The 144,179-nt window shown below is 37.0% G+C and overlaps 12 protein-coding genes and 1 long non-coding RNA gene across 28 annotated transcripts; 9 read left to right on the top strand and 4 right to left on the bottom strand.

The window, feature by feature from the left end:
- LOC109714238 lies at window positions 373-3,955 on the top strand. 3 transcript variants are annotated; one of them, XM_020238758.1, is made up of 5 exons: window positions 373-566; window positions 865-1,090; window positions 1,169-1,270; window positions 1,365-1,716; window positions 2,749-3,955. In XM_020238758.1, the coding sequence occupies exons 2-5, from the start codon at window positions 953-955 to the stop codon at window positions 3,744-3,746; spliced, it is 1,590 nt and encodes a 529-aa protein (XP_020094347.1). In that variant the 5' UTR covers window positions 373-566; window positions 865-952; the 3' UTR covers window positions 3,747-3,955. The 3 variants fall into 3 exon arrangements, with proteins under 3 accessions (XP_020094347.1, XP_020094349.1, XP_020094348.1); XM_020238760.1 differs by having other exon boundaries at window positions 374-566; window positions 1,169-1,261; window positions 1,380-1,716; XM_020238759.1 differs by having other exon boundaries at window positions 378-566; window positions 1,169-1,261.
- On the top strand, window positions 5,036-7,153 carry LOC109714239 (probable WRKY transcription factor 11). The gene is made up of 3 exons (XM_020238761.1): window positions 5,036-5,712; window positions 6,146-6,271; window positions 6,412-7,153. Exons 1-3 carry the CDS (start codon window positions 5,075-5,077, stop codon window positions 6,566-6,568), a joined length of 921 nt encoding a protein of 306 aa, XP_020094350.1. The 5' UTR covers window positions 5,036-5,074; the 3' UTR covers window positions 6,569-7,153.
- On the top strand, window positions 11,095-12,101 carry LOC109713817. Its single transcript, XM_020238048.1, has 2 exons — window positions 11,095-11,711; window positions 11,801-12,101. Exons 1-2 carry the CDS (start codon window positions 11,211-11,213, stop codon window positions 11,873-11,875), a joined length of 576 nt encoding a protein of 191 aa, XP_020093637.1. The 5' UTR covers window positions 11,095-11,210; the 3' UTR covers window positions 11,876-12,101.
- LOC109714254 lies at window positions 22,001-23,271 on the bottom strand. The gene has a single exon (XM_020238794.1). The coding sequence runs from the start codon at window positions 22,884-22,886 to the stop codon at window positions 22,194-22,196; it is 693 nt and encodes a 230-aa protein (XP_020094383.1). The 5' UTR covers window positions 22,887-23,271; the 3' UTR covers window positions 22,001-22,193.
- On the top strand, window positions 28,680-33,919 carry LOC109714411. 6 transcript variants are annotated; one of them, XR_002217371.1, is made up of 3 exons: window positions 28,680-32,029; window positions 32,130-33,081; window positions 33,363-33,919. It is a non-coding gene; the product is annotated as an uncharacterized LOC109714411 (long non-coding RNA). The 6 variants fall into 6 exon arrangements; XR_002217370.1 differs by having other exon boundaries at window positions 33,265-33,919; XR_002217368.1 differs by having other exon boundaries at window positions 33,170-33,919.
- On the top strand, window positions 49,333-58,089 carry LOC109714015 (oxysterol-binding protein-related protein 2A). 5 transcript variants are annotated; one of them, XM_020238389.1, is made up of 11 exons: window positions 49,337-49,947; window positions 51,881-52,234; window positions 52,745-52,841; window positions 53,914-54,356; window positions 54,451-54,606; window positions 56,119-56,286; window positions 56,457-56,597; window positions 56,699-56,928; window positions 57,030-57,150; window positions 57,478-57,674; window positions 57,758-58,089. In XM_020238389.1, the coding sequence occupies exons 1-10, from the start codon at window positions 49,570-49,572 to the stop codon at window positions 57,655-57,657; spliced, it is 2,268 nt and encodes a 755-aa protein (XP_020093978.1). In that variant the 5' UTR covers window positions 49,337-49,569; the 3' UTR covers window positions 57,658-57,674; window positions 57,758-58,089. The 5 variants fall into 5 exon arrangements, with proteins under 5 accessions (XP_020093981.1, XP_020093980.1, XP_020093978.1 ...); XM_020238390.1 differs by having other exon boundaries at window positions 49,340-49,947; window positions 56,699-56,929; window positions 57,037-57,150; XM_020238393.1 differs by lacking the exon at window positions 49,337-49,947 and adding an exon at window positions 51,352-51,591.
- Window positions 61,083-62,032, top strand: LOC109713676 (lipid transfer protein EARLI 1-like). Its single transcript, XM_020237847.1, has one exon. The coding sequence runs from the start codon at window positions 61,165-61,167 to the stop codon at window positions 61,597-61,599; it is 435 nt and encodes a 144-aa protein (XP_020093436.1). The 5' UTR covers window positions 61,083-61,164; the 3' UTR covers window positions 61,600-62,032.
- Window positions 70,020-73,695, top strand: LOC109713707. Its single transcript, XM_020237886.1, has 5 exons — window positions 70,020-70,403; window positions 71,411-71,488; window positions 71,576-71,660; window positions 72,777-72,865; window positions 73,093-73,695. Exons 1-5 carry the CDS (start codon window positions 70,071-70,073, stop codon window positions 73,228-73,230), a joined length of 723 nt encoding a protein of 240 aa, XP_020093475.1. The 5' UTR covers window positions 70,020-70,070; the 3' UTR covers window positions 73,231-73,695.
- On the top strand, window positions 85,128-88,320 carry LOC109713706 (scarecrow-like protein 27). The gene has a single exon (XM_020237885.1). The coding sequence runs from the start codon at window positions 85,571-85,573 to the stop codon at window positions 87,917-87,919; it is 2,349 nt and encodes a 782-aa protein (XP_020093474.1). The 5' UTR covers window positions 85,128-85,570; the 3' UTR covers window positions 87,920-88,320.
- Window positions 99,615-123,340, bottom strand: LOC109714242 (BEACH domain-containing protein C2). Of its 4 annotated transcripts, none has more exons than XR_002217275.1 (33): window positions 123,188-123,340; window positions 121,094-123,026; window positions 119,558-120,345; window positions 118,343-119,050; window positions 117,200-117,334; window positions 116,024-116,128; window positions 115,746-115,859; window positions 115,362-115,438; window positions 114,730-114,811; window positions 112,715-113,050; window positions 111,433-112,055; window positions 110,236-110,320; window positions 109,341-109,535; window positions 108,308-108,853; window positions 108,092-108,235; window positions 107,449-107,934; window positions 106,314-106,462; window positions 104,797-104,866; window positions 104,611-104,694; window positions 104,467-104,523; window positions 104,305-104,373; window positions 104,135-104,221; window positions 103,905-104,021; window positions 103,396-103,545; window positions 103,222-103,306; window positions 103,023-103,143; window positions 102,782-102,878; window positions 102,588-102,701; window positions 101,619-101,988; window positions 100,558-101,357; window positions 100,348-100,470; window positions 99,902-100,117; window positions 99,615-99,736 (listed from the first exon to the last, which is right to left on the bottom strand). XR_002217275.1 is itself a non-coding variant. In XM_020238764.1 (32 exons), the coding sequence occupies exons 2-32, from the start codon at window positions 123,012-123,014 to the stop codon at window positions 100,049-100,051; spliced, it is 8,907 nt and encodes a 2,968-aa protein (XP_020094353.1). In that variant the 5' UTR covers window positions 123,015-123,026; window positions 123,188-123,340; the 3' UTR covers window positions 99,643-100,048. The 4 variants fall into 4 exon arrangements, 2 of the variants coding, with proteins under 2 accessions (XP_020094353.1, XP_020094354.1); XR_002217276.1 differs by having other exon boundaries at window positions 99,615-99,733; XM_020238764.1 differs by having other exon boundaries at window positions 99,643-100,117.
- Window positions 127,291-129,089, bottom strand: LOC109714360 (actin-depolymerizing factor-like). Its single transcript, XM_020238955.1, has 3 exons — window positions 128,960-129,089; window positions 128,490-128,755; window positions 127,291-127,552 (listed from the first exon to the last, which is right to left on the bottom strand). Exons 1-3 carry the CDS (start codon window positions 128,960-128,962, stop codon window positions 127,402-127,404), a joined length of 420 nt encoding a protein of 139 aa, XP_020094544.1. The 5' UTR covers window positions 128,963-129,089; the 3' UTR covers window positions 127,291-127,401.
- Window positions 131,390-138,601, top strand: LOC109714211 (probable copper-transporting ATPase HMA5). Of its 2 annotated transcripts, XM_020238721.1 has the most exons (7): window positions 131,390-131,868; window positions 132,721-134,091; window positions 134,854-135,108; window positions 135,323-135,445; window positions 135,623-136,096; window positions 136,626-136,772; window positions 138,310-138,601. In XM_020238721.1, the coding sequence occupies exons 1-7, from the start codon at window positions 131,497-131,499 to the stop codon at window positions 138,577-138,579; spliced, it is 3,012 nt and encodes a 1,003-aa protein (XP_020094310.1). In that variant the 5' UTR covers window positions 131,390-131,496; the 3' UTR covers window positions 138,580-138,601. The 2 variants fall into 2 exon arrangements, with proteins under 2 accessions (XP_020094310.1, XP_020094309.1); XM_020238720.1 differs by lacking the exon at window positions 138,310-138,601 and having other exon boundaries at window positions 131,392-131,868; window positions 136,626-137,248.
- LOC109714213 (pentatricopeptide repeat-containing protein At5g39350) lies at window positions 138,682-140,919 on the bottom strand. The gene has a single exon (XM_020238722.1). The coding sequence runs from the start codon at window positions 140,811-140,813 to the stop codon at window positions 138,939-138,941; it is 1,875 nt and encodes a 624-aa protein (XP_020094311.1). The 5' UTR covers window positions 140,814-140,919; the 3' UTR covers window positions 138,682-138,938.

Genomic DNA, 144,179 nt, shown 5'->3' with positions numbered 1-144,179 from the left:
TTCTAGGTACTCCAAATACTCTAGATCAAGTTTAACGGAGCCGATCGACGATTCGAAAGTCGCAATATCAAAAACGAGTTGGAAGCACGGAAGGCTTCGTGCTTCCGATAGCATAGTAGCCACACTCTCCTAGTTGATTCACATTTTCAGCTAAATTTATTTCTAAATGAAATAAACGAAACGGATAGTGTGTTACCTATCTCTTAAAAAGAATTATTGTAAACAAATAAAAGTATTTTGAGCAAATGAATATAAGCAAAAAAGAGAGAGAGAGAGAGAGAGAGAGAGAGAGTGCAAATAAAAAAGGCAAAAGAGGGCTTCCTATAGCAGCAACTGCTGCTGCTGCTTCTGCTCTTTCTGTGACCCAATTATTTTGATCCCCCACTTTTGCCTTTATTTTTTTATTTTTTTATTTTTTTATTTTTTCCTCCCAAAGTTTAGATTTCAGTTTCCTCACATTCCTCTCCAATAAGTCTCTCCCCTCCCCCCACTTTTTGTCCCCCACCCCCCTCTCTCTCTCCATCTTTTGATCATTTGGGTACCCTTCTCCTCTTGCAACTTTACAGGTTGGTTTTCCTTCATTTTCATGATCTTCGTTATAAAATCGTTTCTCAATCTTTTTTTATTAGATCCATTTCTTTGCGCAATAATATTAGTATTATGGTATCAGATCAAAACCTCGTGACTTTCGCAAGAATCTGCGTAATGTAACGTGACATAATTCATCTGATATTCATTACGCATGCGTCAGCAGAAGTGATAAGACTATATATTTTTACTAGTCAATTTTTTTTAAAAAAATTTCTTTTTATCTGGGCCCTTCTCATCGATCCCAACTTCTGGGTTTCTTTTTCTTTGTATCAGAATTTTATTTTAAAGTTAATGGAATGAGATTCCTGTGGAATGGGGATTGTGGAGGAGTTTTAAAGGAGATAACTTTTGTGGTTGTGGAATGAGAATGATGATGATGATGATGATGGTGAGGGGAGGGGATCTGAATCTGAATTGCTCGCCGCAATCGTTCGAGGATTCGATCTGGGAGGGATTGAAGCAAGCAATGCTTCAGCATGAGCTCATTTTCAGGGATCAGGTTGGTTTTTCCGCGAATTTCATGTGATTTTCTCTCCGTTTTGTTTCGCTTAACTCTATTGTGATCTTTAATAACAAGGTTCGAGAGCTCCATAGATTGTATTGGACCCAGAAGAATCTAATGCATGAGCTTTTATGGAAAGGATCTGATCTGCAAACCCACTCACTGATGGTGAGAAATGTTGGTAAATTATTTACATGTAGTTAGGAAACAAAGAAAAAAGAATTCTTTTTTTTTTTTTTTTTTTAAAGAACTTAGTGTGGAATTTGTGCAGGTGAGTTTGGCGAAGACGCAAAGCAAAGAAGATGATTTCAGGGAGCTAACAAGCAATTCCTGCGAACTTCAGAAGCGACCGGCGAGAGATTTCGATCTCGAGCTCCCTGCTGATGGTTTTGTTTCAGATGAAAGCTTCGAAGTAAAAAGTTCTGTTTGTGATGAGACTGGTTTTAATACGAGAGAGGCCGGAGATCATCATAGTGGAATTAATTTGAATGCGCGTGGTACGGTTGAGGAAGATCCTTCATTGGTGAGGAGTAATGAGGCAGAAATTGGAGGAGTGTGGAGTGAGTCCAATGCCGATCTTCGTGAGCCGCGGGAGAAGGGAAAAGAACAAACCCTCAGCGCTGGTGAGCATTTTCAGCTGTCGATCTTTTCTTGCATCGTGGTAACATTTATTTGCAATAGCATTATCCAAAAACCAGTTGTTGCTAAATTTTATATGCTACATTTTGATAGTCTTGTTATTTTTTATGCTAAAATATGCCACATTCTGATCCCAAGTTGTTTTATGAGGTCTGAGCAAATTACTAGTCCATTCGGTTAACAAATGTGCAGATAGGATGTTTTGATTAGTTTATACATAGGTAGGACTAATCTGGCAAAATTAGAAGAATTTAAGATTGAGTGTGCTGAAATTAGCGAGATTATAAAATCATAGATGTACAGGATATAGCAATAAGTTGAAAGAAATGTTCGAAGAGATTTTGGTGGTTAATATATGTAGAATCTGATATATAATGCATCAGATCCTATAAGGAAAGCCAGGACATGAAGTTTCAGGTCATATATCGCTTCAGAGAGTGCTATCAAGGAGCACCATACGTCACTAATCCATGAAAAGGGTCATATACTCTGTATAAAACGTAAACAAGGTTTTGGGGGGGAAAAAAAGAAAAAAGAAAAAAGAAAAGGGCCGTAAGGCCCCAGTATTGCTGACACATAGTATATCGGATTGCATTAACGGTTATTGTCGCTTATTTAAGTTTTAAACATATGTATTTCAAGTTTTGTCACAGCAGGAGCATGAAATTTCGTGCCAAATTTCGGATCCCATGCTCGATATACAACAGATACTATTTAAACTTTTGCACCATGTTCCAGGTTCGATTGGACTTGAAACATGATTTTCCAGATGAAACGTGGGTTAAATATCTAGTTCTAACGTAGGATGCATTAGATTAGACAAAGCGATGATACTTAATAAAACCTTGTTTAATGCCTATATTTGTCGGTGGTGAAAACTTCATGCAAATAATTTGGTGTATTAGCCTTACCGCATGTTAGCATAATTTATAGAAAAGTGCCAGACATTGTTGCCTTAACATAGCTCTGCAAGCCATGCTCGTTTCTAAATCTAGTGTTTGTTCTATGCTTTTCAGGATCAAATGCATGCAGCGATTCTCCACCTAGTCAATCTGATGAGAAACAAAAGCTGCAGATTGACCTTAACATATCTCTAGATGATGATGCAATGTATATTTTGCCTGATCATAGTCAAATGTTTCCTTCCCCTTCTACAAGTTCATCTGTTGTCCATCATGGGAATCTCCACAAAGACCCAAGTGAAATATGCCGAGAATATTGTGAATCAGATAATAGATTCTCTAAGGAATTCTGCACAGCAGTTCAGCCGAATCTCGTGTTTCCTGCTTTGGAAATTTCGGGGGAAATGGCTGCTAATGGCCCAATTCGCCATCCTCATGATTCACATATGCCTGTAGATAGTGAGAGTGGTAGGCAGTTGTCGACTGTAACATTTAGCAATAACAGTAAGGATGATAAGTTACATACATCAGTTGGGAGTAGTGATTTACCACCTTCTGTAGATGGGGATTTGGGAGAAAAACGAACACACAATGATGGAAGTGAAGAAGATACTGTATCAAGCCATGCCGTAGCTGAGAGTGAGAAGCTTTACGATAAGGTGGCGATAGATCATGTGGTTACAAGGGCAGCTGAGACACTTTTGTCCTTTTCTTTTGTGAATCCAACGTGTTTAATGGATTGCTTAGACAGGAACATAGACGTAGCCATTGCGGAAACGAGTTATCTGCCTCAGTATTCCTCAGATTCTTTTGAGAGAATCATCTTGAATCTTGAAGAGATCGCAGATGATGGACTCTCGGCTCCTGCAATAACAAATAACAAGGAAAATGTTTGTGGGATTAAGCTGAGGAGAGGAAGGGGACTACGAGATTTTCAGAAGGATATATTGCCAGGTCTTGTTTCCCTCTCGAGGCATGAGATTTGTGAGGATTTGCACACTATAGGGTATGAGCTCAGGAAGAACAGGTCTAAGAGGACTTGCAGGGAGAGACGGCCATACCCTACTATAGGCAGGCATTTGAGGAATCATTCGGGTCGCAGGAGGCCCTGAGAATTTCATCGGCTTCAGTCTTTCATTCCTGTTAGTTTACATCGAGAATGTATGGGCTGATGTTTGACGAAGCTGTCTCTGGCTAGTTTTGTGAATATATATATATATATATATATAAATATGTATTAGCAGCAAGTACAGTTGGAGAGAATTGAGTTTATGATCTGACCATTTTGTTGGAACTAAGTTTATTCAGCGTTTTGTAATCATGAGATTGAAAGCTCAGATATAGTAGATGGATGCAGTAGATGTTAGAACATGTTACAGATCGCTTTTCTTCCAAATAAATGAAAGGCTCGATCCTGTCTTATTAAGATAGAAGCAGGGGTATATTCTGCTATCGGAAACTGATTCAGTACTGTGGGAAAAAACAAGCATGTGGAAGATTTAAGTCAATATTGCTGTCGCTAAAATTCCTCGCCTCATAAACAATTTATAACCTCGTAGTAGTATCAAGAGAAGGGCTTACAGTCTGGCAGTCTGCTATTAGCCGCGAGTTGTTGGTTGCTTACCGGGAGAGAATGAAAACGACGAAAAGAGAAGAGAGGAAGATTAAAGATAGAGCATAAGCAGAGATTTTTAAAAAGGAAGGTCTCTTCAATGTGATGAATGGGTCCACATTGATCTGGCTCAACACATGTTCTCTTGTGGGTCAGTTCTGTGCAAAAGAATCATGCCACCATTGGATGTTTCCAAAAATCTACCCAAAATGAACTCGACATAAGGAGATTGCGTACGAAGAGTGAAGAGGTTTTGTTCGCAAAGTGGGGAATGAAGTGTAAGTAATATAGTGGATTAGATGCACCATTCCTATGGGGGGGCTAGTGGAAGAAGCAAAAACACTCCCCACAGTAGGGTCCGAACACTCCACCACCTCTCCCACTCCATGAATCACACCACTCCCTTTTTTTCAATAAAATAATCACCAAAAAAAAAAGGGGCAACCATCACTAATATGACAAACCATCACCATCTATTCTCCTTTTCTCCCCACTTTCTTTAACCCACTTCATAGGAAGCTAACAAATGGTATTCCTTTGTGGATTCCTCTTTCACTCTTCAACCCACTTTTCACATTCTCTTCATGAGATAGTATAATGTAATTTGGGCTATGTGTCCATGATGTGTTGTGGTGGGTTGTAAGCAGGGAAGCACTTTTTCTCATTGTGGAGTAAGTGCAAATTTGTCATGATAATCTCAAGCACTTTTGTAATCATGAGTTGGCTTATTCTTTGCAACAGTAAGATGAGTAGATGGTGTAAATGTTTGGTGTATCTCATTTTGGAATTGGTATATATAGTTTAAAGAAGCTCTACTAAGGAGTTCATATGAATTCCACCATGAATAAAGAAGCATCAGATGATATCACCATCCTTAGTGCTGCTCAGAGAAGCATAAACACAGCTCATCACCTCTTTCGCTGCGTCGTGAGCCAAAAGCCGGACAGAAGCGCTTCCCAGGAGCTTAGCGTGATCGCCCGTGAAACCATCGCCGAGTTCAAGAACTTACTTTCTTTGCTCGACGGCGTGACTTATCCCCGCGACAAAAGAATTCGAAAGGGTCCGTTGCCAACTTCCAACGAGATCAATCGTGCTGCGCTGATTGAAAGATGGACCTCCCCTAGTTGCTCCAAGAACACCATGAACTACAATGGTGTTCAGTTGTTTCAGAAACTGCAGTCTCAAGCATACTTCGCCGTCCCGAAGTGTACTTCAGGCATGCAGTTTCCTGGTGCAATGAATCAGAGATTGCTGTTTCCTTTAAGACGGCCGATCTCTTCTTCGATTGGCATGAATCCTTATAAAACCAACATGCATTTGGTGAACCATTGCTTCTCTTCTTCAGTAACACAAGGTTCTTCTATTGGAGAATCCTCTATGCTTTCTAATCATAAGAGGAAGCACAATAGTGAAGGGGGAATGAACTGCACTGCTTCTACTGGAGGATGCCACTGCTTCAAGAGAAGGTGAGATCAAACAAACTTCAATTTCCTTCATTCATTCGCTCCATTTTCTTTTGGCTAAAGTACAGTAATCTCGCTTGATATTGTTAAATTGTATAAGAAAAATATTGTCCTTCAAAAATTTAAGCTGCTAGATAATAGTATTTTTAATATTTACATTCAACACTTCTTCTCATATCTGGACTCAAAAATTTTTGATGAGCTCAAGAAGTGAACTTAATTAATGAAAAGAAATGTATTAATGTTAGGAGTTTGATGAGACTCGAACTAAGAATCTTTTGCTTTGATGCCATATTATATTATATGAAGCAACCGTTTTCTTTCTAAGAACTAATATTACTGGAGAATAGTATTTTTAATATTTATATTCAAAAGATATATTGGCGCTCTAAATTAAGTTTGAGTTGGATCTATGTTACGTGTTTTGCTTTGGTAGGAAGCCCAGGAATAGAACAACAATAAGAGTGCCGGCTTTTAGTGGCAACTTTGCAGATATACCCCCAGATGATTTCTCATGGAGGAAATATGGGCAGAAGCCCATAAAAGGTTCTCCACATCCAAGGTATATACACCACTATATATATTTCCTTCTAAATTTGATAACTCGTTAGTATATTAGATATCAGTTTTAATGTAACACAGCTCACACTATTTACGTGGTATTACAATTTACAAATGCCTTCCTTGCTCCATATTATGTAGGAGCTATTACAAATGTAGCAGCTTGAGAGGATGCCCTGCGAGGAAGCACGTCGAGCGCTGTTTACACGACGCAAACATGTTGATCGTAACTTATGAAGGAGACCACAGCCATCCAAGAACTGCGTTAGCTACGTCTAGTTTCATGGTAACTCCGTAGATGCATCTCACTAAGATGCACTCGACATTATCATCGGATATCACTTAGTCTGAATCTCACAGCAGTGTTAGTGCTTGGCCTTATTCGCGTCGAATAAGGCTTGACGCCAGCTTGGTAGATAGAATTTCATGGCGTGCGTGTTGATCCATCCCCTTCTACGCGAATCGACAAATGTAAGTAGTAAGATCCAAGTATCCGTGGCTTTTTTGCGAGAACTCAAAAATAGTATGCTCCATTGGGCCTTATGGGCTCATTTGGAGCTCGTGTCTCTGGCTACAACGAACTATCCTTTATAAACAAATTTTACAATACTTTACAAATATATCTATGTTCGTGACCATATTTAGTTCGTGGAGATAAGCATGACTTATAATTCTGCAATGAAATCCGATTACTAAAGCGATGTAATTTGTAAAGCATCGTGTGTAAGATGTATTTCTAGCATAAAATTACTGCCCCAACAAGAAAATGAAAAGAACGTAGTACCACGAGAGCTACAAGGAACGTAATGCGTAGCCAATAAATTACCTGATCGTATGTACTGTTTTTTCTTATTAATGAAAACGCTCTGCGAGGTATTTTTTATATGTATTATTCCTCCTAATCCGCGTGTACATGAAACATTTCCGTATATTCGGGGGTTCATAACCTTCACTGTAGCAGTCAAAAATCATATAAATTGGTATAATATCTGCTGCAGCTGCTGACTCAAATGAGTGCAGGATGAGGTACTTATCTGAGTAGTGTTTAGGCAATTATAGTGTTCACAGAGTTTTGTATCAATTAGGAAAAAAGTGCGCGCGCGCGAGAGAGAGAATCCAAAAGATTGATTACATAGAAAATAGCCTTAAAAACAATCTTAATATTCGCAGTTACGTGCATGATAGATACCAGCTGAATCACAATACATACATTAATAGAATATCGATCTAATATAAAATAAGCCCAGAAATAGCTTTAGTGAAAACAAAGAAGCGATCTCATCAAGTGTGCCAAAGAAGTACTGCATAGATATGCCTGGTGGGTAATTGATAGTCATTAAATGTGGAGGTCCTTTTTTTTGTTTTCTTTTGTAAGGTCTTTTAGTAGTTTTTATTTTGCCTAGATAGAGAAATATATGCATGATTTAGGTCTACTACATTCATTTTTAATGTATCACTGATATTCAAACGACCCCATATTAAAATTTGTAAATTTTAAAGCTTTATTTTTATAAGTAGAATAATTTTTCTTTCGACTCCGTTGATTTATGAGATAATTTGATGCTAAGTAATAGATATATTAATTAGGAATACTATTAAATATAAAAATATAAAAATACCATGCATGCATGCTCTAGTAATTAACTTAAGCTATTAAAAAACACTTGTTGCTTATAATTTAACAATTCCTACCTACACACACGAAAGTATTAACAAATCAAACCGTTTTTTAGGTATATATCTACTTCAGGGAGTAAATTTTTCTAAGTTTAACTCTCACGAATAAGACAATACGTTAATATGAATTGCTTTGGGTAAAACCTATATATATATCTTTTGAATTACTGCTATTTGTTTCCAAATTTTTGGCACATTAATTAGTTTTCACTCATTTTCTAAAAATTATTTCCTTCAATTATTCCAAACATTTTGAGTCTTTTTGTTTCTTGAAAAACAGAGAGAGAGAGAGAGAGAGAGAGAGAGAGAGAATTTGGTTAATTCTCCTTCGGTTTGCCTTACTTGAGTAAGTAAATTATATATATATATAGAGTCCGGCTACTATGCTATCGGTAGCACGGAGCGCTCCGTGCTACCAAGTTGTTTTCGATGATGCGGCTTCCAAATCGACGATTGGTTTCGTTAGACTTGATCTACACTATTGAAAGTATTTGGAAACTAAATTTCAGATTTTTTCGACATCGTTTGACTAGTGATCAAAATATCTCAAAATTGACAATTTTAATGGCCGATGTGGTGTGTTTGTAAGTTTAACGGTGTAAAACAATCCAAATGCGATAAAAATTTTATAAAAAATTCTTTTCACTATTTAGAGTAAGATCAGTATATTTGATCTTGAATTTAAATATTTTATCATCATTTTTCATGAGATTTTTATTTTTAGCCGTTCAATTTTAGACTACTTGTTTGATAGGTAAATGATATCGAAAAATTATGAAATTTAGTTTCTAAATACTTTCAATAGTGTAGATCAAATCTAACACGGAGCCGATCGTCGATTTGAAAGCCGCATCATCGAAAACAACTTGGTAGCACGAACGCTCGTGCTACCGATAGTATAGTAGCCTAGTTCTATATAATATTATATATATATATATATATATATATATATATATATAATAATATAAGTAGAGCTCCTGTGCTTTAAAAAGCACAGGAGCTCTTGTGCTTGGGACTTTTTCACCATTGGATCGCGGCTTCGCCTCGAGATCCGCGCATAGTTATTGGGTGGAACTAGACGCAAGCAAATAAGCGGCGTTACTCTCTCTCTTCTCTCTCTTCTCTCTCTACACGTGAACCCCTCTCTCTTTCCCTCTGGCAACCCACCTTCTCTCTCTTTTCTTTCTCTGACAACCCCCTCTTTCTCTCCCTCTCTCTCTCTGGTTCCCCCACCAGATCTATTCTTTTCTTTTTTTCTCCCTCCATCTCTCTTCCTCTTTCCCCTTCTCTACGGTGGTGGTCTCTATCCCTATCCGACGCTCGCGACGACGCCACGACAGTAAGTCGTGCGCACCTCCCGCGCCGACGCCTTTGCGGCCGCGGCGCACAGATTTGATCCCGGACGCGCCCATCCGCGCGACGCCTTTCGGCCGCAGCGCTACAGTTTCGATCCCGGACGCACCCCTCCGCGTCGACGCCTTCCGGCTGCGCGCTACAAGATCGCTCCCGACGAGGCGCGCTCCCTCGGCCCGTGAGCACTCGATCGATCCCGGCAACGATCTGAATTTAGTTCTCCAACTGTGGCGGTTCCCGCACCTCCGATCCGTGACGCCGTTCTCGGGAAGATCTCGAAGGTAAGCATCTCGGATCTTGTTGTTCTTGTTGTCGTTTTGATGTTTAATTTTTTTTGTTGGTGACGGAATGGAAAATACATGAATAATGAGTAACTAGATGAAGCATTCTGGTGAGTGCTCTTTGGGAAATACCTTTTGGTCTGGGGATGTTGTTCTTATATCCATGATCCCAGTTGCTTGGGATTAGCTCCTATGTCATTCTTTTACATAAGTTTCAATTTTTACATGAAAATGAATTGTTGAAGACCTCTAGAAAGCAAAATCATCTTTTGTTGAGGTATTCTACAAATATGTATGAGCATAAATTTTGTCTGAGCATATCTACAAATAAAAAAATTTGTCCGTCACTTGATAGCTATCATAAATTTTATTTCTACTCATTTTGTCATATTTCATAAAGTAAGTTATCAATTTTTCTATTATTTGAGCTATTTTTATAATATTAATTTGATTATATCTATAGGGGTTAATTAAATGAGGGAATATGGCTCTACAATTGGTTCTTCTGTTTCTCTGTGCAATATTGATGTTGAAAATGAGGTAGATGAGGAATTGGAACAAATTGCTACTGCTGAACAGATATGTATAACACACAACCTGTTGAAGAGCCACGTGTTGGTTTGGAATTCAACTCTATAGAAGATGCTAAAAAGTTCTACAATGACTATGCTTTTAAATTGGGGTTTAGTATAAGAAAACATACCATTATAAGGCAAAGAAACATGATGATGCATCACATCTGTAACCTATTGTTGCTCTAAAGCAGGTCTTTCTAAATCCCAAACTCATGAGAAAAGTCATTGCCAAAATTCAGAAGTAGCAATACGCCTAAAAAGCAATTTTCTAATCGAGCGAAGTGGTTGTAAAGCGCATATTGTTATGAGGATAGATGATCGAGAAAATGGGTGATCACGTGTGGGGAACGAACACAATCATGAATTAATCGTTAGTCCTTCTAAAAGTCGATTTTTTCGATCGCATCGTGCTATTACAAAGGAGCAAAAAGAATTAATTCATATGTTGAATGAACAGAATATTTCCACTTCACAAATTATGGCCTTTATTGCAAGCAAGGGAGGGAGGAAGACATAATATTCACTTCACTCGTAAAGATTTAAGTAATAAAGTTGCTGAGAAAAATAGAAACCTTATTGGAATAGATGTAGCAAGTGCGCTTAATTATTTTCGTGAGCTTCAATCTAAAGATCCGTTATTCTTCTATGCTATTGATGTTGATGACCAACAGCGGCTCGAAACATATTTTGGGTAGATGGACGATCAAGATTAGCATATGAGCATTTTGGCGATGTTGTCACTTTCGATACAACTTATATGACGAACAAATATAGTATGCCATTTGCTCCTTTTATAGGGGTTAATCATCATTTGCATCTATATTTTTCGGTGTGTGCTCTCATTAGAGATGAGACTGCTAATACATTTGCTTGGTTGTTTGAAACATGGATTAAAGCCATGTATGGTAGACACCACAAAAGCTATTATCACTGATCAAGATCCTGCTATGAAAAAAAATATATAGTGACTGTTGTAAGGTCCGAAAATATAGTATCCTGCACTTGTAAATTGTTTGAATTTTATGGCCTCTTATGTGCTCATGTGCTTAAAGTAATGCATTATATTGAGATTTATAACATCCCACCTCATTATATATTAAATAGGTGGACTAAGAATGCAAAAAAGAGAACACCAAGCAATAGTGCAGAAATGAGTGGTGGTTCCTCGTTTTGTAGATCTCGAAGGTTTGATTCACTTACATTAGAAATGCAAAAATTTATCTTTGAAGGTTCAAAAAGTCTTAAGGCACATGAAACTGCATGTCAGATAATTAGAGAAGGAATTGATACACTAACATCAATTAATCAAATGTTTGAAAGTGAGGAAGCGACAATCAAGGAGCCTTCAAGTGGTCTTCACAGAATCGTAATTTCACAATCAAGCCAAGTAAATATGCTTGCATCAGAATGCACGATTAAAGATCCTCCTCAATCACAATGTAAAGGAAAGAGAAAACCACAAAGGTTTAAGCCTCCCATTGAAAAAAAGGTTAGGGTGCCAAGAACTTGCAAGCAATGTGGTAAAAAAGGACACAACATTAGGACTTGTAAAGAGGTATAATAAATTCCTTTTTTTTTTATTTTCTTCAAATATTTTTACATTTCTTATTATTCACAGTATGCTAATATTAATATTATTTGCAGATTGTTGATGAAGTGCCATCTAATGATCCAAGTTTTAGCGAGAGACTTGAAGAAACCGATGACGAAGAGACTTGAAAGCAAGAACAAATCAGTGTTGTACCTTACTTTTTTTTGTGGTGGAGTATTGTTGTATTAGTTGAATTGTGATAGTTTAGACTGTGGTTGTATTGTACCTTTTCTTTGTGGTAGAGTATTGTTGTATTAGTTGAATTGTGATAGTTTAGACTGTGATTGTATTGGACCTTACTTTTCTTTGTGGTAGAGTATTGTTGTATTAGTTGAATTGTGATAGTTTAGACTGTGATTGTATTGGACCTTACTTTTCTTTGTGGTAGAGTATTATTGTTTAATATGCATAGATACAGTTTAATATGCATACACAATTTTGAAGTACACATTATAAACACAGATGAATCAGTGGATTAATACTAAGTCTTCACACACAAAAAATTGTCAAGGTTGGTTCATACAATTAAAAGTGAGGCAAATATCCTACATACATCTCAAATGAACACAGTAGATTCATATTACATTTAGGCGAATAGAAGTTTAATACATATAATTGCTAAAATGAATACAATAAAAATTTTTCTTTCGGCTTCAATTCTTTCCACCATTGCTGTTGTCCTTGTAGAAGCTTCTTCAACTCTATTTTTCAGATTCTCCATTTGCTCAACCAAACTAGATAACTTATAGTTTATGCATTGAAGCATCTCTTCATTTGAAGTTTTTGGAGAAGATGCTGCTAGTTCACGGTCTACACTTTCCTTCAAATTTAAAAGAGTAGAACTTTCTTGTTCTAAAAGTTCTTTGGATTTCACTTTATCGCACCACATGAAAAAATCACAATAGTTATTCTTATTCTTTCCATAATTTCGACATCCATAAAATTGCCTTCCTTTACTTCTAGCTTGCTGTGAAGTTCTTATTAAAGCTATCTCGTTGCATTTGCACCAAACTGTTCTATCTTCAAGAAAATTTATAGTAGATGCCATCAATCACCTGCGCAAAATATTAAAATTAACATGTAAATAAATGATAATAGTTTTTTCAAAAAGAAATTTGAAGAAAAGCAATGAAGAAATGGAGGATAGTCTAAGCTCAGATTCCGAGTAGACGGTAAGAGGAGTATTAGCGTAAGGTATTGTAGAAATTGTATCAGCTAGACGCCACTAAAGAATTATCGATAAGCAAAAGTATCAAAACATTTACAAAGTTTAATGATGTTATAAACTGCTTTTCAGCAATACAATTCAATCAAGTTTACAATATAAGCGATGAATCAGAAATTGCTCCAATAACCGTGAGCAGCAACTAAAGAGAATTCTATTCATAATAAGAAAGCAAAAAGATTGTGCAGATGCCCTCAGACAAGTCCCAAAATAGCATTTGAATGTAGAAAGTCCAAGCAGGGTCTGTTTAGTGTAGCANACACACATAAATACATATAAAACATGTATTTTTGGATTTTCTCGAAATCCGTGCGTCAAACTTGAAATCCGTCAGCGCCATTGGTTCCAGAACAGCTGACCCGGTCGAAACGAGCTATTGGACTGTTAGGAACGGAGTCCGATACGAGCCAGAAGCCAACTTCCCATCGTGACTTCTCCGGAAAATCGAGTTACTATTCACTTTAAGTGAATCTTGGAAATCGCGTAGAATTTCCGTTTTAACTCGTTTTCGCCCGAAACTTGACGAGTGCTTTTGTAATTAAATTACACACAAAAACATCGTCAACTGAGAGTTTAGCTACACTGCAAAAATCTCAGTCCTTACAGTATGTTATTTGCTCTTTTTATAGGAGTTAATCATCATTTGCAGTCTATATTTTTTGGGTGTGCTCTCATTAGAGATGAGACTGCTAATACATTTACTTGGTTATTTGAACCATGGATTAAAGTCTTGTATGGTAGACACCCAAAAGCTATTATCACTGATCAAGATCCTGCTATGAAAACGACCATTGAGGAAGTCTTTCCAACCACCGTTCATAGGTGTTGTCAGTGGCATGTGAATGAGAAAAGCAAAGGAGCATTTTGGTGTGCTTTATAACACTAAGGATGGCTTTGAAAATGATTTGAAAGAATGCATAAATTATAGTTTAAGTATTGAGGAGTTTGAGTATACGTGGACAGCAATGCTTGATAAGTATGAATTGCATGAAAATAACCATCTTCAGTTGCTATGGAATATTCGATATCAATGGATCCCTGCATATTTTCGAGATACTTTCTTTGCCAATATGTCTACGTCACAACGTAGTGAAAGTATGAATGCCGTGGCAAAAATATGGTTAGATGCGCATACATCAATATTCAAGTTTGTCATGCAATTTAAGAAAATGGCACATAATCAATATGAGAGAGAGGATTTAGAGGATTTTATGACAAAGGATGGAGAGCCCAATTTATGGTTAGATGATCCAATTGAGAAAGATGCACGCCGCATATACACAAGAAATATGTTTTTAGAATTCAAGACTCAATTAAGGGTGATGACGGGTTATAAGTTGATTTAGTTGGAAAAGGATTCACTATATACACAAGATCAGCCCTATATCACACTCGTCCATTTCAAGACAATGGATGTGCACATATATAGTGACTGTTGTAACGTCCGAAAATATAGTATCCTGTACTTGTAAATTGTTTGAATTTTATGGCCTCTTATGTGCTCATGCGCTTAAAGTAATGCATTATATTGAGATTTATAACATCCCACTAAGAATGCAAAAAAGAGAATACCAACTAATAGTGCAGAAATGAGTGGTGGATCCTCGTTGTAGATCTCGAAGGTTATATTCCCTCACATTAGAAATGCGAAAATTTATCTTTGAAGGTTCGAAAAGTTTTAAGGCACATGAAACTACATGTCAGATAATTTGAGAAGGAATAGATCACTAACATCAATTAATCAAATGTTTGAAAGTGAGGAAGCGACAATCAAGGAGCCTTCAAGAGATCTTCACAGAATCGTAATTTCACAATCAAACCAAGTAAATATGCTTGCATCAGAATGCACGATTAAAGATCCTCCTCAATCACAATGCAAAGGAAAGAGAAAGCCACAAAGGTTTAAGCCTCCCATTGAAAAAGAGATTAGGGTGCCAGGAACTTGCAAGTAATGTGGTAAAAAATGACACAACATTAGGACTTGTAAGGAGGTATAATAAATTATTTTTTCTTTAGTTTCTTCAAATATTTTTACATTTCTTATTATTTACAGTATGCTAATATTAATATTATTTGCAGATTGTTGATGAAGTGTCATCTAATGATCCAAATTTTAGCGAGAAACTTGAAGAAACCGATGACGAAGAGACTTGAAAGCAAGAACAAATCAGTGTTGTGTTAATTGGACTATAGTTATATTAGAGCATTGTTGTATTAGTTGAATTGTGATAGTTTGGACTGTGATTGTATTGTACCTTTTTTTTTTTGCGGTAGAGTATTGTTGTATTAGTTAAATTGTGATAGTTTGAACTGTGGTTGTATTGTACCTTACTTTTCTTTGTGATAGAGTATTGTTGTATTAGTTGAATTGTGATAGTTTGGACTGTGATTGTATTGTGCCTTACTTTTCTTTGTGGTAACGTATTATTGTATTGCACTACTTTTTCGATTGTGGTAGAGTATTGTTGTATTGCATCTGCCTTTTCATTTGTTAGATGTATGCTGATAATTTTGAAGTACACATAGATGCAGTTTAATGTGCATGCATTTAGGATTTGGGTGCTGATAAGTTTTTCTCTCTTTCTTCTAAGTGGGTGTTTTGATTGCTCTAATCGTGATTCGTTCATAAATCTAGTCATATGAGAGTAGAAACATTTGTTTTGTTGTTGACTATAATGACATTGTGGAGAACAGTTGCGTGATGATAAGTATGCAATGTCAAACCCTCTTACCTCAATCTATCACAACGAATGTTCCTTAATTATTTTATAGATGACACATTCTAAATTATGTTTTTTCCTACATTAAATTACAGACAGTTGTTTGAGTTGCTTGTACTATCAAGTGCATTAACTGAACTTACATGGCCAGCAATTCTTAGCAAGAGACACTTGTAATTTTCATCACTGATATAAGCACTTAAAGATTTACTATATGTAATTTAATCCTATTGTCTGCTTAAATTTAATTCACAGGAAGTCTTCATGGATTTCGATCCAGTATTGGTCTCTAAATTAAACGAGAAGAAGATTATGTCACCAGGAATTCCTACTAGCTTTCTATTATCCGAGACGAAGCTGCGCCACATCATCGAGAATGCACATGAAATTGTCAAGGTTGGTTCAGAAATTAAATTTGAGAAACTCTATCCTACATACACCTCAAATGAACATAGTGGGTTTATATTACATTTAGGCGAATAAAAGTTTAATACATATAATTGCTAAAATGATACAATAAAAATTTTTCTTTCGGCTTCAATTCTTTCCACCATTGCTGTTGTCCTTGTAGAAGCTTTTTTAACTCTATTTTTCAGATTCTCCATTTGCTCAACCAAACTAGATAACTTATAGTTGTTGCATTGAAGCATCTCTTCATTTGAAGCTTTTGGAGAAGATGCTGCTAGTTCAAGGTCTACACTTTCCTTTAAATTTAAAAGAGTAGAACTTTCTTGTTCTAAAAGTTCTTTGGAATTTACTTTATCGCACCACATGAAAAAATCACAATAGTTATCGTTATTCTTTCTATAATTTCGACATCCATAAAATTGCCTTATTTACTTCTAGCTTGCTGTGAAGTTCTTATTATAGCTATCTTGTTACATTTGCACCAAACTGTTCTATCTTCAAGAAAATTTGTAATAGATGCCATCAATCACCTGCGCAAAATATTAAAATTAACATGTAAATAAATGATAATAGTTTTTTCGATAAGAAATTCGAAGAAAAGCAATGGAGAAATCTTGGCCATTTGTGTGACAAATCTGTGATGTGTAAGGCATTCTCTTTGTAAATAACTAATAATGATTTTTTCGATAAGAAATTCGTATTCTCCTACTATGAATAGGCTGTCCTCTTGTTGAACGATTTGCTCCAATTAACCTGCTGTCCTTTTGTTGAACGATTTGCTCCAATTAACCTCCTAGATTAACTGAAGGTTGAAGTGGTGATAATTTGAGGCTATATGAATTAGATTGGACAACTCTAGCTATGTGATAATTTAAGGCTATGTTCTACAAATAGGTTGGACAACTCTAGCTATGTGAATTAGCATCTAAATTTTAGAAGTAGGCACTAAAAATTTTCTCTTCAAGCAACTGACCCTTTTTGAGCATTTCACTTATAGCTTAATCTAGAATTAAAGAATTAAAAAATTACCAGGTAGCATACGGTTTAACTATCTCAAAATTAAAACTAAAAAGGTAAATACAAAATTTTTTATTATGTTTTATTTATTAAAAATTTGTGATATAAAAAATTTTTGGTATTAAAAAATTTCGCGCACTCGAGAACGGCGTCAGGGATCGGAAGTGCGAGAACCGCCGCAGTTGGAGAACTAGATCTGAGGAGAACTAAATCCTCAGATCGTTGCCCGGGATCAATTCGAGTAGCTCATGGGGCCGAGGGAGCATGCCGCGTTCGGGATCGATCCTGTAGTGCACGGCCCGGAAGGCGTCGGTGCGGAGGGGCGAGTCCGGGATCGAAACAGTAGCACGCGGCGCGGAAGGTGTCGACAAGGGGGTGCGCACGGCTCGTGTCGTGGCATCGTCGGAGGGTCGGATAGGGATAAAGATCGCCACTGGAGAGAAGGGGAAAGAGGAAGAGAGATGGAGGGAGAAAAAAAAAAGAAAAAAAAGAACGAATCTGTAAGGACTGAGATTTTTACAGTGCAACTAAACTCTCTGTTGAAGATGTTTATGTGTGTAATTTAATTACATAAGCACTCGTCAAGTTTCAGGAGAAAATGAGCTAAAATGGAGAAGTTACGCGATTATTAGTTTTCACTTAAGTGAATAGTAACTCCGGTTTTCCGGAGAAGCCACGGAGTAGAGTTGGCTTTCGGCGCGTATCGGACTCCGTTCATAGCGATCCAATAGCTCGTTTTGAACGGTTCAGCTATTCTGGAACCAATGGCACTGACGGATTTTAGATCTGATGCACGGTTTTCGAGAAAATCTGAAAATACATGTTTCTTATGTAATTGTGCATCATTTTGGCCTTTTGGAGAGAGAATGGATTTCGTCGTGAATCGGAGATCAAATCGGACGAAACGAAATGCTAGATTCGATGCCTCGACGTGCTGAACGCGTTGGCGTGATCCGATCGGAAATCCGATGGACGGATCTTTGGGAATTGCAATAAGTTCGCTAAGGGGTCGAGAGTGGAAAATCGGGAAATTCGCAAAAGTCGTAATATTTTATGTACCGAATCGCGCGAGATCGATTGTGGAGGTGCAAAAGCGCGAGAGTTACCCATTGTGAAGGACTAGGGTTGAAATTTGTAGTTCGGTGGACTTTTGTGCAAAATTGCACTTTGTATACAATGTGCATCTAGGGTTTCTATGCACGAAACCCTAGATCTACTCAACCCAGCGCCCAGCTGTGCCCTAGCCGCCATCTGCAGGTCCATGCCCTAGCAGGGCGCGCGCCCCGGCCGCCGGCGAGCTTCCCCAGCCGCCGGAAACCAGGATCGGCCTCTCCTCTACTATCATCTCCACCTAGCCACCATCTTCTTTGGTCTTTGAGCTCGAGGGGTGACCATCCACGTCGAGACTGCACCCTCTGGCAGAGACCCTTCTCCAACATCATCGCCGCCGGCCGCCGCCGTCCCGACCGCCCCGGAGCGCCGCCACCGCAGCCCTGGCAGGATGCGGCCAACCTGGACAGATCTGGCCGAGGTTGTGAGATCTCCTCCTCCTCGCCCTGCTGCCGCTCGGGATTGGATGAACCACCCTTCTCGATCTCCCCGGCGCCGTCCCTACCAGCCGTCGCCGTCCGCACGCGCCGCCGGCGCCGTCGGGACCATCTACGGCAATCTGCTGCAGCTCGGGCCGAGCTCGAGTCAGCTCGTGGCCGCGAGCTGCAGCCGCCTCGAGGCGGTCCGCCCCGCCTCCCTCTTCTGTCAGCGACCTCACGCGCGTGTTTCCCGGCGTCCCCGACCACCGCCGGCCGCCGCCTGAAGCTCCTGCAACCGCCCAGACTTGGTGCGGGCCGAAGCTGGGCTTCCCTCCTTTCCGCGCGTCGCCGCTGCCCACAGCGGGGAGCACCACCCTTCCCACGGCCTCCGGCGAAGGATCGCCGTCGCCCCGACCTCCTCCGACCGCCGCCGCGCCGCCGGGAAGCGCTGAACTCGAGAGCCACTTGGAGGAATTGATCTCTTCCGCCGCGCCACCGGCCGCCTCCCGCCGCCGGCCAGCAGGTTCCCCGGACCCCTTGGACCATCTGCTCCCACCTCCGGCCGAAGCGCTCGCCGTCCGGCCGCCGGCGGCTAGCCCTAGCTCTGCCCTGGCCGGTAAGCATTGTTGCTGCTGTCCTGCACATGATTCCCTGTTCTAGTCACTGTTCCGGCGACCCGAGGCTGTTCCAATGCCTCCGGGGGTGAGCACGATGATAGTCTGTCAGTCCTGATCACAGTGCTCACCTCAATTAGGGTCAGCGAGCCCCTAGTTAGCGAGATAAGCACGTTTTTCATGCTGTGCGTGCTGTTCGCAGATTTTCGCGTCACTCCAGGCTCTCCGCAGTGGCCGAAATTGCTCCGAAAGGTGAGCACGGCCTCCGGCACGTCGAAACCTATCAATGGGTATATTGGCTCGGCCGATTCACTTCTGGTTTGTGCAGACAGACCATAAAAGCGCCGAAATCGCATGAAATAATGCGATTTCGGGTATTCGAAAGGGCTTTTATGCAATTCCGGTTGTTGCGGCTGCTGTTGGCAGCATGGGTAGGCTGTGGGTGATCTCTGGACTGATTGTCCAAGGCCCCGAACCTTTGCGAAGATCGGAAATGTATTTTCGGTGCGTTTGTCGGCAAAATCCGCCGACGGAACGCGGTTTTGGTTCAGAATTATTCCGACGGTGCTTCGTGAGCTTTTGTGTAGTCGCTGAGCCTTGTTGGCTGGTCACTCGCGTCATTTCGAGAGTTCAGAAATGACAGGNTATATATATATATATATATATATATATATTTCCGTAGCATTACTTAGTATACAATTTAATTTTCACCGTAGTCCTACATCTCTTATTTATCGTTTTGGACTAAAAACAATTTATGCGAGTGAGTGAATGAGGTGCATGTGAACCATACCGTTGTAGCGGCGTAAAGCAAGGCAATCTCGGCCAACTTGCCCTAACCAGGGACCATTCAATTGAATGTACTGTCCCTATTCGTGAGTGATAATTACTATTATTGTTCTCTTTCTGTTTCAGATAAAGTTAACTATCACCAATTCACCTTAGCTTAGATGGAAAGATCCTTTATTTAGACTTTTCCATGTAGTGGGTCCGAACGAGACCTATTATTACGGTTGCCTCCAATAATGTATTTGCGGGCCTTTTTAGAAGAAAAAAAGGAGGAGAAGTTTAAAAAAAAAAAAATACAGGGTTTCATTTGTACTGGATAAAGTTAATGCCCTAGTTAGGACTAGTTTGGCACTTTAGATTTCTTTTACCAAACAGCTATTTAAATCGAATTGTTCTGTCGCTCTTTCCCGCCTTCTTTTTAGTTAAAATTATCATCACCCATTCATCTTAGTTCAGTGGGATATTGATGATAGTTTTATACATTTGAAAGGATATTTAAAATGATATTTTAGAGGTTTAGAGGATTAGGTTTGAATTGGCACTTTATTACAACACAAGGCAATGGCATTCACAGTTTTGCCACATTATTTAGGGACAGCTAACAAATGCCTACTCATGGTTGATAATATATCCAAAAGAGAATGGTCCGGAAACCAACGGTGAGTTGAGACTGCGGCAGCGAGACTGTTGATCATCTGCTTATAGAATGTATAATCAGTAAATTGTTTATGTTCAACATTCTAAAAGATAGGCATATTTCGGGATATGTGACGGAGGTCGGGAGTGTCTGGGAGTTTCTGTTAAAGAACAGCCTCCAAGGGACAACATCAAAGAATCTAACGAGAGTTACAATATCTTGGTAGATGATCTGGCAAGAAAGAAATAACGTAATTTTTAGAAACTAATTTTTTGACCTCCCAATGTCTGTTAGATGAATTTGAGACGTGGATAGAAAATGAACGGAGTTTTACAGCTCTTAATAACTTGGTTTGAGCGAGGAGTGAAATTTATCTATTTTTCTTTGATTTTTTGGTTTTGTCTTTGTCTCTTTTTTTTCCTTTTTTTTTTAGCTTTTCGTTGCCTCATATTTTTTTCGTGGCCATGTTTTTAACCCATGTAGATAAATTTATATGCTAAATGAATGAAATAGATAATCGTGCTATCTTTCTCTTTCTCAGGAAAACAAAAAAAACAAAAAAAACAAAAGCAAACTAATCAAAGTATGATTAATTGTTGAGCGACACAGTGAAAACATGAATGAACGGGACAAGGTAGTACAGTTGTCTCACTGTCCAAAAATTTTTGAAAAAATAGAGAAGCAAAATTCCATCAATAATCTTATTATAGCTTCTCTTGCGGAACTGTCCCGTATCAAAATATATATCTTCAAATACTAGCTAACAATCGGAGCGATTTCGTTCGTGGGTGTTAATACAATATCAGCACAAAAATAGGTTTGCGGTCGACGGATTCCAAGTTGATTGAGCGATCATTGTAGCGCTGTTTGGCTCGGCTTCTGCAACTAAACAAGAACTACAAGTCTAGCAGCAGCAGCAGCAGCAGCAGCAGCATTGCAGCAGAGAAGCGCTTCTGTGATACATTGTAAATCTACTTGGAGGAAAAGCAAATTAAACCAAAAAAGAAAAAGGTAAAAAATAAAAATAAAAAAATAAAAAAACAAGAAAAGAAAAGTGTGGAAAGATGTAGTGGGCTGGATCTTACAAACGTTACCATCAAGTTTCTGGGGAATTTATACTCACACCCCACAAAGGCCAAAATCTCTTTTGCCATGGCCACAAAAGGTCAAAATTGCTTTTAACAAAAGCCACACCACACCACACCACACCACACTCGGACAAATCTCTGAGGATGTAGATTTGTACCAGCGTCGCACCACAAAAGCAAAGCATGCACCACACAAAGCTATAATTTTTTTTCTGAAACACAAAAAAATAACATAAAAAAGTTTCTATACCCATAAAATTAAAGAAAAAAAGAGCATCTTTTACATCACATTTTAGCCTACCAACCCAAAAAATTCTATTTTGGGTCCACTGCACAAACACCACACACCACACACCACACAACACAACACTAAAATTAGGATCTAGTCACAGAAACGAGTTAGAAAATGGCCAAAAATTTTAATTAGAAGTGTTAATTTTGTAGATGATTAGGAAGCAGGGGAGAACGGCGCGGCGATCGAAGACGACGAGCTCGCCCTTGCCGAGCGAGACCGAGTCGCCCTCCGACTCGGGATCCGACTCGGTCCAGATCCCCTCGGCCGCCACGCCGCCGCCGCCGCCGCAGTGGAAGCGCATCACCTCGTTCCCGTCCGCGGCGCAGCGGGGCTCCCCGGAGCGCGCGGCGCGGGCGCGCACGGCGTCGCGGTACTCCTCGAACCGCGCCGCGGTGCGCGCCGGGTTGTGGACGCGGAAGAGCATCTCGATCTCGCCCGGGAACGGCGCCGCGCCCCAGCTCGACACGAAGATGATCTCCACCACCCGCCGCGACGAGTGCCCCTCCGGCACCTCCGCCAGCGTCGGGAACGCCCCCCCCTCCGCCGCCGCCGCCGCCGCCGCCATGGGCGAGGCGGGGAACGCCGAGGGCTTCGCCTTGCTCCTACTGCTACTACTACTACTACTAGCCCTAGCACGGCGCCGACGTTTCGCAGCGGAGGGTATTTTGGGAAAAGAGGAGGGGTATTTCGGTAAAAGCGAGGAGTCGGCGCAGGAGATGGGGAGGAGGAGGGGCTTCTTTAGAGAAATCGGCGGCGACGCGACGTCGTCGACGGCATTGGATTTGCAGCGCAGGGCTCGAACCCAGCCCGTCGCCATTGAAGTCGGCGCCGGATTTCCTACTCGTCGCCGACTTCTCCTTTCCTTTCCCCAATCCCCCCACGCTCTAATCCAATCCAATATAATTCAACACAAGAGGAGGATGCGGCAGCAGGGGCTTCGTAACTTTTGTATGTGCGTGTTGGTGGTGGACCTTCCTCCATTCCTTCCTTTCGGCGGTGTTTTATCGCAGCCCAGGAGGTGATGCATCGGTGTTGGTCTTGGAATTTGGGCCCCAGTACCATCATAAAAATATTAAATATAATTTAATACTAATAACAACAACAACAACAACGATAACAATAATAATAATAATAATAATAATAATAATAGAGTAGCGTTACTATACTATCAGAAGTATAAAAAATTCGTTGCTTTTGACTTTTTGACCTTTCGTTCAACTTTTTTCATCATTCTTAATTTTTGATTCAATTCTATTATCCTGTGGGGCCGACTTAATCCTAAAAATACTATTTAAAATGTCGGAAGCATCAAATTTTATATAATTCTGATAATATAGTAGCTCTTCATATAATAATATATATAAATTTAATTTATTTTTATAGTATTTATTTATTTATTTATTATTTTCAATGAATTCAATTCACTCAAGTGTTGATTGAAGAGGGCTTTTACAGCGTGGGGTGGAGTGTGGGTCGCGGGAGGGAAAGTACAGTCGCAAATTACAAAGCAGAGTGGTTCGGTGGTGGTGTTTACGAGTGCTCACAGGTTTTTTTATTTAATCTATTTTTGAAAATAATTTGATTTAATTTTGGTTCAATTTTAATTTTGTTTTTTTGGTTTTTAACCGAACAGAACTGAAAATCGACTAGTAACAAAGCTGAACTAAATCAGCTTGGTCCGGTTGTGAATTTGATTTGAAAATTTTCGGAAAATCGAACTAAATCAAACCGAGTACACCCCTTGCCTTAACGGATTTTAAATTCCAAACTCTTTTTTTTGATAAAAAAAATATATTAAAATAAAATGTATGGGAACCCTCAACTTTCAAAAAGTATACACTGCCTCATTTCATACAAAAAGAATGACGATCATTTGGATATCAATATTATCAAATAACGAAAAAAAATTGCACCGTATGAGCATCATGTCCATAATACATTCACTCATATAAAAATTTAAAGTTCTGTTTTCAAAATTTTTAATATTAAAAAATTGATAAGATTTTTTTTAAAAAAATGTTGGCCTGGATGGGGATTGGGAGCGTAAGATTTAAACTAAATTAGGCTTAGTTTGGTATTGATAGGAATGGAGTTGAGAAAAAGAATATAGGAATATACTTCTGTGTTTTCCGATGAAAACGCAGAAAATATATTGTAACGGACTAACGACAATATGCAGAACGCAATATTACGTACGGAAACAAATAAGGTATTTTACCATTGTCGTTTTTCACTGCACGTAAAACAATTTCTCCGCAATCCCAAACGATACCTTGGGCTTAGTTTGGTATCGAGGTTTGTCAAATACTATTAGATAGAATGGAGTTAAGAAAAAATATATAGGAATATACTTCTGTGTTCTCCGATGGGACCGGAAAAAATATATCTTAACCAACTAACCGCAATATGCAAAACGCAATATTACTTATGGAAACAAATATGATATTTTTTCATCATCGTTTCTCACCGCACGTAACGCAATCTCAAACGAAATCTTAGTAGGTTGGTAAATAGCACTATTTTTTAATAAAAATAGAAAAATACTTTTTTTCACAATAAATATCCTTCAAAAGGAAGTTATAATATTGCATTTATTTGACTCTTTATTATCTTACGTGCTACAAAGCCTACAATATAATCAATTTCAGATATATCTTATATGCTATATTTATTAGAGATGACTGTGTCCTTGACATTATTTTCTAAATCAATATTTTCTAAATTTATCTTAATTAATTAAGTTAAAATTTCTATAAATTTATTTATTCTTTTCATTTTATTGTTAATAAAATTATTGACTCTAACAGAAAAATTAATTAATAGTACTTTTTTTTAATCTTTTTGCTTTTTTATATGGAAAAAGGCATATTTTTGGGCATGAAAATTGGGCCCATCAAATTGGGGGAATTGAGGCAATTAGGGAATACAATGATTTGGCCTTTTCTTTCATTTAAAAAAATTTTTCTAATTTGATAGATACTGCATTTGTTACCTTGATTCTTAGATGTGATAACTGATGTTTATTGACAATATATAATAGATAGAAACAGCGAAAACAAAATGATCGAAACATGAACGAGACATGTTTGGATGTGTGTAACTCACACATTGAATCTATCAGTTTAAAAAAATGGGACAGCGGCATGTTTAGTTTGCTGCTCAAATTTGACAAAACTAAGTTGAGTTCGTGCGACCCGCGATCTCATGGGTTAAGAGACTACACTATGTTTGATTGGAGTTTTGTCTAAGTACAATCTAATTAAAGCTAAACATAACTTATGATTACCAAATATTTATAGCTTGTTGGGGTATCCTACATTTTTTGCATTTAAACTCGAATTTAATTGTCGAATAACTTGGGATACATCGCATTCACTACTACAATATTTGGACGAAACTAACCCTGTGGAGATTTTATGAAATGAATCATATCTCTCTCATTTAATAACTAGATATTGTCCTCAAGCTCCATTAATGTCGTTACTGCTAGTATGTACAAAACCAGTAACGTTGCTTTGCATCATTTCTTATAAAATACTAATATTAACATTTCAATTTTCGATTAAATTCCGTTAATGAACAAGGAGTAGATACAATAAATCTCTTTGTCAATAGTAATTCCGATAATATCATTATCGCTGTGTTTCCTTAAAACTACAAAATGTTATCATCATCTTAAACTATGAAAATTTCCTCTCGATAAGATGAAAACTATAAAGTTCATTAATTGAACCTTTCTATAATTCACCATGGTACTCTCTCACGCTGGATAAAGCATTACAAATTGTGAAGTAATATCGTTTTAATGTCGTCTATTGGGAGTTAGCATGTGACATCAATCAACAAAAATGCTACCCAACAAATTTCAATCATCCAAATTCTATATATTAAGTGAAAAATCCAATAAAAAAATAAGACACAAACACAACATATATAGACACCAAAAAAAAGGTCCCATGGAAATAGCATGTGGGGTAGTATAATGTCATAGTTTGGATTACTTTGAAGTCATTCTTTTTTTTCTTTTTTTTTTTTCTGTGTTCTAACAAGTAAACGGTTTTAATATTCCCCTTCGAAACCTAACCAACTCTCTATAAAAATAATAATAATAATAATAAACATATGTTTTTTTTCTTCTAATTAATCATTGGTGTACACATGTGAGCTGTAGTTACATGTTGAAATAGTTTAATATGAGAAGAGAATGTTACTTAAAATCATTTGGTATATGAGTTCACATTTATTAGACACTAATTAACCACTAAACAATAGAGAGTTGCTATTTGGTTTCGAGGATTATCATATGCTCCACATGAGGGCTATGAGTATTAATAACTTTTGCCCTAATCAAGAATGATAATGCAATTAGATGTGAATCCAGTTTGAATAAATTATCCATATTTAACTACGATTAATCGTACGATTAGTCATTGATGCTCCATTTGTGATATGCGAGAAAGCGAAACAAAAGGAAATTAACCACACCTCACATTGCACACACACAAATCTTTTAGAACAAGGTGCCATCATATTTGATTATAACTTAGCAAATTTAGTTGGTAGGCCAACAAAGAGTCACATACATAGACAAGGATTTGATGCTGGAACTAACTTTGATGTGTATTGTTCATTTGCTTTTGCTTGTCAACTAAGCAGATCACTTAAATTTTGTTTTCTTGTCCATATTTTATTCTACATGCATATATGTCTTAGTTCTAGTTGGTAGCATGGTTTCTTTTTTGTTCTCCAAAGGAAGGGATATAAAATTAGAAGGATAAGATTGAAAGAGTAATATAATTAATTAAGTAGTCACTGAAACTTTAAACAAATCTTGAAATGGGACAAAAGTGCTTCTCTTTTACTCGCCACCCACTCTTTATTCTTTTTAGAGCAGTGCTACGTGTACGTCTATAATATATGCGTAAATTAATCTAAAATTTCAGACTTTTCGATGCCTAAATTTACTCATTTGTCTAATCATTTTTGTTTAACTAAAAACTCAAAGAGATTTTGTAAATCTTTTAATTCAAGAGCATAATACAAGTAAAGCATATTTATATTCAAGCAATGCAGTTTATACACAACCCAATGAAGCGAAAAGAAAGGATCATCAAATGAAGCGAACCAGACTTTCCGATCTAGTGGGATGTTGGTGGATCACTTGAAAGGTCAGAAACGACTGTATATTTCGAAATATCCTCCCCAACCCAGTGTTGGCAGCCCACAGACTCAAGTCGCTCGTCAAGGAGTGGGATCTTCTTCTCGAGCCTTCTAGCTAATCGTGAAGGACTTTTATTTTTTTTTTTTTTCACCGCCCTTTTCGGGGGCTAGTTGCTCCACACTTGTAGCTTAATTTATTGAATCAATGAATGAAGCAGATAGCGTCCTACCTTTTTCTCAAAAAAAAAAAAATACAGTTTATACACCAATAACATAGTCTCATGCATTTCCTTATGCAGATCTTAAACTTTTAATCTTTGAATCATTAAAGCATTTTTTACTTATAAAATAATTATTTTTTTATTATTATGCTAAATGCGTAACTTTAGTTCAAGCCAAGCAGGATTAGCATTTGTTCAATCTCAAACCTTGTCTGATCTTTTTTTCTTTTTTTATTCATACTAGAAGTCTAAATTTTTTTAAAAAATTTTAAAATAAATAAATATAAAATTTATTCATCCTTTTGAATGTCCTGATAACACTTTTCTTTTCTTTATATTATATTCATTAATTAAGCTCTAAACTATTATGATTTTGGGCCACTTTGGGGTTTCGAAGTGACAAAAGCTAACAACAACAGGAAAAGCGACAGTTTGAGATTTTTGATGAGAGGGACGGGGAATAACCCCTCAAAAATCGAGGATAAAAAGAAGGAATAAGAAGCCTTAATTACGATTAGAATATAAGAGCATTTGAACTGGGATGGGACATTTTATTTATTTATTTACTTTTTCTCCTCTTAAAGCTAGCGAGGTTAAAGAACGAACCGAGTTGGGCGTTGTGTCATGTGTGTTTGTGTGGGAGACAAAAAGGGTTTTATGCGCCTGTCCTTTTCGGCTCACGCCTGAGTTGGGGTACTAACTCCTTTTCCCGCGAGCCCCGGGAATTGTGCACTCTGCCCGGGTCTGACTCGGGTGTGACTCGGTACTGAGCCTGCTATTCAAACTACGTTTGGGATTGCCGGGAGAGCGCGCTGGATAACGTAACCGTTAAGTTAGCAAACTTCTGACGTCGGAGTAGAACGGCTTCATATCCAGGTCTAAGCTGACGCAACCGAAAAAATCGGTGAAGTTTGAGTAATTGAGATCTAGTATTCTCCTAAACATGTCCAAGGGGGTGGTCCGTGGTCGTTACGGGTGAAGTGGAGTGCGTGAACTAGAAGTTGGGCGGAACTCGACAACCATGTTATTTGGAATGTGCGGAACTTGTGAGATTGAATCGCAAGCCGAAGTTGCAAGCTCGTAAACCCAAAGTTGTCGAACGCGCACCGAAGCATCAAAGCAGTTGCATTCGGAGAACTCATCGACTTGAGTTTGCTTCGGCTTAAACAAGAGCCCAAGCCGAGCCCATAATCGTTAGGCCGACCCATCCATGAAAGGCCCATTAGTAATTACGGCCCATAAAATAATGGAAACCGTTCTTTTGGCCCACCTCCCCCGCTCGTCGTCTTCTTCCTCCGACGACGCTCTCTCCCTCCTGAAAGCCCTAAAATTCTCCGGCGACGTCCTCTCTCTCTCCGATCGAATCCCTCGATCCCAAGCGCTAACGCTCTTCTTCGCTCTCGGAGCGGAGGATTATTGCATCGCGAGTGGGGTTAAAACCTGGCTCCGATCGCCTTCATTCATTGAGGTTTTTGGAGATTCTTCCTTTGATTGAGGAGTTTCTATCGTTCCCCCTTTCAAATTTGTTTTATATCTCATAATTTTATTAAAGTTCTTGTTATTTAGTAATTAAGGTATACTGAACGCCTAATTTAGAAGCAAGGAAGTGGAGTTAATGCAGAGTAAAAACCTGATTCACTTTGGGAGTTTGGTGAGCATTGGTGATTCTCGGATTTGTTGTAGCTGAATCTGATTGTGAACTTAGCCTCTTTTGTCGCAGGCGGTTCCTTCCCTTAGTTGATTAAATTTGGATCGCAACATCGACTTTTCATGTCTGTTTGAGATATCTAATTATTTATGGATTTGTCCGTATGTTATCCGCAATGCAAAATCTCTTGTCGGGACATGATTAGATATATGGGCTTTAAACTTTGAGAATTAATACAGAGTTCTAAAACATGATTTAGATGGATCTGGCAGTTTCTGGTAGCATTGTGGTCTTCCAAGTGCTTTGCATGTTATTGGGTAGATGAGATGATTTTGAGAACTCTTTTGGTCCCTTCAGGCATAATTCCTCTGTCTCTTTTGAATACGATGCATCTAATAAGCTAGGCATGTAGCATTATGTGTCTGATGATATGTGATTTGTTTTCTGGCACAGCAACTTACAATGACCTTCAAATATCAACTAATGATATATGATTCCTCTGTCCTTACGAGTACGATGTGTCTAACCTAGGAATTTAGCATTATGCATCTGATGATGTATGATTTGCTTCATCGGGTGGCAACTTACAATGACCTTCAAATATCGACTAATGAGAACGAACAAATCGATGCCTGCCATTTTTTACCTTATCATGATTTATGGAGTTGAAGATCGTTCTAACAACAGGGAAGGAGTTCCAATTAACCAAATGAAGTTGAAAAAGACAATGATTGAGATCATCTCATCCGTGCAGCCTGATTCCTTACCAGCAAACCTCCATCTAATTTCTTACAATGTACCTCTATTTGAATAAATTTTGTTGCTAAATAATTTGGGAACAATATTCTTGAGTTATATGAAGGATCCATTCTTTACAGTGAAAAAGTTCCAGACCCAGTCTCTGAATTTAGCCTAATTTGAGATCGGCCCCTGAACTTGGAAACAACGTAAAATAACCTGAACATTCTATATTTAGTTGCTTGTAACCGTCAAATGGTGATATTTTGTCAAAATTAAAATCATATTTATCAGGTTGTTTATGAAATTTTTTTAATGTTCAGGTAGTTTATGACATTTTCTTTACATTGACTCTATGCTGTATGAATAATCTTCTTCTTCATCTAGAACATAGATAAAGCTGTCTACTCCCAGCAATACAGTTAGCCTCTTTCTTAGATGGTGAGTAATATAGTAGTCATTGGACACTAATTTTTTTTTATTATTTTGTGAATCTTAAGGACTTCGTAATTTCTTTTCATACGCAAATAATTTTTTATCCTTTTTATATGCAAATGATTTTTCATTTCCATTATATGGATTTGAGGGATGTTGAATTTTTTTTTAAGTGTTTATTTCTGCCTGTCCAAGCAAATACTTAGTAAAGTATATTACTGCATTAATTTCCTTTCTAATTTTGACTGAGAAAAAAAAAAAAGAGGATTATCTTCTGTTCCCAGCTAGTAGTTAGATGCAAAACTTGGGATACCTTTTTTTTCTTGACATATGAGTGGAAGAGGCAAAACTAAACAACAACATCCATGATAAATTTTTAGTCTTTCTGGAGGCATGCAAACTAGATAGTAGCTGCAGCAGGCTGATGTTTACTTGTGTTTACTAAGTTGAAACAAATTCAGAAGTATGCAGCTCCAAATAGAAGATTGTTTTCACTAGACGCTGAACATTTACTTTCATTCTATGGCACCGCAACTACATGCTGCCAATGTTTATATTCCTAATTGTCGTATAATTTGGAGCATTTTTATGTTAAAAATTGAATGTGTACGTCATGTCTCTTATTAATTGAATGTCACATCAATGGTCATTCTTATTTTCCGGACGACTTTATGCAATGAGTAGATGCAACCTCATCTTGTACCTCTGATCTTAGCGGAAAGAAACAACTTTTGTTACATCTGTATATCGATGTCCGACTTGTCAGATTTGCAGGAGGCTAACATGCTGCTGTTTGACAATTCTGTGACAAACTGCATTTACGTGTGTAATTGTTGAGTCATACTGTTGGGAAAAATGATAGCTAGCTCGTGCACTTCCATTTATTGCTTAACTAGTGAACTTTGGTGTAAAACAGCAATGTAGGAATTTGCTCGAAGGATGTCTTAACTGAAGTTTCTGCGGCCACAACCTGCAAATGCTGCTCGAGGATGATTTTGGTGTCCCAATTTCTTTGGCCTAGCCGGAGCTGCAAAAAGACTTTTTGAGCGGAGCTATTCCAAAGATGCCCTGACAGCTTTTTCATGATACATTCCCACTATCCTCCTGTTTAACTTGAATTGAAAACTTTAAGTCGGTGCATACGCTTTGGGGTGCCTAGATTGTCGTTTCTGCCTTCTGCGTAGCTAGAAGTTTTATATTTTAATTTGCAAAACAGCATCTGGCTTCTGCTGTCCTAATAGAGAAGCTATTCTAGAAGACTGTCACTAAAGCCTGTCATAGCTGGATGGCAGTGAGAATCCGATGCTGATATTGCGAAACTGCAATTACAGGTTCTACTGCAGCTGTACTAATTCTTGTTCTCGTCCTAAACTAATTCCTTGGATTACCATGAGGTGTGGTGTCGGTCTTTTTGGTGAAATGGAAGCTATTAGGGAGGAATTCTACACTGTCACACTTGCACCATATCATCAATAACAAGCCAATCATATTTCTTCTTTTCAAACAAAAGTACAATAAAAATATTTTTTTATAATCATGATGGGACATATACTCCTAAAAGGAGACATTTGATTGGTTTGTTACGCCACGTCACCAATATACCCGTTGCATTCTAGAATTTTTCGCTATTAGGTGGTAGGTGGCTTTTGTCCTGGTGGGACTGCTCGTGGACATGACGGTACAAAATTATCTCAGAAACAAGGCACATCCCATCAATCTTCTTCATTAGACCTACAAGGCCACTGCATTGGAGCAAAGGTTTGAACTTGTCTACAGAACCCGCACATGAGTGGGCTCTCCTTTTCTCTTAGTTTTATTTTTTAATTACCTTTATTCGTCTATTCATTTGTTCTTTCAGATTAAGTGGGCTCACGCAGGTGGATGAACCTGCTTTACATTTGGTACATGCGCTTTGATTGGAAATTTTACCTCTGAGTTAAGGATGATTATGTTGGATTTATATGTTTAGTGCGAAATATATTCTTGCTGATCTGTGTGATGTTCCCTCATTTGTGTGTGATCACAATTTACATGGCAGAAAGGCATTTAGATATCAATCTGAAAGAACTGCAAACTGCAAGTCGTGGGGCGTTTTTTTTTTTTTTTTTTTTTTTTTTTTTTTTTTATCNTTTTGAATTTTGAATTTATTTGCAGTCTATTTGATACCTATTTTATCCTTTGATAATGTTGACAGCTTTTACAGCATTTAAAGGTAAACTGATATTTGCTGGTTATTAGCTCAGAAATTAATGGTTAAAAGGTTCTGTGCCGGTGTTCCTTTCTGAAATTGTTGTTGGTCATATACACTACAGCACAGAAGCAGTAAATTAGCCGAACTATCATTCCTGGAAGTTTTAGATTTTTGTTTTTTAAATAACCTTTTTCCTGTCATCTTGCTGTTACTATGAGTCAGATAGAGGAGGGACACTTTTATGTAATATGCCCTTTCTCGGGTGCAATCTAGTTTGGTTACTACTAAATTTGTTGTCTCATGTTCATTTCTTATAACCATCTTCTCATTTTCGTGCTACTTCTATGCGTGCGTCGTGAGTTGTAACATTGTGAGCTAGTTTCAAATTGTGGAACAAATTCGGTGATATATTGTGCAGTACGAGAAGAATATGGTTATGAGATGATTTATCATATTCCGAGAATAATTTGGTTTAGAGTTTGTTATGTTAAATTGCATAGTTGTAGACCTTTGTTTTTTCATATTCTACATGGAACAATTACTGCATGCTTCTTGAAGGTACAAGCGATATTTTGAACAACATATCCATGCAGCCAAACATGCTTCAAAACATTTGCAGGTTAGGGATTTCGTTTCCAGCACTGTTTTGTTTTTAATTTTCGCTCAAAGGCTTGCTCCAAAACATTATGTTAAATTTTCGCTCAAAGGCTTGCTCCAAGGCCTCTGCCTGAGTGACAGGCCGGACTCGGTCAAATGGCGTTGGACCTCCAACCAACTATTCACAGTTAAATCCCTTTACCAGTTCATCACGGACGCAGGAGTCCGTGTCCCGACGGATAAGCACATCTGGAAGCTGAAAATTTCCGTCAAAATTAAGATCTTTATTTGGCTGCTTCTCAGAAAAAGACTTTCCACCGCCGACAAACTGCTCACCCGCGGCATGCACGTAGACCAGAACTGTACTTTCTGCGCAGTCCTAACGGAAAGCTGCGACCACCTTTTCAGCAACTGCGTTTACGTCAGATATCTTCTTCTTAGTACGGGAGGATTGGATGCGAACGTCGGGAGGATTGGATGCGAACGTCAGCAGTACTGATGACGCTTTAGGTCTCTGGGCCGAAAGTACTAAACTACCTGTCGCCACGACGAGAAACCAACGCTTGATCATTCTAGCTGCAACTTGGTGGGTAATCTGGACGGATAGAAACAATTCTATTTTCAATGGAAAGTCGCCCACGGTCTCCTGGTCCCTTCAACGGCTCAAATTACTGATCAACACTTGGACCACTATACTCTGATGCCCTATGTACCTTCCCTTTCTGTTCCACTTTTCTTTCTTTTTTCTTCTTTCTTACTCCTTTTTTCAACCTTTTGCCGCTCTCTCGGAGGCCCAAGCTGCCCCCAACTTGTATGCTCAGTTCATTTGACCTAATGAATGAAGCAGGTAGCTTGCTACATATTTTCTCAAAAAAAAAAAAAGAACTGTTTTTTTTTTAATTTTTTGTGACAGAAAGGTAACATGCTATTCGCTTTGTTTATTTTTTTAAAAAAATAAACTTAGTTAAAAATATGAATAAATTAGGATTCGAATTTGGAATCTCAGATATCTTCTCACTTGTATTACAAACGGTCAGTAATTTGAACGGACTGTTAACGGCTGCTCCTTTGGCCGCTCATTTCAGCTTTTCGCGCTCCTGCGGAGAAGGGAAAATTGTGGGAACGCTTCACGTGCAGCACAACTCAAAAAGTCTAGCTAGGAATTTTCATGCACTCATTTCACGATCTAAATCAGTGTCCTTTTTTTTTTGTCTTTTCCTTTTTTTTTGTTTTTTCTTAATGAAAGCGCTGAATTTACTGGTTATTGTTGAAAAAAATACATAAAAGGTTAATGGGTCACTGGGTTGTACCCTTTTTTTTTTTTAAGTGAAAGGTGGGAAGCTATTCTTTTCATTTATTTTTAATTTGTAAATGAATCTGAGCTAAAAATGTAAAGCAATTAAATTTTAAATTTTAAATTTTAAATTTTTATTGATATTAATTATCAAGCTGCTAAGTGTGGTAGGTGTCACACTGCTAAATATCGGTGTTGCGTTGTAACATGACACGCATTGTTTGGTAGTTGGAGAAATTCTACACTATCACACTTGCACCATGTCATCAATAATAAGCCAATCATATTCCTTCTTTTCAAACAAAAGTACAATAAAAATATTTTTTTACAATCATGATGGGATATATATTTCTAAAAGGAGATATTTGATTAGTTTGTTATGCCACGTCACGGATATACCCGTTGCATTCTAGAATTTTTCGTTTGGTAGACCCAAGCAGAATGATAACCTCTTTGAAAATCGAATTGCTAGGGAAAAGCAATAAAAGAAACAAGCCATGCTTATCTTAGGTCTCAAGATTCCATGCCATCAGCAATCGTGTAGTGTAGTGTCGTATCGTGTTGTTGTGTCGTGTCTCAAGAAATAGTTTCACAACTCTAAGGTAGTGTTTGGTTCGGGAACAAGGGGGGGAATAAGCCTTTGTTCCCCCCTTTGTTCCCAAACGCAATGTTTTGGTTTCCGGAAATAGTAGTTTTCGAAAATCTGGAACTAACTGGTATAAGGCTAAAACTGCTGTTCCACCCATTTTCTGGAACAAGCTTGTTCCTTGATGAGAACAAGATTAATTAAAATCTAAATTTAATTTTAATGGCAGTAAATTATTAATTAATCTAATTAATATATTTAAATTATTATTTATTACTTTAATAATTAAATAAGCAGGCTTTGTTTTAGGATATATTGCGAAAATATTGTGAACGGCAATGTTTACCATAAGCAGGCTTTATTACTTTAAATAAGCAGCAGCAAATAGACATTGTGAACGGCAATGTTTACCATAAGCAGGCTTTGTTTTAGGATATATTGCAAAAATATTGTATTACTATACCTGTGGTGAAAAAACATGATAAAAAAGTACAATATTTATTTTCATATATAATATCGCGTTCTGTATATCGCAATGAGTTGGTGTAAGTCGTCCTTCCATAGCATTGCTAAGTTCAAGAAGATGTTACAGCTGGAGCTACAAAGCATCGACAAACTAGAGCGGCAGGATCTGACTTCCGAACTACAAGACAAGAGGGTTCGCATTAAAACTCTATTTTATCTATTAATATTAGATATATCTCAGTACATAGAGAGCCAAAAAAAAATAAAATAAAATAAAAATAAAAATAAAAAAACCTTCTCTCAAAGCTTAAGTAGAGCAGAAGAAGCCTTCAGGTCATTTTCAAATCATGATATATATTACAGGTTACGTGAGTTCAACATAATTAGAATGCATTCATAATAATAGAAAAATACTATCTGTACGGTAAATATAGGTGTAAATCTTTCTCATTCTATAATTCACCAATTTTTTATAAAATTTTTAGTTTTAAAAACATTGATAAGGCTACTAATAAAATAGTAAATTTTAGTCAAGTAAAATATAAGATATATATATACCTAAACTGCATGTTCTGACGTGTCTAATGCATTAAAAAGACCATAACTTTTGATATGCCACGTCAGCATTAACTTACCAAGACCTTGAAACTGGAGAGTTCACCTAAGTTTGGCATGTTTGTTTGGATAAAAGTGGGTTGAAATGGAGAGAAAAAAAGTCGTTTTCTTGTAAAAAAACACTTTCATTTACAACTAAAATTATTTAATATTTTTTATTTAGTTTGCACTTTGTACAATTAAAAAATAATAGAAATTGATTAATTAAGTATTAATAATATTTTACTTTATAATTTTATTATTGTATTACTATAATTTATGTATAAAAAATAATTTAATTATTTAAAATTAAATTTTAATTATATAAAAAATATAATTATATCATTTTTATTTTTAAAATTTTTTAATAATTTTACATCATATACTTTCTACCAAACAAACAGTAGAACTAACGAAATTTCACTTTCACAACTATGAAATAAATAGCAGAAAAAAAATAGTATTCATGGAACTTTATTTCAACTCAAAATTCAGTTTCGATGGAACAAACATTTAGTGTCTGGAGCCAAAATTAGTTAACCATACATAATGTTTTGACTAGGAAACGGCAAAAAAAAAAAAGACAAAATAAAGGACAGGTTTATTCTACAGCACATGAGCATGTCTAGGGCTCGAGTTAGAAGTAAAGTGCATGAAAATAGGCCCCCCTCAACTTTTATATTTTTGATAAATTTGGTAAAATTTTAAATTTTCTTGGACTAAAATCATTTAATACTATAAAATTAGATACTAAAAGAGGTCTCAATTTGAAAAATAAAAGTTGAGAGGGACCTAGAGACTATATATAGGTGGGGGTCTCCACATATTTTCACCTATATATGTAGATTTTCTAGGGTTTGGCTCAACTTTTTTAGCATGTCCAAAGCTCAAGATACAGCGCACGTGTGGCTCTCATTTTTGGGGCATAAAATAATCATCATTTTGATCGTGGCATGCACTTTGCCTAGAAAAAAATTAATTTTGAAAAGGTGCAAGGTGACGTTTGTTGGAGTATATAACATCAAAATCGATGCGAAAAGATATTCTAAACAAAAAAATATATAAAAAAAATTATTTAACATAAGTAATTTGATTTGGAAAAAAAATTTGCTGTGCAAAAACATAGATAAACACTGAGAAATATTGTGACCAAATATTAAATTATTTATATTGTTATAACATGTATGTCACATAGGATTAATTCTAGTATTTTGGTACGAATTGAGGGACCTATTTTTGTGAGGCATCCACCAATTTTTTTTGATGGAATTCGTGAATTCATATCTTTCTGTTCAGCTATCGAATAAAAGGATAATTTGTCTCTAAAAATCGAAATTATTATTAGAGAACAATGTTTTATATTTTGAATTTATAATTTAACTTTAAAGAATTATATAAATACATACTAACTATTGGTGCATGCTCTCCTTAATCACATGAAGAAGACAAAAACAAAAATAATAATAATAATAGGACACTTGTAGTGTACGTTTCTGTTCTTAGCGCTGCTATATATATAAATAAATACTAATGAATCCCTATGCTATTTCTCCAATTATGGGATCATGTGGGAGACATAAATATTAATGAATCCCTATGCAGTGTATTTTTGTTAAAATATATTATGAAGCCAATAGGACCGCTGATTATTTAACAAGTTATGCGCTTAATTCAAGAAGTAAACTGGTTTTTTATCCTACCAGTGACCTTCCTATAGACTTCGTTAGGACACTTTTTGAAGACTCTGCAGGTAGAGTCTTTTTGCGCAAAGTGTAATCGGTTTTTTGCTTTTAATAAATTAGCCTGCTCTTTCGACCATATATATATATATATATATATATATATGGGTTATCTTGCATTAAAAAAAAAAAAACTAAATCCAAGTGCAACTTTTTCACATTATTTTGACTTCAAGTTATTATACTACGTACCCTTGCTCGTATATATCTTTATATACCATCGCCCATTATTTAATGATATTGTTCAGGTATATATAATTTCTACGCATTTTACTCCTCTAACATTGTTAAACAAAATAAAATTCAAACTATTAGAGAAAATATATGTTCATAGCTAGCTTTTCCCTGCCTCCGAACTCGAAATTATTCGATAATATGTAGTTATAAGTATCACGTAAACTAGCAGTTCATATCTGATTCTGATTGATACCTTGTTACTGAAGAGATCGCCTACATACGTATCGTCAAACGCAGCACTACTACGCAGATATATATATATATATATATATATATATATAGGTTGATAATTTTTTCTTTTATTATTATTATTATTTTTTTAACATGGAAGAGACGTGGCATGGGGTCGAAATTGTTGGTAATGAAATGGAGTGAGTGGTTAATAATGGTAACACATGGGATGGTGAGTGTTGAAGCAGTTTTTGTTCCTATAAAGCGAGACACTTATGTATATGCTAGGTTGTTGCCAAGCTAAGAAACTTTTTCTTTTATTATTATTTTTTTCCATTTCTTTTTTTTTTTCCTTTGTTTTTACTGCAAGTAGGATTTAATAACTTGTCTCTGGTTTTGTCAACCTTTCTGCTGTTCTGCTGGGGCAAACATAGTTGCAAATAAATTAGGGTTGTCAGCGAGTCGAACACCAGCAAGCTCGAACTCAGTCCGTGCTCGTTCGTTTATTAAACGAGCAGATACGAGCTAATTTGTTAAAATATCGAGCTGAAAAATTTAATCCGTGTTTAATTGATTCGTTCACTACGTATGCAGAACTATTACTCGACAAGAATAGAAAATTTTTCTGTTAAAAAAAAAAACACAGGATCATTGCCAATTTCAGTGCATATAATTGGCATTCCAAGCCCATTATTCACCATGTTATGTGCATTAATAATCTATTTTAATGACATAAAATTATTAATTTAACAACCATCACTAGCGCAAGTAATAAACGGATAATTCTAGCTAAGTTTATTTTCTGAAAAAAATGAACGAAACAGATAGTATTTTCTCTTTTTTTTCGGCTTAATTTCTTTTATTATTATCTTTTAGTATCTTCTTCAAATGAATATAATATATAGATTTATCCAACATACCAGGTGGGATTTTGAGTCAAATGGACCCATTTGATATCCCCATGCCTAAAGTTTGGTGGACACCAACAATAATTAATCCCAATATCTTAATTAATACATGCATTAATTTGTTAACTTTACATTGTACAAATAATTAAGCTTTTTTTAACTCTACGTGGCAAGAACTGTTCTCAACACATATATAACTTAATCAAACTTTTACCTAATCAAAGACTTTGATCAATGGATAATATTTAAAATCTCATAAGTTTTTAGTTAAGAAATAAAAAATAATATAAAGCTCCAAATAATGTCTATATAATATTTTAATTATAGGTAAAATTGTATAGACCCCTAAGCTATATGCCGTTTTGCAACAACCCTTTTAACTTTAGGCTTCGTTTGAAATTGCGAGGAGATTGGGTTACGGGAGGTGAGAAAGTACGTTAGAAAAATATCCTATTTGTTTCCGTACGTAATATTGCGTTCCGCATATCGCGATGAGTCGATTACAATATATTTTCTGCAGTCCCATCCGAGAACGCACAAGTATATTCATATATGCTTTTACCCCAACTCCATTTTATCTAATAACGTTATTTTTCTTGATTGATGCTTTAGCTTTTTTGTATACAGACGTCTAAATTTTCAAATTTAACTATTAGACCCCTGTCTTCAATTAAAGTTATTATATTATATAATTGTTTTAATCATATATATTGCATTTAGTTTTCTAAAGGTTCAAAAAATAAATAATTAATCTTTTGTATTCTAATATATATAAAAAAAAGTGATAGAAATTGAAGTTCGGTTAAACAAATATTCTTCGATCGTCGTACTTAATTATCAAACTTAGAAGTGACAAAATAGTTGTCTTTATATTTTTAAAGTTATACAGAATTATGTGCACAACATTTGATCAAAACATCATCCAAATTTTAAAGTTTTGAAGAATTAACTTGCAAACTCAATTATTTGTTAAAACATTATTCAAATATTTTTTTTTTTTTGAGAGATAAGTAGCACGCTACCCGCTTCGTTTATTTCATTTGAAAATAAACATAACTAGAAATGTGAATCAACTATCAACTAGGATTCGAACTTGAGTCTCGAATATCAACCACCAAATTTTTTGCCACTTGCTCTAGAGACGGTTGGTAACAACATCCAAATGTTGGATATAAAACTTACACCCATTCCCTCCAAGAAATAGATTTTCAAATAAAACCGCAATACGGCTAGTGTGAAAAAAAAAAAAAAAAAAAAAAAAAAAGGCTTTCGATAAAAGAAAAACTGGAACCTAATATTTTTTAACTAGTCTTATCAACTATTTATTTAATAAATAAAATTGAAAAAACATTTTAAATTTTTTAAGATATATGGACATAAGATTTATACTCTATTATAAATAAAAAACATATAGAATTTATCTGTACTATAGACCATTTTGAGACAGCTAGTTTACCACTCAATCTTTCAATTTGTTCGATTTGAATCAGTGAACGATACTTTGACTTCAAAATTTAAGCTAATTACTTATTTTGATTGATTTATAGTTAAGAGAATCACATAAAGTATATATTAACTAAATTTGTAAAGATAAACAGTGCATTTAAATTGTAAAATAAAAACGTCATCGACAAGCTCAAATCAAATAAATTAAAATTTTGAAAGATTAGATAGCCGACCCAACATAATAATGGAGGTAAATTTTGTATGTTTTTACCTACTCTATATAAGTAAAGAGTAGAGCTACTATACTATCAGAAGTATAGAGTATCTGTTGCTTTCGACTTTTGACCCTTAGATCAGCCCCTGTAATCATTTTTAACTTTTGAATTAATAGTATTACCATGTGGGGGCCACACAACCCTAGTAGTACTGCTCAATCCCAGAGGGGACTGCAATCATTCCACCGGTGCAATTCTTAATCCAAGGGTCAAAAAATCGAAAGTATCAAATCCTCTATACATCCGATAGCATAATAGCTCTACACTTATTTATATATAAATATTTATATATATATATTTAATTATGCTACTATACTATCGTTAGTACCAAGTCCTTGGTACTATTGAATTTTCTACATATATGAGTTTTGCTAGAATACTATCGGTAGTAAATGACTCGGTTTACTACCGATTTGTTTTCGATAATAGAGCTTCCAAATTGATGATCGGCACCGTTAAATATGATCTAAACTATTTAAACTATCTGGAAATCAAATTTCACACATTTTCGATATTGTTCTCTTATCCATCAAGTGAACAAAAAAATGAATGCTGGTAAATAAATATCCTTTCAAAACATGATGAATCAATTTTATATTTGAGATCTAGATCTACGATCTTATTTTAAATAGTTAAAAATTTTAACAAAAATTTAGTGATTTTAACTCTCTATACCAAATTAAACCGAGCAAACGCCACCATATCGCCATAAAATTATAAATTTTGTGACCCTTTATCCGTTATTAGTAATGTCAAAAAATCATGAAATTTGATTTTCTAGATAATTTAAATGGTCTAGATCAGTTCAAGGTGCGATCATCGATTGAAAGCTCTATCATTACAAATAATCGTAGTCAAATTGAGCATTTTACTATCCGATATCTTTGGGTAGCTCACAAACTCATATATAATATATACTTATATATATAATATATATAATATATAATATATATTATAATATAATATTATACTAATATAATATATAGGGATGCAATACGGGGCGGATACTGGGGGCAAGGAAGACCCGCCCGCCTCCCCCGAACAGCAAAAATCCGCGTCCCGCCTCCCCCGAACCCGATACGGTTTAAATACATCCCATAACCTCCCCGCCTCGAACCCCCCGCCGCCGCGCCCGAATCCGCCCCCAACGTAAATATTTACTAAAATTATAAATATTAATTAATATTTGACAATATAAAAATAAAATTTTAAATATATATATAATAATTAACATCTATAAATGGTAAAATTAAAATATGAATCCAACAATCAAAACAAAATCAATGTTTCAAATACATTAAAATAAGTAATAACTCTATGTATTGAACTTTTTGAAATATAATATTTTAGAAATATGTTTTAAAACCAATATAAATGTAATATTCTCGTGGCGATTCGGGCTGGACTCATGGCGGGGCGGATTCGGCGGCGGATTATCGGCGGTCCAAAAAGAATTTCGTTTCCTTGCCCGAATTCTCGTCTCGGATCGTAAAATCTTGCCCTCGTTTCCTGCCTCCAATCCGTTTATTTTCTCCCATTTACTGCCCGCGGGCATCGGGCCTCGGACTCCACCAAGCACCGGACCGTTTGCCATCCCTATATATATATATTATATATAATATATGCTTTCGGAACACGGAGTCTCCGTGTTCAAGTTGTTTTCGATGTTCAGTACTTTCGAATCGCACGATCGTCTGGTCCGTTATATTGAATACTATTGAGTATTGAGTCCTCAGAAATAAATTTTGTGATTTTGATATATTTGCTTAGCCTTGATTGAAGGCGAGCTCAAAACAATAATTCTTAACGGCCGTGGGAGCCGGTTGCAAGTTAACGTTAGAAATATTCAATCACAATAAAATTTGAAAAAATTTTTAACCATATAAAAAGATCAAACTTTTGATCTAAAATTTTAATGTCATATCACAACATAGTTGTAAGATTTATTTTTACCCGTGATTTGAGCCACTTTCGATCCACATAGGAAAGATTATCGAAAAACGCAAATTTAATTTCTAGATATTATCAAATACTCTAGTTCAATCTAACGGATGCCGATCGTTCGATTCGAAAATCCGAACATCGAAAACAAAGTAGAATAACGGAGCCCTACGCGTTTTCAACATAATCATCCTACCATTTATACATATATATACTATATAATATATCATATATAGTGATATAAGATATAATATATATATATATATTATATATAAGTATATATTATAAGTGAATATCCTCAGTTTTGAACAGGGTGGCAGCGCGAGGCGCTGGGCAGGGCGAGCGCGTGGGCCGGGCAAGCGGCGCGCCTGGCGGCCCATGTGGCGTCGGTACGCGCGGGCCTCGGTCAGGTCGGCCGTGGAGGGGCGCGCGTGCGCGCGGCGGGCGAGCGCGAGCGCGGGCATGCCAAGGCGGGCGCGCGTGCGGGCGCCGCTGCGCGGGCTCGAGGGGCGGCAGCGGGCGGGGGGCGGTGCGCCGCGCGTCGGCACCGGCGCGCGGTGCGAGAGGCGCGGGAGAGAAGAAGGCGGGCGAGCGGCGGCGCCACTGGCTCGGGCGCCAGGGCGCGGCCAAGGCGGGCGCGCGGGGCGAGTGCCCGCGTGCGCGGAAGGGAGGCGGAGAGAGAGCGAGGAGAGGCATAGGCCGGACGAGGGTGGGCCCACTGCGCCCAGCCGATGGAAGAGGAATGAGAGGAGAGGAGAGGAGAGAGGATTTTATTTTTGCTCTTTTTCCGTCTTTAATTTTCCCTTTAATTTTTTTCATACTATTTATCTCTTTTAAATATATATATAAAATAAATTAATTTTTGTACATTCATCTAAATTTTATTAGTTTATAAAATTTAAAATATATAAATATTTTTTAAATAAGTTAAATTATTTTTATTAATATAAATTTAATTATAGCCGACATAAAAACGAATTGTTAAAAATATATAAAAAATAATGAAGGTAAATTTACAAATGAAACAATAAAAATAAAAATAAAAAATGATAAGATAATAAAAAAAGAATAGAGCAAAACTTAAAATAATAAATTCATTTTCAAAAAATATATTGATAATTATAATAAATTATAAATATAATTATATCAATATACAACATATATAATTTTTATTAATATATATTGCCTTTTATTTTAATCTTTCATTACCTTTATTTTTATATTTTTATTACGTAATAATTTCTTATTTGTAGTTTTTTTTTCTTCTCATCTCAATTATCCCTCTTTATCTATTTTCTTAGAATCCAATTTGGGAATAGTGCGGATGGACCCGCGGGGGAGAGAGAGGAGGTTTTTTTTGTTTCCTCTAATCTTCATTTTTTTTTTTTGTTCATTAACATAACAGAAAATTATAATATTAACGTCTAATCTGATTTTATTTTATAAGCTATAAAAATTTAAAATAATATAGAAAAATTGGATAAAAATATTTTTGAAAACCATTGGATTTACATCTCCAATCCTTCCAAGCAAAGACAAATAATAATTTAATCCTCAAATTTTAATGTATTATGATTAAAAACAATGAGCTATGTGATATTTGTCATCTTCAATCTTTCGAATTATTTACTTACTTATTTCAGTATTTATTTATATAATTTTTGACTTTTTTTTTGCTATTTAAAATTATTTATTATTTTATAATTGTCCGCAGCTCCGCAATCGCCCCGACCTCACTAATATATATATATATATAACTATATATAATATATATTATATATAATAGGTAATAATATATATAATTATTATATATATATATATAATTGTTGTGTGTGATGGTGGTTTGTGTGTGTGTGTGTGTAAGATGAGAGACAGAGGAAGAGAGATTGATAAGAAAACGCCAAATATCTATCCAAAGTTCCTATCAGGAAAATTCCAACGAGCAGTTGGCACAAATGTCTAGCGCAACTCCCCCGCACACTGAAACCGCATCCCCAATACCCTTCGAAATCTTCCCTCCTCCCCCACGCATGAGGCTCTTTTGCTCATTTTTGCATTTAGACCCTGACAAATTTTTAATTTAAAAATAGTCCTATAAATTTAATTTGTAAAAATAGCTCCGGTCCTGCCAGCAGGCGCCATATCAGCGCCACACGGCAGGGCTGGCTCGCCTCATTCAGCGGTATCAAACACGGTGAATGGTTACACGTAATTTTTAGTTACTATTTTTGTAATAGAAAATGTGGAATAAGAGTAAGGATTAAAGAATATAAATATCCGAAATATTATCGAATCCAAAGTCCGAATAAATTATATATATATATAATATATATAAAATTCTTCAAAAGTGATGATACAATTTTTATATTTGAAGATCTACGAGTCTATCTTATTTTAAATTAGTTTTAAAACAATTTTTTTAACAAAAATTTAGTTTGTTTGGAACTCTTCGTATACCATTACGAGCAAAACACAGTCCAAAATGACCATATCGCCATTAAATTATAGATTCTTTGTGGACCCATTTGAATCGATAATAGTTAGATGTCAACAAATATCATGAAATATTGATTTTTAGATAATTTAAGAATGGTAATAAGATTGATGTTCAACGGGTGCGCATCATCGATTTGAAAGCTTTTCATTAAAATAAATCGGTTAGTAAATGAGCAGTTTACTATTCGATAGTAGCCTCAGTCAACTATATATATTATATATATATATAGCTTATATATATATAGGGATGCAAACGGGGCCGGATACTGGGAGCAGAGAGACCCGCCGCGCCTCCGCCCCGACTAGCCAAATACTCCGCCCGCCTCCCGCCCCGAATCCATACGGCGTTAAAAACTACATCCCCATATCCCGCCCGCCTCGTAACCAGCCCTCCGCCGGGCTCTGCCCCGAACCGCCCCGGCAACTATATTTTTATAAAATTATATATTATTATACTTTGAAATATATAATAATAATTAATAATAATCTATATATATAATTTTACAATATTATGCGTAAATTAAAATAATAATCACAATTCAAAACAAATTCAAATGCTTTATCATAATACATTAGAAAATGAGAGTAAAAACTTATTTGTTATTGAACTTTTTTATTAAATATATTATGTTTTTAGAACATATTTTTTAAAAATATAAATATTATTTCGGGCGGTGATTCGGTGCGGATCATGGCGGGTCGCGATCGTCGGGGCGGATTCGGTGGCGGTCGTCAAAAAATTTTGCCCGTTTCCTGCCCCGATACCGTCCTCGGATCGTAAAATTGCTCGTTTCCTTGCCCGAATCCGTATTTCTCCATTTACTGCCCCGTCGGATCGGGGCGGATCGGAGGCAGGAGCTCCATCAACCCGCGTATGCCGTTTGCATCCCTTTTATCTATATATTATATATATTTGCTTATCTGGAAGCACCGGAGGTCTCCGTGCTTTTCAAGTTTTTTCGATGTTCAAGATCTTCGAATCGACGATCGGCCTCCGTTAAGTTAAAGATCTTAGAGTATTGTAGTACCTAGAAATAATTTTGCTGATTTTTCGAATATCATTTGCTTTAGTTGATTGAAGGGGGCTCAAATCAATAAATTTTAACGGCCGTGGTGAGCGGTGCAAGTTTACGGTACTGTAGAAAATTCAAATCAACATTAAAATTTTATTAGAAATTTTTATACCATATAAAACTATAGATCAAATAACTTTATCTAAATCTTTAATGTCATATTCATAGTTCTGTAAGATTTTATTATTTTAGCGCGTGGCATTTTAGCCACTTCGATACTAGGTAAATGATATTTGAAAATTCGCCAAAATTATTTTTCTAGATATTATCAGTAATACTCTAGTTCAATATCTAACGGAGCCGCATCGTCGATTCGAAGATGTACCGAACATCGGAAAACAACAGTTGAGGTACGAGCCTCCGTTTTCGATAATCCTAGCTTTACATATTTATATTATATATATAATATATATATATATATATATATATCTATATATATATATTATATATATATATAGTTATATATATATGACATAAATCCTCAGTTTATGAACAGGTTGGCTGAGCGCGGGAGGCGCGGGCACGGGTCGAGCGCGGGGGGCGGGCAGCGAGGCGCACTGGCGGGGCCCAGTTGGCAGCGGACGCGCGGGTCCGCTGCGGCGCAGGCTGGGCAATCGTGGGGAGGGCGCCGCCGCTTGCGCCGGCGGGGGGCTGCGAGCGCGGGAGCGGTGGTGGGCAGGCGGCGCGCGTGGGCGGCGCCGCGTTGGCGCGGCAGCTCGAGGGGGCGGCCAGGCAGGGCGCGGGGGGCGGTGGCGCGTGGCGCGGGCCGAGCGGCGGCGCGCGGCGAGAGCCGCCGGCGGGAGAGAGGAGAGGAGAGCGTGCGAGCGTCGGGGCGCGGCCACTGTGCGCGGCGCGTCAAGGCGCGGCAAGCGGGCGCGCGTGGCGGGTGCCCGCGTGGCGCGGGGAGGGACGGGAGAGGAGAGCGATGGAGAGGAGATGAGCGGGAGGGGGGCCAGGCGCCAGCCGAGGGTAAGAGGAGAGCGGAGAGGAGAGGAGAGAGAGGGAGGATTTTTATTTTTTTTTGGCTTTTTTCTCTCTTTAATTTTCCCTTTAATTTTTTATATTTTTCTCTTAATATATAATTAAAAAAATTTATAATTTTGTAATTCAATTCTAAATTTTTATTTTTATAAAAATTAAAATATATAAATATTTTAAATAAGTTAAATTATTTTGTATTAAATATAATTTTACATTAAGCGAATAAAAGAATTGGTTAAATATATAAAAAATAATGAAGGAAATTTACAAATGAAACAATAAAAATAAAAAAATAAATGATAAGATAGATAAAAAAGAATAGAGGCAAATGTAAGAATAATAAATCATTTTTCTAAAATTATATATAATTATATATAATATTATAATATATATAATTATAAATATAACTATATATAATTTTATTAATAGATTATTGCCTTTTTTTTTAATCTTTCTTATAATTTATTTTATTATTTTTATTACTGAATAATTCTTTATTTTTTTAGTTTTTTTTTCTCTCATCTCAATTATTCCCTCATTTATTATTTTCTTAAATCAATTGGGATAGTGCGGATGGGACCAGCAGGGGAGAGAGGAGGGATTTTTCTCTAACTTCATTTTTTTTTTTTGTTCATGTACATAGAGAAATTTTATAATTTTTTAAGTCTAATCTAATTTTTATTTTATACTATAAAATTTAAAAATATAATAAAAATTGGATAAAAAAATATTTTGAAAGATTGGATTTACATTCATCCTTAAAGCTATAAGACAAAATAATTTAATCCTAAAATTTTTAATGATTATGATTTAAACAATGAGGTATGTGATATTTTCATCTCCAATTTAATTGTTACTTATTTTTCAGTATTTATTTTATATAATTTTTTGACTTTTTATTTTGCATTTTTAATATTTATTTATTTATTTTTATAAAGTTGTCCCGCCGCAGACGCCCGGATCCTTCACTAATATATATATATATATATAATATATATATAATATATTTATATATATATTATATATATATATATATATTATATATGTGTGTGTGTGTGTTGGTGTGTGTGTGTGTTGTGGTGTGTGTGTGTGAGAGAGAGAGAGAGAGTGAGAGAGATTGATGATGAGAAACTGCCAAATAATAACTATAATATCAGGAAAATTCAAGAGCAGCGTTGGGCACAAATGCTACTAGGCAACTCCCGCGGCACACCGGAGAACCCGCATCTCCCAATCCCTCGAATCTTCCCCCCTCCCACGCATGAGGGCTCTTTTTGCCTTTTTTGCATTTAGACCCCTGACAAATTTTTATTTAAAAATAGTCTTATTAAAATTTAATTTGTAGAAATGACTCTGGCCTGCCACGCCAGGCGCCATATCAGCGCCACAACGGGCAGGGCTGGCCGTGTGTCATTCACCGTATTCAACACTGGTGAATGGTTCACGATATTTTTAGTACGTATTTTTTGTATATAGAAAAGTGGAATAAGGAGTAAGGATGTTAATAGATATGAATAATCCGAAATATTATTCGAATCCAAATCCGAATAAATTATAAATATATAATTAATATATATATATATATGTAATTTATTTTTATTTATTTATACAATATATAAAATATTTAATAATTTTTATTCCTTAGATTTTCATCCAACCCAGCGGGCCGTTGGATGAAGATTTAAGAAAATAAAAATTATTAAATATTTTATATATTGTATAAATAAAAAAAAATAAATTACGTATATATATATAATTTATTCGAGTTTGGATTCGAATAATATTTCGAATATTCATACCTATTGACATCCCTACTCCTTATTCTATTTTTCAATATACAAAAAATACGTAAGAAACACGGTGAATCATTCACCGTGTCTAACCATTCACAGTGTTTAGACACGGTGAATTATTCACCGTATTCAACTTAATATCCTGACCCCAGTTCTGCCCGCGTAGCGCTAACGTGACGCTTGCGTGACAGAAATAGTGCCATTTTTATAATTTTAATTTTAATAAGACTATTTTTAAAATAAAAATTGCTCCGGGGCCAAGCCCCGACGCATGACGCATCCCTCTCTCTCTCTCTCTCTTCTTTTTCCCAACCCAACCACACTATATAAACAACAACGACCTTAATTAATCCCCGTAAATTTATTCCTCTTTTTTTTTTCCCATTTTTTTTAGTATTATTATTGTTATTTTCTATTATTATTTGTTTATTTATGTAAATCGAGATCCCAGTCCCACGGATCTCCGAACCCCTCGTCGTCGTCGTCGTCATCGTCGCCGCTCTCGCTCGCCATGAGGGGGAGGGAGATGCACCCGCTCTGCTGCATCACCATCGACTGCCCCGGGGGCTTCGGCGCCAGATCGCCGGGGACGGAAGCGGTGGCGGAGCTGACGCCCCCCGCCGCGGAGGGAGGCGGGGGTCGGGGCCCGGCGCCCGCCGTCGCCGGGGTCCTCTACAAGTGGACAAACTTCGGGAAGGGGTGGCGCCGGCGCCTGTTCCTCCTCCGCGGCGGCGTCCTCGCCTACTACAAGCTCCGGCGACCGGCGGCGCAGCCTCTCGCCGCGGGGGAGGACGGCGGCGGGGTGCGCGTGATCGGCGCCGCCTCCGCCTGGGTCTCGGGGGCCCCCGGCGACTCGGATCAGAAGCCGATCGGCGTCGTGCACCTCAAGGTAATTAGGGCTAAATCGCCATCTCCGATCCGTACCGAGTTTACTACAAATAGCAATGATCGTTCGATCGATCGATCGATCGCTTCCCAAATCGGGAAAGGGAGGATGCTTTTGTTAGGGTTTCGATCGCAAGGAAGAAGGGAAATCGGATCGTCGGTTTTTCTCGTGAGGGTTTTTTTTTTTTGTTTCATTTTTAGCTAGTTTTCGTTTTTTTGAAATTGCTATTTTCGGGCCGTAGATCTTTACCCACTAGCGGGTCACATCACGGTAGGCCGAGGTGGAGCGTGGTAATAGGCCTTGTGTATGCGTAGGTGTGGGTGATATGACATGGCGCGTCACGTCAACTCGTGTCGCTCTTTAGTAGGTGATTTACGGCGTCGTAAGATGCTCTGTACCTCTTTTTTTTTTTTGTTTTTCTTTTTTTAGGATTTTTCTTAATACGGTGATCTTGGATTTAGTCGTCCTCAAGTTGATGGTAAGACCAAGATTATTGGTTTTATCAAAAATAATTTGCAATCAAACTATAATTTCATCTCAATCCAACTTCAAAGATCACCAGTTCTAATAAGATTCAATGCCATAATTTAAACATGATCGAACACGCCCCGAAGTTTGGGGGAAGGAAAAGAAAATCGAAATTGATATGACATGAATTTATCGAATTCGACATTAATAGCAAATATTATTTAAATATGTAACAATTGTTAATAGATATTTAGGGACAAACACCTCTTAGAAACCTAAATCGCCACAGGTTTGTGGTGGGGTTCTTTACATTGGGGAAAGGGGATGGATATGTGTGGGGCATAGTTAGTTAATTCGCGAATTATTCGCGAATTTTTGAAAATCCGAATTAAACGGCTATTTTCGAATTTTTGGGAAAAATTCGAAAAAAAAGAGGATTTTTTGACTAAAAATACATATTCGCGTATTATACGGCGAGCCGAATTATTCAGTCCAAAAAACGGATCAAGCCCGCAGGCCCGCACCGCCCGCGCCTGCCTGCGCTCCCGCATGGGCTCTTGGGCCGGCTGGCCCAAAACAGTAAAATACACAAAGAAAAAAGAAAAAAATCTTTCCAAACACCTCGCCTAAGACTAAAAAAAAAAAAATGAAATTTCTTTTCGAATTTTTACTTAATTAGCTTAATTTTGTAGCTATTTATTCTTATATTTTTAAAAGATATGAATATTTATGCTAATAGCATAAATCTTGAGAGAAAAAAATTTAATTTAATAGCCGAATTTTTTATCCTGAATTTTTAATTAGTAAACGTATAATATCCGTATAAATCACGTATCCGAATAATTGATGAATCCGTTTTTAGCCGTATTTTTCAACGAATTTAAAAATTAGAAGACGAATTCTATCCGAATTATATCCGTACCGAATCTTTGCCGAATCCGAATTAACTAACAATGGTGTGGGGTCTTATTAAGGGAAGGGCATGATGTGGTGGATTTGAGCGCACAGAGCGGCTGCTGTGTTTATCTTGGTGGTTTGTCGCTTGGAATTTTCTGTGGTCCGCGTGGGTGTCCTGCAGGGGTTCCTCTTTTTCCATTCTAGATTCTTATTCGGCTGGAAACAGCTGGGATTTTTTTCTGTTTAAAGTGGCCACTGGCTCTAAGTGCTATGTAGGGTAATGTAAGAAAACTAGTTCTTAGTAAGATTTCTCATTTGTGCAGAATCGTTTTATATACTTGTCATGAGCCTCTGTTTTCTGTTTCCCGAAGATTAGGTTTTCAACTATCTTGAAACATGTAATCTAGGCTAGAAGTTATGATGCGCATTTGGCATGTATTTTGGCGTCTCATGACACAAGAAAACTTTCTAAACTGAAGAATATTTTCGATAATTCAGTTAGCAGGCAGGGACTGTTATTTGCTCTCCATTTTACGTGCTAATTAAGTTCCCCTTCCTTAAAATTTCCTAGATCTCATCATTTCGCGAGAGTAAATCAGATGACAGACGGTTCTATATAATTACTCCAACGAAGACACTTCGGTTGAGAACTGATTCTTGGAACGATCGGGCGGCCTGGATTGAGGCTCTTGTCTCTGCTAGAACTGAATCTTCCATCAATGGAAATGTACCTTCGAAGGAGAACAATGTGCTATTCTCCACTGAGAAGCTTAGAGATCGCATGTGTGCGGAGGGATTGGGTGAGGCACTTATTAAGGATTGTGAACAGATTATGCAATTGGAATTTTCACGATATCACCAACAGGTGAAGCTGCATTATGAAGAATATTTAAGCCTTATTGGTACCTTTCCACAGCATTTGGAGGTATATATAAATGTCTTCATGATGGCTTACCTTTTCACTTGGATCATCTAGTGAATGTACGCATTGCTTGCTTGTTATTGTAATCTTGATATCATTAGTGATGATAGTTGCATTTGCCCTGTTTTTCAGCACATAGTTCATCTGTCGTACTAGGCATACGACTTGGATGTCATTGATGTTCTGATAAATAATACTGCATAAATAGGCATAGCATTTGACTTTTATTCCTCCTATGCTGACACTGTTGTTTATCTTGTCATCATAACAGCATGGCAATGTAGGAATGAAATTTGTAGTGGATAATTTGTTACTAATTACACTTGGGCCCCAGGACAAAACGAACGAACTGATAGTGAATTAAAGTGCAACCTGAAGAAGTAAATTGCCTTTTCTTTTGGTGATATTTTTTTTTTCAGAAATGTTATGTTCCAAACTCATTGACTAAAGTAGTAAAGGAAATTTTCTCTAATTTTCATTGTCCTTTCTGAGATACTATAGTTGCGCGTGCAGGTGTTAAATGCCGAAAATGAGAACACTACAATTGATGAGGGCCAGCTGCAGTTGATCAAACATGAGTGTTGTAGCCCTGGACATGAAAAATATAGTGGTAGTTTATAGTTCTACCTAATTATGTGTATCTATTTTCATATTAGTCCAGGATATTTGCAAATTCTGCTAGTTTATTTATCCTTTACATATTCTTGTTTTACTTGAATAACTTCTATGACATGTGGTGTTGATTAAATCAAATTGATATTCACATATCTGTTGCTTGCTCCTTAAAACTAGTTTTAAGTAACCTTCTATATTGTATATACCAAGGATTAAAGTGCCATGGCATGGAGTTGTGCCGAAAACTTACTGGCATAGTACGCACGGTGTGCCGGACCGTGCCGATGTATGCCGGTCACAAAAAATATGTGTGCCAATGTGTAATGGCATGAAATATTTATCCTTGGCATATATTATATAACAACTCTACCATGTTATCAGCAGGAAATGAGTTATATATATCTTTTGTTTTATGTATATCCTGCTTACTGATAATATTAAACAAATAGATCTTCATGAAGCAGTACAGTTTAGCCCTTTTTTTTAAGACAAGATTTTTGAACCATTCTGTTAGGGTCGGCTGTAGGTCTAGTACGCCCATCTCAATGAGAGCGTTCTCATTTTAGTTGCCTTTGGCCTACGCCTTCTCAGCAAACGGACGAGATTATGTTAATACTGTGTTTTCCACAAGAAATACATGACTACATACATTAGATAATCACGAAATGTCCAAATGTAACAGAGCCCTCCTTTTACAACTATTTTCTCGGAATGCCCGTCTTTGAGAACACTTCAGCAGTTAAGCTTGAGTTCAAGTAAACGACATTTACATAGGTATAGGACAACCCCTCACAGTAGCAGTTATGTTTAGCAATCATGATATTAGTGAATTTTGTAACAAGATTCTTTAGAAACTCACATACATTTTGAGAAAGCACATAGAAAGCATGTGAGAACATTTAACCAGATAATTGTTGATAGCTCTACTGTTTTTCTTTTACTGTTGTACATATGCTTGATTAATGATTTCTCCAATATGTTTTTTTTTGTCGTTATGATTTCTCCAATATCTTTTCAGTGATGTGATAGTTTCTTATATATACTTATTTTTGTTTCATTTTAATCAGAATACAGTACCACAGAATCCTCCGATGATATTGATAAGCAAGAGATTGATGAGATGTCAGATGAAGATGAGCCTTGCTTCTTTGATACAGAGGAGTATTTTGGTGAACCCGCCATATCCTCTGTCTCTGAAATTAGTGTCTCAAACCATTGTAGCGAGAATGGTGAATATGGATATAATGCCGGTGATGCCGAAATAATAAATGTTGAGGTGGATGATTATAATACATTGCCATGTACGAAACGACGCAGGAAATTGCCAGAACCAGCTGAAAAAGAAAAAGGTATTAGCCTTTGGTCAATGATCAAAGATAATGTTGGAAAGGATCTAACACGTGTGTGTCTTCCTGTTTACTTCAATGAGCCACTGTCATCACTCCAGAAGTGCTTTGAGGACTTGGAATATTCATATTTGTTGGATCAAGCTTATGAATATGGAAAAACGGTATGGTTCTCTTTTAGACTTGTATTTAACTCTCTTTGAAGAGAATTTTTTGTTTGTCCGTATGTTATGTTGTTATCTATGCATTTATATTTAGGGAAACAGTCTCATGAGAATTCTAAAAGTAGCTGCATTTGCGGTCTCTGGATATGCTTCTTCAGATGGCCGCCCCTGCAAACCTTTCAACCCTTTGTTAGGTGAGACCTATGAGGCTGAGTACCCTGAGAAAGGAATCCGTTTCTTCTCTGAAAAGGTTAGTTTTTTGAGAGCTGATACATTCTACTCATTCTTATTTTAGAGTCATGTTGTCATCATCATTACTGCTGGTCAGTTTTGATTCTTGTAAGCTATCGGGTGAATTCAATTGTCTTTTTTGTTGAAATTTTCTCTCTCTGTTTGAATACCCAGAAGTTCTTTCTATATACATGTAACATAGACCACCGATAAGAGATGCAGTGACAAGTGGCAATAACTTAATCTGAAAGCTTGTGCAGATATAGAATTATGAATTGCCCAATTATTGTGTTCTACATTCTCCATAGTTTCATTTTTCTGGTTTCTAGGAGTGTCAAATAGAGTTCTCTTCAGCATTCTAATTTTCGAACACTCATTCTTAGTAGGAACTGTCCTAAATGCTTATAAAAGTGTAGACATAAGAATTTTGGAAATGGTAAGATCTTTGGCGTAAGAAGTGTTGATAAATAGATAAAAATCTATGTATTACAGATACTTTTATAAGTCTCGCGTGTTCGTGTCGAACTCACGTCCCACGTGGACACGCCATCGACGCGTGTTCGACACAAGTCCATTATGCATCCCACTAAAAACATATTTTTATTTTTATTTTTTATGCATATATAATATAAGATGAGACATATTTTGGCTTTTTGATGAATGCATATAAATTTTGTTTGAATAATATAAATAAATTATATATGATGGAGAATTTCTTTCCTTAAATATATGAATTATCAATGAAAATTTTATTAACTCTCATTCGCATGAGAAATATAATAATATTTTAGCAAAACTAATATTTTGTATAATATATATATATATATTATTATATTAATAATATTATATTTATTAGTAGTATCCATGCCGTGTCCGTGTCTTAATTTTTTGCAAATTGCCGAGTCACCGTATTCGAGTTGTGTCGTGTCCCATGTTCCATGTCCATGTTCGCGTTCGTGACATCTAGATAAGGATTTCATCGCTTATCCATCTGAGCAATTGTTAGACTATATTTAAGATCACTGCCATTTGTTGTGATAAATCTAGAAACTTCTGAGTTTATTCTAGCTCAATGCGATAAGACAAATAATGTTTGTATATGTTTATGTTTTTGTGTATTTGTATAACATATGTATGTGGATTTGGATATGCTAACTGTAATTACATTTTACGAATGCTTTGCTTCTGGCATTCTGTATATTAACTGGAGGTCGAGTGAGGAGTGAAAAATGAACTGATACAGGAAATACATCTTTAGCTTAATGGCCTAGAGGCTGAGGTCAGAAAGGCATGATCGAGCATATTGTGATGATACAAGTAGTCATTTTTTAGTGTGCACGTGACTTACGATCCTTTGTTTCATTTGTCATCCTTTTTCCTCTTCCTCTTATACACTAATAGACACCTTGCTTTTCCTTCATTCCAAATAATAAGTTTCTGTACCTTCATTCCAGATGCAAAGTTTCTGTAATAAGTTTTGCATGGAACATTCTCATTCTTTGAATGACATTGTTGTTAGTTCCACTAACAGGTCAGCCATCATCCCGTGGTCATGGCCTGCCATTGCGAAGGTAAAGGTTGGAAATTCTGGGGCGACAGCAATCTTAAGAGTAAATTTTGGGGACAATCCATTCAACTGGACCCAGTTGGTGTATTAACCCTAGAGTTTGATGACGGTGAAATTTTTCAATGGAGCAAGGTACAAACTGTTTAAATAAATGAAAAGGAACCACAGAAGTCTTTTCTTTTTCCCTCACTTTGCCCTGCCAATATTCTCTGTTCTATCTTCTCGTACAGGCATCTGCTTTTTCCTTCCGAGTGTCTTTAGATATGCACTTCTTTACAGATTAACATTGATTAACATATCAGGTCACAACAACTATTTGTAATATTATACTTGGAAAACTATATTGCAATCATCATGGAACTATGGATATTTGGGGAAACCGACAACATTCATGCAAGTTGAAGTTCAAAGAACACTCTCTCCTTGAACGAAACCCTCGCCAGGTAGTAAAATGCAACAGTTCTTTATTTTCTTGTCTTTTCTTTTTTGACGTGATTAGATGCAATACTGAAGACTTCTTATCAAGAGGAAATTTGTCTATTAGGTTCATGGCTTTGTTGAGGACACCTTGGGTACTAAGGTTGCTACTTTAATGGGGAAGTGGGATGACAGCATGTACTGCAGCATAGGCAATGATGTTGCGAAAAATTGGTCTTGTGTTTCAACACAAAATGCTACCTTATTATGGAAAAGAAGCAAGCCTTCTGCCAACCCCACTCGATACAACTTGTCGTCATTTGCAATTACAGTAAATGAGCTAACGCCAGACTTGAAGGTAGATACGATATGACCTGAATCTGGTTAGGTTCAATTTTTTTCACTCTTATTTATTTCTATTTTCTATTTCTAGTTCTGATCCTGAATATTTAATAACCGGTTAAGGAGAAACTTCCGCCAACAGATTCAAGACTACGGCCAGATCAACGGTATCTAGAGAATGGGGAATATGAAAAGGCCAATGCTGAGAAACTGCGGTTGGAGAAAAGGCAACGGATGGTATTCTATTTTAGCATTGATTTCTTACCTAAAGAAGAACAAAAATATCTATTGGTTTTGCATCTAAGTAATCTTTTGGCCTATTGTCCATATTCTTCTTTTACTGAGCAAGTTTTAGTTTAGTCATCTGTTAGGAAAAGATGAATCACAAGTACTATTTATGATCATACAGTATTTAGGATCATGCAACCAGACCGAATTTGTTATTGCCAAATTAGGTTTATTTACAAAAAGGAAAGTGTGGCTACAGTTTACTTTTCAGTAATCACCTCGTGACTACTTTGCGAATGTTATTAACTTTTTCATCATCTTCCTACTCTTTTGCAGTCGAGGAAATTGCAAGAAAGTGGCTGGGAACCTCGATGGTTCCAAAAGGATACTGGGAGTGGAACATTTCGCTACGTGGGTGGGTACTGGGAAGCCAGAGAACAGAGGAAATGGAAGGACTGTCCTGATATATTTGGTGAACTTTCAGAGCATTCCACTGCCGCCGCAGTCTCCAATTAGAATATCATAGTTACGAGGTGAATATCGATAGTTTATCCATTTGCACTTTGATCTCGTAAGCTGTTTAATTGAGGCAGTTGGCTAAACATTCTGATTGCAGATATCCTCTGGTACGAAGTGCTGGTCGGGGTGCGTCAGGATGCGCCCTTGTGTAAATCATTGTTTTTCCATTGTTTGATCTTGTAAACACTAGGCGGGTCCGAAATTTTGCTGAAAATGCCCTATTGTAGTCGCTAGCTAGCATTCTTCAGAAGAGTAGTTCTCTGCTGGAGCCGTAGTTGATTGTTATCAATAATACCGCCCATCTTCGTTGTTCACGGAGCCCATAAATCGAGTCTACTAGCCCTGTTCTATTTCATGCAAATGAACTGTAATGGCATTGGTACATACAAATCGGTTCGGGTAGTTCAATTCGCTTGCATGCAAATGCAACACAAAATTGTATGTTGTTCCAACTGCTGCTGCTGCTGCTGCTCCTGATTTAGGTGTTTAAGCAGCATACGGTTATCTGTTGCTGCTGTCGATACACATAAATGGGCCGTCAACGCAGTTCGCAGTTCGGGACCCAATAAGTTGTGGGCCAAGAAATTGTGAAGGGCCTAAATAGGCTTTTTCTAGAGTATGGACGGCGACTCTTCTGAATCAATATACAGATAAAATTTAATAAGTAAAAAATAACAGACAATTTAAAAAATATCCTATATTTTTAGTTTTATTAGCTATAATAAAAATCTTATCCATGCACACGGCCAAGAATATAAAATACGAACACGTATGTGCAACGCACGCATCAATCCAACGCGCATTTTCCGAGATTTAATTTGTCCGCGCCGAATAACGCCTACTCCGAGGCGCGTTTGCAAGAGCAGGGAATCTAGTCTAGTCTAGCTACTACATTAATTGTAGTCCACATGAGAATTTAAGCAAATTGATTCGAGTCGATCGCATGTAATATTATTTCAATTATTATTATTATTATTATTAAGGTAATGTATCAAAAGTATATATAATTTACAATAAAAATACTTTTAGTTGATTTATTCATTCACAATGTAATACGTACTATGAATTAAATGAGCAGATAATATCGTAGAAAAAAATAACTTAATTATATAGCTGTGCGTAGCCAGGCCACCACTTGCAAGTTACAACCCTCCAAAACATTCTCTTGTCCTCCTCTTCTCTCGCCAGCTATACCACCTGCTGCCACCACTGCCCAGTCCACATGGCCTCACCTCTTCCATCTTAACCGGCCCCCATTCTCACTCACCATTTTATCCTTATTTATATATATATATATATATAATATATATATACTATATATATATACTTATAGAGTCGGCTACTCATACTATTGATAAGTACAAGTCTTTGGTACTATAGAGTTTTCTACCGTTTAATCTCTCCTGCTGAATCATTTCACAACCGTTAGTTTATATATAAACCAACCACCCGTACTCAACCTAATGGACCAGTATACATTCTAACTCGCACAGTCCTTTCATCCAACGCGCCAAAAACTCATTATGCATCAAAGGCTTCGTACCTTGATTGATAGATGGAAGCAATAATTCTATATATATTATACTATATATTATATATCTATAATATATAGAGAGTGAGGACTATGCTATCAGAAGCACGGAGTCTTCCATGCTTCCAGCCTCGTATTTCGATGTTGCGACTTTTGAATCGTCGATCGCGCTCCGTTAAACTTGATATCTAGAGTATTTGAAGTACCTAGAAAATAATTTTTATGATTTTACGATATCATTTGCTAGTGAACGAAGGGCCAAAATAACAGCTGAAAATAAAATCTTACAAAATGTAATAATATACATTTAAATTTTAAATCAAAGATATTGATCTTGTTTTAATTATATAAAGAATTTTCTATCAAAATTTTACGTGATTTGGATATTTCTACACCGTTAAACTTGCAACTCGTCACTACGCGCATTGAAATTTGTTGATTTGAGCCCATTCGATCATTAGCAACTGATATCGAAAAATAATAAAATTATTTTCTAGGTACTCCCAAATACTCTAGATCAAGTTAACGGAGCCGATCGACGATTCAAAGTCGCAACATCAAAAACAAGCTGAAGCACGGAAGGCTCGTGTCTTGCCGATAGCATAGTACCTCAACTCTATATATATATATATATATATTATAGTAATATCATATATATATATATATATATATTATAATATATATAGTGTTTCAACTTTAGTACAGACCACTATAAGCAATATGTTATAAATAACAAGTTATTTTACTTTCAAAAAACAATGTCTATGTCAATTTTAAAGTTCAAACTTAATTAACATACCATATTTTAAAGGTGTACAACGTACGCAGCCGATAATGTTTTTATAATTAGTAAAACATGAAATCACGATGTAACTGGTTAAAATTTTATTTAAAGCGAGATGTATAATTTGTGGCTGTAATTTTTAACTCATTCCTAAATTGTTTAGGATAATTTATTCTTAAAAATGCTAATTAACGGTATATTTAAAAAGTGGTTATACATCTTATTATTTAAAAGCTAATATCTTTGCGGTAGTCTTAAAAGTCTTTTTTGTAATATTCAAAATTAAAAAACATATTTCAATCAATATTTCTTGAATGAATAGGTGTAGATTTTGCATCCTACTTTTCACTGTACATTTAACACTACAACAAAAACGGTCTATAGCAACCCTTTTAAATATAGGTACATGTCAAAAAAGTGTTGCTAGCTAAAATTACCGACACTTTTAAAAAGTGTTGCTATATGTGGGGTCGTTAGGTATATAGTGATAGTTAAAGAGTGTCGGTATAATCTAAAAGAGTGCTGTTAATTTACCAACACTTATTTAAGCATTTAGCAACCGCCGAAACTCTATCTCGTTGGCTGCGGTGGCGGAGAAGGACGACAGTAAAGGCTCTTCGTCTAGAATTTCAGTGGATTGAGTGAAGAGAGAAGAAAAAATGGTAATTGATTTTTCTTTTTTTTTTTTTCTTTTCTGTTTATAATCGGGCCAAATGAATTGGGTGTGGTTGGTTGAGTAAAGTAATCTTTTATTTTTGGTTGGATTGGGCTTTATATTTAGGCATTAGTAGATGTGTTTTTAAGTTTTAGCATAAATGAGATATTTACTCAAAAGTGTCTCAAACATGTGTCCCTATAACCTAATTCTGTTGTAGTATAAGATTCTTCTTCTTTTTTTTTCTTTTTTTTTTTTTTAGGAAACTAGATATATATGTGCATTTTTCTTCTATTAACCACCACTTCACATATATTATATAACAATCTAGGAAAGGATAAACTAAACAACTGGTCCTCATTTTCCCCTAGAACAATATAAAACAACAATTGATAATAAAAAAAAACAAAATATATATTTCTCTCTCTATATATACCCCTCACCGCCCTACCAACACTCCTCCATCCCAAAACCCTAGCTAATAAGTACAGTACCACCACCACCACCACCACCACCACCTCCTCATACTAAGCCATGGCAACCAAGTCCACGGCCTCCGCCGCCGCCCTCTTCCTCGCCCTCACCCTTGCCTTCTTCGCGGCCGCCACCGCATGCGGCTGCGGCTGCAGCTCGTGCCCGAGCCCAACGCCGAAGCCACCGAAGCCGCCGAGCCCGACTCCGAAGCCACCGAGCCCTCCAGGGGGCGGCGGCAAGTGCCCCATCGACGCGCTGAAGCTCGGCGTGTGCGCCAACGTGCTCAACGGCCTGATCAACATCGAGCTCGGCCAGCCGCCGAAGAAGCCCTGCTGCACCCTCATCCAGGGCCTCGCCGACCTCGAGGCCGCCATCTGCCTCTGCACGGCTCTTAAAGCAAACATTCTGGGGATCAACCTCAACGTCCCTATCGATCTCAGCTTGCTCATCAACTACTGCGGCAAAACGGTCCCCGACGGGTTCCAGTGCCCTTAAAAGAATGAAAAAATGCATATTATATATCAGATGCGTCTTACTCAGACACACTCTTAACCACTATCAAACAACACAGTAAGACACATCTGATAGAATTTGTTGAAGCAAGAAAAGATATATTCTACCATGCAAATATATTTACATATATAACTATGGTTTCTAGAACGTACTAGATAAATAAAGTACGTGTGCCGTACGTGGGGACTGTGTTCCATATTATGTGCATGGTCTCGTTGTATGCATGGTGTTATTACGTACGTTCCATAACGTTGTAACACGCGTTTATGGATTGTCTCCTCTTTTAGTTACAAGTAACTGTTCTTGTTTTGAAAGTGATGCGACGTTTTTATATGTAGTACGTGTGAAATTTGTACCTAAGATATGCTTTGCAAGTATTTGCATTGTATAAATAAAGATATTTCTTTCTTAATTACATCATCTTAGTTATTTTATCTTTTTCTTTCTTTATCTTTATCCTATTTATGCTAGAGCAATTAATTAAGCTAGTGAATTATCATTTCTTGCGTAAATATTAATTTGTTTATAACATATTATATTTATTGTTGGCCACTTACTTCCAGGTGTTTAATTAATAGGCAATTTAGGGCATGGTAATTGATCAAGGAAAATGTTATACGTACTAAACAATTCTACGTAGAATAATTTATAAAATTTGAAATTATATGAGTAAACTTTATTTTTGATTTTGTACACAATCACAATCATCATTTCTTGATTGATATCGATCTATCGATAAAATACGACCGCCTATATATGTGTAAGTTTGTAAAATTAATCAGCGCGCGGACGGGGTGAGTATCTAAAATTATGGCTTAAGCTCATACTACAAAAAAATATTTTGTTAAAGTATTTTACAACTTTTTAAACTTTCAAAAATAAATTGCAATATTGGTCTTTAGTTTTTGTTCAAGTTTTAACAATGTTTTTTTTTTAAAAAAATAGCAATTAGATTTCTAATATCGATCGATCGACTAGTTTTTTTCGTGTAAATCCATTCTGCTAATTAAGAAGCCCATAAATTAGGAGAAAAAGAATTATGTCCGAAGAGACATGAATTAAATGCCTCATTAGTTAGGTATTTAATTGGAAAAATCAAAGGTTACATATTAAAGTAAAGAAACTCAAATAAAGGTTAATTAATTATATAAGGTCCAATAATAGCACCTCTTGTATATACTATTCATCAAGATCACAACAATCATGAATATGGTGGTTTACATGAGTTTAATGTTTAGTTTAAGTTCATCAAGATATTTGATATTATTATATATATTAAGGTAATTAGGCCATAAGTTCTTAAGCAATAGCTCACCAAAATCATTTTAATTCTTAAATAATATATAACTAGTTTAATTTTTTTAAAAAATATCATATTAATTTTCGAGGTGAAAAATTATTGATTTTTTTCCTCCCATGCACGATACCCATCTATCACATTCTACACTAAACATGGCTAGGTTTGGACCGCGATGATCTGTGACCAAACGGCGAGATCCAATCTATGTGTGTGTGAATTTGGCTCCAAGATGTGGGGTGTGATTAATTAGTAATTAGGTGAACTTGGATTAGGATTGTAGCATAATATCACGTTGAAACCGTTTAGTGAGCCATGTAAATATTAAAGATTTGTTCTAATTTTGAATTTTTCGGTCCAAATCTAACACCGCATTGGACGATGGATTTAGAGGTGGCAACATAAAAAAGAATAAGGCGTTCCTCATTCAAGTTTTTTTTAGCTTTTGATGTTTAATTTGGAATAATGATTATGCTAACATACTGACATATCAAATGAAGGTTTGCCCGTGAATATGAACTAGCGCGCGCGATCTCCGGTCTATAAAGAGAGTGTGAAACAACATTACTGTTTTAATTAAAAGTAACACATATAATATTCTAGAAATATGATATGATTTGAATTCAAAATCTTTCATTCTGATATCATGTGAAATTAAATTATTGTTAAAGCTACTGAAGAACAATATTTGATGATATTTCGTGCATCGAAAGGGGGACCAAAGTATTTCCCCAAAGTTCAAGTCACGCATTGAATCTAGTTTTGGCACTATTTTGAGATGCAACCATGCATGCACGCCTAATAAGGCTTGGAATGGATGGTGGGGAACTTTGAATCTTTTGATGCACCATGAACGTTGTGCTGTATATACATCTATATTTCTCATACAAGGTATGTGACTATTTGGAAAATAACATAAAATAAAAAGATATGGTGATATCACAATATTTTTACAATTATGTTACGTTGTAACGTTATTTTTTTACCTCATTAAAAAAAATGTAAAAAAACAAATGTATAAAGATCGATCCCTCACTATGTATATACCCTCTTAACTTTGGTTTTTTTTTTTTATTTGAGTCATTTGAACTGAGTATTTCGCTACGATTACTCGCTCTATATATTAGCCATCAATCATCAATTACTAATAAAATCCATACATTTTCGGGCTAAAAAGTAGTTACATATTGCCGTGCAATTGACAAAATCATTGAATAATATGAGGAACATGGAAAATTGACCTAGGTTTAAAGTGTAAGGTAATAAATAGTTCAGGGCACGAATTAGGAAAGCAAATTAAGACGTGAATTCCTTGTAGATTTATTACATGAAAAACTCCAACAGAGCAAGACAAAGTTTAGTAATTGCCATTACTATTTAAAGGTTCTCATCATTTTTTGTAACTATAAGGACTTGTTTGTTTTAACTAAATATACGCATATATACTTGCTTATTTGGTGAATAAAGATGTAAGTGAGGTGTATACGAGAAAGAGCACTTCTCGGGAAAATTTCAATGCCAAGGAGGATATACATTACATGTGCAACATATTAATGTATACTCATGTTTTAAACTAGCACCGCAAATTTTATATATAGTTTAAGAATCGCTGCATTGAATTTGTATTTTCTTCTGTCGCCGGCTCGGTTTGGAGGCCTTAGTTGCTTCCATCATGTACGCTAAATTCATTTTGCTTAATGAATGAAGCAGGTAGCTTGCTACCTATTTCTCAAAAAAAAAAAAAAAAAAAAANTAAGCTGCTTCCAATCTGTATGCTCAGTTCATTTGACTTAATGAATGAAGCAGGTAGCTTGCTACCTATTTCAAAAAAAAAAAAAAAAAAAAAAAATCCTGTTTAAATCAAAATATATTAGGAAGAGTCCAAATCTGTTTAAATGTAAAGTTGCTAATTAAGCTAGTCCCTGGACAACCCAAATGTTCGTTTTGCCGACATCAAGTGACATTTCTGCATTTGTAAACAAGATCATATATGGAAACCCGAGTTCACACGGCATCGCGGTCCCAAGCAAAACTTGTGGTGAGCAACCAGAATGATCCAAACAACATCTATTCACACAATCTTGGTTAATTTGTCTTAGAACACGACTCCGCGAACCTTTCGATTCGCTCTGTCCCCTACTTTGTTCACTATATCCAGTGATGTAGTTGTCTTAGAAGTATTATACAGCGTATCAATTGCCGTTGACTCGAACAAGGAGGTTCGTAAGTCGTTGTACATTGTCGTAAACGGCGGCACGATGCAGACATTTCTCCTAACGGCTATCGACTCCCCATTCCCATTTATGTAGATATATACGGTAGTACATGTTCGCATCAATCTCGGTTACGAAAAAGCCAAATTTCGAGCAGCTACACATGTCAACTGTGGTGTGAATGGTGTTTCTAAGAATCTGCAGGTAGAGATGTCACCAAGCCCAAGTCACAAGATCTGGAGGTCCAGTTGCAACATGCGTCAATGCCGTCATTTCTATGGAAACATCTAATGGTCCAGAAATATAATATATCTACGTACGCGAAAACAGACAAAATAGAATGTATTAGGATTAGGACGTAAAACCATAGACCTTCTAGACAGAACAGATTGAACTGATTAGTATCAGAATGGCGCGAAATGTTCCAAAGGCCCAACATGCATTTTGTTCCATTGGTCAAGTGATGCAGAGATCAGTTTAGTCCGAATATTTTCTTTACAGGAAGAACATGAGATGGTTCAATACGCTCCGACTCATTATTTGTATTCAGATCTAGCGGCAATACCAAAATGTATTAGCATCGTTCCAGCGAGGGTAAATGATAAAACAATCTCTGTGACCACTCAATGCAAGAAGTTAATATAATAACTATACACAATAAGCTTCTCGGTCGAAAAGCTTAAAGGCAAAACACAGTTCAATAGGTCAGTGGTTTACAATTATCCCTTCTCACATACTTTTTGCCCACTAAAATTCGCCAGAAATTCCACAGGATGGAGTACGTTAGAATTTAGAAAAAAAAAATTAACCGGTAATTTGAGAGGATAACAAATACGTGAGTAGCAACTTTCACAGCGTACTACAAAGGAAACAAAAAATTTTAAAAAAAATGCAAATTGTAAACCCCACATTAAAATTGAGTAACCACTGTCGAATGAATATAATCAGAAAATGCATTATTGCAGGCAAAGTTCTGGATGACCGAACAATTAAACTCTCTAAACTTGTACAAGGGTATATATCGTAATACCACAAACAAGAAGTCAAAGCTGAGAATCCATCATCATCTACAATGGATTATTTTTCTCGCTCCCAAAGGAGCCATGAAAAGGTAAATTCATATCGGCATCTGAACTGGCTCAATTGACACCACTAAGATTCTTCGCCAAGCTCGACACGCAAATTGTCATATGGATAGATTTTTGGTGCCTGCAAGTATGGAGACGAAATGAGCAAAATTAGTTTAGAAGAGTATCACAAGCTTGCGGTCGAGGACTCCAGCAGTGCCTAGCACGAATAAGCTTGTGCATTACATTTGGTGTGTTGCATAAATCCACAACTTAAACATTATATCGTTCTAACATTTAATAACCATTTAGAAAATGCACTAGGAATAGCATATTACGCGACTCTTTGATGATGCGCATCTCCTCATGTTGAAGATATAGAAGTACTTTCAAGATTTTTACACCTTTTTCACAATTTACAGTGTAACCAATAATCTACTTCTCCATACAGTCCGAGAAGCTTAAATTAGCAAACCTTCACTGGACAAAAGTTATGGAAGAAGTTCAGGAGATCGCCAAGAGTACACATCCGCACGGACATGGTCATTAAAATCCTTCTGCAGATCATCTCAAAAACTACTTCATGTGTAATATTATAATGGCATCACCAAAGTCTACCTCTTGTGTTTAGTTAGGAGAAGCTTTCAATCAAAACCAAGAATTAAGACCTAGAACTAAATGAGTTATCCAACATCATGGGTTTATTATTGAAAACCATGTTAGTTGCAGATGTCTATAATCTCATAGTAAGTGTTCGATCATAATAAGTATTTTGTGCAATGTAGAGCATGACATAACTTCCACAGGTGACATTGATCATATGGGGTGCTCTCAGAAGGGTCCTTCCAAAATCTCTATATATAACAGTGTCAGACACTTTTGATTACCACTTAATTTATCAAGTACAGTAGTCGATGTGGGGCTGAGAGTACAATTAGTCCAACCAATACAATGTGATCTCCATAAGTTTGAGCTCTGTGGTTTTTGACAAAGATAAGGTCCAAGTTGAAGGAAATTTTACATATACAACTACCAGTTACATTATCATCATACTAACAAGGAAGACCACTAGCATAGGGGAAAACAAGTATCTGCACAATAAGTGGCAAAATATTAGCCATGAACAAGGGTTATTTAAGTCTGAAGCATTGTTGCCAACTTGCGCAAGGGCTTAAAATTCAAATCATAGATCAGGTTTCTTCCCTCAGGGTAGCCTAACTCATGGAAAAACACATTAAACTACTTACTGCACACTTAAGTCTGAATATATATGAAGCGAAAAGGTTATAGTTACTTTAGGCTCCTGCAATTTCTGATGAAGCATCAGTCTGAAGTATTTAACCTAAGTTTAGACCTAGTGCTTCTTTCAACTCCTTTCTATTTTATATTACTTTGCAGTGATTTTCTTGTTGTATTATCCTTTAAACGACAATTTTAAAATCTTTATTCTTGAATCACTCTTTCCCTCCAAAAATTTGTTGACGCGTAGAGGATGTTATGGGATGCAAACAAAAAGGGAGGTACATTTATATACAGATTGCATCATTCTAGATCATTACGATAAGGTCTTGTAAACCGATTGTATATATATTTACAGTTTGCTTGTCAGGATATCTCATCATGCATTGTAGCTTATTTCTATAATCTCAATCTCCAATCATTTACAAATGCCTTAATACTCCAGCATAGCTTATCCAGTATGTATATGGACGCATAATGAAAATGGGAGGACCTTAATATTTCAAGTGAAATGGGTATAGATATTCAATCATTCCAAATAGCTTCAACGACCAGATACCTCACACGGCACGCCTCAACGAATAGAGTCAACAACATGGTCTTCTCGGATTTTCAAATACACTCCTACCTTCAAATTTATCTAGTATAATAGAATACCATCAGGTTTCTTCAAGAGGAAGCTAAATGGAGACAAAGATCTTGCCGCACTAGTGAAGCATGCAATAACTTTCAGAACATCTCCAATTGAGATGTAATCCAACATTCCAAAAACTCTTCAGATTTAAATTAAATGGCCTTAAAAGCCCCTTTTCCTCTTATTTATAGCATATTTTGACCCCATAAAAATTTTCCCCAAGCACACTGACAAATAAGCAATCTAGGATCCGCCCAATACAAGCCAGCCCTATATTTGACAAGGAAAAGAATTGCCTTAAAGAAGCCAATTTGTGCGTATTTTGTGACTAAATCAAATCACACTTCTTCTTCTTCCATTGTCTTATTTTAGCTAGATTTGACCAAAAATATACATCAACCAGAGGAAATTATAAATTGGGAATGAAATTTCAAAAGAAACCATCGCAAATACAAATTACATTTCTCTTTGCGCAAGAAGTTGTGCAAGGAAACTAAATTAATAAAGTTAAACACAACACAAAACCCTAGAAACATTCAACCACACGATCAACAAGATCCAAAGAGACATCAAAGAAAGCGAGGGTACTCACAAATGGAATCTTCGACGCTTTGTCGTTCCACACAGCAAGAAGCCCCAGCGACGCAAAGAAGCTCAATCCTCCGCAGAGCCACGCCAACGCCTCATACTACACACGCATCATCCCACAACTCTCTCTCAACAAAGTAACGACGGATCAAAGAATCGAAAGACAAAACAGAGATCCAACGAACCCTAACCCTAGTCTCCAAAGAGTTGGGCACAGTACCTTCCCAATGGTGGGGGCGAGGCGATCTATGCAGGGCTCGGGGTAGGCGGTGCCATTGTCCCACACGAGCTCGTCGTGCTCTGGGAGCTACGATTATCGATCGAAACCCAAAATTCAAAAACTAAACAAAAGGAACGAAGATGGAGATGGAGAGGGAGAGAGGTGGGATTTGTTACGGGTTTATCAGGGACGATGTGCTTCCCGACGGGGAGACCCATGCCGGAGCGGGAGCGGAGGGACGCGGCGGCGGATCGCGCTGCCATTCTCTCTCTCTCTCTCTCTCTCTCTCTCTCTCTCTCTTCGATCTGTGCGACTAAGAAATGGGGACTCGGATGATGAATTGATGATGGGGTCTAAACGGGTCGGATCCACGCCGTGACTCGAACTGTACTTAGGGGTCCGCGACGAGACTTAACCATTTTGGTTTTGTTTTCATCTGGCTCTGGCTCGGAAATGATTTGACTTTGATCAGTAAGCTATATGAACTATCTTAAAATTAAAATCTAAATGTTCAAATTGACAAATCAAACTAAAACCAAACTTTTTTTCCGCAAAAAAACTAGATTTCGAACTTAGAAATCTTCAATACCAATGATCTAGCTCTTAATCAACTATGCTTGATACAATCTGTCCAATTTGGTTTAATTCACTTTGATTTTCCACATTGTTGGTTTAGTTTTGATTCTGATTTATCTGGGTCGAATTGGATTTGTTCAGTTTCAACTTTTCTTGTAACCTCTCTCTGTTATTGTCTTTTTGAGAGAGAAAAATATAACCAATCTCATTACGAACAGAGTTTGTATGCTTTTTGTTTATAAATTGGTTAGGTCATGATAATTTTTTTATAGTAAATGTGAACTACTGTTTTGCGCTGTAAATAGGTGAAAATTCTATTAAGAACCTTAGTTTGTAAAATGCAATATATCCAATTCAAATTTTCAGTAAATTTGATAGATCTTTGGATGCCTGTTTTCTGCAGTTTAAAAAAATTTAGTTTCATTAATAGTTTATTTTTTGATATAAAATGCATTATTGAGAGCACGAACAAATGCGGATAAAGTAGTACAGACATGGGACGTGAACACAATATCCAACAATCCAGGGACTAATACGCAAAAGTCGACCCCCACAAACGTTCCACATATGCAGAGAGAGCAAAGTAGAGTCCAAAACGAAAGAGCCCACCACGAACGCCATGGGCTCGTCTCTGCGAGAGCTCGAGGCGCTTCAAACCCGAATCCTCGAACGTATAGCCCATCTCGAGCTCTCCCTCCACGCCCATCGCCTCTCGCCTCTCTCCCTCTCCTCCGGCGACGGCGCCGTCACCGGCGGCGGCGGCGGCGGCGGCGATGGCGGCGGTGGTGGCTTCTCCACCGAGTCGCGCCTCAGCGCTGTTCTATTTGCCGGCGGAGTCCGCGACTTCTCGTTCAAGCGCGTGCCATCCGATTACTACGATCGGAGCCTCGAGGAGAGGCGCGATATCTTGGGCGCCCCCTCGATCGATCACCTCTGCAAGAGCATCGTCCTCGTAAGCAACGCCCCCCCTTATCGTTCTCATCTGGGCATTTTATCGAACACCTACTGCCCATCTCTACCGTATACTCTCTAAAGCTTTAGAAAGTTAGCTACTTGTCGAATTCTCGTGTTCGTAAGGCTTGTATTAGATAGCTGGGGCTTGATTTTGGACGCTCCTGATCATTGACTCTCGTACAATTCATCCCTCTCTAATTCTCCGTGTAGATAACTTTGTTTGCTGGAATAGGAGTTATGTATTAGATTTTGGCCATGGATGATTCAAGAAGAAATCGGAGAGATGACGACTCTCCGATTGGAGGTGTTTTTACTCTTTATAGGATTTGTATCATGCGAACATAAGAGAAATTTGTGTTTGTTCCTGAAGTAGAAACAATTTGATATATCTGTTATTAATCTTGTGTCAAAATTGATTTTGTAGACATGCATGAGTTTGTTTCAATAATGACTAAGAATGCAACCTGACTATGTGTGCTGAAGTTGACATAGGAAGAAAGTAAGCAGTAGAACATCTGCTGTTGATATTCTGATTTGTAATTTGAGGAGTATAGAAGATAGAAAAGCCATCAAAATGATAACTTGCCGATTATCGAACAAAATGACAAGAAAACTAGCCATGCTTTCTTAATAAAGTAGAGAAGTTGAATAAAACAGTTAAATAGAAACAGAGTTACCATTTAATCTGATTAGAAAGTATGTATGAGGGCAAAAGAATTGCTTTATATTCGCTCCTTCACAGATAGACAGTGGCTACTACACCAAGGAAACCAAAACCGCCCTTACTGGTTGTCATCTCTCTAATAAATATATATCCCGAAACTGTTCAAATGATAAGAGCTTCTGCATCATACATAATGTACAGAAAAAAAAAAAACCTCTTTTTTTCTTTTTTTAACAGAATGTGCACATAATATTCTGTTTCACTGTACTTTTATGGAAGCCTACTTTACGAGGAAAAAAAAAATTTAAAGAACTTTTTTATGTTCTTATTGAATTTCTCAGGTCAATACTCAAGCTCCTGCAAGTGTTGCGGATTGCAGCAATCATAGCAATTCAAAGTATTACATTGTTGTCATTCAGGTCCATTACAATTTCTCTACTTTACCTATTTTGTCACCGGTCAATTTTCGCTAGAGTCTCTCTCACCTTTACAGTATGCTTTTGTAGTACAAGGCTCGCCTTAATGCTGAAAACATCAAAAACTCCATTTACACACTGAACGACAGGCAGATACCAAAGAAGAAATTCAACTGTGAGTTTGGCTTCGATGTTAAATTGAATTTAGTGTCATTTGGACATGCTAATGTCTGTATTACCATAATTGTTTTCCATGCATTTTTCTTATCTAGTAATGGCTATCGCCTTTGAAGTTAATTTTCTATAATAATCTTTGAATTAATAGCTTTGATTTTAGTTCCTTCCATTGTATCTAGCAGAACTGTCAATGATATGCCATTTGATCCAAATCGCATTACTTTGTCCAGAACACTAGTTCACAAATAAGGTTTACTCTATATTTGTTAATCAATTTTACTGAAAAGTATTCTGTAACTTTGACACAACAAAGTATGGAAATTCTCTTTAGAAGATCTAAACCCCCAACAGCAGAGTGCAAAATACATGCTACTTTCAAATGATGAAATGACTAAGGACAATCTGTGTAACATCTTTCAATAGTTGGTTTAACCTTTGACAAATTTAACTTGTGTTTCAATTATCTTCAGTTTTTACCTTCTGCAGAGAACACTGTCGATTTAGTTTATTTTATGTATCCATGCTAATAACTTTTTTCGTAGCACCTTGTGTTTTCCCATTTGGATTCCATGGAGCTGCTTTTAATGTTTTTTTGGGTCTTATCTAAAGAATGTTTGCTTCTCGACAGTATGTTAATGACAATTAGATACGTCGCCACTGGTGTATATATCTTCCTGGAATATTAAGGTGGACAGGATAGTGTTTATTTTCAATTTTACTTTTAGCGGTTATGCAACAAAGATGTATTCTTTATCTTCCTAGATCAGGCACTAACCACCATCATGAAATATCCCGGACTGGTGTTACACATCACAGCGTATCTTATCTTTCATCAGTGATTTTTCAAGTCCTGCTAATAGGTTCCATCTAGCAAATTCTGTATTTCCTCTCTAATGTTCTCTTCAAAATGTCTCTTTACCGCTAGGAAAACCTTTTCTCTTCCTGGAATCTCAACATAGACTATTTACTGACTACTTTCCTGTTGGACTACTTTATGATGTATATAGTCATTAGGACAAGTATATCTGAATTCTGAAATATAGCTTCTTGTTGCTTTTGTCTGAATCCTTTGGGGAATTTGTCACCCAATTTCCATGCTTTTCCCTTGACGCAGTTAGGCTTGCACCAGAAGAGGAGTCGGTTGCACTCACAGGATATGTGCATAACGCAGTGACATGTATTGGAATGAAAACAAACATTCCGGTAATCCAATCTTCTTTTCCTTCAATCTTACACAACTAGCTGTACCTTAAAGCTGGACACATGAATTTAGAAATCAGAAACTAGATTCTAGAGAAAATGTGACAAATATCATTCGTAGATTTCACTATAGGAAGTATTTATTTCAATTATCTCGGTAAGAGAACTTCGTCAATTTTTTTTTTTTAATTCTGCAGGCTGCAAGATTCATGACATTGTGTTTGTTGCAGGTAATTTTAGATGAAGCGATCGCCAAGTTGGAGCCAAACTTTTTCTGGTTGGGCGGTGGAGAAGTTGATCTAAAGCTCGGGATTAGGACCCCTCAATTTATAAATGCTGTTAATCCCTTCGTGGTGAGCTGTAGCTAATGATGCTCTCTAGTGTAGAAACTTCAAAACAAACATTCAACCCATGTGGTGGCGAGCGATCCTAATCTTCCGATAGGCGATAACACGGGAAGCACTCGAAGTTGGTTTTCTACTCAACCGGGGTGTGATCGGTGTGTTCTTCGAAGCAGGCAATTTTATTTTTAACTAACCATTCTTGCACTGTCATTGCATTGTTTTGATGGTGAGGGACCAGTTTGAAGTGTCGATTTGTTTGTATTTAAATGTCATTGAGGGGGAACATTCTTGGAAAACTTAAAACAAATGGATTTGTATCCGAGTTTGCCACAGCAATTTCTTGGTAATTTGTGTCCTAAATGCACATGGGCAACTACCAAGGGTTTTAGGAAAAGCCAAAAACTTTGTAATATTAAACTAGATATTGAGTTACAAGGTTGAATGTTGGAGCATCATTTTTGATTAGTTTATATTGCTTAAGAGTTGTAATTAATTCTTATGATAGTATTAGAGTCAAGAGCCCATACATTGGGATTTCAAAGCCTTTTTTTGCCTGTTTGTTGATCACATCACAAATTCACAGGTGATGTAAAAGCACAAAGAGCATGCAATGCAAGATTTTAAGTGACCGTCGGCATGGGTCGTATCTACTGTATCGTACCGTGCCAACTAGATACCAACACGATACAGACTCCATACCGATAGCACAGCTCAAAACTTTCTATTCTTTAAATTAGTAAGTAATTTTCTTAATAAAGTTTAAAATATGTGATAAAAAGACATAATAAATAGTTAGAATATTTTGTTGCTAAAGAAAATAAATATTTCATGTTATTATGTGTCGGCACACAAGAATTTTTTTGACCGGCACGGCTCGGTACACATCATGCCGTACCGTGCCGGTAAATTTTCAGTACGATCCCGTACCACGGTACTTAAATCCTTCGTGCAATGCTACAAATGCATCCACTTTTGGATGTGCATTTCACAATGTCTATTGCATGCAAATGCATCCACTTTTGGATGTGCATTTTACGATGTCACCATTGATGGGCCAATTTTTTCGCACTAGTTTTATTACTCTTATTTTTTAATGCTAAAAACTCGGAAGAGATTGTCTATTAAAACTTTGTCGGAAGAAAGATTAATTTACAAAAAACAAATCTACTAAAATCTGTCCAACATTTTTTTTCTTTTTGATAGCTAAATAGAAACTTCAAATTGAAGCTTTTATTTTTCCGTTTCTTTCGTTCGGAGTTATAGCAGGCTCACTAATTAGTACATGAGTAGTGTAACAAATTGTTAATTACAATACAAATTACAAATTAAACAAGTGATCATCAATGGATGAAATAGAGCCTTCAACTTTAATTCTCTTTTAAATAGTGCAACCTTTCCCAACATCAAACCAATAAAAATGTATAAAATTTATTTGTACTATGGACCATTTTATATCGTTTATCTAATATTTCAAAATTTTAATTTTACTATCCAACTTTTCAATTTGCTTGTTATGAGTCAATCAATGACACTTTGACTTTAAACTTTGAATGCGTAATTTATCTTTACAAATATATTTAGTCTACTTCATATAATTTTCGCAACTATAAATCCATTAAAGTAAGTAATTAGCTTAAATTTTGAAGTCAAAATACTGTTGACTGACTTAAATCAAATAAATTGAAAGATTGGATAATAAAATCAAAATTTTGAAAGATTAAGTAGTCGATTTGAAATGGTTCATAGTTCAAATAAGTTTTGTACATTTCTACCAATCGAACTCAGGAAATGCTTATAATGAATTGGAGAAATTAAGAATGTGACTTAAAAGAAAATCCATTACAAATTGAGATCAAGTTTGGCTCTTTAACCCATCGACCCTAGCACGATTGGCAAAGGACTTGTTTCATATTTTTGACTAATCAAGTTCATTTCTAATAGAATAAACAAAACAGATAGCAATGCTATCTTTCTCTCTCTCAAAAAAATAAAAATAAAAATAAAAATAAAAATCTTTGGCCTTGTAGATGAGGTAAAAAATAATGTAATCTTTTGATCACTAGAGCATTATCTATAATACAATCAAAAGAGGACATATCAGTAAGTAAGAATGCATGCAAAATGCATAATATATAGCCTAGCTACTTATATGGTGTAATGGTTGCTTTTTAATCTAAAGAGAAATATGCATGGATTGAAGTGTGACAGATGCATATATATATGTAGAGGCCCAAAACTTACTGCAGTAGGAAAATGCATGAAGAGATAATTGGAGGGTGCATGCAAACAGCTTGTAAGTGCATGGCTTCAGTTGCTAGAAGGAGGGTTGGGATGGGGCTCAGCATAATCCACATGAAACCCTGGGTGCTCCTTGTGCCCTCCATGGCAATATGGAAAACACACTGAAACCCTAGAAGCTGAAGGGATTTGAGCAGCACCTGCTGGCACCCATCTTCGCCCGACCGTCGTCTGCTTCTCCGTTGTTGCAGTCTCATCATTCTTCGTCCTCGCATCGCACTGATCGCGAAAAGGAGAGAAGAAAAATTACTTGGAATGAGCTAAGAAAAATAGTGTAACTAGCTAGGAATTGTGTAAATAGTGTTGCACCAAGAGAGCTAAGCTAAAAGGGTGTGATCATGCACCAACCTTGCTTGAGTGAGGAGATGATGGGCTCAAATCTTTGGCTTGTGGACTTACTCGGCGACCTTCGCATGAGCCGGAAATAATGCTAGGAAAACAAAGAGAGAGGATGAAGAAGAGGCGAACTAGAGAGGACATGGTCATGGAGCTTTACTTGTACTATCACTAAAACTTCGGTTTTGTGTGTGTAAAGTAAGTAAAGAGGAAACTATTTAAAGATGCATGGTTAGATATTAAGAAGATCATACAAACAAGTATTTATATAGGGGATGGCGAGGAGAGGGAGTAAGAGAGATTAGGATAAAACAATATGGATTTTTCTACTTCTATTGCCCTTTTAGGGGAATGGAAGAGGCAAAAAGAGGGACATGTAGGGGTTCCATTGATCGAGTATGTAACTATGTATTACTATATTAGATCCAGAGTAAACCCCAAGGCTTTTCTAAAAAGCGCTTCTTGAGCAGATCTCGATGATAATACGGATGTATATTTAGGAGAATTGGGATTAGTGTGGGCTATATACACTATACAGTAACGTACAACAAAGTGGAATTGAGAAAAATAGTTGAGAAATTTAATGTCGCTGTCGTAAATGGCAAAAGAGTTGATGATTAGTATCGAGGTTACGAGTTGAAAATATGATAGTTTTATTTTTCCAGCTAAGTTTATTTTTTAAAAAATAAACGAAACGAAGCTATGTAAATACATTTCTCTCTCTATATATATATACTAGCAATTGACCCATGCGATGCATGGGAGTGTTGTTACCAACTTTTAGTTATAATAATTTTTGAGTAATTTATTATCTATTGAAATTTTTCACGAAAGTGCTTTATATATATAATATTATAACATAATAAGTTATACTATTATCAAGTTATATTAGAACTTCTCATAACTGTTTTATATATATAATATTGGAATACAATAAACTATACTATTATCAAATTATATTAGAACTTTTCACAAAAATGCGCCACATGACAGTTTGTGGTTTACTCTGAAAACATGCTTTTAAAATTATATATATATATATATATATATATATATATATATATGATATGGTGAAGAAAAAGAATCCACTCTTTTTTATATTAAAAAATTAGTGGCATGAGTTTAATTTGTTGTTGCTATATTATGCGCTAATGCTTTCAATTTTTTGCGTATTTAATACATAACAAGATCTGAATGGTTACTTCATGGAGCACATCCTAGTCTCGACACGTACGTTTAGCTAATCGACATGCACAATGTGTTTAATTTCCTATTCTTTGAATACTTCAATAACAATTTTTTGTTCTAAATATAGCCGTTGTATTTTTCTTTGTAATTCAAAAATAACCCTGCCCTTGATACTCGTTAAGTCCTCTCGAGTTAAATTTGGATTAAATTTCTATCAAAATTTTTTAAAAAATCAAAATACATTTTTTGCCCCTAATTTAAGGGTAATAAGAAAAGATGATGATAATAGAAGGGTGTATTTAAAATAATAGTAATTAATCCACATAAATAACGGCTGTTTCTAAATAATTCACTAATAAAAATTAACTCTAGAGACATACTCGAAATAATTTGAAATATTAAAAAGGTATTTTTAGTATTAGCTTTCTAATTTTAGAATAGATAAAAAAAGTCAGAAATTTTTTAAAGGTATATAAGCAATTGTCCCTAAAATAAAATAAGACAAATATAAGGACCTGGCTAACTTTTTTTTTTATTTTTCTAAAAGAGAAAAAAAAAAAAATAAATAAAAAAAAACGTATCAAAAAAACTTACGTAGAAAAACCATTGTAAATCTCGGCCCAGCCCAAAAGCTACAGCCCACATGACGATAATAGCATGTTGGGGTGTTGACCTCGTAGCCCGGCCCATTATCTTTGCTCTAATGGGCTAAAACGAGGCTAATGGGCTAAAAAGCATCAACATTCCTCTAATTATTCCGAAATTTTATTTTAGAGATATAAATATCTTGCTCGACACATCTCTTAAATTTAAGCATAAAAAAGTAGTTTCTAAACACTTAATATTAAAATAAGTGTAAGCCTGAATTGTAATTTCTAAATATAAGCCAATATGTTTGCCAAATATACATCACTGGATGATTAAGTTATCATAGTTAATTAAGGTTTATTCCTAAGTTAATTGCTTATGATTCTCTTTGAATACTTCAATAACAATCTATAATTAAAAAAAGTACTACACTAAATTCTCATTAAACGTCATCTTGTGACTCCATGCACCGACCAAAACCCCCTTCTAAAAGGACTAAAAAAAAAAAAACAAAAAAAGACAAAAAAAAAGGCACTCGTCCTACGTCAACCTCAAAGTAATGTCAATAATAATAATATATTCTAAGCCAACTATATATATATATATATAGACTAGGCTGGTATAACTATCGTACAAGGGCTCCGTGGCACCAAGTTTGTTTTCAATGATGCGGCTTCCAATCGACGATCGTCTCCGTTAACTTGATCTACACTATACTTAAATATTTGAAATTAAATTTTATAATTTTTTGACATCATTTGGCTAGTAATTAAAAGGTCTCAAATTGAATAATTTTAATGGTAGATTGATGCGTTTGTGATTTAACGGTGTAAAACAATCAAATTGATGAAATTTAATAGAAAATTCTTTTCACTATTAGAGTAAGATCAAGTACCTCTGATTTTAAATTCAAGTCTTTTATCATCATTTTTTATGAAATTTTTATTTTCAGCCGTTCATTTTTAGACTACTTGTTTGATAGGTAAATGATGCCAAAAAATTATGAAATTTAATTTCCAAATACTTTCTATAATATAGATCAAGTCTAACAGAGCCGATCGTCGATTTGGAAGCCGCATCATTGAAAACAACTTGGTAGCACGGAGGCCTCTGTGCTACCGATAGTATACCAGCGTAGCTCTATATATATATATATATATATGTATATATATATATATATATATATATATATATATATATATATATTTTATACATGCAAAAGTATTTTGTTATGAAGGGATCACATGGGGGTTGATATATCTTATTTTTAATTGTTTATAAATCATGTCCTCTTGGCCAATGAGGGATTGACAAGTGTGATGTATTAATATAATTTGTATAAAGTTGCTTGATTGGTTTTATATGGAGATAAGCTTTTGCATCATGCTACAGGTATTTATAATAAAGCATGGGAGAGTGTGAGAAAAATATTTGCAATTTTTTGAGGAGGTCCAATGTTTTGGGTCTTATTTATTTATTTATTTATTTTTCTCTATTATAGTGGGGTAAGGAGTGGTTGGGAAGTAACAACCTCCAAATTAATATATTTTAATTAATTTATCAACAAATTGCATGAAATATTTAATAATTTTTTTTTATTAATCAGAGTTACTAATTAAGTGTATAGCCTTTTTGGTCGTTTGTATTGTGTACATGTGAATATTTTAGAAAGATTTAAAACACAACTGGATCAATTTCTTCTATTCTAACATATGCAAAAACAATAAAAATTTAAAAATAAAAATTTACTTTATTCTTCAATTATAGAACTTAATTTTCATAGTTGGAAGAGAAAAAACTGGCTTTATTATATTTTGAAATTACACAAAATTGCAGTAATCAAAGCAATTTTACGTACAATAATTAGTAACTTCACTGTCATATAAAACCTGTTTGCAAAAAAAAAAAAAAAAAAAAAAAAAAAAAAAAAAAAAGAAGCTAAATTAAGCTCGGTCACAGGTTATTTTTATATTGTTACCAATATTTAATATACAATAAGGGATTGGAAGCTTAAGATATGATAGTGTCATGTATCCCTTTCATTACTTTTTTTTATTTATTTATTTAATTATCTTTGTTATGTGGGAACAAGAAATATTGTTAGATGTTTTATTCCTGCTAAGAAATAATTAAAAAGGAATGATCTTCTGTTTAGATAAATATCTATAGTGACCCATATGCATCACTTAAATTAAATTATTTCACTAGAATCGCCATATTATGATTTAATAAGTTCTAAATCCTTGTCATCATATAATCTATCATTCTCAAACTATGCATTTCAATACATGCACATAGAAGCTTTATATATATATAGTTCCATACAATTAACCAATTCTTAATAAGAATAGAATAAGTTAATGTTGATTTAATGCGCATAAAATGAGAGTAAGAGAAAGAAAAAACAGTTTGAATTAACCACTGTTTTTAAGGGACAATTTTTTTTTTTTTCATAAAATTTCTTGATCATGATGATTCCCCTTCAATGAACATCGAATAAGCTTCGAGGCATGTTCAAATCAAAAGTCTCGTGTACTCAATTTACATGGTACATTATGATCTCATGGAGGAGAAATTCTCGCTTGCACTTGGGTTATGGTCAGGGACCGCAAAAACATCCACCCTTCATCGCCTATCTCCTTCAAATCCAAACCGTTTTAACATGTGGTAGAGATTCTTTACGGTGCACAACTAATATGGCGGACCGAGTACATACAATCAATCTAAACGAGCCTTTATAGTCATAACAGTTACATCACATCAGATATCATGCATTCAAGTCAATTTTGACTGCGCTATGTAACACGAGGAAGAATCTAGCCCAAAATCATATAGTATGTAATTGAAATATTTGTGTTTTATACTTAGTCATATCGAGTAACTTTGACAAAAAAAGATTATTGAGAGAGAGAGAGAGAGAGATGTATTATTGACAATTAATGGAGACAGACCAAGTACATACAATCAATCTAAATGAGCCTTTATAGTCATAATAGTTACATCATATCAGATGTCATCTAAGTCAATCTGGCCGTGGTATACGTAACATGATGAAGAATCCAGCCCGAGATTATATAGTATGTAATTGAAACGATATTTTAACATATTTGTGTTCTTATACTTAGTCATATCGAGTAACTTTGATAGAAAAGATTTTTTTGAGAGAGAGAGAGATATATATGTATTATTGACAATTAATGGAGATTATTATGGTAGATATGGAGTTTTCATGCAGTGGGGCAAAGTAGCAGTAGGCATGAGTAATTAAACCTTCTCCTGCACTCTTTCTTTGTTTGTTGGCCGGCAGGTTTGGCAAGAGGAGCTGGCATTGTCCCTGGCCTTTTTCCTCTTAGGAAATCTTCACAGGAGAGGAAAGAACATGTAGCTCTAGCTCACCACCCACCCCCCCCACCTAGACTAGATGTTTATATTTAGCAGATTATAATTTTGTCTTCGCCAAGAAGAAGAAACCAAAATCGCATGCAGCATCCAATCAAGTTAGGGCCCTGTTTGTTTATCTCTGCAGTAAGTCACATACTCACAGTATACTACTGCACTACTGTTCCCTGTTCAATATATATATAAGGCACCTCAGAAGCTATGTAGTATCTCCAACGGCCGTAGTAAAATTTACTCTTCTTTTTTTTTTTCACTAACAACAGAATTAAATTATAAAAATATATTTTTGTTACAATTTTATATAAGTGTCTCCTTTATTCTAAATTTTTTTAAAAAAATTTACTAACACACCCAGCCCAATTACACCCAACCACACCCAGCCCACTCAGCCCGATTATAAAGAAAAAAGGGGAAAAAAAATAATCATCATCTCCCCTCACCCTCCTCCGTCGCCGCAGCCAACGAGGTAGGGTTCCGACGGGTGGAGTTCGGCCGGAAGGATCTCGCAGGGAACGTGAAAGACTACGATCGCCACGTATTCCTCCGCACAAAGTCGTTAGAGAAGTGGATGCTAAATATCAAAGCGGCTCTACCTATAGCAACCCCGCATATAACAACACTTTTAAAAATGTCAGTAATTACTATTAACTTTTACTTGAAAATCTTTACATTAGCATAGCAGTAAATGCAGAAGCACAGAAACTCTAACTTTTATATTTTGAATATTCAGTTATTCGTCTTGCGTAATCAAAATGTTAGTTCAGAAGGTAGATAAAATAGACTCCAATTAAAGAAAGAAAAAATATAGAGGGGAAAAAATAATAAATCCGTGTTATAATGGTGTTAGCATTACATGCATAGATGGGATGATAGTGGCCAACTTTTCTAGTTAGCCATCACATGGGTCTAAAAATTAAACTATTACGTGGGGTTTGATGGGGCCAAATCTCGCACTATATATATATATATATATATATATATATATATATATTACATCTTAAAACTATATATATTAGCGTTACACTACTATACATACCCAACTTTCTTTTCTTTTTTTTTTTTTCCTCCACAAAACTCCACTTAATCCTTTTGTTTTGGCATGGTACGGGAACATCCACCCTATGTCTCGTAGTATATATTGCTCGCCCTAATATGACCTGGTTACGTGTTCCGTGTTCCTCTTTGTGTTTTTATATAGAAAGAAGAGACACCACGTGATGGTTTAATTTTGATTGGGTAATGTAAATTTTTGCGATATGGTAAATTAGAGAATTATTTGATTAAATTGTCTAACGTAGATTTTAAAAGTTTGTCCCAAAAATAAAATAAAAATTCAGATAAAAATTACGAAAAATGGTTCCATTGAGTCAGTGGAGTTTGGCAAGTAATAATTACATCTTTTATTTGTAAATATTAAAATTTTTAAATTAGATATATCGAAAATGTAAATTAAATAATGCTTAATATTTTTGAAATATTACCAAATTTTACTGCCTAGTTTAGTTATCAATAATAATGTGACGTCGCTAGTGTGACGATACTATTAGTTGTCGTCATATAATCAAATGCATTACTATTATGATTCATCTAACAAAATTTTATGATTAAATTTAATTATAATAATTTAGATAGTTTGAATAAAAAATTTATAATAAATTAAAATTTTAAAATTATATGTCAGCCATATAATTTTAGAATCAAAACTGTAAAGATTATTGCTAGAAATGAAGTTTTTATATTCTTAGTTAATGGAATGAATGTGATTGGCTAGTCACGGAATTACGTGGTAGACACGGTGTACAAAGTGAATTTTTTTTAGTAAAAAAAAATCTACGCCACGTCATCACGATGGTCAATCGGTGTCTGAGACGGGACAGCTGATTTAAGCAGAGGCGACAAAGGACGTGCCCCTCGGTCAATTCATCCAATGACATTTGTGTCCCTCACCACATCGAACGGTCAAAATCCCTCCCGATGCTTTAAGATTCGTTCGCGATAAACGACTGAGACAGTTGGGGGGTTTCTGACACGTGGGGCCCACACGAATGAAGTTTCACGCGGGCGGTTGCGCACATGCGTAGTAGTAATCCGCAATTTTATCACTAAAAAAAAATTTTAAAATTAAATACTTCATTAAATATTAAATATAAAAATAATATATATATATATATATTGGAGTTTTAATCCACAATAATTAAAATAAAATTAAATACATTTTTCTCAAAACATACACACATATATATATATATATATATAATATAATATAATCCACAATAAAGGAAGGATCAATTACATAAAACCTATCTAATAACTCCATCTAATCAAAGGGACTTTAAAAAGTTAATTGAAGATATAAACTTCTATTCAATTGCAAATAATCCATCTTTTTCTTTTCTTTCTTTTTTTTGTCGCATGTTTTCATATAGATACTTTATGGTAAAAATTTATAAATATATATTATTTAAAAAATACATTATATTTTAATTGGCTACAAGACATTATAAATATTAAAAAAAACTTCAAATATCATCTCTCTAGTTTTACATTTTCTCACTTTAGTATCCTATGGTTTAAAGTGTATCACTTTCGTACTATGTGGTTTTATTTTTCTCTTTTTATTATTTTCTTTACTAATTTTTTGTTAAATCAGTAACAAAGTTAAAACTAAATGGTACTAAAGTGAATATTTGATAAACTATAGATCGGATATCTAAAGTTTTTGTATATGATTTAACGAAAAGTTAACCGAGGAGCTGACGAAAGGTAAAAAATAAAATCACAGAGTAGTAAATTGATACACTTTAGACTACACAGTGCTATATAAAGTGAGAAAATACAAAACCACAGAGTTGGTATTTAAAGTTTATCTTAAATATTATCACTAAAAATTGATATTAAAAAGAAAGCTCGAGAGCGGATCTCAAAGTAGAATAAAATTAACTTAAGATACTTTTATTTATTTATTTATTTAAAAAAATAGATGATATTTATAAGAGGTAAAATAAGTCAAAATTTAAGTAAGTTTTGTGGGACTTAATTATACTATACTACACTGTACTTTATAATTTTTTTCACTTTCTATATAATACTATATTTATTTTCAAAAGTATGACTGAACCATTTTGTTTTTTTAAATCCTTACAGTATAAACAATAAACTAATAATTTTTTATAAAAGCTATTAAAAAATTGCTTGTTAAAAGTGTGAGAGTATACATTAAACTCATTTTTGACATAAAACACAAAATATATAAAAATAATAAAAAATAAAAAATAACTTGATAGAAATTTTTAATAAGCTTATTATGGACATTTATTTTATATTTTTTATACTATTTAACAAGTATCTCTTAATAAAATTATTAGATTTTGTCAATAGTTTTTAATATTTATTAAAAAAAAAAATTTAAATTCTAGTATAGAAAAGGATAAAACATAATAATATAAAAGTATCTTTGAAAAAATAAAGTACAGTATAACAAATTTAAAAAAAAACCAAAGTATAATATAGTAAAATATAATTAAGCCTGGTGTAATTAACTGGTCAAGAAATTTTTTTATTTTTTTGTTTAGGGCGGGAAATTTAACTGAGAGAGTAATGATGGTGAGATTTTGGGGGTTAATCAGCTTTTTTTATGATTTAATTATCACTTTTTGATGACCCGCGCTTCGAGCTCTGGGCCGTAGGCTCTGTTCAAAAGAAAAGCACCACAGTAAAAATATTTTAATTATTAAAATATAAATATGTAATTTTTTTTTATAATGATAAGTTTGTAATGGGTGTATTGATTATAATAATAACCAGTAAATAATAATAATAATAATAATAAGTTTGTAATGTGTATTTTTTTTTGGCTATTATTTGTATGACTGGGAAATTATAATGGTTTTAATTATTTTACTTTTTACTCTCGCACCGTAATTAATTTTAGCGGTACAATTATTATTTTTTAAAATTTTAGTTAAAAATAATATTACGATAAAATGAAATAATAAAATAGATAATCTGATGGTGAGAGTTAATTAAAGAATGGCAAAGTTCCTCCTTTTTAATTAATTATTAAGCAAATTATTAATACGGGGACAGGGCCTAGAGAGAGAAACAGCAGGAGGAGGAGGAGGAGGAGGAGGAGAGAGAGGGAGAGATGGGGAGGGTGATTGGGGAAGGGCACTTTGCCACTTTTTTATGTTGCACGCATCCATGGCAGTAGAGAGAGAAAGTGGGACAGGTAGAGAGAGAAAGAGAAAGAGAGGAGAGAGAGGAGAGAGAGAGAAGAGGGGGCAACAAGAAAGAAAGAGAAGAGTACAGGGTACTACTACTGCCCCCCTACACACCTACACTCCTCTCTCTCTCTTTCTCTCTCTTCGCAGCCCCATCATCATCCACAGGGAGAGAGAGAGAGAGAGAGGGGGAGGGAGAGGGAGAGGGAGAGGGAGAGAGATATAGAGGGAGAAAGCGAGGAGAGGTGTGGAATGAGAGAGAGAGGAGATAAAAAGGAGAAATTTTGAGGGGTTTGTTGGTGTTCGTGGTTTTTTTTTTTTTTTTTTGGTGTTAGATGAAGGGGATGCCCTTCAATGCCCAAATCAAGGGGGCGCTGGAAGAGGTAGTGGAGCGGAGAAGGTTGTTTGCGGGGAAAGGGGTAGGGGGGGAGGAAGAGGCCATTTTTTGGGTGAGCAAAGCTTGTGGTGGTGGGGGACACAAGGAAGGGTCCGAACCCCGCTCGGTTCTGGATCGGCGCCGGAGCCCTAGCCCACCCACCTCCTCCTCCACCTTCTCCTCCTCCCTCGGCGGCGGAGGCGGCGGAGGCGGCGCTTCCGACGTGGCGGCGGTTCCCGACAACAACCCCGCCGCCGCCCACCAATGGCCCCTCTCCAGCCCCGTCGGCGGCGGCGGAGCCTCGGATCTGCCGCCCATGACGGCGACGGCGGAGGCGGCGGGGGTGGGGCACGAGATGGGGTTTGTGGGGGGCGGGGGGGAGAGGTGTGGGTTGGGCGGCGGGGACGAGTGGGAGGCGATGCTCTCGGGCTCCGCCGCCGCCTCCGCCGCGGCGGCGGTGCCGGAGCAGAGCTTCCTCCGGTGGATCATGGGCGATGCGGTCGAGGGCGGCGCCGGCAATGCCGCCCCGGGCTTCGGCTTCGTCGACCACCCTTCGAGCTTCGGCCTCGAGCTCATTGGAGCTGCTTTTGGCTCTGCTTCCGCAGTAAGCCACTCCGCTCCTCCTCATCCTCATCCTCCTCATCCTTTAGCTTCCAACGTTTCTTCGAGCGGTGGGTTTTCTCCCACGAGCTCTAACAACAGCATCAACAAGATCCCCAGCTTCGGCAACCAAATTGCCGAGTCCCTCCTCTCGCCGCTTCCCGCTGCGTTGCTCCACAATCCCATGGAGGAAAAGCCGCAACTTTTCGGCCCTTCGGGGCTGCTCCTTAATCCGCTGCAGCAGCAGCAGCAGCCCCACGCCCCGCCGAGCCCCGGCTTCTTCGTCCCCGTTGCGTCGTCCTACGCCGCCGCCCACGTCGAGCACCAGCTCCTCCTCCCTCCCCGACCCAAGCGCCACCACGCCATCCCCGGCGAACCCACTTGCCAAATCCCCTTCGGCGGCGCCAGCTCGGAGCTCTTCCTCCGCCCGAGCCAGCTACCGCCGCAGCCGCAGAATTCGGGCTTTCCGCGCCCACAACCTGTTCGACACGACGCCCAGCCGAGGCCGACGAAGCCCAAAGCCGCCGCGGGGCACGAAGCTGCGGCTGCGAGCGTGGGCGTGGGCGTGGGCCTGCACCCGCCGCCGCCGCCGCCTCTGCCACAGCAGCAGCAGCAGCAGGCGGTGGCGGACCAGCTGATCGAGGCGGCGAAGATGGTCGAGGCCGGTAACGCCGTCGGCGCGCGTGGGATATTGGCGCGGCTCAATCAACACCTCCCCGCTCCCGTGGGGAAGCCACTCCTCCGCTCCGCCTTCTACTTCAAAGAGGCCCTCGGCCTCGTCCTCTCCAACTCCCCCGACCCCCTCCCCAATTCGCCCTCCCCGTTGGACGTCGTCTTCAAGCTCAGCGCCTACAAGGCCTTCTCCGAGGTCTCCCCCGTCCTCCACTTCGCCAACTTCACCCGCGTCCAAGCCTTGCTCGAAGAGCTCGGCGCCGCCGACCGCATCAGCGTAATCGACTTCGACATCGGTGTCGGCGGGCACTGGTCGTCCTTCATGCAGGAGCTAGCTCAGCGGCGGCGCTGCACCGCCGCGGGATCGGCCCCGGCCCTCAAAATCACAGCTTTTATCTCCCCCCCCTCCTCCCACCACCCCCTCGAGCTCCACCTCGTCCGCGAGAACCTCTCCCGCTTCGCCGCCGACCTCGACATCCCATTCGAATTCAGCTTCCTAACCTTAGAATCGTTCCACCCCTCCGACCTCCTCTCCGTAGGCGATGAGGCCATTGCCGTGAACCTTCCTCTGAGCTCCTCCCACGACCCCTCGTTCCCGACCCTTCTCCGCCTCGTGAAGCAGCTCGCCCCCAAGATCGTCGTCTCGGTCGACCACGGCTTCGACCGCTGCGACCTCCCCTTCGCCTCCCACTTCCTCTGCGCCCTGCAGTCCCACGTCTCCCTCCTCGACTCCATCGACGCCTCGGGCGCCAGCTTCGACGTCGCCGACAAGATCGAGCGGTTCCTGCTGCAGCCGAGGATAGAGAGCGCCTTGCTGGGCGCACACCGGGTTGCCGAGAAAATGCCGCATTGGAAAACTCTCTTTTCGTCGGCCGGGTTCGCACCCGTCCAATTCAGCAACTTCACGGAGACGCAGGCAGAGTGCCTTCTTAAAAGAGTGCAGGTAAGAGGATTCCACGTGGAGAAGCGCCAGGCCTCACTCTTCCTCTACTGGCAGCGGCGCGAGCTCGTTTCCGTCTCGGCGTGGAGGTGCTGAAAGAGCTCTCTTCTCCGCGCGGGCGAATATCATGTCAAAGGTGCTGCTGTGTTAATTATAATCGGTTAGGTCTACTGGATTATAAACTTCTCTTTGGTTAATAGTCGCTACATGTTTTGGCATCCTAATCAGAAATGTATCTTTCCTAGATTTTCCTCTACTCAAATTGTCAGGTGTTTTTGGACAGATTTATGTTTCCGAGTAGAGGAACTTTGTCAAGTTCCGGTACAGTATTAATATCTTCTCTCTTTGTTCTTCATTTCCCTCGGAAGGAATGATTATGCAGCTTTAATGTTGATATCGAGCAATCCTTGATTAGGTTATTCTAGGACAGCTTGTTTTGAACTCGCAGTATGGCGGAAATATTGGAGCCTAAATCGATATGATCATGTATAGCTGTATAGAGGGTTTGTCGAATTTTTTTAGTATAATCTTTATCTGGTGTGTGAGTCCTAGTAATTTCTTATGTGCATTAGTAATGCCATGCGGATGCGGATGATCGTGCAAAGTTGATATGATAGCTTCTTTTCTCTAGGAGTTTGAAGTTTCCTATATTGATGTCACTGAGCAGGCACTGTTTTAGAAATCAAAGATTTAGCCAAAAATCCGCGGATCTTCTTGAGTGTCATTTGCAGTAACATTTATTATCTATATTTAAAGATTAAAGTAGAACAAACAGAAACTTTTCTAGGCGTGGGGATGTACATTGCATGCCATTGTGGTTATTCACTTGTAGTGAAAGCAGCAAAACTTGGGTTAGTCTAGCTAATTTTATTCTCCAGTCGCAAAAGCATCAGTAATCAAGGAGATGCAATTTGCTATGATTTATTACTTATCTAGTAAACTCGTACTGGAGATGCAGTTGCAAACCATCTACAAAATTGGAGAGGGCAATATACCGAGGAATATGACAAATGCCCATGAGAAATTATCATTTCATGCTTGATTCGTAGCGATAATTGTTGCTTTCTGTTTAGTCATATCCACTTTGGAAGTTAGGGAGATAAAGACAAAATCTGAAGCTAGGCTTTGCTTTCTCACTATGATGGCTAGCAGGATTGCGCATCAAAATTGACCTGAGAAGATTTTCTTCATGTTATCGAGCTGATAAACGAGTTTTATTTGGGGGGAACAGACGCTTTCTTTATGCTGGGCTGGAAATAAGGAACAAGTCGATGTCAGGATAACTATTGCTGTTGTAATTTTGAAAAGTAGGAAGGAAAATAAAGTACCATTTTTTTTTTTCCTGATTTTGCGAGCTTGAGAAGTAGCTGTCGTGGTGGATTATCTAGTTGAATGCAACATGTTGGCCGACAGTTTGTGGAGCTAATGGTTGTGTTACTCTTCGCTAGAACTGGAATATAGCTATTAAGAATGATTATCTGAAGAAAATCTGCTGTTCAGGAGCATGCAAATTTTAAATATACTTGTTAAGAAGACGTGGTAGAAGAGCTCAGATTACTTGAACAAGGAAATTTGAGAAGAAAATGTCATTACCGACCGATCACTATGTATATCACTGTTTCGTCTCTCTATGTAATGAACTGTGCGAGATCGATCTACACTCCCTCTGTCTATGACAGCTAGCCATCGTAATGTTCCTTAAACGTTCGCCGCGTGGTCCTTTACTCATAGTGCCCCCAATTTTAATGCAGTAATTTTGGTTGGCTATTTAGTTTCTACTTCAGTGACATTAAATGCATTTGTGGCCCTCGAACTGAATGTTTGGTAGCTAGATTTTGTTTTGGTAACGCAGGCATGTGAAATTGGTAATAGTTATTGCTGTTTGTCATGTAATCCATCTAGTTGAAGTGCTACTACTATCTTATTTGTTTTCTAGTGCTCTGCCATTCTCGTCGGACCTGTGTCCATTCAGCTTAGAACAAACTAAACAAGCTCAACACTTTGGTGCATCTCAGAACCTTCTTGTTGTTGAATAATTGAAGTGTACTTCTCCTCAATCTTCTTCCCATGGTGATTTCTCTTGTACTCTTTTCGTAGTAAATGTAACTTTTTATCTCTCTTGGGCTTTGGGCAATACACCTGTCATCTTTTTTTGCCTGATTGTGTGCTCATGATCTTGTTACACTGCACAGCTCCAAAACGTTACCAGTTTCCTGCTGCATTATGTTGTTATCTTGACCAGTTCCAAGTGGTTTTTTTACTCTTATGCGCACTATGAATGTTAACCCACCTCCTGATTAAACAAAGATCATAGGTGGTGTCTACTGCAGGGGAATGTGATTATTTTGTGAACATTTTGTTCCTTCCCAGCATATTCCTTGTAGTTCATCACCATGCAATTAGACTTCTTAAGCAAAATCAACTCTTGTCAAGGAGGAACACAACCAAATCTCCTCACCAAGATTACCAGGTGGGCAATTTTGTTTTCTCCACCTCCATTCTCATCCTGCCCCATCCAACCATGCACTGGGATGCGGGCGATCGGACGGCTGTCGGGCGGTGAGGAGCCGTCTCGAGATGCGGGCCCTCCCCCTCGACAGTGTCGTCTCCGTGCCGCGTCGCTGTGCTTGTACACCGGAGACACTGTGTGCTCTCAATTGCATGGCCTATCTTAGTGGCTTCCCTCATGATCTATCACATGGGCTGTGTCCCTCTCCTCATGCTGCACCCTGTATTACAATACTCAGCTTTTATGAGCTACTCTTTTGTTTATTGGCTTGTTTTGTATTATCTTTAATAATTAATCACGCTGGTAGTTCAGAAGTTGTTTTCTTCGTATTTAAAATCTGATGACGAAGTTTAAAAAAAATAAAAAATAATAAAAAAGGAACACCATGTTGCAGGTGGAGTAGAAGTTTCATTTATAATGGTGGTGTACTATTCTTACTTCTTTTCTTCTTCTTCAGATTTTGAGTTGATTTTGTTATGGTATGTAAAACAAATGCTAAAAAAGCGTGTTATGGTAGGACTCGAACCGAGAACCTCCTGCTCTGATATTATACTATAAAAAAACCGTATCTTAAGCATAAATAAACAATTTTTAAACTAGTAAATGAGCAAAGTATTTTCCTGAGTGAACCTTTAGTTTACCATGGCCATTAGGGCTCCACCTCAAATTAGTTAAACTTATGTTATGTGTCATTAGTGTGTAACAGTACAGCACAGTACAAATAAAATTCTGGACCAGCACTGCTGGAGACTCCTGCTTTGTCAAACCCAGTTGGAGACCGGAAGCCTTTTAAAACCACTTCTCTATCCGACAAGCAAAATTTCGCTTATTTTGCTAAAATTATTATAGGACTCGAAGCCTAATATAGCTGTGGATTTGAGTTATGAAAACAAGAAAGAGAAGATTATCTGGTTAGCCTCTCTACAATGAGACGGCCGTAATAAATGTATAGTCTGGAAGCGCCGTCTTATAGCAGCGTAAAATTTTTTAGAACGATTAGTTATATTTTACTGTTGTTTCACAGGTCTAGCGAAACTTTTGAACGGCGAGGCGACAAGATGGATCCGATGGATCGACGCGTCGTCGTCGGACACAGAAACCCACAGATTTGTTCACTCCCACATCCAACTGTAGCTGCATAATGGTGTTATGGAAAGAAACCCTTCAGTGATGGGGGGGGCGGGGGGAGGGGGACTGATCATGGTCATGGCCATGGACCACATTTTGCACACAAATTTTTGGCCATTTATTTTGGGTGGGAGTCGTGCTGATTCTGGCCTTGTCTTAACTGCAATGCAGGGCTAAAACAGTGGGGGGGGGGGGGGTGTTTGTGTTTTATTTTATTTTATGTTCTTTCTCAATGGTCCATATCTTTTGAGCAAAGCTTTGGACAAAGCCAAGAGGACAAGGCAGAAGGGATAACATCTCGGGTAGAGTTGAAATTGGCTTGTTTTATTTTGGACTTGTCCCACACGAGCAACCAAGTAGAGGAAAAAAACAAAGTTCGACAATACGGTCTCGATGGCCGCTCATTACAACAAAAATAGTGTATATCGATACTTTTAAATATCGGTACAGATCTAAAAAAAATATCGCTAGCTAAATTACCAACATTTTTTAAAAATGTTGCTATATATGGGATCGCTATATGTAGGGCCGCCTTGATGTTTGATACCCACTCCTCCAGCAATCTGTGGCGGAGAAACACGTGGTGATCGCAATCCTCTACGGTCCCTGCAAGATCCTCGCGGCCGAACTCTAGCCGCCGGAACCCTATCTCGTCGGCTGCGGCAACGAAGGAGGAGAAGAGCAGATGGTGATCATTTTTTTTCCCCTTTTCTATTTGTAATCGGCCAAGTGGGCAGGGTAGGATTGGTTGAGTTGAGAAACTTTTTATTTTTAATTAGATTAAACTTTATATTTAGACCTTAGTGAATTTTTTAAAAAAGTTTTAGCATAAATGGGATACTTATACAAAAGTGTCTTAAAAACGTGTTTCTATAAACTAATTTTGTTGTAGTGGTTGTCTCTACCTTTGCTTCTGCTTCCTGTAACAATTATCTTCGGTAGAGCATAAAACAAAAGTAAAGTTTGATTCTGCGTTCAGTAACAATTATATGGTTCAAATAATACTTTTTTCTATTCTACAGTAAGATCTAACAGACAGTTTAGATAGATAGCCCAGCAGGAAACAACAACTGCTACGATGTTTTGTATCTAATTTTTTAGGTGGTATAAAACCCATTATAAGAGAAAGTGCATATATATGATTAATGGGCAAGGTAGCAAGGTTATGGAAACCTAAAAGCAACATGCTTGTAAGTTAGGGAAGGTACCCTATATTTGCAGAATCTAGCTAAAGAAATCTTAATTGGTATCATACATTTATTTGATGGAGACTCGAAAAGTTAAAATAAAGATCTGATATTCCATTAATCATATGTTGTTGAAATACACATTTACAGTTGAAAACATTCTTAGCTAGCCCTTTCTTTTTGAAACTGTTCCCTTGTTTAAGCAAGCACCATAATAATCAGATCATTATCTTATAGTTACACATATAATTACACGCAAATTATATATAATAACAATTAGACATCTCTAGAGAAAGCATTTTTATGTATAGCCTCTTTCAGGATTTACTGATATATATGAACTGAATTTAGTGGTAAAATTAATTTTTTTTTTGTTTTTTTTTTTAAAGATAGGTAGCACGTTATCCACTTCGTTTATTTCATTTAGAAATAAACTTAACTAGAAATGTGAATCAGCTAGGATTCGAACTTGTGTCTCGGATACTAATCACTAAATTTTTTGCCACTTGCTTTAGGGACAGTCAGTAGTAATGGTGGAATTGTTAAACTCTTGTGGTGGGTAACTTGGAATTGATTTAATGTTGGAGAAGATGAGGAAGTTAGGTGAGAGCATACATGACAAACATTGATAGCACCAATTAATGCTGTAGTAATTGTGCTCTGTTTTGTTGTACACAAATATCAACCTCATGGGGGGTGGCAAAATGTCAATTCTCAAGAAAATGGCCCTTCACTGATACACTATGACTCCTCAGGAGCTGTCTCCCTCTATCTCTCCCTCTCTCCCTTTTAGTGTTTTTTGTTTTTTTTTTTTTTTTGTTTTTACATAAAAAATGTTTGGATTTTGTTTGGTATTACTGTTTTTCTTAATTTCTTTTAAAATAGTAATTCTATATAGCATATGGTTAGCTTGCTTTTATATGTATGCTCCAGCTAAATGATGAATAATGATTATTACTTGCTAAGAAAATAGAAGCAAAAAAATGACAAATAAATACTTAGATATAATTAATGATTACAAATATATATATATTTTTTGAGAGATAGATAGCACGCTATCCACTTCGTTTATTTCATTTAGAAATAAATTTAGCTGGAAATATAAATCAACTATGATTTGAAGTTGGGTCTCGAGAACCAACCACCAAGCCTTTTGCCATGGAGGCCCAAGGTGGCCATGGCCCCCTTAACTTTTCAATATTTGTTTAATGGTCCTTCAAAGTTTTTTTTTTTTTTTTTTTTTTTTTTTTGTGGACCATGGATAGCTTTGGCCTTTCTACTTATTCAATATTTACTTAATAATATGGTGCCAATGTAACTCTCTCTCTCTTTTTCCTAATCGGTATACTCTTTTTATGGGTGAAAATATATTAAAAGCTTCTTGCTTATAGAGTATTTTGTAATATATTTCTCTACTCTAAAAATTTTATTTAATAATTTTTTAAAACTTTTATTTATCTTAGGTGAGCTCTTTTATTTGACTAAATCAATAATTGCATTAAATTTAATAGCTATGTTAATTTTATTTACTAAAAAATTAAAAAATTACTGTTAGATTTAGTAAAATTTCTAAGTTATTTTAATGTAATAATATAAAAAAAATAATTAGAAGTTAAACATATGAAAATAAAAAACATAAAGTTCATACTTTTACATTATTTATTTAATTAATAATTTTTTAATAAAAAATTTTAATTAGAAAAAAAAATTGTTTATTATTTATTACTAAAGTTTCTATTTAAATATATTTTGGCCTCCCTCCAGATTGAATCCTAGCTTCGTCCCTGCTTAGTTTGTTAAAAATATTCTGTTGCATGTATTTTTTCCATCAAGAAAAATTTTGGTTGCCTAATACCATGCACACTAACCTATAATTGGTCGTGTTACGAATAAACGAAAGAGATATATATATGCTAAAAATATATTACTACATCAATCACCATTTGAGTAAATCAGAATATGTTCAACAATTTCGTTGTATTTGTTTACAACTTTGTCCACTCCATCTGCTTTTCTTGTTACGAGTCATTTTCAACTATTCCATTACTGTACAACAAAAAGAGAACAGGGAAAAAAAAACGTACTAAGATGACACCAAATTATCAGGCATGGTGCTTGTACAAATTGGCACAATTTATGACACTGACGCACTCAAAAATGGCTAATATATAAAACAAAGAGATTTTTTTTTCCCCATGCTTAATTACATTCTTAAAATGTCTAAGAAGTTACTTAATTATGCATTGCTTGTTCTTAGAGATGAGTTTAACTTGGATTCAGCTCACATTAATTCCATGAAATTTGTAGACAAGAAACACAAGAAGAGCATGGTACGTAAATGTGTCTAGCTAAATATGGCTAAATATTACAAAGATCAATTCTGGTTAAGTTCTCTAGTATTGTTATTATATTTTGTTCCACATATATCTGACAAGTATGTTGTCACAAGTAAATTAACATTGTGAATCTTTCCTCACCATTGTGTAAGTTTGTTTTCCATGATTTAGTTGCAAGTTTTTTTTTTTTTTTCTTTTATACTTTACTAGAATGGTATCAGAGCAAAAAATGCTAATTAATTAAGTTCAAATTTTGTTAAATTTTTTAGTCTCAATTATTTTTCTTCTAATTACATCTTTAGCCTGTCAAAAGGTCTCGAGTCTATATTAGCAATTGTGGGGGAAATTCAACTGTATATAAGTTATTTATGGCCAAACAAAAAGATCGATAAGATCTTCATATTAGGATTTTTTTTTTCTCGAAAGAGAGAGAATGGTTAGCATGCGTGCTTAGCTGAAAATGTATTAAGAAAATTTGAAATTTAAAATCTCAGATATTAATCATTAAATTTTTTGACACTTGGTCCAGAAACGATCGGTGAGCCTCATATTAGTTTTATATATATATATATATATATATATAGTTAAATCATATTATTTAGCCAATCACTCACTTGACCTGAAGGGTCACAATCATTCTAACCGCATATCTTTTAATCTAAGGATCGAAAACTTACAAATACCAATAATTTGANATATATAGCCCTTCTTTGTATATGCATACCTTTACACCTCTCACCCCAAGGAGACAAGGAAAAGAGAGATCCTTAAAGAGATCACCACGTAGGGAGGGAACCTTACTCTCTTTTATATATATTTTTTACATGGACCCCATCTCATTCAAGGACTACTCTCTCTCTCTCTCTCTCTCTCTCTCTCTCTCTTGGAAAGTGTTAATGGTAAGCTACTTTTCCATTGCCAAAAGGAAATAGTGGAAAGGGAGACAAACAAGTGGTACAAATGCGTATTCGTCATGGACAAGCCTCCTAGAAGTGTGCATGGGATTCTCTTAAACCTTTTTTGCATGATTTTTCTCTTTTTTTCTTTTTCAAAACATAAGAAACTGTACATTATGCTAGCTAGCTATATAGCTATAGTACTTGAGCTAGCCATTAGGGCTTTAAACTATTTTTTCAAGGCCAAATTAAGATCCTTTAACCATCACAAGAGAAAGGAGAGAGAGATAGCTAGGATGAGTTGTGAAATTACATTAATTAATTATCATGCAAATCTAGTGCCAGTAAATATAAGAACCTCAACAAACATTATCATGCATGCAGTTGCAAATCTATTTTTCTCCATTCATTTTTGTTATGACTGAAGTACGTACAGATCTTCGTAACATGCCCATAGGCCACATGCACGCACTCGTTCTTTCTCGAGATAGGATTCAAACCAGCAACCCAATCCCCCGAGTCTTTTTAAGGTATTCGCCGCGCGCTCTTACTATGCTAAGAGGAACCATAAGACATATATATAACCAAGATCAATCACATGCATATTAAAATCAAAATATATATGTGAAAAATTATAATAGAGGCCATGTGAGAGACAAGGTTGTTGAATTGGCCATCAAAATATGCATGGACCATCAACCCCCCAATAGAGATTGAAACATATATATCAAGGTCAACGCCAATAACTAAAACCAAGTCCAAATTAAAGAATGGTGCGTACGTGCCAACCCATACCCACCACATGGGTTTTGCTCAACCAATCACCAAACCCATTAATGCTTTATCATTTATCAACCACAAATTTTATCTGTAGTTATCTTCTCCGCATCGTATTCAAAAATAGATTTTTGATTGCTTTATGATATGTATCATGGTACTGTGCGTGGAACAAACGCTCGTGTTCTTTTTCCACGTAACTTTCCGTGGCAAGAACCTAAACTGCGTTTGGTTCGGGTATAAGTAAAAACTGCTAGTTCCAGAAATAGGTACAAGTTCAGGTATAAGTAGGAACTAGACCAATTTTGCGTTTGGATGAAAATTAAGTTGTTCCTAGAAATAAGATAAATCGTGTTTGGATGGTTAGATTGAAACAAGAGGAATAACAGTTATAATTTGAAATTAAAATTATATTATGTAATTAGTTAACATAAAAATATTACTTAAAAATAAATAAGAAATTAATTATTAATAATTAATTATAAATAATAATTATTATTAATAATTATTAATAATTAATTACAAATAATAAATTAATAATATTGAATATCTAATTAATAATAATACTTATTATTAATAATAATTTTTAATAAATAATAGTAATTATTAATTATTCTTATTAATTAATTTAAATAATAAATTAATAATAATATTGATTCTCTAATTATTAATAATATTAATATTAATTATTTTATTATAAATAATAATAATTATTAATAATTATTTATAAATAATAAATTAATATAATATCGATTATGTTAATAATTAAGAATAATAATTATTAATATTATTAATAAATAATAATAATAATAATTAATTATTAATAATTAATTATAAATAATAATTAATAATAATATCGATTATCTAATTATTAATTAATAATGATTAAATAAATAATAATATAATAATTAATTAATTATTAATAATTAATTATAAATAATAAATTAATAATAATATCGATTATCATTAAGAATAATAATTATTAATAATTATTAATAAATAATCATGAATATTATTAATTATTAATAATTAATTATAAATAATAAATAAATAAATTATTTAATTATTAAAGCAATAAATAATGATTTAAATATATTAATTAGATTAATTAATAATTTGTTGTCATTAAAATTAAATTTAGATTTTAATTAACTTTGTTCTCATCAAGGAACAAGCTTGTTCCAAGAAACAGGTGGAACAGTAGTTCCAGTCTTATACCAGTTTGTTCCAGATTTTCGGAAACTACTGTTTCCGGGAACTAAACATACCGTTTGGGAACAAAGGGGGGGAACAAGAGCTTATTCCCCCCCTTGTTCCCGAACCAAACGCTACAGGAATTAAGGGCTCATGATGATGATAATCAAAAGCTACAAAATTTGATCAGAAAGGAGACGCAGCATTAAATTTTTTTTTCTCCCCCTATTTAATAACTGAATGGTACATGATGTGGAGTCAACAATTTATCAAAGTAGGGAGAAAAAAAAAAGTATATGTAAATCAGTATTTTCCAATATTGAATATCTGTTCCCAAATGAGCAAAACAGATTCAAATGCAACCCCTACCAATATAGAATTACAATTTGACTTGTATAAAACTATTTTAAGTAACTACAAATGAAGAACAAATGGAAAAGGATTTTGCATGCATGGGAGCCACCACTTCTACCTATGAATTTCACAGGTCTACTGCAGATCAAAGTTGATGGCCCACAAACAGGGGGTGAAAGAAAAGAGAAACCACTACCCTCTTTTCTTTGTCCTATTGTTAAATTCCACGTCCACTAAGGAATGTTTCTTCCTCACCTAAAATGTTTGGTGCATATTTTTGTTTCTTGTCCCTACTCCCCAGATCTCATTGAGAGCCCACTAGTTTTGGATTCTGAAGTAGCTTTCTATGCTTGTCTGATTCAAATTTGAATTCGAAGATTCACTCTGAAAACCGGATTTTGGAGTTAGGTTACTGATGTCAAATGACTCGATCACTAGATTGGAATTTAGGTATCCTATGCAAAACTGATTCAATAACAATTTAGTTATATTCAATGATGGTTAATTTGTTTTCTAGTCGCCTCAACTCGGTCTCACTATCGTGTTTCAGTACCTGTCGGAATCATCAACCATGCGGAGTCAAAAAGAACCACTCCGATGTCCAATCCTGCTCCACACAAGAAAAACAGATATAAAGCCACACCGCAAATCCTTAGATAGCGAGAGAGATCAAAGAACCGCTCCGATGTCCAATCCTGTTTACCGCAAATCCTAAGATAGCCAATCCTGTTTACCGCAAATCCTAAGATTGCGAGAGAGATCGATTTAAGGATTAGTACAGTTCAAAGGGTGCGGTGGGAGCACCACCATCACCATGGAACGAGGGCCACAAGGACTTGTTTTATGGCCGTTCGATGTATTATGATCAACGGCCCGTTGTGTGTTTGACTGATGGAGGGTGACATCTCTCTCTTACATGAAGAGAGGAGGGAGAAAATGATCTAAAACTAGGTTGGTGACATCATTAGCATGAGCAACTGCTTTAGTCATTCAACACACTAAAGCTTAGTTTAGTATTGAGGTCTATCTAACGCTATCAGATAAAATAGAGTTGAGGAAAAAACATATAGAGATATGCTTCTGCGTTCTCCGGTGAGACCGCAAAAAATATATCGTAACCGACTCATCGCGATATACGAAACACAATAAAAACAAATAGAATATTTTCCCAACGTACTCCCCGCAATCCCAAACAAAGCCTAATTATAAGCACAATACTTAAAAACAAGTCCTCCTTACTATTATTTTCTCATCTAAGCTCACTTTGGTCTTATTTTGGTATTTGCAAGTGTTTACAATCGAAACATATCTACACATTTATTTGATTAAAAAAAAGTTTTTTTTTTGTTATAATCGGGTTACACTGAAATGCGAAAGCTACTTAAAAGATAACAAAAATAGGAAAGCCCATCTACAGATACATCCGCCGACAAACAAATAATGCAATGAACACCAAATTACACTAAATTTCGTATTGAGCATGCAACTTACAAAGCTGCACCTGGGAGACAAGAAGGATGACACTCATCCTGCTGAAAATACATACAACTGTAATATGGGCAATGAAAGAAAAGGAGAAAAACGGAATTAACGAATACGAAAGAGCTGACTACTACAAAATTGAATTTTCGGTGTCTATGAAACAAAAAAGTTTTGAAGTTATAAACATACTAAGAAAAGTAAAATACGACCATTACCTTTTAAGCTTTTTCCTCCATCCTCCGTGTAATATGTGCATAGTATGTTTCTACTATATCAATCTAATTTCTGCACAACTGGTTTTTCCGCACCTCGGAATAAATAAAGGTGCCCAACTTTAGAGGATTAGCTGCAAGCACCCTTTCTCATGATCGAAGTAGACCATCGCCTTCCCACCCAAGCCGAAGCATCTGATCCACGACCTTCAAGCTCAACTGCACGATTAAACCAATGATTAAGAGAAAAGGGATAAAAACAGAAAACACCAAGCCACGGCATGAAAATCGCTTAAATTTGAGGATGGGGATAATAGCTGTACGAATTTATAGACTAGAAAGCAGGTTAAGAAGTTGGAGAGATCGATTCTTTCTTAAACTTCAATAATTGATTATTCAATCCAAGATATCGATCGCACGTTCTAAACATTTTGATAGGGAGTACTTACAGCAGGATCAGTGAAGACTATCAGCTGCTTATCTGCAGTTGAAACAAGAAGGTTGGTGTTGTCCTTGTTTAAGGCTATAGAAGATACATCTTGACCCTTTTTTAGTAATAATCTATGGGAAACCTGTAGAGATACTCATTAGATTAAGATATTCTCAGAAGGAAAGACGAGATAAGAAATTACAGATATCGGTTTTCATTTATATTTTACCTTCAGAGTGTGCACATCAACGAAGCAGATGGAAGGCACAGGAACCGATTCACTAGCTTCATACGAATGTGACCCGTGCTTTTCAGCATCAGGCTGCTCAACCCGCGATTCACAATCCTCTGTACTGATAGCAACTTTAAGGTTATCATCAATAGAGGAACAGGTTCCTAGCAGAGCATATTCACCATCAGCACAAATCTCGATGCAGCTTATCCTGCCAGGGAAAGGTGATAACACTCTCGTTGCTATAGGGATACCATTCACAGAGAAGGTAGAGAGTGTTTTCTCCAACTGGTTCCAAATCAATACGACTCCCTGAGAGGAGAGACGTACTGCATCTGCTCCCTTAACATCTAGCCTCCGCATAAGCCTGCCCCTTCTGAGTGAGTGTAGAAGCACACCACAAGCATCTGAAGAGGAAGCAATAAGCCCCAAGTCCGAACTAACAGAACAAGAAACTACTTCTCCAAGATGGCCTCTTAGCACATGCATCGGCCCTTCGATCCGACGCCTCCGATTAGCTTCTGTGGAAGGGCTATTAGAGATGTTACCGGCCGCCAAAGGGCTTCTTGGAGTAGCCGGTGAAGGGGAGGAAGGATCGGAGGAGCTCTTTTTGTGTGAAGGGGACGGGCGGTGCATTCTCCATAGAATTACAGTTGTGTCCCGAGAGCCTGTTACTAAATAGTGGCTGTCAGGAGAGAGAGCGAGGCAAGTCACAGGGGCACAATGTCCAAAAGCTGTTTCAATGGTCTTTGCACCATCCGAGGAGATCAACTTAACAGAATTATCAGCATGCCCACCTGGTATTTACCAAGAAATTAACTTGAATATGAGAGAACAACAATATGAACTGGTCAAGCAAGATTTTGTGTTTCGTAACATTGTTGGAATTAAGATACCGAGGAGATCAGCATAATCAATCAATATGTTAAAAAGACATTACTTACACCACACTGCATCAGCTATCAAAACTAACATCAAAAAGTGGCTGCTCAAACAAGATACTTTTGAGCAAAGATGTCCGGTTAAGTTTTACAGTAAAAGACATTGAGAATGCATACCAGTGAGGATTTCTTTGTCGGGTGTGACTGCAACAATTGCTGAGCCTCTTATTCCAGGAGCAGAAAATGCTATAGCTCGAGGGAACTGCCAATCTTCGGAGCCAGACCCACCAGGCCCTTTAAACATACGCATGAGGGCCCCACCACTGGAACTCGTAGCAGCTTTCCCATGCTGAAAGAGGAAAGGCGTCCCTTGACCATCAGGAGTGTTTGGCTGCCATTTGTGGAGTGCCACATGTGCTGCAGGTGCATTTACATCGATAACCACTATCGAATCATTTGAGGCGAACATAGAAGCAGCAGGCACATTGCAACGCTCTGGGTTCGGGACCGCATATGGTCTAATTTCATTTGGGTTTCGGAATATAGTCTGTGCAAAAGAGCTCGGATACTCAGAAACTTTTTGTAAGAAAGAAATAAAGCAAGTCCTTACAAACTGCTAGCTTAGGTTGATCAATGCTTACACCAAAACATTGAGAAACTAGACCATGAAACTAAGGCATGTATTTAGTTTCAGGGTCAATACAACTATAATAACATAATAAGAAATCAAAATATATTTAAACCAAGTGGATAAAAACAACACTACATCATCGTCATGAAATGGCATTCCATCAATCAAATAGTAGAAAATGTATGGTACAAGAGATCCAAAAAGGGCAGAATATCAGCAAAGATGACAGTGCCCCTTAGAAAGGTTTTAAGTTCCCAGCGCCAGAAAAAATATCACCCCAATCCATGTGACATCATTAACAGGTTGGTGCTTGCATATTGGTAAGCAAACAGTCTAGATGTTGACAGAATTCATGGAAGATTTACTAAGGTCAAAGATCATGAACCTTAACAATAACAAATGAAACAGGAGAAGACAAATTTCGAAAGTTTAATCATTCCAAGAGACGAAGTACAAAATTCTAGTAGTAACGCCATCCGGAGAACTGTTCTTCTTGTAAAGTGAAGGGTTTTTACCTGTAGGTGCAACACATCAGCTAGGGGTTTTCTCTTCATATGCGGAACAGTCAACAGCTGGGATGAGGTTTGCCCAAAGTATGCAATCTGGTCTTGCATAGCTTGTCGTTGAACCTTTTATCCATAGAAAGACAGCGAGGTAAGTACATATCTTGAAAATACAGCTATTAGAAACATATTAACATCATGCTTACTGGATCAGTGATTTTATCAATATCAACAGTCCCCTCGTATGTAATATAGAAAAAGACGTTATTTGCCGCCATAGCTTCTTTACCTCGTTGCTTGTATCTGAAACATGAAGTACTGCATGTTACTTAATGAAATATCAAAACAGCCGAGCATCTGAGGTGCCACAGGTAATGTTCACCTATACTCCGTAAAACATGGAGAGCAACACCTCTACTGCAATAACAATTGATATAGCTAGAATACCCGAATATGAGGTCGATCCATTCATGCAGATGAGCAGAGACATGCTCACTCTCAAGAGCCTTGCGATGTTTATGTATGAAATCCACAGGGCTCTCAGCCCAAACTGGCAAGTGGACAGAATCTGCACAACATGAAGTTGTTAGCCATCGAACATAGGTTTCCAAGACCATATCCAGAATCTGGAGTGTGATTCACTTACCTAACTTCCCTCCTAGTTGAGTTGTACCAAAGTCAATCGAGTTCACATTAGTAAGCGCTTCTGGTAGGTAAAACATCTCAGGAACCTGGACATAATCAGACAACAAAAAATAAATCATTTCCACAATTACATGTAAAAATAGCCGCTAAAAACCATATCCAGCAAAACTCTTACCAGCTCTTTCACATCACTCATGTCTTCAAGAACACCATTCCAGGTACTGCCAATATCAGAAAACATACGATCAGCATGGTCAAACTTTCCACCTTGTAGCTGAACTGCGAGAGTCGTAAACGGTTCCACTCTGACAAGGTAATATAGGACCTGCGAACATGCACCAGCAGTTAGATGAGGATGAAAAAGTTCTTTCACATCCCAATATTCACAGTGGATTATTAGTGACTACATTTGAAATTTTATACTAGTCCTTCAACGATCAGTAATAACTAAACAGATTAAATACTGTCCGATATAATCCTTAGAAGTAATCTAGTTCTCAGACAGCCCCACCATAATATGCTTTTAGGAACACTAGTGGTATGGCAATAGCAGGAAGGAGAACAAATAAAAGAATATTTCATAGGAGAAATAATAGCAAACAGAAGTACAAATTCATTATGCGAGTGTCTCGTGAACAAAATAAAAATCAGACGATTAAATATGTATATAAAGAGAACAATTACCGTTCCCGCACTGGAGTAGTGCGAACCATAATGGAACTTGGGAATGAATGGATCATCAAAAGTAGCATATCGCTCTTGGAACTTCTTTAGTCTCTCAGGATTTAGTGCACCAATTGGCTGAATGAAGCATATTTAAACAGGTAAATTGTGCAACCACAAAGCAGATAAAAACAGAAATGAGAGAAGAAAAAGGATCTATCTCTAGAAATGAGGAAAGAAAAAGGATCTACCTTTGAAAGATCCCGGTATGTAGCAGGATCTTCAAGATTCAATGTTTTGGAAGAATAATCTGCTAAAATCCAAGGGAAAACAGGATACTGCAAAAAAAAAAAAGGCGTAAATCAGAGAACAGCTTGGTGGGACCCGCCAAATTATGAGTAACATCCATCAGCACATTAACCTGGGTAATGTCATTGTAACTACGTCCAGCCAGAGTGTTGAGTTCCATTAGATATTCAAAATTGCTAATCTGCAAAGGCATGCAAGCAACAAAATAAGTCAATTAACACATACTCAAACAATAGCAAGGAAGCAAACATAGTCCTTTTGCTTAGTCCTTTACCTCCCATCTAGCCCATCGTTCCATCAATTGAGTTCTTTTAAAGATTTGCTCTGGTCTCTAAAACAAAATGAGTCGCTTTAATTAACTTATGTAAACTATTATCACAATAGGTAAAACTCTGGCATTTCACTCAAGATGCTTTACCTGTGTGGCCAAATAGATATCATTTAAGTGAGGAGGTCGAGCTTGAATGATAGCTCGGTAAGCACTCTTGCGCCCTTCTATATTCTGGAATGAAGCAGAAAGGCTGTATGACGCTAATTCCAGAAAAACCAACAAAACATTCTATTAACAAAGCTAAAAGAAACAAAAGTCTGATGAACACTTTACCATGAAATCAAAAAAGAAGTTTGACCGATCAACCATAAACAACTCCAAAGCACTCCTCCTTAGCAGGTACCTGCAAAAGAAGTTACAGAAAGGAGATAGAACGGCAGCCATGTCAGACAAAAAAAACACACTAATTCAAAAGCACTTAATGAAAGGCGCATCATGTAGTTCTGCTTTAATCCAAACCCTGAAACCTAAACAACTAAAAATAACAACAGAAATTGAAATTAAAATTATACAACCTTTCGATATGTTTGGATCAAAATAATAATCGGAATTGATATGGTTGATTCGTGCTTTCAATATTTAAAAATTTTTTATTATAAAAAAATAATTAAAATTAAAATACAAAATATAAAAATAATTTAATATTTAGTTTGCACCTCAAAATGTAAAATTAAATTTATAATTTAAATTCAAACACTAAAAGTTAAATATTAAAAATTTACATCAAAATATTGAAATGATAAGTTCAAAATTTAAATGTAATTTTTAAAAAATTTAAAATTTAAAATTGAGTGGACAATTCAAAATATAAAACTCATTTTTAATTTGATTCAAATACAAATTTACAACTAAATTTAAATTTAAATTTATAGATCAAATTCAAAATGCTTAATTGACTTTATATTTTAAGTTAATTTCTAAATCAAAATCTAGAGTTAAAAATTTAATTTCTAAATTTAAATTTATATTTTAAAAATTAAAGTCATAAAAATAAATTTAATTTTAAATTAAAATATAAAATATAATTGAGATATTTTCGTAAACTGCATTTTTTTCGCTTGGATTCAACTTCCAATCCGGCCTCCTACGCCGGATTGAAAAAAGGAGTGATTGGAGGATTCTATTCACCCGAAATTAGAATCGGAATGGAACTCCTGCATACTAAACACTCAATTTAAAATGCAACAAACTATCTATTCAAACACATTTCAGTAAAATGCAAGAAAAGCAGAAGAAAAAATATACAGAAAGATGTCAATCCATATAGACATTCTTTCTGAAATAAACAATTTAATGAATTGCAGTTGCATGCATGCAGGAAGAGACAAAGTGGAAAAGAGTCAAAAGACACTAATTCTTAAACATTGGAAGCAGCAACTAAATGAACTATGGAAGATTCAGAAGTTTCTATGCTCTCCATAATCAAGTTTACAACTCCATTTTAATATTCCAAAAGTAGACATCCACCGTTATTTCACTTTCGCTATTAGGCATACTCTGTTGTAAGAGAGAACCATGCGAAAGAAAAAAGGGGAATCAGCATAAATTTTTTCCTGAATGGTGACAAGATAGCTTGAAGAATATGTCGCAGCGAATGTCATTTCTAGTAACTTACATGTAATCCTATTACTATGGTAGTGAACATAACTGCTATTTTTTTACCTCCTTTTCTCTTTTTGTTTTTTTCTTTCCAAAATGATAGGGAATAACTATCTACTTCTACTCATACAGATTAATTCACAAATTCAGCTCCTAGCATATAGCAAGGTTAACAGCATACAGACATGCACCTTCTACTAAATATCTGATGAAGGGAAGTGATCAACCAACTTCGATCTTTTTCTCGCTCATTGGATTGATTACTGGTAGACACCCTTTCCTCTGAGGAAGTGCTACTTGCATTGTCATCAACGATGAAATTAATTCTCTTTGATGTTATCTGTAAAAACGAAGTCGTCACTGAAACTTGAACGTAGTAAATAAAAAGAAGTATGATGAAGCAGCATTACCCAAAATAATGAAGTGTGGTACTCAGGAAATGCTCAAACTTAAATAAAAAGAAGACAGCTGTTAAAAATTGAAAGGGCATCTGGTGCAGAAGACTCCCGCCATTGCGGGCTCTGAAAGGACAAGATGAACGCAAACCTAACATCCTAATTGGTAACGTTGCTTCTATTGCTTACATTTGCAATGGAGGTACAGGGGAAACATTTAACCAATACAAAAGCGATGCCCTCTAAAGTTAACCACTTAATGAGAGAAAACTAAAACTGTCGTAAGCAAGTGCAGGAGGGTGATAAAATAAGAACAAGGAAGATTATCATAAACATTTGAAGTGCGTAACAGTTCTCGAAATATCAGGATCGCTATTATTTAAGTGCTTCCAATTAGCAGCGCATTCAAAAATGACCTTGACATAAGAATTCTTGAAATGAGGAGAAGAAGGAAGTTTAGGTCAGTAGGAAGTTCAGGTCAGAAGACTCAGTACTGCCTTCAGATAAAATTTCAAGAAATAACACAATAAACATATTATCCTTGTAAGGTACAAAAACTAATGTCTCTTTTACATGCAAAACCACTATTTTGATAAGTTATGAGACTGTCGTAGAACTGCAGAGGTGCAAGCTTGTCAGTTCAGAGAATCTTCAGTAGGTAACATACAAATTAGGCTAAAATGACCATAAAATATGCTTTGACAAAGTCATCAAAACTCAAGTTCTTATCATCCTACAAGCTTTTAACCATAGGGGCAGGCTAAATCACGATATGCGAAGGCTCAAAGAAGAACTCACAAGACAGATCAAGAGGAAATACATATATCATGAATATCAGACAAAGTGCACCCGATAATTACATATAGCAATTCGGCTACATTTTTAAAGGATGAACTATAATAAAAGAGCACAGACATTCAATATTACTTACTTGGAAGGTTCCTTGCACAACCTTCAGTGGTCGCACCATTAAAGAAGGAAGCTCAACAATGATTCTTTCATCGCTCTCACTAAGAACATAAGCAGGAGCAACTATTGGTGCAGATTGAACCAAGTTATGATCACCAGAAGTTCCGGAATTCCTGTCCTCCAAAGATTGATCAGCAGTTGATGACCGTCTTTGCGGATTGTCAATATTGTTGCCAGTATTATCACCTTCGATCTGTTCATCATCTTCAGTCCTTTCACCAATGGAAATAGCATCCTCCATTATAATAGAAGCACTAGCAGGAAGGCTGGTTGTAAATGAAGAGTCTTTATCATCTGTACGGCGTCTATCTGGTTCTGCACCAGAGTTAAGGAGAAGTCGCTCCTCATAATCAGCAGCAGCACCCAAATGATCAGTTCCTTTATAATTCCTTTTCATATACCTTCTCATTCTCGACGAACTTTCAATAAAATCTAGCTTCCAGAAGATCTGTGGGCATAGAGGATGGATGGCAGTCCATGTGAATATTTTAGTTCAGAAGAAAATAAGGTTTCAATACAGCATTTGCACTGTATCAGCATTAACTAAATAAAAGAAAAGATGAAAGACAAATATATATATATATATGAGTATTCAGTATACATACACGGCTAGATTTACATAGAAGGTCTCCAAAAGGTCCAAAAAGCCCATTCATCTCTATCAAGCAATGAAGAAGATTTCGCCATGCACGAGCTCCGATTGATAAACGGTATCTATCTAAAACATCAACTTGTGCACGCCTATCCACCTGCAGATGCAAAATTAAGTACACCAGCCAACTTTAAAGCATCACATTGCAAACAGTTCATGCCAACCATACCTCTATGCGTTTCATGTTTCTTGACAGAGCAAAACTTGCCACAAGAACAGCAACATACTTATAAGAAAGAGCTGAAAAATCCCTCCCCGATACCGATTTGGAATCGACAGATTGAAGGCATTCTGTCCAAGCCGCGCCCATGGCTTCGGAAATATTCCATCTCTTTGCACGCTCAGTATCGCTTGCGCTTCTCCTTTGAGCTGATGTAGCCATTGCCACAGCACTGAGGCCCCTGCCCGAGCCAATCTTAGCATTTCGTTCTAGATCACGTGCAGCAGCAAGAGCAGCTGCCTTTGCAGCTGCTTTATCCTTTGGTACAGGAGTGGACTTGCTAGATGTGTCGACAGGCTGTTGAAAACTCGAAAATGTATGCAGTCTAGCTGCTTTACGCTCGAGTAAAGATGTGTCACGCCTATGTAGAGTGTTCCGTGCGGGCATCACTGTTTCTCCACCAGCTGCACCAGCAGCAATCATCGCCAGTGCCATAGCAGCGGGCGGTGATGCAAAAGCAGCAGCCCAGCCAGGGGATATCATTGAAAGAGCAGCCTGCATTGAAGTTAGAAGATTATTTCTAATCTTGTCATGTAAGCTAATATGAACAGGTGATGCAAGATATTCATAAAGTTTCAACATTCAGCCGAACAGAATTCACCCAAGAATTTATTACAAAGAGCAAAAAAGCTAGATATTTACAGATTCACTATATTGACGCATTAAGTAAAAATGAAGACCAACTGCACTTGAAAACCCCGAGAAAGCTCAGCATTAAATTGACCACTCATTAAGTACCTAGAAAGAGAATAAAAGCAGAGGACATTCTAGAAACAAAAAAAAGGTAGGTAATACACCTAAATCTAGCCTTTATTTCGCATTAAAATAACAAATAATATAAAGCAGGTTTGCTAGAAAATAAAAGGCGTTATAATGTCATACTTTGAAGATTACAACATGAATCTAAAAGAAAATCAGAAACAATTCAACTATTGGACATGAAAAGAAGCAAACTAGTAAAATAACATAGTTCCACATTCACCTCAACAGGCAGTGCATCTGCTGCCAATGCGCGATCATCCACAATGAGAGGATTTTGACCATCTGAAGAAGTAAGTTCATGAATACCAGCCAAAAGTGGTCGCCACCGTCTTAGGATTGCTACGAATGGTGGTATAATTGCCTCAACATACTGCTTCCGTAGAGGTTTTCGGTCCCTGCCAATGGCATGCCACACCTGCATCAAGAGGTGAAATATAGAAAAACTTTCTTGTGAAAAATCTCTGATGGATAACGATTCTAGAAATGAAGGAATAAAAAAATAATTATAGGCATAATTTTGAGGTTAAGGGACCAGATAACTCTTGATTGCAGAGTTCCAAATTAGTAAGCTGAAAGCACCGGCATAAGGAAATAACATGACAAAGAACTTCTCTTGTTTCCGCTATCTAATAGAGAGCTATCGACTTGCTAAGAGTCCAGACTCGAGCAAATCCAGGCAATTCATAAATTTGCTCCCACCATTAATTTTCTATCTTTAGCCGGAATGCTAACATCTCCACAATTATAAGAATTTAAGACATAAAGACCAAAGTTGAAGTTGGATGAGCAAATTTAGAAAAAAATGAAGATTGCATTGTTGATTCCTCTAGCACTTTTAACTTTCGACACAATTATTTCATCGTCCTTATACCACTGTCACAAATTAATTTCTCCTTCAAGCTTCAACAACAAAGAGTTTGTATTCCATGCAAGCAATAGTCTATACTAACATTTTGCACTATCTGGATCCTTCTGATTCTATTTGCTCACGTCTACATAGACATTAAAATTTCTAAAGGAACTATACGTAGAAGTAACACTAGATTTCCATGGAACAATAGCATAGATATTTTAGTTGAATAATGAACTTGCACTGCAGAGAAAAATTTAACAACCTCAGAATACAAAATTGAAGAAGCAACCAACACCCTCTGTCTCCTTGATTCAGCTATAGGCATGTTGAGAATTGGTGCAAGCACACTGTACACGATCAGCATATTGTTAGCACAAAACTCTTAAACAAACCAGAAATGTAATGAAAAATGTAAATACTGATTACTGATGCACCAACAAGAGAGAAATAATCATTGCATAGAAGTTAAACGTAGCTGGATTCTGAGAAAGATGAAGTACCATATATACCTAAGTTTGCAAATATGAGTTCAAATGAAATAATAGAATGCAGCAGAAATAGCTTCTACGACAACATAAGGCAACATTAAAATCAATTGCTATTATCTTAACCAAAGATAATGCTGTGGCACGAGATCGTGCCGAAAACTTGCTAGTACTGTATGACACAGTATGTGCCGTGCTATGCTAATGTGTGCCGGTCACAAAAATAGTTATTTTACTTGGCATCGATATATTCTAATTGCTTGTTATATATCTTTATCAAATCTTGTGCACTCTCTTGAAGCAACTACTTGCTGATTTCAAAGAAAAGAGGTTTTGAGTCGTGCCATCGGCACGGGGATCATATCGTGCCGATATCTTGTCGACACGGTACGGCAAATTGAGCATTCCCCTATGTCAATAGGCACTTAAATCGTTGACGTGTTGCTTGTTCAGGACTTTGTAGATCATTTTGAATAATTACTTAGTAGTAGTTTTTCAAAACCAGCTCAGACCTTACCTTGATTGAACTGGTCAAGTACAACGAGCTATGTAACAAAATTAATATTAGTTAGCACTTCATCTCAGACAGTTTATGGAAAATAACGAAATTGCAAAATGGGTATATTGAAAATTGTTAGTAGGACCATGGCATTAACAATCTTCTAATATAAATACTTAACAACATCATAAAGCGTACATGATAAATCCAGTGTTTAGACAAAGCATGAATCAAATCAAGATTTCTCTTCCAAAATGTGCGCCATGGAAGGCAGACATAAATCATATTCTGCAGAAAATGATTGTCCTTGCTAAGGGAGCAAATAGGAAATTGCATGTTCCTACTGGTAATAGCAGCTCTATGTGCAAATGGCAGATCAAGAAGAAAATAGAACAACATATGTAAGTATCAAGTACAAGAAAGAAATGTGCAACATAATGATATTTATGGCAAAAAGAAGTCCACACAATCCTACCTCCAAAGTAGTGCTGAACGGGGTTTCCTTGTCGATAAGCGGTTGTTACTCTCTAAAGGCATCACATTCGCAGTTTGATAGCCTATTCCTTCTGATATGCCTTCTTTTACACTGATGTTCCTCATAAATATATCATCTTCACCATTATCATCCTCCCTCATCGAAAGAAGCACCATGCGCAGCATGCACAAAAATGGCTGATCACTATCCAACAATTGGTAGAGTGCAGCCATAACCCCCATCCCAGTGCCAGATCCACCTCCAAGACCAAGACCACCACCAAGCCCAGAATCATCTAACAGAAGTGCCTGAAGCATGGCAACAGATTTTTTCACTAGTGGAAGTTCGATCCAGTTTCCATTGGAATCCTTCTCCAGAACGGATTTCCAAGATTCCCAACCGCTTCCGCCACCACCAAATATTGTTGATTTGGTGGGAAGGCCAACACCATACCACAGTCGGCTTCTATACTTCCAACCCTCAGCAAGATCAAGAACGCAACTACCATAAGATACAAACGCGTGTCTAACAGATTCATAAGGCTCGGCAGCTGCGGCTGCAGTGAGGCGTTCCATGGTTGCTGCAGAAATTTGCCCATTCGCATCAGCCATGGAAGCAAGAACCTGATTAGAAGCACATTATGCATCACTAATAAAGGAAGACAAAATCAGGCGGAAACAGAAACTTGAGACGTTAATTGACATTACAGATTATTTTGTAAGATAGGAATTAAAGCAAAATTAATGTTTTATCGAGCATACCACATACATTGAAAGACGCCATTGGAAGAGGATAGCCATAACGACAAATCTTTTCAGAAAATCATTCATATCAAAATATGTATAAGCTGGAATCTAGATGGTGGAACTTTGCCAATTAAGCTAACTAATACCAATTAAAGGTACTGATAGGTATCAAAGAAGTTCATGGATGCTAATATGAAACAAAATATTTGTGGTATTTTAAAGTTGCAAGCATGCAACAAGTTCATATCTTTGAGACTATCACATATTAAGCATAGAACTACTGCATGCACACTGTGTATTTTAGCCAGTACAGCTCAATACTGATTGGCAAATCACAATATAGCTGAAGTTGAATTACTCATCTAGTCACACATAAAACCTAAATTTTAAGTTCAAATAGCAAACAGACAAGAAAAGAAATAATATATGAAATTTTATATGATTTTAGATAACAGAATACAATTTCAGCTTGAGAAAGAAGCCGCATTCGAAAAATCGCAAAAAGTAACATAACAACATTAAAGAAAATTACATACCTCCAATGGAAGACCTCCTGAGTCACCAGACAACGATGACCGCCTTGAACCCAGAGTGTCCATAGATTCGCTACCAGCTTGACCTAAAGAATTTGAACGACTGGGGGCAGATGAAGTCCCTGTGGCAGGAGATCCAACACCATCAACTGAACAGGAATTGCAAAATAGCTGTCCTTGCAACCTTAAATGGTCTTCTACCAGCATTAAAATGACAATTGCATTCTCCGCCAATGCAACAGAAAGTTGGGCAGCATTTTCTGCTTCTGCCTTTGCTTCTTGCGGTGATAAACCCTCAGCAGCAACACCGGCAGCTGCGGCAGCAATCAGTTGAGTCTGCTGCAGATGAAAAGCTAGATGAATACATTTGTCATGGCACCTCCAATTGTCAAGTAACAACTAGATAAATACTTTATGAAGAATATCATCAATGCATTAGAAATAATGAGAAAGCTAACTCGCTCAACTCTCTTAACCATTTAGGTCTAGCCAACGCCCAAAATGTTATAGAGGGGATAAAAGGATTAGCCCTACTATACCTTATATATAAGATAATACCAAATTCTGGGAGTGTCATGTTCCTTCCAACCCTTAAGCCCTAACGTCCTCATCAGACTCAAGCATACTCAAGAGAACTCGGCGATGTGAGACTCATCTCTGCCCGTCTTATAGGGAGCCACACTCCACCTACAACGGTCGTCAATTGGGGAGCCGCACTCTTACCCCCTTAATGACCCTAACTCACCCGAGACTCATCTCACACTTCTAGCTAGGGATAGGGCGAGGCGGGCCGGGGCCGGGACGAAGGGTCCTTCTCTTTCCCCGTGCCCATCGCCGCCCTGTCCCCACACCAAGAAGGGGAAAATACCCACCATCTCCGTCCCCGAGGGAATCCCTATCCCCGTGGGGACCTCATGGATGTTTAAAAATTTATATTAATCAATTTATATTTAAAACTTAATTAATTGTAATTTAATTTTAATTCACATTAGCTTAAATTTTATTTAATTGTTAAGTTTATTTTTTCTTCATTGCGAAATTATTAAGTATCACACATTAAATTACTAAAATATATAGCAGTCAAATATTATTTAACTAATATACTATATAAAAATTAAATAGGTTAAGAATATTTGATTAAAATATAAATATAATAAAAGACATAAAATTTAACATTCTATATTTATAAATAGATTAAGAACCATATAATAGACCAATTAATAGTTGATAAGTAATAAAGTCATTAAATTTAATAAAATTTTAACATAACTAAGTATAAAGCTCAAATAAAAAAATTGAAGATCAATTTCGGTATAGCCTATAGTTAAGGGTTCTCCAGGCATTTATCGAAAGTAGATTAAAGATTTTATTTTGATTTTATATAAAAGAAATTATATTTTACAATGTATTTACAATTTTCTATTTTGGGGACCCAGCAGGTCGGGGAGTACCTTCTCCATTCCCGCACCTGCCCGTGGAGAGGAAAAAGTCCCCGAACCCGCCTCATTCGGGTCGGCTCCCTGCGGAGTTGGAGGGGTCACATGTATAATTGTCATTCCTATTTTAGGCTAGTGATTGGCTCTTGGCTCTGATACCAACTGTAACACCCCACTTTCCAAAAGGTCACCTATCATAGAATTACTCTAATCCTAGACTCGCTCAATCCTCCTAAGTCTTAACCTCTTGGGCCTAACTACCGCCCAAAATGTTATAGCTGAGTTACGAGGTTTAGCCCTACTATATCTTGTATATAGGACTATCCCAAATTCTAGGGGTGTCACATAAGTGTCACATAAGCTCAGCATGTTCGGCACCAAATCGAACTGGAACCAACTTGTAGCTACTCACTTGTTAATTGGTAAATAGTCAAATGCACGTGCAGCTTTGTCTAAGTGAATTGAAAAATAGCAGTTCATCAAATTAAGAAAGAGACAGAATGAAATACACATAATTACAACTAATATTTAAGTGCGCACTAAAAAACCCAAACCCAAGCATATCAAATAAGTGGCAGCTACCTGCACTTGAAGCTCCCTAGCAGCAAAATCAAGGAGGCCACCCAACAACCTTCTTTTGAAAATTGGCAAAGACTCTTCGCGTCTTCATGGATAAGAACATGAATTAGTACAAGCAATGAGAATTGTTATCTGGAAAACCAGATAACAAATTTCTTATAAAAGTTGAAGAGGAAAAAAATTTGTTAAACAAGCCAACAAATTCATTCCAGAATAGCTTACAAAATAGAAAAAAATAATAATGAAATTGAGCTAAAAGAATGAAGAATGAAAATAAGAGGAATCACAAACTTAAGTCCGCAAAATCAAATAAAACAGGTCTCCAAGAAAGTTAAAATGATTGTTTCAACTTTTGAGCATTTATCATCAGATAAATAACACTACCATACCTTTTTTTTTCTGGCAGGTTCCCAAATAAATATATTGCTTTAAATAAATTGAATGGATATTTGAACTATCAAATGAGAAGTCCGTATAAAACTAATACTACAATTAAGTTATACAAGCTCACATTACAAAAGTTTCCTTTTAAGAGATGAAAAACGATTCACAAGCAACATTATTATAAGCATAAAATAAGAATACATAGTGTTGTTATTCTTTAAGGTGAGACAGTTTCTGCTTCTTTTGTTCACCTGATTCGTTGGTCCCCTGTACTTGATCCACCAACCATTGATAACCATTCTGCGCAATGAATTGTTGCTTCCACATCCTAAAATATAGATAATGAGATTATATGATCTGTCAAAAATCATACTTACTCTAAATCTAATGCATCTGTGACTCGTCAGTGGTCCATAAAACAACAAAAATAGGTACAGAAATCCATCCAAGAGACTATGATATCATTTTAATTAGCAGGCATGGTGTGGTATCTACAGTATGAATTGCTATAATATTTTCTGATCCCTTGTCAAACCTTCAAAACAACCATTGAATCAGCCTGAGCATGAAAATATGAATATAATTTCTCAGAAAATTAAGGCTCTAATAAGGTAAGGAAAATTTTCAATTTATACCTTCCACCCGTCCTTTTGACGCATCGAATGCTCTAACATTATAATGAGAAAGTTGTGTATGAGGTCTTCAATTTCACCAATGCTTACACCATTGGTGTCTTTGCTAACACCCATCTGTATGCACAAATGCCATAACTCAAAATGGAAAAACAAACACAAGGAGAGTTTGATGCGAGTAACGCAAACTCTTATATCACAGAAACATCAGCTTGCAGGAGAATTCTCCTATTTTGGAGCAAATCAGAGTACTGTTTATCAAACAACATTATTTTAAGTACCTCATAATTAGATATAAGAACTTCCAAAATCCATTCAGGCCATTCCGCCAAGGAATTGAGAGTACTTCTATTTTCTGGATGACTGCAAGCCAAAAACAGAAGATCCTGAAATCACACAGAAAGGGAACTTCAGATGTTTTTCAGGGTTTCACAAACTAGAAAAATTTGAAGAAACACTGGTAGTCAGCCAAACACCAACAACATAACTTCACACTTCAACATTATTCTAAATCAAGACTCAAAGAGCAAAAGCATGATGCCTGAATTTCTGCCATTACCTGATTAGAAACCAGCCTTTTCCATAGCATTAAGGTTCCAAGGATTTACTTCAAGTAGAATCCACAAATTTTCTTCTATGCAGGGCCATAAAATTTTTTTTCCAAAGTAATTTACATAATTACCATGCAAGTAGTTAATTCTTTTATGCAGAACAACTATTATCAGCTACTTTGAGCAACAACAAGCTGAGCATATTATAATACAAAGAACCAAAACTCAAAAAGGACAACTTTTTAACACCTTTGGGGGGAAATTGAGTAAATTATTCCAATTGTCTTTGACTGTTACATGAGAATATACACATTTTTCTGTGTGTTATCAAGAAGCAAGAGACCATGCTTATATATCCCTAAAAAACTATGTCACAGAGATTAGCAATCAGTATTTAGAAAATTAACTATACAAGAATATTTCAGATAATTCATCGATAATTGAAGGCTTGTCCTGAGCCCTAATCTGTTCCTATTAGACTATTACAACTATAGGGCATTATTTAAAGCTTATATGGACCATTATTGTGAGTTTAGATCTCAGATACATAACTACTTGTTTCTTCAGTTATGAAGCATATGACTGTAATGAAAATCCTGATATTTGCAGTATAATGGGTCCTTTAACAGTTCAGAGAAAAGCTCCTTTTGGGTTGCTTTCTTGATTGGAAGACAATTTCTGGTTAGTAACTTGCAAGTCCCGTGTTATGTTCATAAAATGCTTGCACAAATGCAGTGAAGTTCACTTGCAAGTCAGTAGCATAGACTTCTTTACATAAATCAGTAAGTCATCAAAATGATTTCTAGAAAAGTATTACACATATTAAATATAAGAATGAGGGTAGCCCCATGTGAAGTGCTACATAACTTATCACAAGAAGTCACTTCAGAATTCAAAGTGCATTACCTGTATAGCTCGAGCCTGCAATGCCCTGGAAGCATATGGAAGAGAGCGAAGGAGAACCAATAAAAGTTGAACATGTTCAAAGCGGTGACCAGAATCACATAGATTTAGGCCATCATCAGTTGAAGAAACATTAATCTGCATTATAGTAACATGACTGCTTAGAATTCTCCTGGTTTAGAAAATAAGAGAAAATGCGGAGAGTTTATGAGAAAATGCACAGGCTTTACGACCAAAGGAAACATGCACTCACTCAAATTAATGAGGATAGTATTGCTAAAACAGTGATTAACTAATTTTAACAGAGTCCAAAACATGAGCCCAACTGGTTTACAAGCACAATAGAAGCATCAAAATTAAAAAATAATAATAATAATAAAGTACCCTTGGTAACAACTTATTCTCTTAAGGAATAGCACCCTAACTCAATAGCCTGGCAGAATGTCATACCATATTAAGTAATAACATGCTACCAACTTACTATATCAAGATACAACTGAAGAAAAGGAGTTATGTCCCTCTATATGTTGTGTTCTTGTTACCTTGCAGTTAATACGTTACTAAAAAGACATGAATATCTCTGTTTGTTCAACCAAAAGAACGTGAAAGACTGAATTAGCCAGAACTTCCTAATTTCAGTTTCATAAATTGGGTTTTGACAAAATTCATAAAATATGATATTAATTGTAAATATTAAAATGACAAAAAATTAACCAGGCATTTCCCTATGGGGAAAATTAACCAATGCCAATACATTAAACAGCTAAAAAAGAGTCTTTCCTTGTGCAACAGTGCTCATTTGAGCTAGATCCTCACACTGGAAATCATTTCCATTGATGTTAAACTAGAGTTAAACAAAGTTTAATTAAAGTTATGAAGACCTGAAAGCACGTACATGATTATCTTCATTAATGATATGACATCACATTCCTTCTATGAAAAAGCATATCCGTATTCAATATAAATGTGTGGTCATTAAGTCTAAAATGTTAATACACTATTTACATACAGATGTCCCAAAATTATGTTCAAAATGAGACAAATTATGGAAAATGTTGGAAACGTTAACATTTAAATATTAATAAGTCCGTGTATATACTGAAAAAATAACTTGTTAACTTGCTCAGAGAAGTATTCTAGCCATACCGCAGCAGCAATTAAAGCTATGTAGACATTAGAAGTCATAAGCCTTTTTGGGGCAGCTTGGAAAGCTTTTTGAAGTGCAAAAAGCAGTAAAGCAACTTTATCGTCGAACATCGTACTCCCTTCTTCAGGAACAGTGTTCAAAAGGTTGCCTGGTAGACTAGAAGCAGTAACACTGGGGCTGAATTTCACATGACCAGACATGACTAAAGCACCCAATATGTGGATTATCCCAACAAGAATGCCATCACCGTTATCAATATTATACACGTTACTCCTGGCACTATCTGCAGTAATTGAGAAACTAATGCCACCCAATTTTCTTAGGAGTTGGTTCTCTGATGCAGAAGTTATTCTTTCAATGTTTAAGCCAGAGGGAGTATTCAAAGAACCATTATTAGAGGGTTCATTTTGCATGCCCACTTCAGGGTAGGCAGCCTGACTTTGTATGGGTGATTCAAGTTGCTTATCTTGGCCTTCCGGTTCACTAATAGTAGCTTCTATTTTAGAATCAATCTTTGCAGCATCATCAGTACCAGAGACAGTATGTGTTTCAACAATACAATGATCACCAGTTTTAGCTTCTCTCTGCAAAAGAACAAGAAGTGCTTCTATTCCCCCAGAGGAAATGAAGGCTTGAGCAAATGTTTGAACCCTTTGAGTGTTGGGCTGCACGATCAATCTGTAGATGAGGTGCAGAACCCTTGCAACCTGGAAGGAATTGAGTACAAGTTAAACTTTTCGGCAAACGATTAACAAACCAGAAATAGGGATAACTGCATTACAATACTAGTATAACGAAATAAGTACAAAAAAAACATGGAAGAAAAATGTCATATGACAGGATGCTAGTGAGGTACAAAATGGAGGAAATGCTTCAAAGCCCAAGAATCATAGCTTTTATGGTTTCAGACTGAGAATACTCGTGATAAACGCGACAAATAAATACTAAAAAAATCTTATGTGAACCAAGCTAATCCTTCATACTGAAAAATAAGAACGAAAATATTGGTAAAAGATTTTCAACAAGATTACAGCTGCAGTTTTTAGTAACTCACAGTACATATCTCTTAAATCGCTGTGAAAACAACCTCGATATCTACATTATGCAATTCATTAGTAGGTTTCCCAATAAATTTCTCAAAGACAATCAAGGGAATGCTGTTTAAGGTTTTAAGTGAAAAATATTATAGTACAGAATACGGAATGGGAATGTACCTGATTAGGTTGCGGACAGTCAACAACAAAACCTATCAAACAACGAATATCATCAGCAGCCAATGAAGAAGATGCAGCTCCTATTAATAGCTCGATTACCACCAACAGCTCATCGACTAGAGCATTGACTTCCCCAACAGGCCTGGATGCTCCGTGAAGTGAGAAAGTATCAATGGAATCTGCTTCACGAACAACCCAATAGCACCTTCTGCAGCCATCAAGAAGCATTTGGAGAGCATTCGCATCCCGCATGCAAGCAGACTCTGTAAAAACCATGTCTGCAAGTGAGGACAGAAGTTTCTTCTGCAGACCATAATTGCACGAACTCCACATCTTAAGATCCAATAGCAAAGTAGTAAAAAGCTGCACTTTAAGTGTATGATTATTTCTCTGAGACTGACATAAAGACACTATTGCAGCAACAAGCTCCTCATCACTTAGGCCATTTTGTTTCCCAAGGTCCAAAGCAGAAAGTGTCCGCAGAAGGTAATGTAGTATCCTTGACAAAAGTTCTGGAGCCCGTGTTCGACATAACTCTTCATTATTTCCGGGATATTGAATCGCCATGGCGATAATTCTGAAAATAGAGGCAGAAAGTGAAGCAGTAGCAAGAGATAAAGGAAAATCACCAAGCTTAGGTTCCAGGCTATCCATCTGTACATTGCTCACTGTTAGTGGAAGCAAAGCCATCGGACCTCCATAGGCTAAGGCCCATAAGGATTCTACAGGGCGCACTCGAGAAGCAACATGTACCTGGCCAAGAACCTCAGCAGGCCTCCGATGAACACCTGGAAAAATCAAGTACAAAAAAAAGCATCAGATGCAAGACCCTTAGCTTGCATTGGATGCACAACAACATGTAACAAAATGCAGCACCAATCTCAAGAAAGTAAATAATAAGATTTCAGTGATTTCAAAAACAGAAATGCTGAAGTGGTATAGTCATGACAACTCGAAAATACGAACTGACTATCCACTAACTGCATAAAAAGAAAGAAGTGGTATAGTCATGACGACTCGAATATACGCGACCGAAGTAGATTAAATTTCTCAACGAATAAACATTTTTTTCCTGAGCAGAAAAAAGAGAGTGAATGCGACAATGATTAGAACCCAAGATAGCGATCAATTTTCTTTTTCCCAACAATGGCAAGAAGCACATTTAAAACTATTCACCGAGGTGTTAGCTAATGGAAGCCAATCTTCCACTATTTTACCAAGCTATATTAGTTGAAGAGGACATTAGAAACAACCAAGTAGAATCCCTTGCATAGATAGCGTAGTACAAACCTAAGCACATCATTTCGAAAGCACCTATATTAATTACCGACTCAGGATCACAAAGTGCACAGGCAGTAGTGTGATTTAAATTCAAGACCATATGTTTATGAGCAGTGATTGTGAAGCCATAGTTTTGAAATGAACTGGTGTATTTCCTCTACGAAATGGATGTACTGTCCTATAGTTTCATGAGATTTAATTCTCAATAAAAGATGGATTTCGAGAAAAGAAGCAGCCTACGAAGGGGAAACCAACCTGCTGCACCAGAGGGTGAAGCATCCGGACAGAACCGACCACCGAGTAGACTGGGATGATAAAGAAGATGCAAGCTTCCTCCGATCTCATTGTCCAGCATGTAGCTCTCTTCCGCCAGGCGTCTACCATGGTCATTTGTTCCCAACCACGGTAATCCCGCCCCATTTCCAAAACAAGGCAATGCATCACCTCCCCTTGAAGCCAGTCGAGTCATTCTCTCCAGCCCAATGGGCTCCTTGAAGATATAAATAGGGCCCATCTCTGCAAAAAGGGGACACTGCCGGCGGCGGCGCTGCAAACCAGCGATGGTGGGAGGTGGGTTCGTCCCTATGCAGCAAAAGGACAGAGGCTTCGAGATGCGTGGAAACTCAAACGGCCGGCTCTCGTACAGGTGTCCATCCACATGCAGCCTTAGTTCGCTCTCGGCCTTCCCAAGCAGACCCTGCTTGCACACATGCTCCAACCCAACAAAGTACCAGCACTGCGGCTTGAAGGAGAAAGTGAAATGCAAAGACGATTTCCTTCCCTTCCCGCTGCTGCTCTCCACCACCAAGAACTGCCCATGGAAGTAGGCCTCCACTCCTTGGTTATCCGAAGACAGAAAGCTAAAAAGCCTCGGCATGTGAGCGGTCCCTTCTCCTGCCAAAGCACTTGCAGCCGCCGCTGCCGACATCGCAGATGACTTACCCGATTTGGCTGCTGCAGCTGCCGCAATGGCTGCAGCAGCGGTTGCCGTGTTGAGACTATCAGCAAAGGATTCGATGTAAATCCAAGTAGCAAAAGCGTACCCATTAGAGAACGGCCACCGGCTCTCTCCCGGGCCAAGCAGGCCGGAGCTTTCACCGTCAAACTCGAACGTAGAAGCTGGTCCTCTAGATTCCTTGCTCCCCACGGCCTTCTCGAGCGACAGCATCAGCGGCATCGCCCAATCGGTAGCAATGGTTTTCTTGATCACATTGAGCCAAGAATGGAGATCTTTGACACTCAACGAATGGCCCCCTAAAACCTGAATGCACTGACACAATGGCATGCCGTCCCAAGGTACTCTACCAAGAAACATTCTTTCCGCGGACTCCAGGAGGACGCCTAGCAAACCAGAAGCCGAGCACATCGCGCGGTTTCGCGTGCAAGCCTTAAGGATCATCAGTAATCCTCTGACCATTCTGGTTCTCGGAGACATGTAGGTCGCCGAGTCGCCTTCCCAAGGAAGCCATGGGGTAAGCTCTGCGGCGATCACGGCAGCTGTGGAATTAAGCATCACAGTTGGAGGGTTCCCGGAATCAATGCTCGCGCCCGTCGTCTCGTCGAGACCTTCCACCCCGCCCATCGTCGCGAGAAGCGCGTCCACCACCGATCTCGACACGTCGCCGAAATCCTCGCTCCCGCCGCCGGAGACCAGCGATCGGATCCGCTCCAGGCTCTCCGCCTTCCCCATGATCGCCGAGTCCACCAGGTGGACGAGCTCCGGGGGCACGTCGGGCATCGCCGCCTTCGCCCTGGGCCTGCGCGGCGACTCCGCGGGGGACGGATACGAGTCGAAGCTCGCCGAGGAGGACGACGGCTTGATCCCGCGATCGGGCGGCCGCATCTCCGCTCCGAGGGCGGCGTCGAGCTCCATCGCCGCGCGCGCCGAGCCCTCGGACGCGGCGTCGGCGTCGTCGCCGTTCCCGGAGGATCGGTTCGGATCGTCGGAGGCCGACGATCGGAGGGAGTCGCCGGGGGTGGCGGGCGCCGCCGCGGGGCGGTCGAGATCGCGCAGGGAGACGGGCTCGAAAAGGCCGTCGTCCTCAGCGACGGAGCCCGGCGGGCTCCCTACTACTTCGTCGCCGGCGCCGGAGAAGGAGGCGTCGCCGCGATGGTCGGGGCTCCGTGACGAGGCCACAGGTGAGGCATCGACGTGCTCTCGGGGATCGTCCTCCATTATATGCCCTTTCTTGAAAATCCAAATAATAATAAAAAAATTAGTCAACGAAAAAAATTACAAAGAAATGAGGCAGATCTAACCGAGGGATTTGATGGGTAGTGTTACGTAGAAATGTGCGAAATTATAGGGACTAAATTGTAAAAACCAGAAAAAAAAGAGATATATGTTACCGTGGGTTACGAGGAGAAGAGGAGAAACATGGCGAAGGGATCAGAGAATAATGGGACGATGAAGAAGAAGAAGAAGAAGAAGAAGAAGCGGACGCAGAAGCAGAGGAAGAAGAACAAAAACAAAAAGCGGTTTTGGTAGCCGTAGCGGTTTTCGGCGATTTTGTAGGTCGGGTTTTGGCCAAGTGAGTGATAGAGCGACGTCGGATCGGATCGGATTTGATTTGGGGGCGTGACTTAGCCAGGTAGCCAAGCCGTTGGGTTTTGACCCCCCCCCCCCCGCTTTGGGTACGCGAGTCTCCTCCTAACTAGAATAATCAATCCATTTGGATTCGATTCCGGTTTAAATTAATGTGATGGAAGATTAATTAATGCACTGTGCATGATCTTGAGTGGAAATAATCTGGAGATTAAGGCTTTTGATTAACTCGAAATATAATGTTAATTCAATTCAATTCAATTTGACTTGTACTATCTTATTTAAAACTTAAATTAAAATTTAAATTGTAATTTTAAGTTTGAATTTGAATAAATCAAAATTTAGTTTTATACTTTGAATTATCTACTCAACTTCAATGTTTAATTTTTTTAAAGAAATAGATTTAAAATTTGGATATTATTTCAAAATTTTGATGTAAATTTTTAATAGGCTAAATTACAGAAAACCCCCTGTAATAACCCGTTTTTTCACTTTTTCTCCCTGATATTTAAAAACCTACACTTTGGCCCCCTGTAAAATGAAAAATGTTCACAGGGGAGTTACGGTGTGTAAAATGACCATTTTGCCCTTCGCCATTGTCGTCTTCTTCCCTATATTTCTCAGCCGTCCCTTCGTTCGGCCGCGATTCCCACCTCAATTGGCCGCGATTTCTCTTCATTTCTTTCTCCACATGCTTCCCTTTTCCTCCTGCACCCTCGCCGCCCTCGATTTCGGCGACAGTAGGAGAAACCGAGGTGGGCAACAATAGGAGAAGGGCAAAGAAGGCGAAGGCGAGGCGGCGGAGGACGGCGAAAGGGATGTGGGTGAGGGCGAGGCAGTGGAGGATGGCGAGGCGGCTAGGCGGCGAGGCGGCGGCGAGGTGGCGAGCCAGAGGGAGGCGAAGCAACAGGAAGATGGCGGAGGAGTATTTTCGGCATAAAAATATATTTTTTAACGGAACCCTAACGGTAGAGAGTGAGGTGCACATTTTTTATTTTACAGGGAGGCAAAGTATAGGTTTTTAAATGTCAGGAATGGAAAGTGAAAAAGCGGGTTATTGCAATAGGGTTTTCTGTAATTTAGCCTTTTTAATATTTAAATTTTAATTTGAATTTAAATTAATATATTATAAAGATAAAGTTAGCTTATTAATCCGATTACATTTTTTATATTTATCTGAACCAAACACCAACAATGGGAATGATTTATTCCGATTCTAATTCAGGTGATGAACCAAATAGAATTAGATAATGAGTCATTCCGACTCCGATTCCAGCTTATTTCGATTCTGATTCCGATTTCGATTCCGACTTCGAATCAAACACGCCCCGAGCGTACATAAATTTACAAAACCGTTTGTTCTCTTTTTAAAATAAAGCTCGGTCAAAACACTAATAAGGCCACGAAACCCTTTCTTTAAGAAAAAGGAAAAAAAGAAGATGAGCGTTTGGATAATGTAATTAGTTTCGTAGTTTGATCCAAAGCATTGTCTACTTCCGTGCCCCTCTTTGATACGAGTATACGACCTGAGACGTTACTATTTTTTTAAAAAAAATTCCGTTTTAGAAGAATTTTAATTTGAAACCAAGAGTTTCTTTTTGGTTTAGGTTTCTAAAGAAAATCGAATCCTAAAGAGAACGTTTACAAATAAATGTGTCTATATTTGTAAAAAAAAAAAAAAAAAAAAAAAAAACTTCAAATGTCATCCCTATGGTTTCGCACTTTTTCACTTTAGTACCATGCGGTTTAAAATGTATCACTTTCATACTCTATGATTTTATTTATCTCTTTTTGTTATCTCCTTTACTAATTTTTTATATCTAATAAGTGACAAAATTAAAACTAAAGGGTAATAAAGTGAATATTCGATAAACTATAAATGGGGTATCTAAAGTTTTTTGTATATGATTTAACGAAAAGTTAACAGAGAGGTTGACGAAAAGAAAAAAAATAAAACTATAGGATACTAAATTGATATACTTTAAACCGCATGATACTAAAGCGAGAAAGTGTGAAACCACAGAAATAGTGTTTGAAGTTTATCGAAAAAAAAGAGAAAAATCTAATGAGATGCAATATAAAACCAAAGGTAGGAAAAAAAAAAAAAAACAAACTGCTTTCAATAGAATTTCGAAAGGAAGTTTATTTCAACTTTATATTGAAGGGTTTTGTATAAAAAATTGCAACGATCTAACCAAGTAAATGAAGTTATTGGATATCTATTCCTTTTAATTTGCTCATTTTGCAATCGAGTTAATTCTCGATTGTCCAAAAATATACGTTTGTTTGTGATCATGCCACGTCTCACATATGATGGATTGTCAAAAAAGAAAAAAGAAAAAAGAATAAGAGATGAGTAATAAAAGAACGAACAAGTAAATTTTTTTTTTTTTCTTTTTTTGTTTGAGAGATAGGTAGCACGCTACCCGCTTCGTTTATTTCATTCAGAAATAAACTTAGCTAGAAATGTGAATCAATTAGGATTCGAATTTGGGTCTCGGATACCAGCCACCAAACCTTTTGCCACTTACTCTAGGGACGGTCGGTGAAAATTACAAGTTATAAATAAAATTGTGCATGTATATATAAAGTTGCCACTTTAATTTTGGATTTTGATAAGTAGTCGGATTTAGTTTAGAGGTTTGGACTTGATTAATTAAACATAGAGATTTCACGTTGATTTGCGCTAATTAAATGCAGAGAACCTCTCTAAATGTTGTAATTTGCATGTATTTGATTTATTTCTCCTACGAAATGTCAGTATATTGTGGGATATTTACAGTGTATAATTAATTAAATCTAAAAGTGCGTAAAAATGTGTGGAATTCATATAAACCACCATTAACTCATGCAAATAAATTATCAAAAAAAAAAAGCTTAAATTATTAATGTTTTTGTCTTATATATATAAGTAAGAGACTACATAAGGCCGTGTTTTGTCACAACTGATAATATATAAACATATATTTGCGAAGATTGAGTATTTACTTGGAATTACAATTCCATGTTACGAAGGAAAAAAAAAGAAGAAAAAGGGGCAATTATTTATATATTCCTGAAAAGTTTCTGCTTTTTTAATATTAAAAATATCTTTTCTACATTCCAACATATTTCTAATCTACCCCTAGAGTTAAAATCGGTTAATTAACTCTGTTATCTCTGTAAAATTACTATTTTGCCCTTTCAAATATATCCTTCCCCATTACTGTCTTTCTTATTTGCCTTTAAAGTCAGGGGCACAAAAAGCATTTAATTTTGACTTTTGGTCTTTTCCATTAATATACCCCTCTACCGTCACCAACCTTTCTTATTTGTCCTTAAGTTAAGGATAAAATTGATATTTTAATTTTTTTTAACTGTGGTAGATATTTAACTCACGTTTAACCCAAGTTAACTTAACAGGAGATAACTGCGGGGATATTTTACAATAAAGGTGAAACATATGAGTGGTATTTTAGAAAGAAAAAAAAAGGGATAAATCAAATATTTTCAAATGTATGAGGAGTATATAAGCAATTATTCCAAAAAAAAGAAGGGGGAGGGATCGAGGGAAAAAAATTTGTTATGCAATTAGATAGATGACTATATTTATAAATTTTAAGGAAATCTGACCTACATTACGATGCTTTCGTATGCTATAGCAAAGTTGTATAAATACTTTTTCTTTATTTTTTGAGAGAGATAGGTAGCACGCGCGCTACCCGCTTCGTTTATTTCATTTAGAAATAAACTTAGCTGGAAATGTGAATCAACTAGGATTCGAACTTGGGTCTCGAGTACCAACCACCAAGCCCTTTGCCACTTGCTTTAGGGACGGTCGGTCAAAGTTGTATAAATACTCCTCAGAAGATTGAATAAGGAAGAACAAATTAATACATAGTGTACCACAATATACGACACCGTCTGAGAAAATAAAACAAAGAATGAATAAAATGAAGTCCAATGTTCGACAACATGGGGGGGGGGGATCGATCAAACCCCCAGAACATGATGCATATATAGATGCATAGTGAGTTATTTAAATAGCTCGCCCTTTTACGATGTCGATGCTCATCTCGCTCGGATCAGTCGCTTGTAGCTCCACTTGTATGCCATCAAGTTCCCTCCTGAACCTGTCCTTCGAGCTAGCATAGAGCATCTTACTCCTCGTCTTCGATGTATCAGGCGCCCTATAAATGCCGCGTTTAAAAGAGCAATTAGAATATACCAATTACAAGTTAGTACATATAATACCGTAACGACATCTCTAAACACGACATCTCATTGTTAACCTGCATTGATAATTTCGAATTGACGACCAATAACCTGCGTTGATAATAGTGGTGTCGAAATGATCAAGAATAATTGGCTCTCCAAATTATTTAGTGATATTTAACCCTTAGCACGCACGCACATCGTTATATTATAATAAAAGGATTGGATAGTCGTGTCGAAATGATCAAAAACTTCTTCCTCTCCGATCTCTCCAAATTATATATGTAGTGCAAATTAATCCTTATCATGTGCTAACTAGAAGCAAATGATCGATCGATGAACAAATTGTTCTCTTTATCCACCAAAAGAGTCCAATAACAAACAACACATTGTCACATATTCGATCCAAGTAAGGTTTTAATGTTTTATATATATATATATATATTCGTAACAAATCAGAGACTTGTTTTTTTTCTCCTTTTTTTTTAACTTCGCGAAAAGGTAACAGACCAAAACTCATGCAGAAGAACTAGTAACAAAATATATCTTATGTTCTATCAATAGCTGTAATTTTTCCGTGCACGTGAAATTTTAAACTTAATACCGCGATAAATTTAGTATTTTGGCCAACCAATTTTAGTGCNTATATATATATATATATATATATATATATATATATATATATATATATATATATATGTCTTTATGTTCCATTTTCATTAAATTTCCAAAGAAAAGAAGAGGTTATAGCAATCACAAATTTTCATTTCTACGTTAACTACAAAAAAAAACTCATATGAGAAATAAATTTATTTTCTTAAAACTTAGCTCGATTTTCACAATATTTCTACAGTTTGACCAGAATATATACCACGAAACAAATTAATTATATTTATCCGAAAATGCAGTTACCAGGAGATGAAGAAGATCTTGCTCTTTTGGCAGTTCTCGTCGGTGACGAAGTCGAAGTCGAAGACGGCGTAGCGGCACTCGTCGGGGGGCAGACTGGCGGTGAAGTCGTCGTAGCTCTCGTCGGGCTGCCCGAGCTTCTCGACGGTCACCTGCTGCAGCTTCTCCTCGATCCTGAACACGATGAACCGGTAGACCCTCTTCGCCTTCAGCTCCAAGAACCGCGCCTTGCAGTCGTCGTGCACCGCCATTCCCGACGCGGAGTTCGCCTTCCACGCAGCAGCGAACATACAAACAACGTTAACATTATTACGAAACAAACAATCATTATTCTCTAAACTTTAAAATGCAACGAAAAGATAACGTTCTAATATATTTCATAACTTTGTAAACTCAGAATCTTTTGATCTGATATCATATTAAAACGATCATTTTTATTTTTAAAAACTTAAGCTGGGTAGAGAGAGACTCACCATGGTTTGTATTGTTCAAAAGGAGAGAGATGAGAGGGAAAAGAGGAAGAAGAAGAAGAAGAAGAAGAAGAAGAGGAGGAAGAGGGAGAGTTTGTTTGTTGGAAATGGTGGTTGGGAAGGAGAGAAAAGTGAGGAGAGATTAATGGTGGGGAAATGGAGAGCTCGCAAATTAAGCACTTGCTTGTTGCCACGTTTTTGGGGATTACTCGTTTTGACCCGGTCATTAATTAATTATTAATTATTTCATAATAATTGTGAAAGTTATTGCATCCGTGGACCATGGACGTGGTCTATTTAATGAAACGATTCCATCTATTAACAATAATATTAGTTTATCGATCTAAAATACTTAATACTTAAATTTAAATTATTAGTACTAATCAATGATATATATATATATATATATAGTTCTTGAATTGGCCATATAAGATACATTTCATGTTATCAACTAGTAATTTAGTTTTGATATTAAATATAAATAATTTGTTGGATTTAAATTATTGTTAGAATGGCGGGCATAAAAAATAGGCAAAAAATAGACATAGCTGTTAGGGATGTCAACAGGTCGTGTTTGGGTTGAGTTTTTAAAAACCCGAACCTGAACCCGAAAACCAAATTAAAACCTGAACTCGGATCTGAACCCGGCGGCTTTTAAAAATTCATACCCATATCCATACCCGACCAAAAACCCAAAATCCAAATCCGGATCCGAATCCGGCGGGTTTTAAAAATTCATACCATTTGATGACGATCTAAGAGAAAAAAATTATTAAATATTTTATATAGTATATAAATAAATAAATAAATTATGTATATAAATAATTTATTTGGGTTCGATCGGATAAATATAAAATTCATATCCGTATTCATATCCGTCGTATTTTTATTTTCTATACCCAAAACCGAATTCATACCCGTTTAGCTCGGGTAAATCCGCTCCGTTCTGATTCGGGTTCAGATAATATTTTGGGTATCCATACCCATTGACATCCCTAGTTGATGTTCCGCTAACAAGGCCGGTCTATATACAACGTGGTAGACTCGGTTCTTGTAATAATTTATTTTTTTCGCTTGTGAATTTGATGCCATATTTATTATACATTGAGATCCAGATGCTTCTATGCCAAAATTCAAAGGGCCGAAAACAAGAAAAAAGTCCTAACACGTCACGGCCCATTAAGACAAAGAGACCAATACGTAAACAATTACGTATTGGACGAGTCCACTACGTAAACAATTACGTTAAGGCCCATTAAAAAACGACGAGCCCAAAGATTTTTGTGTTCGCCCACCAATTGCTACGCGTTGACCGAAATCCTTTGACATGTTCCACACCATTCAAATTTTAAACTGAATTCGATCAAAACAAAAAAATTAAACAAAGAAAAACTAAACATCACATGAGGTCGCTATGATGTTTCCACGGAATACTTGCCTGGACCTGGTCCACCGCTGCACCCCCTCGCTTATTTTTTGTTTGAAATTGCGAAGAGATTGTATTACGTAATATCATATTCTACATATCGTAATGAGTCGATTACAATATATTTTCTACCGTCTCATCGAAAAATATAACAATATATTTCTATATACTTTTGTTCTAACTCTTTTCCGTTATTATCACTGGATGGACCTCAATAACCAAAAAAAAGCCCTTTAATTAGCACACTCTCCCTGTCCATGATGCATGGAAATGAGCATGTCTCATATGCTATTGTTTTTTTGTTTTTTTTTTTTTTTTTTTGAGAGAGATAGGTAGCACGCTACCCGCTTTGTTTATTTCATTTAGAAATAAACTTAGCTGGAAATGTGAATCAACTAGAATTCGAATTTGGGTCTCGGATACCAACCACCAAGCCCTTTGCCACTTTCTTTAGAGACGATCGGTTAGTGTAACAACAATTCTAAAAGAACCTTAGCATTATAGATATTTGATAAAAACATACAAAACTTATGAACAATAGACTAATTTTAGTTGGCTATACAATTTATTTGATTTGAGTCACTCGGCGATATCGACTTTAAAAGTATAAGCTACTTATTTTAACAATTTTATAATTATGAAAATTATATGAAGTATGCTAACTAAACCTATAAATATAAACAACACGTTCAAATTTTAATATCAAAATACTGCTGACTAACTTAAATGAAATAAACTAAAAGGATAGATAGTAAAACTTAAATTTTAAAATAGTTCGTAGTTCATAAAAATTTTGTACGTTTTTAACCGATGTATTTAAAATCCTATCTGATTATGTGAGCTGTAAATTAGGTGTTTGGTTGGGTTTGGAGATGATCTAAACCAAGCAGGCTATTAACGCGGTGCATCATGTATTCATGCATCTAGCATAACGGGTGTCCAGGTGCAGGAGCCCACTAAGACGTTCCATTACTAGATATAATATATATAGACTCCGATTCAAACTCAATCACGTTGCTGTGTTTAGGAGGCAAGAGAATTTGAATTTAGCGTGCGAAAAAAGCAAAGAGAAGGTCTTAGAGAGAAAGAGAGAGAGAGAGAAGAGAGAGGGGAAATGGCGAGTAGAGCGCTTCTCCTCTCGTGCATCAATGGCGACGGCGCCTCCTTCTCCACGAGTCGCCTCCTCTCGCCGAGGCCCCGGTACCCTTCCATGCCCAAATACCCTAAGGAGCCCTCGTCGTCGTCCTCGTCATCGGCGGCGGCGGATTTATGCGGCGGCGGAGGAGACGTGGAGGCGCCGGCGCCGGATGCGGAGGGGGAGAAGAAGAGGAGGGCGGTGGCGGTGTTCTCGGTGACGGGGGTGACCTGCGCCGCGTGCGCCGGGTCGGTGGAGAAGGCCGTGAAGCGCCTCCCGGGGATCCACGACGCCGCCGTCGACGTCCTCAACAACCGCGCCCAGGTCATCTTCTACCCCGCCTTCGTCTCGGTGAGTTTCCTGTTTCCCCCAACGTTTCTAACTAGTTACCCCCCTAAATTCTACCTGATATTAGATCTTAGATTCGCATTTTTCGAATCTCCAGTACAAATTTGATTTGGCTTCGTCCGGTTATCACCTGGTTTGTTCCCGTTCTTTCCAAATTCCAATCCGACACAACCCTAAGGAGGTCATTTATCATATAGATTAAAACCTTTTTGGATTGGCTTAAAACGATTGTTTTCTATATTTAAGGACGTCAATTTTTTGGTTTATTGCTGTGTGCATGATAGCTATGATTGCTACTGCAATTAATACTCACGCGAAACGGCTTTTGTCCTTTTCGTAGGAGATACATATCTATTTATTAAAGTGTTTCTTATAATCTATATGTACTTTTTGAAGTTACAGGGTTGAACCTTACCATTTCATTGTAAAAAAAGATAAAAGTTACAGCAAGGACACCATTTACAGTTTAAAAATAAAAACATACAGTGAGAAAGCATGTAAAAAGAACCTACCGAATCTAAGGTTTTTAGATAAGAAACCAAGAAGCCCTGTGTCGAAAGCTTCCGAATTATCAGGATTCTTTTTTTTTTTTTTTGAAAAAGCAATTTAAAATAAAATTTTCAAGGAAGACTTAAGAAAAAGAACAAATCTTTCTATGCGATAGTTGCTTTGGTTTATGGCTTATTCCATATTGGCCATATAAATTAGTCCGTAAGGCGTAAGTTCAGTTATGAATTATTCGGTACAATTACAGTTTCATGATAGATTGCTTTGCGCAACAATTTTCTAGCCATTTCCAACTTTCATAATATGTGTTAAAATTTAGTCGATCACATAACCGCCTATGTTTTGCAGGTGGAGGAAATCAGAGAAACTATTGAAGATGCAGGATTTGAAGCTACATTGATAGAAGAGGATATTAAACTTGTATGTAGGCTGCAGATAAAGGGAATGACATGTTCTTCTTGCTCGAGTGCTGTCGAGTCAGCTTTGCGAGCAGTTCCTGGTGTGCAGAAAGCTGCAGTTGCCTTGGCTACTGAAGAAGCCGAAATCCATTTTGATTCCAAACTTGTCAAAATCAACCGACTGGTGGAAGCAGTCGAAGGAATTGGTTATGGCGCGACAGTGATTACGACAGGGGAAGATAGGAATAGGATAGATCTCAAAATCGACGGTGCACTTGATGAAAGGTCTATTTTGATGATTAAGGATTCCCTGCAATCTCTGCCTGGAGTAGATGATACAAACATCGACCCAATTCTTCATAAAGTAACTATATCATACAATTCTGATCAGGCAGGTCCTAGGAATTTTATCGAAGTCGTTGAATCGGCAGGGTTCAGGGCATCTATCTATCCGGAAGCAGGGGGAAGGGAAATGCTGAGAAATGAGGAGATTAAGCAGTACTATCACTCCTTTCTTTGGAGTCTAGTATTCACAATTCCAGTGTTTCTCATTTCCATGGTGTTTATGTACATCCCGGGAATTAAGAATGTGCTAGATAAGAAGATAGTCCACATGTTAACTGTTGGAGAGCTTTTGAGATGGATTTTATCCACTCCGGTTCAATTTGTTATCGGTCGAAGATTTTATACTGGTTCGTACAAAGCATTGCGACATGGTTCTGCAAATATGGATGTATTGATTGCTTTAGGAACCAACACAGCATACTTCTACTCACTTTACTCGATAGTAAGAGCTGCAATCTCACCAAATTTTAAGGGTACAGATTTCTTCGAGACCAGTTCCATGCTGATATCATTTATCCTATTGGGTAAGTATCTCGAGATCCTGGCTAAAGGGAAAACATCGGAGGCCATCGCCAAGCTTATGGACCTGGCTCCTGAGACTGCGACACTCTTAGCATATGATGGTGAAGGACAAGTCGTTAATGAAAGGGAAATAGATAGTCGGCTGATACAAAAGAATGATGTGATAAAAGTAGTGCCTGGTGGGAAGGTTGCTTCTGATGGTACTGTTATTTGGGGTCAAAGCTATGTTAATGAGAGCATGATAACTGGTGAATCTCGGCCTGTTGCAAAGAGAAAAGGTGATGATGTAATAGGTGGAACAGTCAATGAGAATGGCGTGCTGCATGTAAGGGTAACACGCGTTGGTTCAGAAAGTGCGCTGTCGCAGATTGTGCGGCTTGTTGAATCAGCTCAAATGGCAAAAGCTCCTGTGCAGAAGCTCGCTGATAGGATTTCTGGGTACTTTGTTCCCTTGGTAATTTCCCCTTCTTTTTTTGTCGTTTTCCCCTGATATTTAGTTTCGCTCTCTGTATAACTATCTTTCATCGTAGAGTTCTTTAACTTATTAAAACAACTCATCTTTCACCATAGAGTTCTTTAACCTATTAAAACAACTCATCTTTCACCATAGAGTTCTTTAACCGACTAAAACAACAATGCAACTTACCGGAAAAGAGTGAGAATCCCTCAATAAGTGAGAATAGGAGATAACTGTCCTATGACATATAATATCTTCTTTAGTCGTGACTTCCAGAATCAAATGATCCAAAGTGGTCCGACTATTGATAAGTATTCACAAGTTTGTGGCTTTTGAAAGTATTTTTCATAAAAAGATTTGAATTTCATCTGTTTATTCCTTGATTTTGGTGCACTAATCTTTCATGACTTCATCTGTTTATTCACAAGTTTGTGGCTTTTGAAAGTATTTTTCATAAAAAGATTTGAATTTCATCTGTTTATTCCTTGATTTTGGTGCACTAATCTTTCATGACTTGGTGCCATGATTTTTGTTGTCTCTGTTCTTTCCGTCTTGTTCGCGTTCGCATAACTATACCTAACTAATAATTTTGATTTTGGCTGATACTTTGAGGAATTAATGAATTGCCTGTCATGAGAACATAAATTTGTACCTTATAGTTCCTAGTGATCAATTAATTAATTATTTAAGGAAAATCTGGTTTTGATTATGGTTAATTACTTGCAAATACAGTAAACTGAGTCGTGTTTGTATTTGCAGGTTATTATACTTGCCTCACTCACTTGGCTTGCATGGTTTTTAGCTGGAAAATTCCGTAGTTATCCAAAATCATGGATACCATCTTCCACGGATAGCTTTCAGCTCGCACTTCAATTTGGGATATCTGTTATGGTGATAGCTTGTCCCTGTGCCCTTGGTCTAGCAACTCCAACTGCTGTTATGGTTGGTACTGGAGTCGGTGCTTCTCAAGGTGTGCTGATTAAAGGAGGCCACGCACTCGAGGGCGCACACAAGGTTTGAGACAGCGTGACAATTTTCTGTACATTCTCCTTTTGAACTCTACTTCGTAGTGTTGAATAAACAATAACTCTTTTACTTGCTAACTGTTCAACTGTAAGAGCTTCAATACTGGACAGAATTAATGAAACTATGAAGTGCGCATAATTTTGTGTTTCCTTTTTTGTAGCAGTTCCAATCACCAGAAGAAACTAAACTGCACCTTTTGCAGGTGAATTGCATTGTGTTTGACAAAACGGGGACGCTAACCACTGGAAAGCCCATCCTTGTTGACAGAAAGATTCTGAACAAAATGAACACAAGGGAATTCTTTGAATATGTGGGATCTGCTGAGGTTAAACTCATTCCTCGATTTCTACTGTTTCTAGCGTTATGAAAGTGTGCCATTATGTATGGACAAATTTTATCAATTAGAGAGAAATATTCTGATGACTACCAAAAAAATAAAAAAAAATCCAACTGAGGTATTTCTTTTCTTGTCATGATAGATTATGTAATTCTTCCTTCACAGGTGAACAGTGAGCATCCATTGGCGAAGGCTATCATTCAGTATGCTAAAAACATTTTAGGAGAAGAACATGTATGGCCTGAAGCGCGAGACTTCGAGTCCGTAACTGGCTACGGAGTCAAATCCACGGTTAGAGACAAAGAAGTTATTGTGGGCAGCAAGAGCTGGATGTCGAGATTAGGTATCCCTATCCCTACTGAAGCCTCTGAGTTCCTCATGGAAGCAGAAGAAAAAGCACAAACAGGAATAGTTGTCTTATTGGACGGAGAAGTCGTTGGAGTATTAGCAGTATCAGATCCACTAAAGACCAACGCCCGAGAAGTAATATCTCTTCTTACGTCCATGAAGGTGGAGTGCATTATGGTAACAGGGGATAACTTGGGCACCGCAAAAGCCATTGCTGAGGAGGTTGGTATAGACAGTGTTGTTGCAGAAGCAAAACCAGAAAATAAAGCAGATAAAGTAAAAGAACTACAGGTATGTAAATAGCCTGAGCTTTTCATTACAGTTGCATGTGCTACATTTTTTATTAAGGGAGTACCACTGTACAAATTATTGAGTTTTGAAGGGTTCAAACACAATATTGATAGAGTTTAGGGACTAATGTGCATAAAACACTTTCTGTTAGTCAACCTTCTATTTTTCCTTCTTTTCTCTTTTTTCATTCCATCAACTTCTTATTACTGTGGAACTTCTCCAATTTTTTGAGGGTATGTGAATAATTAATGAATATTTTGTTGCGCCATACAAGTCATCAAATTATTATCCAATGCGTCAAAGCTGATCAAAAGTTCACAAAAACCCAGAAACACCTTATACGCTTCTCAGATGATTCAAATTTCTAGTAAATATTGAATACCCATTACCAAATGTACTGTTTCATTGTTTTTGTTATTCTGAGAACATTGGGAGATAGAGCAATCGCATATGGATTTTTCACTGCAATATCTTCTGTTTGACATATTTCTGTGTATGATAATGTTAGTGTATTTGATTTTATTTGCAGATGAGTGGCAAAACTGTGGCAATGGTTGGTGATGGAATCAATGACTCACCTGCGCTCGTATCTGCCGATGTTGGAATCGCGATAGGTGCAGGCACCGATATCGCCATAGAAGCAGCTGACATTGTCCTCATGAAGAGTAATCTGGAGGACGTGATAACGGCGATCGACCTCTCGAGAAAGACTTTCTCCCGAATCCGAATGAACTATGTATGGGCTCTTGGATACAACATTATTGGAATGCCTGTTGCTGCTGGAGCTCTGTTCCCGTCTACCAGAGTCCGTCTGCCGCCGTGGGTCGCCGGTGCTGCGATGGCAGCCTCGTCAGTAAGTGTTGTGTGTTGGTCTCTCTTGCTGAAGTACTACAGAAGGCCCAAGGAGCTAGATCGCCTTCGGATGGAACAAATTATAATCAACTAAATAGATGTGAACATGCAATATAGTAAGAATAAGGTAAAGTTGTTCAGGGGACAAAAAAAATGTTGAGTGTGCTTTCCTTTCCTTTTGTTATCAAAAACTTGAAAAAGAGGTGCGAGTGGTGGCTTAGTTTCTGTGCATGATTGAATAAAAATAAGCAGAACACTGTAAATACCATTTGGCTTGATAAACATAAATATCTTGCTGCATTTCTCAGTTGCTCCATTGTTATCCAAGATATCTATATGTGCATGCACTTGTGTCGACGCAGATCGCACCATCGATTTCAGTCTATGGTGCACGATTAACGGCGCCTGATTCACAGGACCAAAAGTCCTCTGCAAAGGGACTAGTCCTACGAACAAAAAGTCTATATAACGTCCCCTTCTTTTTCTTTTTCTTTTTTTTTTCTCTTTTTGTTGCTCGTGAATTAATAAATGCCGTGTTATATTGAGATCCAAATCCTTCCATGCCAAAATTCAAAGGGCCCATTAAAGAAGGACGACGAGCCCACGGATATTTTTTGTGAGCCCGCCACTTGCAACGCGCTGACTAAAATCCTTTGACATTTTCCTCATCATTCAAATTTTAAACTCCATTTGAACAAAACAATAATTAAACTAAACATCACGTGAGGTCACTATGAGGTTAATTTCCACGGAACCTAGTCCACTGCTGCACCCCGTCCGTCGCTTAGGCTATATTTGAAATTATGGGGAGATTGCGTTACGTAATTTCACTATTTTGTATATCGTAATTAAATGATTACGATATATATATTTTCTGCGGTGTCAATAAAAAACGTAGAAGTATACTTCAATATGATCAATGTCACTCCAACTCTATTTTCGTTATTATTATTAGATAGGTCTTAATACTAAACGAGCTAGCCCTTAGTTTACTCTCTCGCTCCCTGTAGATGATGCACGGAAATGAGCAGATAAGCATGTCTCATATGCTATTGTTTGTTAGTGTAACAACAATTAAATATTCTAAATGAACCCCAGCATTATAGATATATATTTGATCAAAATATACAAAATTTATCTGAATATATAATGGACTATTTTTAGTTGGCTATCGAACTTTTCAAATGTTGATTTTACTAACCAACCTTTTAATTTATTTAATTTGAGCCAGTTGGCGATACTTAATTTGACTTTAAAAATTTAAGCTACTTAATTTAATAATTTTATAGTTATGAGAATTGCACAAAGTATATTAGATCTTTCTTGCAGCTGACATTGTCCTCATGAAGAGTAATCTAGAGGACGTGATAACGGCGATCGACCTCTCGAGAAAGACTTTCTCCCGAATCCGAATGAATTATGTATGGGCTCTTGGATACAACATTATTGGAATACCTATTGCTGCTGGAGCTCTGTTCCCATCTACGAGACTCCGTCTGCCGCCATGGGTCGCCGGTGCTGCGATGGCAGCCTCGTCAGTAAGTGTTGTTTGTTGGTCTCTCTTGCTGAAGTACTACAGAAGGCCCAAGGAGCTAGATCGCCTTCCGATGGAAGGAATTAAAATCAACTAAATCCATGTGATTTGTGCGCTTTCCTTTTCCTTTGTTATCAAAAATTTGAAAAACTGGTGTGAGTGGTGGCTTGGTTTTGGTGATAGATGTGAATATGCATGATTGAAGAAAAATAAGCAGAACACTGTAAATATCATTTGGTTTGATAATACATGTATCTTGCTTCAGTTCTCAGTTGCTCCATTGTCTAAATGTGCACAATACACCAACTGCTAAGAAAACAGTGAAGCGAAAATACATTCGATATTTTTCACCGCAATCTCAACTCTTTCTTCCTCCAGGACAAGTACAACTTAACGGAAAGAATAATTACAAACTGCAACTATGCACTATCCTCGTTTCTCCATTTCTCTTATGGGTCATGCACCGCTAGCTTCAATTAAGCTGCATCCTGCATCTTTAACTAAGCCTCTCCCAACCATCATTTTCCTAACAGTCGCAACATCTTGCCACCTGCCTAGTGCCGCATATATGTTCCCCAACAGCACGTAATTCCCGGTATTCTCAGGCTCGATCTCAAACAAATGCTTTGCGGCCAACTCTCCCAATTCCACATTTGCATACGTCACGCAGCCGCCAAGTAGAGCGCCCCATACCGCATAATTGGGCTCGAATGGCATCTCTCTGATAAGCCCGTAAGCTTCCTCGAGCCGCCCCGCTCGGCCTAGAAGATCAACGACACAGGCATAATGATCGACGTTGGGTTTCAAGCGGTGCACTTTGATCATTCTATCAAACAGTCGGACACCCTCGTCGATCAAACCCGCGTGGCTACAAGAATACAACAGAGAAGTGAACGTCACTTCATTAGGTTCGATGCCCGACTCGACCATCCTATTTAAAAGCAAAAGAGCCACCCTGGCATGCCCATGCATCCCATATCCGGCGATGATAGCACTCCACGCAACAAAATCCTTTACTCTTAATCCATGGAAGAGCACCCACGCTGCGTCCAAGTTCCCAGCCTTGGCATAGATATCGATTAAACCGGTGGTTGCCTCCATACTTTGAAGAAAACCTGTTTTTAATAAGCAGCAATGTATATTTCCCGCTCGTTGCAAATCTGCGGCCTCTGCATAGGCCGGGAGGAGGCTTGCAATTGTAGCTAAATCCGGCCTCACAGCTTCTTCCAGCATTAGCTTGAAGTGTCTTATAGCACTTATTGGTTCCCCATTTCGAGCATTCCCCGATATAATAGCATTCCATGTTGCAGTTCTTCTCGAGCCCTTATCAAACACCTTAAGACCCAATTCCACGTTATCGGATTTCGCGTACATGTCGATAAGCGCGGTCTCCACAATAATGTCCGACTCGAGCCTCAGCCTAATCAATAGCGCGTGAATGCACTTGCCGTGAAAAATAGAAGCCAAGGAAGTACAAGCCGAGAGCAGAGACGCCATCGTCACCGCATTTGGTCTCACACCCAATTGCAGCATACGGTAAGAGAGAGCTAAAGCTTCATTCGGAGATCCGTTATGAACGTATCCACCTATCATCGCCGTCCACGAAACAACATCCCTCTCAAACTTTCCATCCTCGAACACCCTCCGCGCCTCTCGCAAATCCCCGCACTTTGCATACATGTCAATCAAAGAATTCCTCACCGGAACGTAAGCCCCCAAACCAAGCTCATCAACCAACTTATTCACCCTCCGCCCTCTACCCAAATCCCTCAGGTGAGCACACGCCGGCAACACCGACACCACCGTGGCGCGATCGATCTCGACGCCACCGCCCACCACCATCCGATCGAACACCGCCAACGCCTCGTCCGCGCACCCGTTCCGAAAACACCCCGAGATCATGGTGTTCCACGACACGACGCTCCGGTTAGCCATTTCATCGAACACCTTGGCGGCGGCGTCCTTGTCCCGACAATTCATGTACATGGCGATCAAAGCGTTCCGAACGTAGGCGTCCGAGCCGAACCCGGACGCCAAAACCGTGCGGTGGACCGCAGCGCCCAGCTTGGGGAGCGGGAGGTCGCCGCACGCCTTGAGGGCGAAGGGGAAGGTGAAGTGGTCGGGGCGAAGTCCTGAGGAGACCATGTGGGCGAAAAGGCGCATGGCGTGGTGGGGGAGATGGGATTGGACATAGGCGCGGATGAGGGAGTTGTAGGAGGGAGGGGTTCTCGTGGGAGTTTGGTCGAACAGGTGGTGGGCATGGCGGAGGAGGGAGAGAGGGAGTGGCGGGGAGGGAGAGTGTTTGGAGAGGGCGCGGAATGGGCCATTCATTCATTCATTCATTCATTCATTCACTCACGTGTTAGCAGTAGTAGTATGCACGTAGGCACTTTATAGTTTATTAAAGTTTCTGTGTATAGGATGATTATGTGGCTCATTAATATTAACATTTATTTAATTAAACCCAATTTTTAAATTTTTTTTATTCTTATGCACTTCGTATCCCCAACTACATGGTCGGTCAACTTGAAATGACAGAAGTACCCACAACTATTACGAAAGAATACGAGCACCGAATTAAACATGACAAGGGCAATATTGAAATCACAGAGCTTTTTCGGTGCTCGTTGAATCGTGGTCCGTGGCCAATGGAATCGACCAATTTCTAAATTTTCTCCTTTTTTTTTTTTTTTTTTTTTTTTTTTTTTTTTTTTTTTTTTTTTTTGTTTTGTTAACTTAATGGATCAGTTTTTTTTTTTTTTTTTCCATTTTGGGGTCAAAGGTAATAATGTATTACAACAAAAAGGCATTGGTCCAAAGTTGTGAAAACAAAAAAAAATTGGACCAAAATTTCAAATTCAAAACTAAAAAACTATTTTCACAAAATCCCCTTAATTTTAGTTAGAAGCATTAACAATGCTATATAATTTTGTGCTATTAAAACATTTTTATTGTTTTATAAAAAACAATATTTGTATTTATCAAAAGAATATTCGCTTGTTTTTGTGGAATTATTGAGAAAAACCAAGAAAATATCTCAAAAATATAGTGAGTCCGTTATACTAAAAATAAAATGAGCTCAAATTTTTAGATCTCTGAATTTGCTCATCACTACTAAGAACAATATATAATTAATTTATAATAAAATTACAAGACGCAAAGTAATAATCGGACGGTTGTAATTGACATAAAAATATGAATTAGGCGGTAATAAAATATGGAAAGCAGTAGACCGTTGCGTTTGAAAACAAAGTCATCGAAAAATTTGAAAAAGAATAAAAAAAGAAGAAGTTGTACCTGAACAAAAAAGAAAAGTGACCTTTGGTCTCCTTGATATAAATATTTGTATTTTTATTTAATTATTTACTTAATCTCATTGCTCTCCACATTATTTCTCCTCTTCACTCTCTCTCTTTTTCTTTTTTTTTTCCTTCATTTTTCTTATTCTCTGTCGCTGTTCATTGCAGCTTCTTTCTCTGAAGAAGTTCTAATTGGTCTCCTTCTTTTTTTTTCTTTTTTTTTTTTTTTTCCGCCTTTCGTCGAGGCCTTGCTGCCTCACCCATGTAGCTTAATTCACTTACTGAATGAATGAAGCGGGTAGCGCGCTATCTTTTTCTCAAAAAAAAAGAAGTTCTAATTGGCAAAGGTGAAGGATTCGATTCTCCCTTCTATTAATGTTGGCTATATATTTTGTTCTCTTTCCCTTTTCCTTTTCCTTTTTAAATAATTTGTGTTAATTAAGAGTGGTTTGTTGTGGATCAGTTATAGGAGAAAAGACTTATTAGTACATGCCTAATATGATGATGCTGATACTGACCGTGCATTGCGCAGTTGGCTAAGGGCTTGATATTTGTTACTCGAAGTTCTAAGTTCGAAGTTTATTAGCGTTATATTTCTAACTGAGTTCATTTCTAAAAAATCAATTGAAGTGGATGGCTTCACTACATTTCTCTGGAAAGAATAAAATTGATGAGGATGATTTTCAGCACATTTTGTTTATAACGGTTACAAAAGGAATTGAGTATGATTCCAAATTCAATACCGATCATACTTAGTACAATCAGCTAACTGCTTGATAGTTGGTACCCGCAATCTAAGTTAGAAGCCTAGTTGTCTTGTATATTTCTTAAAAATGAACGAACCAGATAGCTTGCTATATTTTCTCTCCAAAAGCATGATGATGCTATATTATGGTTAGTGGAGTAGGTTGTGAAGTACTGGAATTGAGAGCTTGGTATGCTATTTGTGAGAAATTTACACTATTCTTAAGCAATTACGCACTAAAGGCAACAGTTTTAAATAAGACTTTTTGTTTATAGGGTCGAAAAGCTCAATTCAGCGAAGGTTCCAGAACTCCTCACAGTAAAAGTTCTAGACTTTTTTTTATCTGTCAAATGTCTGGCTAGTATGTATCAAACAGAAAAGCTGTTTCTGAAACTGAACTAAATAGACGGTAAGCGCAAGAGAAACGTGTGGGAATAAGCGTAATTTTCCTTAACCAACTTTATTATGTAAAGAGGGATAGAAGGATTAGCCATTAATCCTGTATTTATCATTTTTGAATGCACATTCATAAGTATGTTTTGCTTTCCATATTCCCTGTTCTCTGATCCCAATTGGTTGTCCTGATCAAGAGGAATATAGCATCCACAAAGTGTAGGCCCTGCATTTTCAATCCTAGCTCCATCTTCGTGGTCCCTAGTCACATTATCTTAAGCTCTAAGAGTAAATTTTAAAGAGTGAATCATGTGCTTCCTCTAAGGCCTAAATTTAATGGAATGTGTTGTACATAACACCAAGTTCATTGCTTTTACACACAATTGCTGTCCTATATCTCATCTAAAAGACTCCAAATGACAACACTACTAATAATATTTTGCAGCAAACAAATGTTCAGCTCCGGTTTTTGCTGATTTAGTTCGTGATTTTACACTAGGCCAAACTTGATATGGTAGCCTAAAGAAGTTGGAAATGTATATGATTATTTTGAGCCTGCAGAATATTTACAAGTGTAGTAATTAGATCCGACAAAAGTGCGCATGATCTAATTGAACAGACGAAAGTTGAAACGAGTAGCGTGGCCTGTATCAGGATAACGGTTTTGCGCCCGTCAGAACAAATTGCACAAACTTCTTCTCCAGACATTCTTGAAAGTGTTTTTCCTTTTCTGTGGACCCCAACAGATAAGTCATTAGTAAGTTGAACTTAGCTGTCAGTCATTTAATCAGAAACTAAGATTTTGTGAAGATACTAACTGTTGCAGATAGAGAGAGGGTAGGAAGAGTACTGATGTTGCTTACTGTTTAACAGGAAATATATTATTGTTTCAAATTTTGGACCACAATCAGATTGTATGCATGATAGCTGTGTGCTATGACAGCAATTTTATCATCAATTTCATGAACTACATTCCCTTTCATTTTCCTATCTTCTGCAACTTGACTACCTCGTAGGCTCTGATGCTGCTGTAGAGGGTTTACTTTATAGGAAAAATTATGTTCAAGTTTCATATTCAATAGGACTCTTTTTAATTTCAACATCATATTCAAATTCTGCTTACCTTGAAAATTTTTTACTAAATCAATCTCCTTAATTAATGAATGCAGGTACCGATCTTCTAAAATGCTACTGTTATGGGGTCGTTAATGTGTTGGCATATATATATATATGAAAAATTTTGATTAATTTATATACGCA

Source organism: Ananas comosus, linkage group 8 (assembly GCF_001540865.1).
Source record: "Ananas comosus cultivar F153 linkage group 8, ASM154086v1, whole genome shotgun sequence".
Classification (NCBI taxonomy): domain Eukaryota; kingdom Viridiplantae; phylum Streptophyta; class Magnoliopsida; order Poales; family Bromeliaceae; genus Ananas; species Ananas comosus.
This window is presented reverse-complemented; position numbering and strand designations above follow the sequence as displayed.

Bases quoted from the DNA above. Each gene is read 5' to 3' on its own strand.
- LOC109714238 (XM_020238758.1), top strand. From the start codon at position 953: ATGAGAATGATGATGATGATGATGATGGTGAGGGGAGGGGATCTGAAT. The intron at 1,091-1,168 runs GTTGGTTTTTCC...TTTAATAACAAG, and splicing joins AGCTCATTTTCAGGGATCAG to GTTCGAGAGCTCCATAGATT. The intron at 1,271-1,364 runs GTTGGTAAATTA...GAATTTGTGCAG, and splicing joins ACTCACTGATGGTGAGAAAT to GTGAGTTTGGCGAAGACGCA.
- LOC109713676 (XM_020237847.1), top strand. From the start codon at position 61,165: ATGGCAACCAAGTCCACGGCCTCCGCCGCCGCCCTCTTCCTCGCCCTC.
- LOC109714211 (XM_020238721.1), top strand. From the start codon at position 131,497: ATGGCGAGTAGAGCGCTTCTCCTCTCGTGCATCAATGGCGACGGCGCC. The intron at 134,092-134,853 runs GTAATTTCCCCT...TTGTATTTGCAG, and splicing joins CTGGGTACTTTGTTCCCTTG to GTTATTATACTTGCCTCACT. The intron at 135,446-135,622 runs GTTAAACTCATT...CTTCCTTCACAG, and splicing joins AATATGTGGGATCTGCTGAG to GTGAACAGTGAGCATCCATT.
- LOC109714015 (XM_020238389.1), top strand. From the start codon at position 49,570: ATGAGGGGGAGGGAGATGCACCCGCTCTGCTGCATCACCATCGACTGC. The intron at 54,357-54,450 runs GTATGGTTCTCT...ATTTATATTTAG, and splicing joins CTTATGAATATGGAAAAACG to GGAAACAGTCTCATGAGAAT. The intron at 54,607-56,118 runs GTTAGTTTTTTG...TTCCACTAACAG, and splicing joins TCCGTTTCTTCTCTGAAAAG to GTCAGCCATCATCCCGTGGT.
- LOC109713707 (XM_020237886.1), top strand. From the start codon at position 70,071: ATGGGCTCGTCTCTGCGAGAGCTCGAGGCGCTTCAAACCCGAATCCTC. The intron at 70,404-71,410 runs GTAAGCAACGCC...TGAATTTCTCAG, and splicing joins TCTGCAAGAGCATCGTCCTC to GTCAATACTCAAGCTCCTGC. The intron at 71,661-72,776 runs GTGAGTTTGGCT...CCCTTGACGCAG, and splicing joins ACCAAAGAAGAAATTCAACT to TTAGGCTTGCACCAGAAGAG.
- LOC109714242 (XM_020238764.1), bottom strand. From the start codon at position 123,014: ATGGAGGACGATCCCCGAGAGCACGTCGATGCCTCACCTGTGGCCTCG. The intron at 102,879-103,022 runs GTATTCTAGCTA...TTCATGTTTCAG, and splicing joins TGGATCGACCTCATATTCGG to ATACAAGCAACGAGGTAAAG. The intron at 100,118-100,347 runs GTAAGTACTCCC...TTAATCGTGCAG, and splicing joins TAGTCTTCACTGATCCTGCT to TTGAGCTTGAAGGTCGTGGA.
- LOC109714254 (XM_020238794.1), bottom strand. From the start codon at position 22,886: ATGGCGACGGGCTGGGTTCGAGCCCTGCGCTGCAAATCCAATGCCGTC.
- LOC109713817 (XM_020238048.1), top strand. From the start codon at position 11,211: ATGCATTATATTGAGATTTATAACATCCCACCTCATTATATATTAAAT. The intron at 11,712-11,800 runs GTATAATAAATT...TATTATTTGCAG, and splicing joins ACATTAGGACTTGTAAAGAG to ATTGTTGATGAAGTGCCATC.
- LOC109714360 (XM_020238955.1), bottom strand. The intron at 127,553-128,489 runs GTAACTGCATTT...CGGCATTTATAG, and splicing joins AAGATCTTCTTCATCTCCTG to GGCGCCTGATACATCGAAGA.
- LOC109714213 (XM_020238722.1), bottom strand. From the start codon at position 140,813: ATGAATGGCCCATTCCGCGCCCTCTCCAAACACTCTCCCTCCCCGCCA.
- LOC109713706 (XM_020237885.1), top strand. From the start codon at position 85,571: ATGAAGGGGATGCCCTTCAATGCCCAAATCAAGGGGGCGCTGGAAGAG.
- LOC109714239 (XM_020238761.1), top strand. From the start codon at position 5,075: ATGAATTCCACCATGAATAAAGAAGCATCAGATGATATCACCATCCTT. The intron at 5,713-6,145 runs GTGAGATCAAAC...TTGCTTTGGTAG, and splicing joins TGCCACTGCTTCAAGAGAAG to GAAGCCCAGGAATAGAACAA. The intron at 6,272-6,411 runs GTATATACACCA...CATATTATGTAG, and splicing joins AAAGGTTCTCCACATCCAAG to GAGCTATTACAAATGTAGCA.